Below are 122,865 nucleotides of genomic sequence, written 5' to 3'. Positions count from 1 at the left end.
CCTCTGTATGGATGAGTCGATTGATGATGTAACTGGTGACTGTGTTTCACCCATGGTTAGTCTGACCACTGGCATTTTGTTGTTATTTATATATTATCTTCCATTCCCTAACGTTCCCTATAGCAGTCTGGGGAAGCCCTGTCCAGTTGAGTGGCAGACTGATCTAATGGAGAGTTATGGCCTACAGAGGAGTTGACATAAGTCCTCTGGTTAAGAACTTTGATTTGCTCTGTGAGAGGCAATGCTCTCTCTCTCTCTCTCTCTCTCTCTCTCTCTCCTTATTCTCCTCCTCTCTGTAGACACCCAGATGCTCTTTCCTCAGCACTCTCAGACCCCACCCCTCCCGCGTCTCTCTCTCTCTCTCTCTCTCTCTCTCTCTCTCTCAGCCACTGTCTCTCAATATCTTTCCCATATGTCCTTCTGAATGCCTCTCTTCTTCAGTCTATCCGTCTGTACGTCAGCTAGCCTGTCAATCATTTCATCCGTCTGTACGTCAACTAGCCTGTCAATCATTCGTCGGTCTGTCCGACTACATGGTGAGCTTGATGTCATTCACACTATTTCACTGCTAGGTCATCCATCTGTCGTTCTCTCTTATGTTACAATCAGACTCTTTAACCGAAATTCCCTCTACCACCCCCGCATTCTCTCCCTCTTTCTCTGTATCTTCAGTTCTTGCTCTCTTTCTCCCCCCCCCCGTTCTGCTCACCTGCAGCACATAAAAATTCCTCTTTTCTTTCTCCAGAGAATTGTTGAGTCGCCCAGGGATTTACTGCATTCCTCTCCCTCACTCCCTCACTTTTTCTCTCTCTCTGTTTTGGCACAGCTACATAGCATTGATTTGGCTTGTCCTCTCTTCTGTCTTTTTAACACTTATCTCCCCTTTAACTCTCTCTCCATCCTTTCCTGTCTTTACATTAATTTATTCTCTCAGTCTCATTCTTGAATCTACCCTGCCCCCCCCCATGTCTCTCCCCTCCACCCCACCCCACCGCTTCCTGGCCCATCCCTTCCTTTCACCTCATGGCACCCATCTGCCCCACCCTCTCCCCTGGGCCATTGCCATGCAACAGAACGGTCCGCCTCCACTGACTTAGCTGGAGGTTGGGCTGGGGGGGCTGAGGGGGGGGGCTTTATGAGTTAATCAATTCATCCTCCTTGTGTGTGTAACCACAGAGGTGTGAGTTCTCTTTCATCTGGCTACGTGTGTCTGTTGACTCTACTCCCTAGGAGAACGCAGACCTTTTCAAAATGTTTTCAAAAGAGATTAGGGGGGGTGGTTTTTGATTCAATTCATAGGATGTTTGAGTTATGTTTAAATGGTGTTTGAACGGTGTATGTGTGTTTGTGTTTGTGCGTGTGAGAGAGAAAGAGAGAGAGAGAGAGAGAGAGAGAGAGAGACAGACAGACAGACAGACAGACAGACAGACAGACAGACAGACAGACAGACAGACAGACAGACAGACAGACAGACAGACAGACAGACAGACAGACAGACAGACAGACAGACAGACAGACAGACAGACAGACAGACAGACAGACAGACAGACAGACAGACAGACAGAAAGAGGAAAGATACATCAAGACATAGGTGCCATTTGATTGGCTTTGTTTTCTGTGCCAACCTATCGTCAGGTAAATCCAACATGACGAAATCTGACTTGGACTCCAGACTTGTTTTGTTCTGTTTATGAGTACGTTTTTTTTCAACAGCGCTCTCGCTTACTGTGATATGATTCATGTTTTATATCGGCGAGTGCCAGTTCTGTAGCCTTAAAAGGAGTTCTGGTAGTGGGGGAAGTCAATGGAGCGTTTTACATGTTGGCATGTCGTGGTCTGTGTTCCATGTTGACGTGTTATGGTTTGTTAAAGTCTGTACTCTGTATTGCTGGTTAGGAGCAGCTGTCCACCCACTACTCTGAGGCTCCGCCGACATGGGGCACACTGCTTACATCCTCTCTGTCTCTTTCTCTCTCTCTCTCCCTCTCTCTCTCTCTATTCTGTCTCTGTCTTTCACTCTGTCTCTCTCTCTCTCTCTCTTTCTCTCTCTCTCTTTCTCTCTCTCTCTCTTTCTCTCTCTCTCTCTCTCCCTCCCTCTCTCTCTATTCTGTCTCTGTCTTTCACTCTGTCTCTCTCTCTCTTTTCTCTCCATCTCTCTCTCACCCTGTCTCTCTCTCTTTCTCTCTCGCTCTCTCCCTGACAGTGTGAAAGGTAAATAGAAAGCTTTTAGTGTCTGAGGAGAGCAGGGTATAAAAGACCAGAGATTACAGAAGAGCCACAAAGGCTCCTCATCTCCCACTCTGGCAGGCACACACACACATATACACACACGCACAAAAACACACACACACACACGCACAAACACACGCACAAACACACACACACACGCACAAACACACTCACTCACTCACTCATTCACTCTCACACACACATATACGCACACGCACAAACACACGCATGCACACACTCACTCACTCACCCCTCTCACACACAAACACATGCACGCACGAACGCATGCACCACACACACACACACACACACACACACACACACACACACATATACACACAGGCACAAACACACGCATGCACTCACTCACTCACTCACTCACTCACACACACACACACACACACACACACACACACACACACACACACACACACACACACACACACACACACACACGTGGTCACACACACACATACAGACAATGAGGGAGACACACACACAAAGAGACAGACTCAAATATTATTTCTCTCTCACAAAATGTTTTTTCAAGGAACCAACTAAATATTTTCCTAGTTTAACAGTGGAAAATACATACAGGACATCTTTTTTAATGGTCCAAACCCCATGGTGATACGATGCTTTTTGTCCATTCCGTCGCGCTGTCTGAGTTTCTTTTTCTTCAAACGCATTTCGATTGGACTAGACCAAAACAAACTCAATTCCAAGTATGTGTCTGTCTGCCCAGTGAGAAACGGACAGGCTTGGACTTTGTAATAATACATTTTTTCTCGTTACAGTTTTTAACAATCACTTTGGCACTCATTTCAGAACCTTGTAGTCATTTTTCAAAACTCTAGACACTAAACTCAAAACGGTCATCAGTTGTAACACAGGCTGTCCAATGTTCAAAACATTGCATTGTGCATTCATATCTTTAAAGAAATCTTGCACTTGCAGAATCATTGGTTCAAATAACGCATTGATCATGAAATACCATAGGAACATTCATTTAGATCACCCACACACAAGATACCGATAGTTTCACTGTGTAGTTGTTTGTACAATCATTAAATATTGTAGTACAAAATATGTGATACATGTTTCGTTATGCTACTACACGTAAATACATCACTGTAAAAGGACTAGTAGAGAGAATTGAACAAAATCTGAAATGTATTGATGAAATACAATTAAATCACAACATAGGTATCTTTGAATCAAAGCTAAAATAATTAGCTACAAAAAATAAAAATCACTTAAAGGTCAACTGCAGTGTTCCTCACCTGGCTTACTGTAAAAAGCAAAACAAAAGATTGATTACTGTACTTCTATATTTCCATCAACCCTGTCTTGTGGATTTGGCCACAGGTCCTCATCCACATCACAATGGATGTTTTCATTAGCCAAACATCTTGGGAAGAATCTTCGGGCATGGCGAATCCAGGCCTGACACTGGTCTGCCGTGATGTCATTGCATGAGTCATCCATGGCCTGGATAAGGGTGGCTTGTTCGTGAGGGTGCCTATCATATACCTTCCACCTCCATGTGGAGAAAAATTCCTCAATCGGGTTAAGGAACGGAGAGTATGGGGGTAAGTACAGGGTGGTAAATTGTGGATGGGCCTGAAACCATGCTTGCACCATTTGAGCATGGTGGAACCTGACATTATCCCACACAATGACATAGGTCACGCCATCAGCTCTACAGACCTGATTTAGCCCATCAAGGAAGGTTACATTCAAACAGCGAATCAGGTGGCTGCCTGCAACTCAATATATAGAGTATATCTAAATGACTTAAATGTAAAATGTAAATGTAAATGTATATAGAGTAGAGAGCTTTAGATGTCGTTCGACCAAACATTAGAACAGGCAAGATGCGTAATCTAAGCAACTTTGACCGTGGTATGATTGTTGATGCCACACATGGTGGTTCCAGCATCTCAGAAACAGCTGCCTTCCTGGGATTTTTACGCACTACAGTCTCTAGAGTTTACAGAGAATGGTGCGATCAAACAAAACACATTCAGTGAGTGGCAGTTCTGTGGGCAAAAACACCTTGTTAATGAGAGAGGTCAGAGGAGTGTCCAGACTCATTCATGCTAACAGAAAGGCCACAAATGCTCAAATAACAGCTGTTTAAAACAGTGGTGTGCAGAAGGGCATCTCTTAACGTACAACACCGTGAATAATTCAGGCTGTTGTGGAGGCAAAAGGGGGTCCTACCCAGTACTAGATAGGTGTACCTAATAATGTTGCCGGTGAGTATACAGTAATGTCAAATCTGAAAACATGGTCTGGAAAAGTGGTACATGGGACCATAGAAACAGTGTCTGATAAAGAATGATGATGAAATATTACATCCATAGATAATGTAGTCCAATTGGTTCATGCTCCACGGTAATTGGTGTCAATGGATCTCGTTATCCTGAAACTTTCATGATCTAAACATGGAATATTGTTTGTCAGTTTCCATAAAACTATGCATTAAGAGTAATGCAACAGTTACTTATCATTTTGATCAGTTGTATCAATTGATAGTTAGATCATTGTAATGAAATGAATAGACAGTCATCTCAGATGTAATGTGTGAATTGCATTTTGAAATGAGGTTAAGTTAAGTTAACTTTGATGTTAAGTTGTGTCATTTTGAACAGGTGATTTTAGTTCAATGAACACATGATCTTAGCTTTATGTGTATTGTATCCAAGCAATTGGAAAAAGTGTTAAGAGTTTTGAAAAATGTGCATTTTGATCATTGGTTGTGAGTTTGGTGTCTAGAGTTTTGAAAAATGACATCAAGGTTCCGAAATTAGTGCCAAAGTGATTGTAAAAAACTGTAAATACAGTGCATGATCATGGCTAGTTGGTTTTAAAAGGAAGTGATGGTGTGTGACAGTGTTGATTCCTCAACAAAGGTTTTAGGAGGTTGAAATAATTAGTGACTTGCTTTGGATTTGCGCAACGATCAAACATGATTGGCACATCAAAGTGGTGACAGCTGGGACCGGTTTCCTTCTGCATTTGCGTACCAAACTTGCGGTTTGAAGAATAGGACACAAAAATAATTGACGTCAACAAAGATTATTAGCAGAGGCACAATCGCTTTATTTTCCGTCCTCTGTTGTTTTACAGTAAGACCCAAATGCTATGAAGCACTTACTGTAGTAAGACTAACACCACCTTATAAATCATCTCTCATTTATTTAGTATCACTGTCAGAATGACAGAATCAGAGTGACAGAGAGCTACAGGTCATTTTCAGTGAGGGTGTTCACATGTCTCTTGTCAATTCTTAATTCCAGGCAATTCAGGAAGTACACTGAAAACTCGAATCCCAATTCTCTTCAATACTTGTGGAATGCGGAATTGGAATTGGGTTTACTTTCTGAATTAACTGGAATTGAAATGGAATTGAACCCAACTCTGCTGGTCTTTACATTCAGAATCTCTTCTATTTCTCTGACTCACCTCAGACTCACACATGGTACCCCCTCCTTAGAGATCAAAGGCCAGGTTTCAACCAATCACAGCTTTCTGACCCACAGACACAAGGTCATACAGGCGAGTTGGGGAAAGGAGGAGCGAGAGAAGCACTAGAAACTTGTACGAATGGGATGTTTGGAAGGGATGGACAGGAGAAAGGGGAGGGTGAAGGAGGTGAGAAGATCAACAGCTTTAAAAAGCTGGATGGAACTAAAGAGGGAAGACAGAGGCTGAGGTTGGAGAGGATGCAGGAAAGAGAGAGAACATCTTTAGCTGGGGGCACAATTCTTTTTCACACTGCCTTTCTCTTAGCTACATCTGCCCTTGAAGGTTGTTGAAATCATGCTTTTAAGGACACTGCATGATCTTATCGCGTATCTCTAACACGCCAAGCACTGCTTAAACCTCTTCACCCCCACCACTCCATTTGTCACTTCTATAATCTCCCTCTTCCTCTCTCTTCCTCTCTACAGCCTCTCTCCCTTCATCTCTCCCCCACATTCCCCTTCTCCCGTTTTCACTTACCTCCATGGATTTCTGTCTCCCTTCCCTGCTCCCCCTTTTCCTACTTGTTAGCTGTCCCTCCTCTCTATCTCTCCCCTCCTACTTATCTCTTTCCTTACCCTCTTCATGCTCCCCCTCTCTCCCCAGTCTTCCTCCCTCTCTCCCTCTCACACCCTCTCTCCCATCTACAAAGCACCTCATTGCTGGAACCAACTACAAAATATATTAGAGTTGGATGATCTGGTGCCGCTTGGGCAATTTCCAATATTGATTGGGGACCTTCTAATTGAGGAATGTAATTGTTTTTCTTAAATATTTGGGTTGTGCTGTATTTGACTGGTTTTATGTTGTATTTGATTTTAGATTTTGTCTACGAAATTGTATATGTGGGGCTCCCTTGTGAAAGAGACCCTGGTCTCAATGGTGATTCCCTGCTTAAATAAAGGTCAAATAAATATCTCTCCCTTTCACTCCCTCTCTCTCCCCTCCTCCTTTCTTTCCCTGTATGATTTACTCAGTCTGCTAGGAGGCACACATTACACACTTGACATTGGTTCATCTTAGCCATAAAAGGTAGAAACAGAGTAAGAACAGTATAAAAGGCAGCACTTAAGTCCGGAGACAACGCCCTCTCCACCCTTCCACTTCTCCATCCCACCCCTCCACCTTTTGTGTTGTCTTTCACTCTTATCCCTCCATCCACAGTTAATGTTACGTTAACCCTTCCCCCTACTCCCTTCTTACTATGTTCTCTCTCTCTCTCTTCCTGCTCTCTTTCTTTTATCCCACGCTCGTCCATCATCTGCTGTCGCCTGCGGTAACTGTGCTGTCGTGTCATTATCTCATATTTATGTGACTATTCTTGTCCCATATTGGTTCTCTAAACCCCTAAACCCATCCAAAGCCTGTTCTCAGGGGTTGATGTCATAATTCAACACAGAGTTAGTTATGGATGGCCCACGGGCACAGCGGTATTTGAGGTTCTCATCATTCAGAGTACAGCAGTAATGAATAATTCTCAGACATGAAGGGAGTCTGTTGAATGTGCTAATTGGGGATCTTTGGGTACTGAGCAATTGCCAACCTACCAGACAGTGGGATGGTTAGACCTATATATTGAGTTGTGTTTCCGTATATGGTAAGTTGGAACATACAGGTGAATTGTGACGAAAACCTTGTCTGGCAAAGTTCGGGGAATCACTGTTCTGTACGATCCTCTGCTGCCTCCCAGTGGTCACAGAGTGTCACATCAGGCACACATCTCTGTGTACCGTACAGTAGATTAGATACTGTAGGAACAACTCATTTTTCCAGCTGTGTGTAGTTTACACTTAATAGGAAATTGGACTTATGGTCTTTTCACAATGGAATGAAGGGATGAAATGAGTTTAGCGAGGTATCGTGTGACTCCTACTCCTCTCTGCCAACGCAGAGCATCGTCACATAATGAAAATTAAGAACACATTGACTGTGTGTGTGTGACTGTATGTGTGTGTGTGAGAGAGAGCGAGAGAGCGAGCGAGAGAGAGAAAGAGAGAGAGCGAGAGAGAGAGAAAGTGTGTGTGTGTGCGTGTAAGCGTGCGTGTGTGTATGTGCGTTTTTGCTGATTGCTGTCTTGACCTTATTAAGTAGAAACAGATTTAAGAATGATAATGAGGTCTAATAGTTAGGAATTTCCCTGACTTTGTCAAACATCAGCCACATCACACAACTGGCTTTAAACAAGGTTTGGGTCAATTAGAAACACACACACACACACACACACACACACACACACACAGTATGATTTTTGTTTGTGAACATAGGGAAGAAACTTGCTGGTGGAGCACCTAATTGACCTGGTCGCACACATACAGAACAAGACCTCTGACGTCTGAACCTGTGGAGCTAAGACAGCTTGAGTAATGTTTGCTTTTAACCACAGATCTAGGATCAGAATATCCTACTGATAACCGCTACATCGGTAAAGCAAATATTGGTAACACTTTACTTAAAGCATCCTAAGGTACTGCATTATAACTTGATATAGGCCTGTATGTGTAAAGTGGGGGATTTAACCAGGAAGTGCTATGAAAGGCTGGTCATGGCTCACATCAACAGCATCCTCCCGGATACCCTAGACCCACTCCAATTTGCATACAACCCCAGCAGATCCACAGATGATGCAATCTCTAATGCACTCCACACTGCCATTCTACAACTGTACAAAAGGAACACCTATGTGAGAATGCTATACATTGACTACAGCTCAGCGTTCAACACCATAGTGCCCTCAAAGCTCATCACTAAGCTAAGGACCCTGGGACTAAACACCGCCCTCTGCAACTGGATCCTGGACTTCCTGACGGGCCGCCCCCAGGTGGAAAGGGTATGCAACAACACATCTGCCACGCTGATCCTCAACACCGGTTCCCCTCAGGGGTGTGTGCTTAGTCCCCTCCTGTACTCCCTGTTCACCCACAACTGCGTGGCCAAACACGACTCCAACACCATCATTAAGTTTGCTGACGACACAACAGTGGTAGGCCTGATCACCTACAACGATGAGACGGCCTATAGGGAGGAGGTCAGAGAACTGGCCGGGTGGTGCCAGGACAACAACCTCTCCCTCAATGTGAGCAAGAGAATGGAGCTGATCGTGGACTACAGGAAAAGGCAGGCCGAACAGGCCCCCATTAACATCAACGGGGCTGTAGTGGAGCGGGTCGAGAGTTTCAAGTTCCTTGGTGTCCACATCACCAACGAACTATTATGGTCCAAACACACCAAGATAGTCATGAAGAGGGCACGACAAAACCTTTTCCCCCTCAGGGGACTGAAAAAACTTGGCATGGGTCCCCAGATCCTCAAAAGGTTCTACAGCTGCACCATCGAGAGCATCCTGACTGGCTGCATCACCGCCTGGTATGGTAACTGTTCGGCATCTGACCGTAAAGTGCTACATAGACGGTGTCAGAGGAAAGCCCATAAAATTGTCAGAGACTGCAGTCACCTAAGTCATAGACTGTTTTCTCTGTTACCGCACGGCAAGCGGTACCGGAGCACCAAGTCTAGGACCAAAAGGCTCCTTAACAGCTTCTACCCTCAAGCCATAAGACTGCTGAACAATTAATCAAATGGCCACCAGACTATTACATTGACCCCCCCCCCCATTTGTTTTTACACTACTGCTACTCACTGTTTATTATCTATGCATAGTCACTTCCCCACTACCTACATATACAAATTACCTCAACTTACCTGTACCCCCTCACACTGACTCGGTACTGGTACCCCCTGTATATAGCCTCGTTATTGTTATGTTATTGTGTTCCTTTAAAAAAAAAAATACTTTCGTTTATTTGGTAAATATATTCGTAACTCTTCTTGAACTGCACTGTTGGTTAAGGTAAGTAAACATTTCACGGTAAGGTCCACACTTGTATTCGCCGCATGTGACAAATAAAGTTTTATTTGATTTGATTTAACAATAAATCCATTTATAAATAATGCTGTACTTTGGCAGTTTACAGTAAAGAAAACTGAATTACAGTGCAGCTTACAGTACATAAGATAATAAAAACATGGTTAAAAGGAGAAACACAAAAATATAAATAAATGAAAGTGAACATCTACCCCATCTAACGTCTGTTTAAAAGTATTGATAGAATTGGGCTTTTTCTGAGCTGTCAACATTACATTTTTCTTTAAATAAACTTGTCTCAGCAGCATAGCCTGCATATTCGTCCAAAGAGGGTAGAGAACAAAACTCAGACTTCTTGTGTGTGTGTGTGTGTGTGTGTGTGTGTGTGTGTGTGTGTGTGTGTGTGTGTGTGTGTGTGTGTGTGTGTGTGTGTGTGTGTGTGTGTGTGTGTGTGTGTCTGTTGGCGCATAATATCCCACCAACAGGATATTTGTATCTTGACAAGACAACTCTGCCAGGCTTGTTAATTAAGCAATAACGGGTAAAACACATGATTATATTGTTAGTGCAGGTTTTCAGTGAATTTATGTCAATCACAAAGCTCATTTGCTATTAGTTGGACAAAGTAGGCTTCATGAAAAGTGCAATACTGTTAATATAACTTATATTAACAGTATTTCTCTTTTCATGTAGCCTACTTTTGTCCAACTAGCCTAACTACTGACCAGGCAACATTATGTACTAAATGTTCAAATCCTGTTGCTGCAGGATTCTTTTGTTACGACTGGTCAAATTAAGATCCTACCTCTGTATAACAAACAATATAATTAAATAAATGCACAATTGATAGTTTCCATATTCAGTTTATGTTACAACCCTGATTCAGATTGACTGGTATTTACTAAATATCTATTTTAAATACCATAGAAATACAAGCTGACACAGGGCTGTAGAATAAGCCGTTACCTGATAAATAAATGTCTAATCTGTTCTATGAGGTGCAGTCGAGATTTAGACTGTTAAGAATCTTCATCCAGTGAGGAAGACGACCCATCTTCCACCTCAGACTGTTCCAGGGGTCGAGGTCGACATGGCACGGAGACGGACACGGGCCGGAGTCAGGCACAGCCTGGGATGCGAGATGGAAGAAGGTGTGAGAGAGAACCTTCAACCCAGATGCACACACACACAAGCGCGCACGCACACACACACACACACGCACGCACACACACACACACACACACACACACACACACACACACACACACACACACACACACACACACACATACACTCACCGCTATTTTCAAAGACTGTCTCAATGATTGGGCATGCTTGCGGACAACTTCAGGCATGTTGTGGTGATTACAATCTATTTGCTCTAGTAGGCACCATGTCTGTAGGCAAAAATATAATCAAATGACAGTATTAATATCCATGTTTGGCTGGCTATAGGCTGTGTTGTAATGTGTTGAGTTCTATAGAGTTATACGTCACCCACCTCTCTTCTTTTTCCAGATTGTTCCTGGGGCAATATCAAGTTCGTCTGTTGGACATATTACATGAAATTATCAACTTTAAAATTCACGTCACACTCGTACACGCCTTCACAGATACAAACAGAATAGAACAGTGCACATATGAAATTTACAGCCATTAAACATCTGTGTGAATTTCTGCCATTTCTTTTGCCAACATCAATCTGTTAAATGACGATAAAATGTTTTCATTTACCTAGTTACTACCATGTCAGATATAGAGTTGAAATGCATTACATTTTGAGTTTGCATCCCAATATTACACTTCATGTACATCACAGATGACTGAAATATAACAACATTTTTGACATAGAAAAACTGTATTTTTGTTGTTTTGAAAAATATATATATATTAATTATGAAATTCTGAAAAATAGTAAGTATATTCCATACGAGGCCAAAGAAGGCACTTTTGGTCATTGACTGCAGAAAAGGGCTACGTGATAACGGGTAAAGACATCTCTACCCTCTTTCGATCCAATATGGCAATATGCTAATATGAAGGCTGCTGAGACAAGTTTACTACTTTTTCAATCATGGTGACAGCGCTTCAAACAGGCACCAAAAAGTCCATGCCGGAGGAGAGTGCAGGCCAGACCGTGCTATTCCCCATAAAAAAATTATTCATTCTTCACCATTTTTTTCTTCAGGAAATATACATTTTATATTTCAATTAGTAAGACAACTAAACACAATTTCCTGAAATAATTGTAGCCGATTAGTCACTGTAACTGCAGGCTACCCTTCATCCAATGAACTAAATAAGGCCTAACAATAACAAAACATGCAGGCTATTTGAATAGCTCCTGGATCTGCGGTTAAAGGCAACAATATCTCAAGCTGTCTTACCTCCAAAGGTGAGAGGTCAGCGTTCTCCTTCTGCATGAGGTTGACCTCATCACTCAGCCGTTCCACCAGCAATTCCTTTTCATTCTGAGCATGTTCTGCCGATTTGAGGCTGCACAGAACTGGGGCTGCACAGATCCCTCGCAAACACACCAACACACACACACACACCACCAGCTCCAAACCCGCCACTGAGAGAGATAGATAGATAGATAAATAGAGAGAGAGAAAGAGAGAGAAAGAGAAAAAGAAAGAGAAGGAAGGAGAGAGAGAGAGAGAGAGAGAGAGAGAGAGAGAGAGAGAGAGAGAGAAAAAGGAAGGAAGGAAGGAAGGAAGGAAGGAAGGAAGGAAGGAAGGAAGGAAGGAAGGAAGGAAGGAAGGAAGGAAGGAAGGAAGGAAGGAAGGAAGGAAGGAAGGAAGGAAGGAAGGAAGGAAGGAAGGAAGGAAGGAAGGAAGGAAGGAAGGAAGGAAGGAGACAATGAGGAAGAAGGGAAATTAGTTCAATAAATGTTTTCCCCACCATTATGTACATGATGCTATCTACATGGTTGTATGTTACACTAAACAGATGATAAAAGACGTTCAGCCAAGCAGAACCCTTAAACCTCCCCAACCAAAGCAATGATATACTTACTTTGCTCTGTGAAGTTGTTAGCCTTCAGGCTACTCTGTCTCTGTACTGCAGGTAGAAGTAGCCACCTGATTTACTCTATGAAATAAGAGAAGCGTCTTTCTTTGTCGCAGGCAGTGGCGCTCAGATAGCTAAGGGGTGCTTGCAATCAATGGTCTTCATTTAAGGCCAGGGGGATCCTTTATATGAGGGGTTGAAACATAGAAATGGGATGTGAGTAATGTACTGAAGGAGAGGGGCTGGATGGTGAACAGAGTCAGAGTTCCATAGTATGATGTTGTGAAAGACATCCATGCCTCCATGACGGAAATGAGATGGGGTTTTCCTAACATCTGCCTGGACGTTAAATGAAGGAACATCCCAGTTGTTCGTGTTTTTGCCGTCATCCATCAAGTCCTTACCTGTCATATGACACTGACTAATCTTTCAGAGGGAAGGTTTTAATTAGTGTGGTTATCCGTCGCTTGTTAAGACTGGGACAACCATTACTATTATAATGGTTTTCCATGGAATGAACATCATTGACAAATGTTAATGAAATCGTTATTATAACAATACATCATATCCTCTTACTCACACTACTGGTTCATTCTTACTGGTTCCTCACAAACAGATAGGCTATTCGTCAGCTGTAGAACACAGCTGTAGAACAATCAGTTACTATAGTGCACACTATAACACCCATTACAGTGTGCACTATAGTAATTTTTTGGGGGGAAATCGATTACCTAAAAAAAAAAAAATTGTTAAACTCTTAAACTTAAAAAGTAAGGTCACACTTAATTATTTTGAATTACTTGTACTTAACCTAATGGTTTTATGCAAACATATTTTTTTTAACTGTACTTCACTTAAAAATATTGTTTAAATAATTTAATACATTTAATTGCTGCATATTTAATTGCTATGCTTTATCTGTACTCAACTTCAGTAGTGCAATAGTCGTACCAACTCAAAATATTAATTTCAATGAAACTCAAATTCTTACTCAAACCATTTTTGGAAACAGATTACCTCGATTTAGTTAGATACTATTAACTCAAATCTTACCAAACCATACTATATTCTTAGTACACACAACTCAGTCAGTCAATTTCCAGGCATTCAAGTCATCTTTATTCTAAGGCTTGAATAATATAAAAACAATAACATAGATTGCTATAAACATACTGTACAAAATAAAATTTGGAATCAAATAAAGTCAACAATTTAAAATGTTCTTGACAACTCAAACCAGACTTTAATATTCCTATGCCTGTGTATTCAACATTACAAAATGCCTTCCCCCAACACAATAACCAACTGTGACACTAACCAGGTTTCCATCTAACCTTTTTATACGAGTAAAGACAAGGTGGGATATTTTTGTCTCTGTAAAATTAATTATTTTAGAAATGTCAGTGGAAACGCTTTTATGAATAACGACACAAGGCGAGACCCAGATGCAGACACAGGAGGCAGATGGTTTGAGCTCTGATATTTATTATAGTCCAAGGGATAGACAAAAGGCAGGTCGAGACAGGCAAGAGTTCATAGCCAGGGCAGAGTCCAAAACATTACAGGGCGGCAGGCAGGCAGAGTGGTCAGGCAGGCGGGCTCAGATTCAGGACAGGCAAGGGTCAAAAACAGGAGCTGAGAGAAAAATGCTGGTTGACTTGGCAAACAAGACAAACTGGCACAGACAGACAGAAAACACAGGTATAAATACACAAGGGATACTGGGGAAGGTGGAGACAAGCACAAGGACAGGTGAAACAGATCAGGGTTTTAGACCCCATCATAGCACTGAGACTGCACTTGTGAAGGTGGTAAATGACCTTTTAATGACGTCAGACCAAGGCTCTGCATCTGTCCTCGTGCTCCTAGATCTTAGTGCTGCTTTTGATACCATCGATCACCACATTCTTTTTTAGAGAGATTGGAAACCCAAATTGGTCTACATGGACAAGTTCTGGCCTGGTTTAGATCTTATCTGTCGGAAAGATATCAGTTTGTCTCTGTGAATGGTTTGTCCTCTGACAAATCAATTGTTAATTTCGGTGTTCCTCAAGGTTCCGTTTTAGGACCACTATTGTTTTCACTATATATTTTACCTCTTGGGGATGTCATTCGAAAACATAATGTTAAATTTCACTGCTATGCGGACGACACACAGCTGTACATTTCAATGAAACATGGTGAAGCCCCAAAATTGCCCTCGCTAGAAGCCTGTGTTTCAGACATAAAGAAGTGGATGGCTGCAAACTTTCTACTTTTAAACTCGGACAAAACAGAGATGCTTGTTCTAGGTCCCAGGAAACAAAGAGATCTTCTGTTGAATCTGACAATTAATCTGGATGGTTGTACAGTCGTCTCAAATAAAACTGTGAAGGACCTCGGCGTTACTCTGGACCCTCTATCTCTCCATTTAAGAACATATCAAGACTGTTTCAAGGACAGCTTTTTTCCATCTACGTAACATTGCAAAAATAAGAAACTTTCTGTCCAAAAATGATGCAGAAAAATTAATCCATGCTTTTGTTACTTCTAGGCTGGACTACTGCAATGCTCTACTTTCCGGCTACCCGGATAAAGCACTAAACAAACTTCAGTTAGTGCTAAAACTGCTAGAATCCTGACTAGAACCCAAAAATTTGATCATATTACTCCAGTGCTAGCCTCCCTACACTGGCTTCCTGTTAAGGCAAGGGCTGATTTCAAGGTTTTACTGCTAACCTACAAAGCATTACATGGGCTTGCTCCTACCTATCTTTCCGATTTGGTCCTGCCGTACATACCTACACGTACGCTACGGTCACAAGACGCAGGCCTCCTAATTGTCCCTAGAATTTCTAAGCAAACGGCTGGAGGTAGGGCTTTCTCCTATAGAGCTCCATTTTTATGGAATGGTCTGCCTACCCATGTGAGAGACCTCTTTGGGCTAGGTGGGACGCTTGCGTCCCACCTACTCAACAGCCAGTGTAATCCCATGGCGCGATATTCAAATACCTTAGAAATGCTATTACTTCAATTTCTCAAACATATGACTATTTTACACGATTTTAAAGACAAGACTCTCGTTAATCTAACCACACTGTCCGATTTCAAAAAGGCTTTACAACGAAAGCAAAACATTAGATTATGTCAGCAGAGTACCCAGCCAGAAATAATCAGACACCCATTTTTCAAGCTAGCATATAATGTCACATAAACCCAAACCACAGCTAAATGCAGCACTAACCTTTGATGATCTTCATCAGATGACACCCCTAGGACATTATGTTATACAATACATGCATGTTTTGTTCAATCAAGTTCATATTTATATCAAAAACCAGCTTTTTACATTAGCATGTGACTAGCATGTGACTAGCATTCCCACCGAACACTTCCGGTGAATTTACTAAATTACTCACGATAAACGTTCACAAAAAACATAACAATTATTTTAAGATTTATAGATACAGAACCCCTCTATGCACTCGCTATGTCCGATTTTAAAATAGCTTTTCGGTGAAAGCACATTTTGCAATATTCTCAGTAGATAGCCCGGCATCACAGGGCTAGCTATTTAGACACCCAGCTAGTTTAGATCTCACCAAAGTCAGATTTACTATAAGAAAAATGTTATTACCTTTGCTGTTCTTCATCAGAATGCACTCCCAGGACTTCTACTTCAATAACAAATGTTGGTTTTGTCCCAAATAATCCATAGTTATATCCAAATAGCGGCGTTTTGTTCGTGCGTTCAAGACACTATCCGAATGGTAAAGAAGGGTGACGAGCACGACGCATTTCGTGACAAAAAAATTCAAAATATTCCATTACCGTACTTCGAAGCATGTCAACCGCTGTTTAAAATCAATTTTTATGCCATTTTTCTCCTAAAAAAGCGATAATATTCCGACCGGGAATCTGCGTTTAGGTAAAAAGACGAAAGAAAATAAAGCATGGGGTCGACTCGTGCACGCGCCTAAGCCCATTGTCCTCTGATCGGCCACTTACCAAAGGTGATAATGTGTTTCAGCCTGGGGCTGCCTCGATATCATTCAGCTTTTTCCCGGGTTCTGAGAGCCTATGGGAGCCGTAGGAAGTGTCACGTTACAGCAAAGATCCTCAGTCTTCAATAAAAAGAGCCAAGATGAACAAGAACTTGTCAGACAGGTCACTTCCTGTATGAAATCTTCTCAGGTTTTTGCCTGCCATATGAGTTCTGTTATACTCACAGACACCATTCAAACAGTTTTAGAAACTTTAGGGTGTTTTCTATCCAAAGCCAATAATTATATGCACATTCTAGTTACTGGGCAGGAGTAGTAACCAGATTAAATCGGGTACGTTTTTTATCCGGCCGTGTAAATACTGCCCCCTATCCCCAACAGGTTAAGGCAAGGGCTGATCAAGGTTTTACTGCTAACCTACAAAGCATTGCATGGGCTTGCTCCTACCTATCTTTCCGACTTGGTCCTGCCGTACATACCTACACGTACGCTACGGTCACAAGACGCAGGCCTCCTAATTGTCCCTAGAATTTCTAAGCAAACGGCTGGAGGTAGGGCTTTTTCCTATAGAGCTCCATTTTTATGGAATGGTCTGCCTACCCATGTGAGAGACGCAGACTCAGTCTCAACATTTAAGTCTTTACTGAAGACTTATCTCTTCAGTAGGTCCTATGATTAAGTATAGTCTGGCCCAGGAGTGTGAAGGTGAACGGAAAGGCTGGAGCAACGAACCGCCCTTGCTGTCTCTGCCTTGCCGGTTCCCAATCAATCAAACCAAATATCAACATAAATATCAACATAATATATTCACTTAACATGAACACCTAGTGGCTGTCTAGCTCAGTGTAAAATCAGCTCCTCAGATTGATGTTCGTTATTCGGTGGAACTCTGCACACACCTGCAAAAAAATAACAACAAACCACAAACAAAAGCCACATTGAACACAATGTTGACTGACAGAAAGATCTTCCAAAGGGGAAGAGGGTTAAAGGGAGCGAGAGGGAGACAGAGACAAAATAAGAGAAAGAGAGAGAGATATTAGCTGTTTTACCTGAGAGTCCAGGTGAAGGGCTGGCCAGTTCTCGAGGAACCCTTTCCCTGGCGGTCCATCATTGACGATCTCATTTTGTCGAAAGGGGAAAAGTCGTCTGCGTCAGGAAGCATGGCAGGAAGTTTACCTCAGCTCACCTGGGTCTCTTGATGTTTGAGCGGGGTGACTATCTCTCTGGGTTGTTTCTGCTCCTCTTCCCTGCATTCACAGAGACCTCAGGAATTCCAGCTCTGCTCAACTTGTTCCGATATTACCCCATCTTGAACTTCAGACTAGTCATCCATGCATACATTCCAGACTGACTCCCTGCTTCTTTAAGACATCGGCAGCCTTGCCTATTTCTCCCCCACTTGGATAGACCTTGAAGCTTTAGGTATGTTTTCAAGAACGTCACGCTTCTGGGCTGGGGATGCACCGATATTACATTTTTGGCCGATACCGATAACCAATATTTTCCTTGACAAAAAAATCTGATACCAATAACCGATATTTAAAATGTTTAGCGGCCTTTTAAGCATTCTAGTACAGTTAAATAGTTGAAACACACACACACACACACACACACACACACACACACACACACACACACACACACACACACACACACACACACACACACACACACACACACACACACACACTGACCAAAAAGTTACTTTGTTGGCATTTACGTATGTCCCCATTACCAGTAAAACAATCAAAACCTATTTCTTTCACTTACTTGCTATGCTGTTTCGTTGTTCATTTGTTCAGTCATTTCATTCTCAACCAGGATTTCATTATACATGTCAAGCAGTGAAGTTTCAACTCTGTCTGTCCATGGCCTCTTCTGTCGTGGGTCCTCTTCGTCGGTGCGCACTGTCACTGTGTCCATTTCCATCTTGTCCAGCTGTGTCTGTAACATTTCACGTAAACCCTGTTTCTTGTCTGCATCGAAGTAGGGGTCCTTGTACCTAGCATCGAGCATGGTGGCGACACAGTAAAGAAGCTCAGAGAGAATGCCACCGAATCGCTTGTTCACAGCCTTTAGTAGAGTACTTTTACAAGTTTTAACCCCATGGTCTGTGTTGGCAGTTTTGTTGAGCAGGCGTTTCAATGCCATGACAGAGGATATCACGTCTGCTGCAGACGCAGTTGATGAGCTTATCTCTCAAGTCAGTTGTTTGAATGGAGCTAGGAGTGTGTTCATGTTTCCAAGTTTCAAACATGTTCTCAAATGCCATTGAAATGGCAGCAGGGGTATGAGAACCAGCACATTCTTGAGCATGGAATACGGTTTTCCTCAGTATGAAATCCTCGTCGACCCACTGTGCTGTTAGACTCAGCATGCTCATGGGGCTGACATCGCTGGTCCAAATGCCAATCGTGAAGCTAATAGCAGTGACGCCCATAGCAAGTAGCTCATGGATGTGCATTTCAACAATACTGTGTAACTCCGGTAGGGCAACATCTGAAAAATAGCACCTACTTGGTTGTGTGTACCGGGACTCGAGGTGCTCGACCAGTCGGCGAAAGCCAACATCATCCACGATAGAGAATGGTTGTTTGTCAAGGGCAATTCTATTATGTTGCTGTTATTGGATTTCGCCTTTGAGTTGTCTCACTGAAATGTTCTTATTCTTTCAAATGACTGCTCGGCTTGAACTTGTTTAGTTGTTGGAAGTGTGTGATTAGTTTTTTTGTTCTAAGTTGTCGTTGAACGTCTGGGGGTGATGCACTTTCAAATGAGTAATTAGGTTAGTGGTATTGAAAGGTTTCACTTTCTCCCCTCCTTGGGAAATAATAGCAGCTCAAACATTGCATATGGCCTTTTTGTTATCTTCCTTTGAAACTTCAAAATAGATCCACACAGCAGACATTGTGGGCTAGGTTAGGAATGCTGTGTTGCACGTGTAGCGCTATATTTTTCATTGCGTCCTCTACCTACGTTATATAGGTATGCATGTCAGCTTTGACATCGGTTTTGCACATCGGCGTTAAACTAGACATTGGGCCGATGCCGATCTTGGCATTATTAGCTAATATCGGACGATTCGGACGATAAGCACATTTTTTATACATTTTTTAACACTCTATATTTTTGGTTAAGGGGTTGTAAGTTAGCATTTCACGGTATTCGGTGCATGTGACAAATGCAATTTGATTTGGTTTGAACTTGTGATCAGACCAGCTCAGTTCATAGACTAAAAGTTTCAGATATAGTTGTTGCAATACAATTTCTGGCCTACAGGCGTCAACCATGTCTCAGGGACTGGTGCCCCATACCCTGTGCTCTGAAGGATAGGGGGGCCATTTAATTGAGAGGGTACCCAAAGAAAATGTTGGCACTGGCAGAGGGCACAGATAGAGAACGTGCATTTATAGGGTTTCTGTCCTGTATATATGAAACTTAATGTCACCAATTCTAATAGGTATAATGGAGGAAAATGGAGTTTATCTTCTTTTCATGTTTTTATGTGAAAAGGTGAAAATCTTCTTCCTCACTCTCACGTTTTTATCATTGTCACTTTCCAGGAGGCTACAGGTAGCCTACACCCAGTCGTCCGCACTGGCAGAGAAAGCCACGACAAAGACAAAGGAGCGCAAATAGGCTACCCATAGTGGGGAGTGGGCGGATTACTAGGAAGTCAAATTACAATGAGTGAAGTCAAATTCGGAGAGAAAGGAGAGTCAACGAAAAAAAAAAACGTTTACATTATGCCGTGTCAGTGAAGACTCGTAAGAAGACGGTGTAGTTTTAATATAAGAGACCAGTGTTTTGTTTTAGGGGGGGAAGAGAAGAAATAGAAGAACGTGACATTTGAAAAATAGTTTTCTACAGCTAGAAACTTTCTCTCAACGTTCTGTCAACAGACTGTGGTTTCTTTTTTGAGAAAGAAAGACAACTGAAGTAAGTATTTTTTTTATTGGAAACTTAAACATATTTTAGTTGACTTTATATGTAAAAGCGACCGTAAACGCGACAATAAAAGCTAGCACATTGTGCCGAAATGCCACAAGCACCGGCCTCACTTCTCACACACGTGGCACGAGACTTCTAACTTTAGCTATTTCATTACGTTACATTTTGGTTTAGCTGAAGCGTCCAAATAGCGTTTTAGCAATTTCTTCCAGACGTAGATAGCTATATGTGCTTGTTAATTCGTTATTAAAATGACAAAAGTCGATTTGTTATGTTATGATATTTGCTTGTTATCATTGGATGACAATAATGCCTATTAATTATGCCTACTTAGCTAGCTAGCTTGTTAGCTGAGGTAACGTTACTAACCGAGCTACTTTAGTCCACCTTTGGCAAACCGGTCAATGTGAATATTTTGGCATTGAAACTAGCTGGCTAACTACAGCTAGCTAATGTGATGGACATGTGTAAATATAAACTTGGTTATTGAGCCACACATTTTGAACGAATATATATAATATATATATTCGTTCATTAGTACCAGTCAAGTTTGGACACACCTACTCATTCAATGTTTTTTTTCTTTATTTTGTACTATTTTATGCATTGTAGAATAGTAGTGAAGATATCAAAACTATGAAATAACACATGGAATCATATTTATTTATTTATTTTAGATCCATCAAGGTTGCCACCCTTTGCCTTGATGACAGCTTTGCACATTCTTGGCATTCTCTCAACCAGCATCACGAAGAATGCTTTTCCAACAGCCTTGAAAGAGTTCCCACATATGCTGAACACTTGTTGGCTGCGTTTCCTTCACTTTGCGGTCCAACTCATCCCAAACCATCTCAATTGGGTTGAGGTCTGGTGATTGTGGAGGCCAGGTCATCTGATGCAGGTCCATCACTGTCCTTCTTGGTCAAATAGCCCTTACACAGCCTGGAGGTGTGTTTTGGGTCATTGTCCTGTTGAAAAACAAATGATAGTCCCACTAAATGCAAACCAGATGGGATGGCGTATCGCTGCAGAATGTGGTAGCCATGCTGGTTAAGTGTGCCTTGAAATCTAATCACTGACGGTGTCACCAGCAAAAGCATCATCACACCTCCTCCTCTATGCTTCACGGTGGGAACCACACATGCCAAAATTGTTCACCTACTCTGCGTCTCACAAAGACACAGCGGTTGGAACCAAAAATCTCAAATTTGGACTCATCAGAACAAAGGACAGATTTCCACTGGTCTAATGTACATTGCATGTGCTTTTTGGCCCAAGCAAATCTCTTCTTATTGGTGTAATTTAGTAGTGATTTCTTTGTAGCAATTCGACCATGAAGACCTGAATCACACAGTCTCCTCTGAACAGTTGTTGACGTGTCTGTTACTTGAACTCTGTGAAGCATTTATTTGGGCTGCAATCTGAGATGCAGTTAACTCTAATGAACTTATCCTCTGCAGCAGAGGTAACTCTGGGTCTTCCTTTCCTGTAGCGGTCCTCATGAGAGCCAGCTTCATCATAGTGCTTAAAGGTTTTTGCGGCTGCACTTGAAGAAACTTTCAAAGTTCTTAACATTTTCCGCATTGTCTTAAAGTAATGATAGACTGTCATTTCTCTTTGCTTATTTGAGCTGTTCTTGCCATAATATGGACTTGGTCTTTTACCAAATAGGGCAATCTTCTGTATACCACCCCTACCTTGTCACAACACAACTGATTGGCTCAAACGCATTAAGAAGGAAAGAAATAGTACAAATTAACTTTTAACAAGGCACACCTGTTAATTGAAATGCATTCCAGGTGACTACCTCATGAAGCTGGTTGAGAGAATGCCAAGAGTGTGCAAAGCTGTCATCAAGGCAAAGGGTGGCTACTTTGAAGAATCTCAAATATAAAATATATTTTGATTTGTTTAACACCTATTTGTTAAACAAATCAAAGTTTATTTGTCACGTGTGCCGAATACAACAGGCGTAGTAGACCTTACAGTGAAATGCTTACTTACAGGCTCTAACCAACAGTGCAAAAAAGGTATTAGGTGAACAATAGGTAAGTAAAGAAATAAAAACAACAGTAAAAAGACAGTGAAAAATAACTGTAGCGAGGCTATATACAAGCACCAGTAAGTCGGGCTGATTGAGGTAGTATGTACATGTAGATATGGTTAAAGTGACTATGCATATATGATAAACAGAGAGTAGCAGCAGCGTAAAAGAGGGGTTGGGGGGGGCACACAATGCAAATAGTCCGGGTAGCCATTTGATTACCTATTCAGGAGTGTTATGGCTTGGGGGTAAAAACTGTTGAAGCCTTTTTGTCCTACACTTGGCACTCCGGTACCGCTTGCCATGCGATAGTAGAGAGAACAGTCTATGGCTGGGGTCTTTGACAATTTTTAGGGCCTTCCTCTGACACTGCCTGGTGTAGAGGTCTTGGATGGCAGGCAGGGCTACCCTCTGTAGTGCCTTGCGGTTGGAGGCCGAGCAATTGCCGTACCAGGCAGTGATGCAACCAGTCAGGATGCTCTCGATGTTGCAGCTGTAGAACCTTTTGAGGATCTCAGGACCCATGCCAAATCTTTTTAGTTTCCTGAGGGGGAATAGGCTTTGTCGTGCTCTCTTCACGACTGTCTTGGTGTGTTTGGACCATTCTAGTTTGTTGGTGATGTGGACACCAAGGAACTTGAAGCTCTCAACCTGCTCCACTACAGCCCCGTCGATGAGAATGGGGGCGTGCTCGGTCCTCCTTTTCCTGTTGTCCACAATCATCTCCTTAGTCTTGGTTACGTTGAGGGATAGGTTGTTATTCTGGCACCACCCGGCCAGGTCTCTGACCACCTCCCTATAGGCTGTCTCATCATTGTCGGTAATCAGGCCTACCACTGTTGTGTCGTCAGCAAACTTAATGATGGTGTTGGAGTCGTGTCTGGCCATGCAGTCGTGGGTGAACAGAGAGTACAGGAGGAAATGTGTTATTTCATGTGTTATTTCATAGTTTTGATGTCTTCACTATTATTCTACAATGTAGAAAATAATACAAATAAAAACCATTGAGTGAGTAGGTATTAGAGGTCGACCGATTATGATTTTTCAACACCGATACCGATTATTGGAGGACCAAAAAAGGCCAATACCGATTAATCAGCCGGTTTTGTTTTTTTATTATATATATATTTTTTTTTTTACTTTTTTAAAATGATTTTATTTATTTAAAAAATATATATATATAGTTTTTGGGGATTCTTTTTGTTGTTGTAATAATGACAATTACAACAATACTGAATGAACACTTATTTTAACTTAATATAATACATAAGTAAAATCAATTTAGCCTCAAATAAACAATGAAACATGTTCAATTTGGTTTAAATAATGCAAAACAAAGTGTTGAAGAAGAAAGTAAAAGTGCAATATGTGCCATGTAAGAAAGCTAACGTTTAAGTGCCTTGCTCAGAACATGGGAACATATGACAGCTGGTGGTTCCTTTCAACATGAGTCTTCAATATTGCCAGGTAAGAAGTTTTAGGCTGTAGTTATTATCGGAATTATAGGACTATTTCTCTCTATACGATTTGTATTTCATATACCTTTGACTATTGGATGTTCTTATAGGCACTTTAGTATTGCCAGTGTAACAGTATAGCTTCCGTCCCTCTCCTCGCTCCTACCTGGGCTCGAACCAGGAACACATCGACAACAGCCACCCTCGAAGCAGCGTTACCCATGTAGCGCAAGGGGAACAACTACTCCAAGTCTCAGAGCGAGTGACGTTTGAAATGCTATTAGCACGCACCCGCCAACTAGCTTGCCATTTCACATCGGTTACACCAGCCTAATCTTGGGAGTTGACAGGCTTGAAGTCATAAACAGCGCAATGCATTGTGAAGAGCTGCTGGGAAAACGCACGAAAGTGCTGTTGGAATGAATGCTTACGAGCCTGCTAGTGCCTACCACCGCTCAGTCAGACTGCTTTATCAAATCATAGACTTAATTATAATACACTGCTCAAAAAAATAAAGGGAACACTAAAATAACACATCCTAGATCTGAATGAATGAAATAATCTTATTAAATACTTTTTTCTTTACATAGTTGAATGTGCTGACAACAAAATCACACAAAAATAATCAATGGAAATCCAATTTATCAACCCATGGAGGTCTGGATTTGGAGTCACACTCAAAATTAAAGTGGAAAACCACACTACAGGCTGATCCAACTTTGATGTAATGTCCTTAAAACAAGTCAAAATGAGGGTCAGTAGTGTGTGTGGCCTCCACGTGCCTGTATGACCTCCCTACAACGCCTGGGCATGCTCCTGATGAGGTGGCGGATGGTCTCCTGAGGGATCTCCTCCCAGACCTGGACTAAAGCATCCGCCAACTCCTGGACAGTCTGTGGTGCAACGTGGCATTGGTGGATGGAGCGAGACATGATGTCCCAGATGTGCTCAATTGGATTCAGGTCTGGGGAACGGGCCGGGCCAGTCCATAGCATCAATGCCTTCCTCTTGCAGGAACTGCTGACACACTCCAGCCACATGAGGTCTAGCATTGTCTTGCATTAGGAGGAACCCAGGGCCAACCGCACCAGCATATGGTCTCACAAGGGGTCTGAGGATCTCATCTCGGTACCTAATGGCAGTCAGGCTACCTCTGGCGAGCACATGGAGGGCTGTGCGACCCCCCCCCCCCCCCCCAAAGAAATGCCACCCCACACCATGACTGACCCACCGCCAAACCGGTAATGCTGGAGGATGTTGCAGGCAGCAGAACGTTCTCCACGGCGTCTCCAGACTGTCACGTCTGTCACATGTGCTCAGTGTGAACCTGCTTTCATCTGTGAAGAGCACAGGGCGCCAGTGGCGAATTTGCCAATCTTGGTGTTCTCTGGCAAATGCCAAACGTCCTGCACGGTGTTGGGCTGTAAGCACAACCCCCACCTGTGGACGACGGGCCCTCATACCACCCTGATGGAGTCTGTTTCTGACCGTTTGAGCAGACACATGCACATTTGTGGCCTGCTGGAGGTCATTTTGCAGGTCTCTGGCAGTGCTCCTCCTGCTCCTCCTTGCACAAAGGCGGAGGTAGCGGTCCTGCTGCTGGGTTGTTGCCCTCCTACGGCCTCCTCCACGTCTCCTGATGTACTGGCCTGTCTCCTGGTAGTGCCTCCATGCTCTGGACACTACGCTGAGAGACACAGCAAACCTTCTTGCCACAGCTCGCATTGATGTGCCATCCTGGATGAGCTGCACTACCTGAGCCACTTGTGTGGGTTGTAGACTCCGTCTCATGCTACCACTAGAGTGAAAGCACCGTCAGCATTCAAAAGTGACCAAAACATCAGCCAGGAAGCATAGGAACTGAAAAGTGGTCTGTGGTCCCCACCTGCAGAACCACTCCTTTGTTTGAGGGTGTCTTGATAATTGCCTATAATTTCCACCTGTTGTCTATTCCATTTGCACAACAGCATGTGAAATGTATTGTCAATCAGTGTTGCTTCCTAAGTGGACAGTTTGATTTCACAGAAGTGTGATTGACTTGGAGTTACATTGTGTTGTTTAAGTGTTCCCTTTATTTTTTTGAGCAGTATATAATAAACACACAGAAATACTAGCCTTAGGTCATTAATATGGTCGAATCCGGAAACTATCATCTCGAAAACAAAACGTTTTTTCTTTCAGTGAAATACGGAACCGGTCCGTATTTTATCTAACGGGTGGCATCCCTAAGTCTAAGTATTCCTGTTACATTGCACAGCCTTCAATGGTATGTCATAATTACGTAAAATTCTGGCAAATTAGTTCGCAACGAGCCAGGCAATGAACGCAAGAGCAGTGACACAATTTCATGTTAGCAGGCAATATTAACTAAATATGCAGGTTTAAAAATATATACTTGTGTATTGATCTGAAAGAAAGGCATTGATGTTTATGGTTAGGTACATTGGTGCAACGACAGTGCTTTTTCGAAAATGCGCTTGTTAAATCATCACCCGTTTGTCGAAGTAAGCTGTGATTCGATGAGAAATTAACAGGCACCGCATAAACTAGTAATATCATCAACCATGTGTAGTTAACTAGTGATTATGTTAAGAGTGATAGTTTTTTATAAGATAAGTTTAATGCTAGCTAGCAACTTACCTTGGCTTCTTGCTGCCCTCGAGTAACAGGTAGTCAACCTGCCATACAGGCTCCTCGTGGAGTGCAATGTAAGGCAGGTGGTTAGAGCGTTGGACTAGTAACCAGAAGGTTGCAAAAACAATCCCCGAATCCCCCCTGACCAAGGCAGTTAATCCCTGTTCCTAGGCCGTCGTTGAAAATAAGAATGTGTTCTTAATCTGACTTGCCTAGTTAAATAAAGGTGTAATTATTATTATTTTTTAAATCGGAAAATCGGTGGCCAAAAATACCGATTACCGATTGTTATGAAAACTTGAAATCGGCCCTAATTAATCGGGCATTCCGATTAATCGGTCGACCTCTAGTAGGTATGTCCAAACCTTTGACTGGTAGTGTATGTATGTGTGTGTGTGTGTGTGTGTGTGTGTGTGTGTGTGTGTGTATGTATGTATGTATGTGTATATAGTAGTTGTGTCCTGAATTTGAGGACATGAGGTCAGCAAGAATGAACTTCACTTCCTTCCTAACATAGCAAAGACTCAAGAAGACCCACTACCACCCCACAGAGTTGGTAACCAGAGACAAGTTTGAGGTTAGGCCGTAGAGAGACAGCTGTGAGCTAGTCACTGACCACGCACTATTGGCGGGTTTGCGCTTTTTAGACACCGTTGGGAACAGAAGTCCCGTGCTGTGTGTCGTTTATTTAATGAGAACTTGAAAGTAAATTGTTTTCCCTGACGTCTTGTCCTGTTGTCCAGCCCATGAGGTTGGTAAACCCCACTGGTCAAGGTCAGATTCAGAATGATCCCTTGGGGAGAGAGAGAGTGGAGAGAATTCGTTTTAAAAACAGTGTAATAATAACCATGTCATAAGTATTTTTAATAGGCTTCCACACATTTTCAAACCTCTAACCTACACAGCCTTATCCATAGCTGAGTAAATATCAAGTAGAAGTTTGTTACAGCATGATGCATCATTCAGCTGTATCCTAGCTAGGCTAGAGGTGTACAGTAGTCTGCGATACAGGCACTGTAGGAAATAATGTGGGTTTGTGGTCTGCTCTTCCTCCAACGTACACAAACATTACACACTTCGCTGTGATATGATAGGGGTTGACAGGTGTTTGTTAACTGTAAATTACCTTGTTTCTTTGTGCTTCTACTTGTTTGCAAGCCTCTGTAGTGTGCATTCACCTCAGCTCCCAGGACTGTGCTAATGGGCGAGTCGTTCAGTTGGACGTAAACCTATCTTTCCGTCAAGTGTTGGCTTCAGTCTCTCGCTCTGTCAGAGATTTGTTGAATGGTGAATGTTGAGTCATTGAAAAACAAATACAAGGGGATGGAATTTAGATGTTATATTTTTGAGTAGTACACCAAAAAGAACATGTCCACATTTCCTACACTGGTACAGTCACCCTTCTACTCTCCCCTCTTTATTACAAACAACTAATTACCCACTCAAGGCCAAGGGGATGGAAGGAGTGATAACAGCACAAGTAGGGGGGGAAAAGGCAGGAAATCTTGTGAAGTGAGAGAACCCACAAATGCTGACGCTCCAGACACTCAACTAGTCTAAAGAAGGCCAGTTTTATTGCTTCTTTAATCAGCACAACCGTTTTCAGCTGTGCTAACATAATTGCGAAAGGGTTTTCTCGCGATCAATTAGCCTTTTAAAATGATAAACTTGGATTAGCTAACACAACGTGCCATTGGAACACAGCAGTGATGATTGCTGATAATGGGCCTCTATACGCCTATGTAGATATTCCATTTTTATTTTTTCTATTTGCCTTTTCCAGCTACAATAGTCATTTAAAACATTAACAATGTCTACACTGTTTCTTATCAAATTGATATTTTAATGGACTAAAATGTTTTGCTTTTCTTTAAAAAACAAGGACATTTCTAAGTGACCCTGAACTTTTGAACGGTAGTGTACGTTGCTAAGTGCCTGTGAAGATGTTACTCATTGTTGAGAGGGTAAAGAGAGTCGTGTGTGATTGTGTGTCCAGGATGGGGTGTCAGTTACAAGAGAAATCGCCCTCTTCAGATACTTTCTTGGGACAAAGGATTGAGCTGTACTATGCTTAATCACATTACACACAGTCTCACACACACACACATTCTCTATCTCCCCCCGACACACACCACCCATTTTTTTCTTCTTCTCACAGCCATCTCTCAATAAAACACATGCTCTGGGTCTGTTCTTAAGACACACATGCACAGTTTTGTATTGCTATCCTTGTGGGGACCAAATCATTGATTCCCATCCAAAATACTATTTTCCCTAACCCTAAATCTAACCCTTAACCATAACCCTAAAACTATACCTATCCCTAAACTTAATTCTAACCCTAATTGTAAACCAAACCACTAAGCCTAGAATAGCATTTTGCCTCGTGGGGACCGGCAAAATGGCCCTACTTGCCAAATGTTCCTTGTTTTACTGTCCTTGTGAGGACTTCTGGTACCCACAAGGATAGTTAAACAAAAACACATGCACACACTGGACTCCCTCATAAAGTATGTTGAATGGGTTTCCTGTTCACATCTGTCCAACCCCCACTTAGGCAAACTCAAGACCACTGACACAGACGCCCCCCTCTCACTGACTGGATCCTAGCCAGTGTCCACTTGTCAAAGTGACATACTGGCCTATAGCTGGAAATGTGTAGTCAAATACTGTACTGTTGGCTGTAACATCTACATGAATTACTCTCTCTCTCTCTGAGCAGCAATGGCGCCCTCTCTTCTCCAGGCCTATAGGAGGCGCTGGTGGATGGCTATGACGGCGGTGTTGGAGAACCTTCTGTGTTCTGCCGTGCTGCTGGGATGGGGCTCACTCCTCCTCATGCTGAAGGGCGAGGGCTTCTACTCACACCTCTGCTCAGGTAGAACACACACACACACAGAGGAGGAAGACAGTTTCACGCTGTCTCTCATACACACACTATTCCTCAGCATACATTATCAGCATACATTATATGTTATCAAGGATGAGGGGTAACCTCTCCCACTCCCCCCTTTCTCTCCCATAGAGAACGACACGAATGCCCACGTGCTGGCGCTGGGCAACAAGTCCTCCTGGGAGAGTGGTATCTGGGTGAGCTGTGTGGACCAGGAGGAGATGCTCAACCTGGGCTTCACCATCGGCTCCTTCCTCCTCAGCGCTGCCACTCTGCCCCTGGGCATCCTCATGGACAAGTACGGCCCGCGTCCGCTACGCCTCCTCGGCAGGTAATAATAGAACATTAACTAGTGGTGGGCACCAATAGTGATAATTCGGTATGATTTCGAAATTGTTTGATATGGATATGAGCAAGGTATATCTTGATTTCAACTGATTTCAATGGCTGGCACTTTTATAATAGGGCGAAATCGTCCCCGATTACAGTTCCTAGAGCTTCCACTAGATGTCAACAGTCTTTAGAAAGAGTTTCAGGCTGTTTTTTGAAAAAATGAGGGAGAAGTTGTAGTTTTTCTAAGTGGCTCCCATTTTGGCTGTAGTGTTTCCAAGCGGATGGTCGAGAGCGTGCGTTCTTTTTGTTTATCTCCGGTAAAGACAATAACGATTCTCCGTCTTAAATTGTATCGTTTATTTGCGTATTAGGGTACTTAAGGTTTGATTATAAACGTTGATTGACGTGTTTGGATAAGTTTATTGGTAACGTTTGGGATTCATTTTATATGCATTTTGAAGGAGGGAAACCGAGTGGATTATTGACTGAAGCGTGCCAGCTAAACTGAGTTTTTATGGATATAAAGAAGGACTTTATCGAACAAAAGGACCATTTGTAATGTAACTGGGACCTTTTGGAGTGCCAACAGAAGAAGATCTTCAAAGGTAAGGCGTATATTATATCGCTATTTCTGACTTTCGTGTCGCAACTCCCTGGTTGAAAATGATTTGTTATGCATTTGTGTGCTGAGCGCTGTCCTCAGATAATCGCATGATTTGCTTTCGCCATAAAGCCTTTTTGAAATCTGACACGGCGGCTGGATTAACAACAAGTTAAGCTTTATTTTGATGTATTGCACTTGTGATTTCATGAAAGTTAAATGATGATCCGCAAGAAGTTAACCAAACTATTGACCCCGGTCACCTTGCCTTGTTTATAAGCAGCATCTCTCTCTTTCAGTTTTCCTACAAGGCTGCTATCAATCCACGGTTTTTGATTCTGGTTCATTTTGAAAGATACTATCGGTATCATGTCATATCTGCATTTTTTTTTATAAATCCTGTGACTAAGTCTGCGTATTCAGTGACATTATCTCCAGAGGCAACTCGGAACATATTCCAGTCCTCGTGATCAAAACAGTCTTGGAGCGTGAATTCTGATTGGTTGGACCAACGCTGTAAAGACCTGATTACCGGAACTTCCATCTTGAGTCTTTGTTTGTAGTCGGGGAGAAGCAAGATGGAGTCATGGTTGGATTTTCCAAAAGTAGGACTGAAGAGGGCCTTTATACCTGTGTCGAAAATTCATGTAGCAGTGGTCAAGAGTAGAATTTTCGGGAGCACGGTTCTCAAATTACCTTTGTTAAAGTCCCCCGCCACAATGAACGCTGCCTTCAGGAATGCGGTTTCCATTTTGTTCAGGGTCCAATGAAGATCTTTGAGAGCCTTTTTGGTGTCAGTTTGGGGCGGGATGTACACAGCCATGGCGACAATCCCGGTGAACTCTCTCGGCAGATAAAAGGGACAACATTTTATAATCAAGTATTCCAAGTTAGGGAAGCAGAAACTAGCAAGGTCCTGTACATTTCCCCCGTCGCACCATGTGTTATTGGTCATAAAGCAGAGCCCACCAACCTTGCTCTTGCTAGAGAGAGCCTGCTTCCTATCTGCTTGAAAAACTGTAAAACCCGCTGGTTGTATATAATCCGTCTAGATGCCGGAGGAAAGCCAAATCTCAGAGAAACAGAGTATGTTAGCGGATCTGATGTCCCTCTGGAAGGAGATCCTCACTCTGAGTTCGTCAAGTTTGTTCAATGGACAATCAGAACTTTGCAAAGCCATGAAAGTGAAGTCCACAGAGTTGCAATGTAAGAGGGTCTTCACACTTATGAAGCGCCAGGCTGCCCTTCATTACGCACACCTGTCACCATCATTACGCGCATCAGCGCTCATTGGACTCAGCTGGACTCCTTCACGTTGTTGATTGCCCCTCTATCTGTCTGTTCCTCAGTGTTGTTACCCGTGTCAGCATTATTGTCGGAATGTCGTTTTGTTCCCCCCATCCAGACACTTTTCTTGTTTTGTTTGTTTGTTTTCCATTAAATGTTCACTCCCTGTACTTGCTTTTCGTCTCCAGCGTCGGTCCTTACAATACCAATGTAAACTTGCGAACCTGTCATGCCTCGACCGCTGCCTCTGGAAGTAGCGCACGACACTCGCCCGCGAGTTGCCTCCCTCTACACTTTTAGAAAAAAAGCATTCTAAAAAGGATACTCGGCTGTACCCATAGGAGAACCCTTTTTGGTTCCAGATAGAACCGTATTGGGTTCCATGTAGAACCTTTCCCACAGAGTTTTTCCGGAAACTGCAGTAACAGCCTGTTACATTCTGAAATGATTGCCCTAGCTTTAAATCTCGTGTTTGTTTATTTTTTTTGCTTGGCTGAGATCCAGGCAAGAAGCAGCTCCCTAGGGAATTATCAAACTTTTCAGTGAAACGTCAGCATTCAGCTACAGCCAGCATGTTTGTGAGGATGCAGGAATGTTTTTGTATGCTAGCTAACGTTACCTAGCCGTGTAGACTATATTATAATATGAATGACACTGTATGATAACGTTACAGTACTTTTATATTTGAGTAGGAGGGGTAAACATTCATTATTGATATGCCAACGTTACTTGGACATGAAGCATGTTTGTTCGCTAGCTCGCAGGAGTTAGCTGTGTATTGTCAGCTAATTGAATGTGTATGGACAAGAAAATAAACCCTTCTAATTGTCTGCAAATGCTTGTGGATTGTTGCATTAATCACGAGAGTAATATGGTTTGGTTGCATTATTCAATATTGTAATATGTTTCAGAAGAAAAGTTGCTCGGATCGTTAAATAGTTTGTGCTAGTGGCTACTGAAATATTTACGGGCAGTTTGAGCTGAGGAGCGAGAATGTTGCGTTGCCAACCACAATGAAAGGCAAGGATGTGATGATGTGAAAAGTAGAAATCTATTTTGCCACTCCGTTCCTCAGACTCTCCTTCATCTCTCGTAGTGGGAATAGGGCCTTATTCATTCTGTGTGTTTGTCTTTGTGACTGTGTGTGTGTGACAGACGAAAGAGGTGTGTGTGTGAACTCTGTAATGACTGATAGTGGGTGTAGGAGAACACCGGCCTCGTTGGAATCTCTTCCGGGGGACAAAGTAAGAGATGGAGAGCAAATAGAGAGATTTGACTAATAAACCTCATCTCTCTCCTTGGCTTGAAATGGACCATTATTTGTTAATAAATGTATAATAATGTATTCCATATTTTAGATATCCATCTAAAAATGAAACTTTCTTTTTCTGCAGTTTTTGTTTTGGTCTTTCCTGTGCCATAATGTCAATGTCAGCGTACGATCCTCAACGTAAGTGACAGACATTATCCCCAACAACACAAAATACACAGTCACTTGCTGATACCTGTAGACGACACACCTAGTTATTTTTAAACAATGCTTTTTGCTGCTCTCTCTTATCAGGGCTCTCTGCTCTGATCTTTCTGGCCCTCTCCTTCAACGGATTCGGTGGCATTTGCTTGACCTTCACCTCCCTCACGGTGAGACACACACACACACACAGAAAGGAACAATATTTCACTGCGACACTGTTCTCTACACTGATCAAACAAGACAGGCTGAAACCCCGCCCCCTGTCACTTAACAAACAGACAGTTCCTCCACGCTGTGCCTGTTTCTCTCAGAATGCACTCAACAGATTCTTTCAAAACAGAAAACGAAACTGCTTTCCACTTTGCTTCTAAATATGAATCCACATATTTTTTCTATTATAATATTAGTTTGTGTATCTTGCTCTTTTGCAAAATGCGAGTTAGTCTACGGAAGCTAGCATGTGCCTAATGCTAATTGCTTACTAGCTAGCTGCCCTTTAGCTAGGGCAAAGCAAACGTTAGCTCTAACACAGGTTGCTACCTGTGGTGGTGTATATCAGCATGTTTGTGCAATGGCGTGTTCTGAATCATATAGCCTATTCTAAAATCTTTGTCTAAATGTAACATTTATGCATCTATTCAAATGCTATTAGGGTCCTCTGAGAAACACTGACCAGCACTTTGGTTCTTACTCTGTCATAACACCTACCTGGATTTTCTGTGGTTATGCCAAAGAACACCAACCATAGAATAATCATTCTATTAGATGTTAGATGTTTTGCCCATATTGCACTAACAACCTGATAACCCGACCTTCATGCAAACATTTGGTGGCAGAGAAAGGAAAAAGGATATCTTCAGATGTGCATCAGAAGTAGGAATCTTATAGGCCCAATGTAGGCTACATCTAAATCAATAAAAAAAATCTGATGCGCCTACACTTTGTGGTGCTCCTAACTTTTTTAAAGTTAGGAGCATCAGTGCTACCAATAGACCATTTTAATTTATACAACTGGTGGGTGTAATCCTGAATGCTGATTGGTTAAAACCATATTCCAGCCAGTGTCTTTCACAAGTTAACACTGGCTAAATCTATGCCATTAAAATGCCTATTTACTCTGTTCCATCTGACTGCTCAATCCACTGTCTCATCAGCCCAGCCAGGCACTTTATACATTTGATCTCCACTATAAAAAGCATCTAGACATTTAGACTAACATTTCGTTTTCAACAGCAGAGATTTGTATAAACATTGCTGTCTGTTGCAAATGTCAGAGATACATTGTTTCAATATTCAAATTAGATCTCCAGCTGTCCCATTGTAATGAACGTGTGGGGATGAGACCGACAGGCAGCGTGTCTCAGTCAGTTCGAAATCATGAATCAGCTGGCATAATTTGTATGGATATATACAAAGTAATGTCAATTGAAAAAAAGGTACAACGAAACGAAGTGCAGCTAGTTTGCAATCTTTCCAGCTTCAATTCGACGTGATTGTGTTAGCTGTGTTGTCTGGCTCATCATGTCTAACATTTTCTATGCCAGGCAAAATCATGCCTCATTAGTTCATTGTCCTGGATGTATCCAAATAAATGTCACTCGAAAACAGCTTATGCGAATGCAGCTACTTTGCTGTTATTCTGGCTGCACTGACGTAACAGTAAGTTAGCCGTAGTTGGCTAGCTAGCAAGCAAGGGATAAGAACGTTACCAGGCAGTATGGCAATGGAACATTTAGAACCAACAACTGAGTCGCATCCATAGAAGCAGAACAAAAAGACTGAACGACTGGGTCGCGTCTCTAGCAACCGGACCAATAGAACCAATAGAACGAATGACCAGCCGGCTTGGGTAGCAACCCTAGATTTGTGTCAGGGCTATATCTTGGTGAAGGATGAAATAATATGAATAAATTAGTCAAAATAACGTTTTTAATGAAAATGTCAATCATTATTTGAATATGTTGGTAGCATATATATATATATTCTCGTCCAAACACTGGTTTCTCCGGCATTATCACTTAATTAGAGCCCTGGTTGTAGGGCCCTATAAAATCAGTTTTATCTTTAGCTAAATTCTATTTTAGTATTTTTCTTATTTTCCTTGTTACTTTAATGTTTTACTCAAAATCACACTAAATAAAATAGAACATCCCATTTTTGTGATTTTATTTTAAGTCCACAACAATGCTTAAACCACATCGGGAGATCCCTTTCGAGGTCTGGAAACAATTTTTTTTTAAATAGGGGGGGGGGGGGGGTGGTGTAATTACCCTTTTTAATTCAATTTTGCACTGTTTGGCTAGCTGTGTTTTTTATGTGCTGTACAATAGACAGTGTTGGCTACATATAATGGTAGAGTTTGCACAATTGCCCTGCGATACAAACAATCATAATTCTGTCAGGTAGGGGACTTTGCAGTCAACATTTAATTGGGAAGGTTTTTGGGAAAGACTTCATTCAAATAGCGCATAATGCCTGAATTCCGCATCGCAAAGATTCAACCAAGACTTACATTTTAATCGTTTAGCAGACACTCTTATCCGGAGTGACTTATAGTTACTGCATTCATCTTAAGATAGCTAGGTGGGACAACCACATACAGTGCCTTCAGAAAGTATTCACATTTTGTTGTTACAGCCTGAATTCAAAATGGATTAAATATATATTTTTGTAATTTTTCTACACACAATACACCATAATGACAAAGTGAAAACAACATGTTTTTAGAAATGTTTGCAAATGTACATAAGTATTCACACCCCTTTGCTATGACACTTCAAATTGAGCTCAGGTCTATCCAATTTCCTCTGCTCGTCCTTGAGATGTCGCTACAACTTGATTAGAGTCCACATGTGGCCAATTCAATTGTTTGGACATGATTTAGAAAGAAACACACCTGTCTATATAAGGGCCCAAAGTTGACAGTGCATGTCAGGGCAGAAACTATACCATGAAGTCCAAGGAACTGTCCGTAATCTCCGAGATACATGCCTCATCACAATTCTATCTAGGGAATATATCAGAAATGTAACAAAACCGAACAAAAATATAAAAGCAACATGTAAAGTGTTGGTCCTATTTTTAATTAGCTGAAACAAAAGATCTCAGAAATGTTCCATATGCACAAAAAGCTTATTTCTCTAAAATGTTTACATCCCGGTTAGTGAGCATTTCTCCTTTGCCAAGATAATCTATCCACCTGGACAGGTGCAGCATATCAAGAAGCTGATTAACCTCTTACATCTAGACGTTCCGCTAGTGGAACACCTGCTCCAATATCCAATGATAGGCGTGGCGCGAATGACAAATTCCTCAAAAATACAAAAACTTCAATTTTTCAAACATATGACTATTTTACAGCATTTTAAAGACAAGACTCTCCTTTATCTAACCAAACTGTCCGATTTCATAAAGGCTTTACAGCGAAAGCGAAACATTAGATTATGTCAGCAGAGTACCCAGCCAGAAATAATCAGACACCCATTTTTCAAGCTAGCATATAATGTCACAAAAAACAAAACCACAGCTAAATGCAGCACTAACCTTTGATCTTCATCAGATGACAACCCTAGGACATTGTTATACAATACATGCATGTTTTGTTCAATCAAGTTCATATTTATATCAAAAACCAGCTTTTTACATTAGCATGTGACGTTCAGAACTAGCATTCCCACCGAACACTTACGGTGAATTTACTAAATTACTCACAATAAACGTTCACAAAAAACATAATTATTTTAAGAATTATAGATACAAAACTCCTTTGTGCAATCGAGGTGTCCGATTTTAAAATAGCTTTTCTGTGAAAGCACATTTTGCAATATTCTGAGTACATAGCCCGGCATCACAGGGCTAGCTATTTAGACACCCAGCAAGTTTAGCCTTCACCAAACTCCGATTTAGTATTAGAAAAGTTTGATTACCTTTGGTGTTCTTCGTCAGAATGCACTCCCAGGACTGCTACTTCAATAACAAATGTTGGTTTGGTTCAAAATAATCCATTGTTATATCCAAATAGCGGCGTTTTGTTCGTGCGTTCAAGACACTATCCAAGGGTGACGAAGGGTCACGCGCACGACGCATTTCGTGACAAAACATTTCTAAATATTCCATTACCGTACTTCGAAGCATGTCAACCGCTGTTTAAAATCAATTTTTATGCAATTTTTCTCGTAAAAAAAGCGATAATATTCCGACCGGGAGTGGTGGTTTTCGTTCAAAGATAAAACATGGAGTCAACTCGTGCACGAGTCTGAGTCTCACAGTACTGTGACCAGCCACTATCCAAACGTGCTAATGTTTTTCAGCCAGAGCCTGCAAAGCCACGATTCAGCTTTTTGCCGCCTTCTGAGAGCCCATGGGAGCCGTAGGAAGTGTCACGTAACAGCAGAGATCCCCTGTATTGGATAGAGATAATCAAGAAGGGCAAGAAATTGTCAGACAGGGCACTTCCTGCATGGAATCTTCTCAGGTTTTGGCCTGCCAAATGAGTTCTGTTATACTCACAGACACCATTCAAACAGTTTTAGAAACTTTGGAGTGTTTTCTATCCACAGCTAATAATTATATGCATATTCTAATAGTAATAATCAGATTAAATCGGGTACGTTTTTTATCCGGCCGTGAAAATACTGCCCCCTAGCCATAACAGATTAAATAACATGATCATTACACAAGTGCACCTTGTGCTGGGGACAATAAAAGGCCACTCTAAAATGTGCAGTTTTGCCACACAACACAATGCTACAGCTGTCTAAAGTTTTGAGGGAGTGTGCAATTAGCATGCTGACTGCAGGAATGTCCAACAGAGCTGTTGCCAGAGAATTTAATTTCTCTATCATAAGCCGCCTCCAACATCTCTTTAGAGAATTTGGCAGTACATCCAACCGACCTCTCAACCACAGACCACGTGTAACCACGCCAGCCCAGGACTTCCACATCCGGCTTCTTCACTTGCAGGATTGTCGGGGGGGTGCTGCTGACGAGTATTTCTGTCTGTAAAAAAAAAAAAAACTTCTATCGGGAAAAACTTATTCTGATTGGCTGGGCCTGGCTCCCCTGTGGGTGGACCTGGCTCCCAAGTGGGTGGGCCTATGCCCCCCCAGGCCCACCTATGGCTGCGCCCTGCCCAGTCATGTGAAATCCATAGATTAGGGCCTAATGAATTTATTTCAATTAACTTATTTCCTTCCATGAAGTGTAACACAGTAAAATCTTTGAAATTGTTGCGTGTTGCATTTATATTTTTGTTCAGTATATTTGGCCTGAATGCAAAACCAGGCACAACTCATTACTTGTCTAACACCATCCCTACCGTGAAGCATGGTGTTGACAGCATCATGCTATGGGGAGGCTTTTCATTGGCAGAGACTGGGAGACTGGTAAGGATAGAGGGAACAATAAATGGAGCCATATACAGGCAAATCCTTGATGAGAACCCGCTTCAGAGTGCAAATGACCTTAGACTGGGTGGCAAAGATTAACAGGACAATGATCCCAAGCATACAGCCAAAGCAATGCTGGAATGGCTTCAGAACAAGAATGTGAAAGTCTGAGTGGCCCAGCCAAAGTCCAGACTTGAATCCCATTGAAAATCTGTGAAAAGACTTGAAGATTGCTGTTCACCGCCACCCCCCATCTAACTTAACAGAGCTTGAGAAAATCTACAAGGAAGAATGGGAGAAAATCCCCAAATCCAGATGTGCAAAGCTGATCCAGACATACCCAAGAAGGTGCTTCTACAAAGTATTTACTCACATTCTATTCATTTGCTAAAATGTCTAAACATGTTTTCACATTGTCATTATCGGGTATTGTGTGTAGATGCGTGAAGTCTATTTAATCTATTTTGAATTCAGTTGGTCACAACAAAATGTGGAATATGTCTGGGGGTACGGGGGTATGAAGGCACTATCTCAGTCATAGTGAGAACGATTTACCTCAATGTAGCTATCAGCAAAGTCAGATCTAGTAGGGTTTTTTATTTATCATTATACAAACTAACAGTTTCTGGAATTTTGTGTTTTTTTCCCCATCAATTATATAGCATTATTACAAACAAAAAAATTCACTGGCCTAACTGGGCAACTGATGGATAATTGACTGACCCGGAAGGTTAACAAAACCTCCCCAGGCCCGCAGCAGCCCTGTATGTTGAGCCAAGCAGTATTTTCAAATACTATTTTCAAATAACTAGGTTAAATGCATGGGAGTTTATTTGAGTCAGTGTATTTGGGTATTTTGAAACGCATTGAAATATTCAACTACTTGTCTTTTCAAATAAAAGATATCTGAATACTTCGAATGTATGTGAAAGTAATTGAGATATTTAAAATAGTATTTGAACCCAGGTCTGACTCTTATCACTGAAAAAACAATATAGGTTTTGGCCTGTTTGTATGATGTGCCAACAAGGTGTTTTTGCAGCACAAATGAAAGACAATTACCCAGTATTGATTGTTGAGTAATATGGTGGTGGTCAGCGTCATAGAACTGAGAAGACAGAGAGTGTTGTGTCTGGAAGCTATTTGTTTGTGTGTGTAATGTGGCGTATGCACGTCATATGATATGGGGCACCTTGTCTGTGTTTGTCTTGGGCAACCAGTGTGCTATTATTACCCTACTGAAGGGCTGTGTTACCGTATGTTAGTCAGGTGTTTAGCCTTTTTCCGTATGGAAATTGTCCCACTTGTGCCTCCCACCAATCGTAAGCCCTGACTTGTCACACATCCTCCTCTGCTCCGCCCATCCACCTCTACCCAAAACACACAGGGGCGCCCTGCCTCCCTCCCTCTCGTCTCAGAGCGTTTTTTTCATTGTCACACATATACACCATTCTTGCTAGACATTGACATTCACTCTTCTCCATTTGTCCCTTTCTGACCCCTCTCTATGATGTCTCTGTTTTTCCAAGCGGTTCTATATGTGACAGAGATTAATATCTGAGCCATAGAAAGAGACTCTAATAGCAACAACTAAGATGGTTTGCTAATATAACTAGCATTGTGTCTTTAGGTTCTGGACAACGAAAGAAAGATATGATAACCAATAGAGCAGTAGAAAATGATGGTTAATGGCATGAGGAAGTCTTTATAAAATAATATTTTCCTCCATGTTTCTATGGTTGGATTTTGGCTAGGCTACTCTAAAGCAAGGTAAGACATGCCTCGTTATTTAAAGTAAAGTGAAACGTTCAGGTTTCAAACAATTACATTGCCTCAAGCTCCCATTACAAAGTGGTGGGTGGTGCGCTGATAGCCTGCCTACTGTTGGCTATAGCCTATGCACTGGAATGGGAGTCACACATTAGTTACGAGTTGAGATTGAGAAATACAAATAGTAGCTATTTTTAGTCGTGGCCATCAAAACAGTTTTTAACTTGTGATTTCCAATTTAAGAATTTATTTGTTGTGCTATGACTGGGCTAACAAAAGCACTTTTCACTCCAGTACCCGCTTTTTTCCCCCCAACTGGGCTCTGTATGCTGTGCGCATGTGATAAATAAGATGCTTGACAACTAACGAAAATACACATGCGCCTATTTTAATTCCACTAAATGTATGCAAATTAGACCACTGAATCATGACCGGTCAAATGCATTTTCGGCCACTAACCGATTAACGGTTAACATCCCTAGTTAAAGGGGTTATATTGAGTTACGGTTGTGTTTAGGATTGGCTGGTGGACAATTGGCATTTCATGCTATGTATAAGAGTAGGGCCAGGACTTTACCAGGAAAACACTAGACTATAACTAGGGCCTAGAGTTGTTTCTGGTCAGGAACACCTCCTGGCCAATTTTAAGCGGTCTGAGGCTTTCCTGAGACTGAGCCGGCAGGTGATGGCTGCTCAGCTGTTCCGTTTTAAGATCTCCTATGGCAACCGCCACATTCCTCCCAAGCCCTTCCCCACTGTGTCTTGAGAGAGACAAACCGACAGATGTGGACCTGAGAAAGAGAGGGCAGATGAGACAGAGAGGGGTTTTAAAACAGGATCTCCAGAGTATTTCCTGGTCAGGTTATATGGTCAGGAAACCCTCCTGGGCCTACAGAAGGGGGTGTAAGATAGAGAGCGGAAGAGAGTACTATCAGCTGTTGTTTAGTGCTTCCTGCTAGGGGTGTGAATTTTTTTATGAAATTGGAATACTTAATGTTAAGAAAAATCCCAAACTGAAAAACAATTAAAATCATAGTGCAGTTATCACAAAACATATTATTTTGCTTGTTATAGGCTATAAAGGCCTAGGAAAAGAGGCGAACTTTAGGCTACTTTGGTACATTTCCAAGGCATGCGAAACAGATTACCAAGACACATGCTCACCACGTTTTTTTTGCCTCCTCTCCCTCGCGCTGTCTCGCTTGGGGCTTATTCATTACGTCGATTCTGTTGCAAAACATTTCTTAAACGGAAGCAAACGGCACCAAACCGGGAGGGACATACCTAAATTTGAAATTGAGGTACATGTATGGCCCTATAAAATCCATAAATTTGCCCGGAAAATCACGTTTTAATAGAAAAACAACAACATTGGATGTTCTAAATTCACAACAATGCTTAAACCACATCAGGAGACCACTTTTGAGGTCAAAAATCGAGAGAGAAAAATGAATTGTGCACGTGTGCACCAGCCAGAGACCTTTGTTTGGTTGGTTAGCAGTGTTTCTGTTTCCTGCAATAGCAGAGTTTGCAAAACAAATGGCAACTGGATTGGTGCAAATAATGTCATTCAGCCGGGTAGGCATAGGCTACTTTGTAGTTCACCTTTAATTGAGAAGGTTTTGGGGAAACCTTTTCCATCTACCAGCAGGTGTTTATCATTAGCATTATTGCTAACGGCTACACTGAGTGTAGATTAGACATACACACGCACCGCACACAACACACACAATGGCCGAGATGCTTGTAAATTCGGATAGCGACCCATGCTTTGAGTCATGTTGGTGCTAGCAAGATAAAAAAACAGGCTAGATGGTGCCTAGGTATCAACAGCCAATCCAGTAGGAGCGGGAAACTTTAGTGAGCTTTGATTGGTCAATAGCAATGAGTTGTCAGAGTATTTGCATAAAGTTCAGCTTTCCCCAACTTTCACGTCCCTCCCATTCTCCACATCGCCCAACGGTCCCTGCCCACTTAGCTTCCTTCATTTGAAAATGAATGGGCTTCCGTTGTTTTATCGTCCCCAACGTGCTATGGATCTCTTGTGAAAGACTGGGGCGTTCCTGTGCCATTTCAAAAAGTTGCAGGAAAATGTCTTATGATCTAACTTGGGCAAATTAATACATTTTCTAATTAAGTTCAATACATTTTTTAATATTGTTGAATTCTGTTTTAATGTCAGGGATTCCGTGATTCTGGCTAGAATAACTTTTATAGGACCCTAGTATATGGTAGTACAGGTGCAATGCTTAACCATCTGAAAGGCATGCACGGTGAGACCCAAACCTTTGCTGGCAGCAGCGTAGCTGCATTGTGAATTCACATGGAATGTTATGGATTTTTCTTCACGTTTGAATGGAAAACCGATGCAAAAATGGCTGTTTAAACGTTAAGAAAGATTGAAGAGGCCAACCGCTGTATATTCTCTTTCTTTGGGGACCCTAACATCGACTCAACTACACGTTTTGTCTCGCTCACACTCGTTCTTCCCTGTCTATTTCTCTCAGACACATTTACACCCATATTCTCTTTACACAGATGTGCTTTTATATATATATATATATTCTATATCTATCTATCCTGGAATGCATTTTCAAATCCATGTCAAATTTCCAGTAATTCACATGTACCTGACAGACTGTATGGTCTGTCAGTAAACCAGCTACACTATACAGTGCATTCGGAAAGTATTCAGACCCCTTCCCATTTCCACATTTTATTACGTTACAGCCTTATTCTAAAATGGATTAAATTAATTTCTTAATTTGTAGTTAAAAGTTGTAGAAACTTCAAGGATGATCAATGGAAACAGGATGGACCTGAGATCAATTTCCAGTCTCATAGCAGAGGGATACTTATACTGAATACTTATGTACATGTCATGTGCACACAAAAAAATTAACTTTTTACTTTGTCATTATGGGATATTGTGTGTAGATTAAAGAGGGGGGAAAAGCAACCTTTCCAACAAGTCAGTTCATCAAATTTCTGCCCTGCTAGAGCTGCCCCAGGTCAACTGTAAGTGCTGTTATTGTGAAGTGGAAACATCTAGGAACAACAGCAGCTCAGCCGGGAAGTGGTAGGCCACAGAATCTCACAGAACGAGAACTCTGTGTGCAGAAGCGCGCAGTGTGTAGAAATCGTCTGTCCGAGATTGCAATACTGACACAAACTGCCTCTGGAAGTAACATCAGCACAACAACTGCTTGTCGGGAGCTTTATGAAATGAGTTTCCATTGCCGAGCAACCGTACACAAGCCTACGCGTCGGCTGGAGTGGTGTAAAGCTCGCTAGCCATTTGACTCTGGAGCAGTGGAAACTTCTCTGGAGTGATGAATCACGCTTCACCATCTGGCAGTCCGATGGACGAATCTGGGTTTGGCAGATGCCTGGAGATCCCTACCTGCCCTAATGCATAGTGCCAACTGTATAGTTTAGTGGAGGGGGAATAATGGTCTGTGGCTTTTTCATGGTTCGGGCTAGCCCCTTCATTCCAGTGAAGGGAAGTCTTAACTCTACAGCATAGAATGATATTCTAGACGATTCTGTGCTTCCAACTTTGTGGCAACAGTTTGGGGAAGGCCCTTTCCTGTTGACAATTTCCCTGTGCACAAAGCGAGGTCCATACAGAAATGATTTGTCGAGATCGGTGTGGAAGAACTTGACTGGTCTGCACAGAGCCCTGATCTCAACCCATCGAACACCTTTGGGATGAATTTAAACGCCGGCTGAATGGAAGCAAGTCCCTGCAGCAATGTTCCAACATCTAGTGAAAAGTCTTCCCAGTAGAGTGGAGGCTGTTATTGCAGCAATGGGGGGGTCCAACTCCATATTAATGCCCATGATTTTGGAATGAGATGTTCGTCGAGCAGGTGTCCACATACCTTTTGGTCATGTGGTGTCGGTCATTCCTGTCTGCTAAACACACGTGTTTCCACTGACCCTGGCTGTCTAAACAGGGATGTCGTGCTTGAAGTATATGTGTTAAATGTGTGCTCTATGGGCTCCTGTCAGAGAACCAGTGGGAATATCTCTTCCTGCACACACACACACACACACACACACACACACACCACACAAACAGACAGGTGCTGAGACACTCTGTCTCACTGTGCTGTACAGTTAGTCAACAGGAAAACGTTAAGACTGCCATTTAACATGGCTAGAATAACTTTACTTTGACGTTTGTAAGAGATACTAACTTTCATCTATGTGTTTTTAGCACATGGCCCATGGCATTCACAAAATCTGCCAAAGATCATCCTAGTATATCTGTACTTTTACACGTTGTCTGCAACGCCAGGATGGGAAATATTTGCCTTCTTGGAATCCATCAATGAGGACGGGTGTTTCAGGTGTCTTTTACTAGTCCGGTGTCATGTCGGAACACGGCCAGGAACACGGCCAGGAACAGCTTGCTGTTGTGCCAGACCTGACTCCTCTGACCTGACCCTAGGGAGACCTCTAGGCTCCAGCAACACACCAACCTGGTGACAAAAAGATCACAACTTCCCCTCGCTCACGCCGTCACATTTCACTTTCAGTCGGCACGAGTACTACTGCTCTTGGGAAGAAAATATTGTGTAAAAATATTTCCCTAAACTCCCAGAGATTTCAATTATGCAAATAACTTCAATGGGCATCTTGACTTGTTGAAACTAACGTTAAGTTTGTGCTGCAAGATGGCTCTGTAGTCTGCTCTTACAAGTAATCATGACTATCATAGTGATCAATTTGGGATGAGATCCTGAACATGAAGAAATTATCAACTTTTTTTAATCGAAGGACGTTGACACTGCACGTCAGTGTCGCTGTTATTCGTTTATGAATCGTTGATGTATGGTTGCTAATAGAGAAAGTCTGTGCTGAGAATGGCCTAGCTCATGAACAGTACTCTTATTGAATGGCATTGGGTCTAAAACAATTTTTAATTATGTTTCCATCCTTCTGTCTATGACATGTCTATTATTAACTTTATTAAATGATAGGAAGACGTTTTAGTGTGATACTTCCTCTGCCAAAGTGATACTGTAGGCCTGTTTTACTCAATACCTTTGTGCCCTCTGCTGGTGAAATTGCATCACTGCACTCCTAAAACACAGCCAAACAAGACTTTACTAGTACTGACTGTCTGTGCTCTCACTGTATCAGTGTGTGTTGATATGGTCAAATTGTCAATGTTTGAGACTGTTCGTAAATATAATTCTTTCTCCCTCCAGCTACCCAACATGTTTGGCAGTCTGAGCTCCACCATCATGTCTCTGATGATTGGCTCCTACGCCTCCTCCGCTGTCACCTTCCCTGGAGTCAAGGTAACCATGATGGATGCACATTTGCATGTTTGTCAGATATGAATGCATATTTGTTACCGTTGCCCCGTAACACTCATACATATAGAAAGCACGTTCAATGACCTGGGTGTAAGCCTCATATTTGTACTATTCTATACAAATAACACCCCATTTTCCCTTTGTCCCTCTCTAAGCTGATCTATGATGCGGGTGTGTCGTTCCGGGTGATCATGTGGGTGTGGTCGGGTCTAGCAGGCTTAGTCTTCCTCAATTGTTTCCTCAACTGGCCAGTGGAGGCCTTCCCCACGCCCGACGAGGTCGACTACAGGTCAGTACAACAGTAAAACAACGTCAGATCACAAAAGAATGGCTATTACAATATTATCATAATACTTCCACAATGCTAGAACAAGACAGTAAACTTGATCAGGTTACTGTAGTACTAAGAGTTAAGTAGAAATACAACAGTTACCATACTGACATGCAACATAAGAGGTAATAAACAACTTTCTCCTTTGGTTTCTTTTCCTCTTTAACAGTAAGAAGTTAGCGCTGACTTATCTGTCTGGGGACCATAAGGGTGTGGGAGAGAGGTTGAGTCAGAAGAATGGAGGCCTGAATGACTCCACTGAGAAACTCCCAGCTGACACACAGAGTGAGTCCAGAACACACACCTGAAAACACAACAGCTCTTGCTCACAAACACATCCCATAGACCCATATTAACTGTCTGCCTTCTCTCTCTCTCTCTCTCTCTCTCTCTCTCTCTCTCTCTCTCTCTCTCTCTCTCTCTCTCTCTCTCTCTCTCTCTCTCTCTCTCTCTCTCTCTCTCTCTCTCTCTCTCTCTCTCTCTCTCTCTCTCTCTCTCTCTCTCTCTCTCTCTCTCTCTCTCTCTCTCTCTCTCTCTCTCTCTCTCTCTCTCTCTCTCTCTCTCTCTCTCTCTCTCTCTCTCTCTCTCTCTCTCTCTCTCTCTCAGATGCCATCCCATTCCGTAGGTCGGTGTTCTCGCCCATTTTCCTGTGGAGTCTGGTTACCATGGGGATGACCCAGCTCAGGATAATTTTCTTTATGGGCGCCATGAACAAGATGCTGGAGTTCCTCGTCACCCACGGCAACCCTCACGGTGAGTAACTGACAAACCAGACCAGCTGGCAGTCAACTGACAAACCAGACCAGCTGGCAGTCATCTGACAAACCAACACACTGTCATGACTGGGCCCTATTCCCTCCATGTAAATGTGTTCTAATCAAGTTGTCCTCCTTTCTTTCCTCAGCTTCTGGGGAGTTGATCGTCGAGGCAAAGAAGAAAGGTGAGAAATGTCTCCTGGTGAAAGTGACATGTCCTTGTCATGTGTGTCTAAATGTGTGTTCTCTCCTCTCCAGTGAGTTTCTACTCGTCCATTTTTGGCACCCTGCAGCTGCTCTGCCTGGTCACCTGTCCTCTGATTGGCTACATCATGGACTGGAGGATGAAGGAGTGTGTGGCAGAGACAGAGAAGAGGTGTGTGAGAGCGAAAGTGAGAGAGCAGTGTGAGAATGACACCATGACATTCCAGGGGGTCTCTCTATTGGGCATGTATACGTGAAGTTTTTATGGGCCTACTAGTAAAACGACACAAATGAATTACCTTTATGTGGCATGAACACAACCAGTCATCATGTTTTCATCTGATTGTCAAACAAATCACTTCAAAAAACTGGGCTACCTGTTCATGTTCGTCCACTTCAAAATAATTCTCGCATCCAAACAGTGCATGTGCACTCGGACCGTTTGATGAACTGAAATATACATTTGTTACAAAACACCCAAAAGTGTGCTTAATGACTAGGCCTACATTAATTGATGCATTTTGCTGCCAAATGTACCTTTTTTGTAGACTGAAAAGTTGGTACACCTGAAATGGGTCTGAAACTGGCCAATCATACACTAGGCAACAATGTGTATGAACTTTAACACTCATGAACATATGCAGACTCCAGATACAGCTGCTTAAGATAAAACTGCTAACACAACCATTTAGAAACGGAGCCAATTAATTGATAAGGCCATTGTAAACATTAAAATATTGGAGATTTTTATTTTAGTGCTTGCTCCTGTCGTGTCTGGACTATCATTAAATGTGAAGACTTATTTTATCAATTCGATTCTCTAGGTTTAATTATTACGTGATTAAACTAAACATGTAAACATTAACTAGGAAGTCAGGGCACCACGGAAAATGTTGAGATTTAGAGTTAATGTTTTCTGAATTAGTCTTCTATTAATGAAACCCTTTGGAAATCTGCACGAACCCTAGCCTAAATTATGAATCAGCGATATACAAATTGGCTTATTTATTTACTAACTAAATAATCACACACAATTAAATAAAACAAACAGTAGATATTTGGGTTACTACATGATACCAAGAAAAAGTCCCTAGCGGACGAAGCCAATATGACGGCTTGATAAACAAAGGAAAGGGGTGGGGACTGAGAGAGAGCGGGAAAGACAAAATGGATTCACTACACACAGTTGATAATTATAGTAATTGAAATGCTAATCTTTTGCACATGGACGGCCGCTCAATCGAGAATAATTGCAATGTGTATACAGTGAGGGGAAAAATCAAATTTATTTATATAGCCCTTCGTACATCAGCTGATATCTCAAGGTGCTGTACAGAAACCCAGCCTAAAACCCCAAACAGCAAGCAATGCATGTGAAAGAAGCACGGTGGCTAGGAAAAGCTCCCTAGGAAAAACTCCCTAGAAAGGCCAAAAACCTAGGAAGAAACCTAGAGAGGAACCAGGCTATGAGGGGTGGCCAGTCCTCTTCTGGCTGTGCCGAGTGGATATTATAATAGAACATGGTCAAGATGTTAAAATGTTCATAAATGACCAGCATGGTCAAATAATAATAATCATAGTAGTTGTCGAGGGTGCAACAAGCACGTCCGGTGAACAGGTCAGTTCCATAGCCGCAGGCAGAACAGTTGAAACTGGAGCAGCAGCACGGCCAGGTGGACTGGGGACAGCAAGGAGTCATCGTGCCAGGTAGTCCTGAGGCATGGTCCTAGGGCTCAGGTCCTCCGAGAGGGAGAAGGAAAGAAAGAATTAGAGCGAGCATATTTAAATTCACACAGGACACCGGATAAGACAAGAGAAATACTCCAGATGTAACAGACTGACCCTAGCCCCCCCGACACATAAACTACTGCAGCATAAATACTGGAGGCTGAGACAGGAGGGATCAGAAGACACTGTGGCCCCATCCGATGATACCCCCGGACAGGGCCAAACAGGCAGGATATAACCCCACCCACTTTGCCAAAGCACAGCCCCCACACCACTAGAGGGATGTCCCCAACCACCAACTTACCGTCCTAAGACAAGGCCGAGTATAGCCCACAAAGATCTCCGCCACGGCACAACCCAAGGGGGGGGGGCAACCCAGACAGGAAGACCACGTCAGTGACTCAACCCACTCAAGTGACGCACCCCTCCCATGGACGGCATGGAAGAACACCAGTAAGCCAGTGACTCAGCCCCTGTAATAGGGTTAGAGGCAGAGAATCCCAGTGGAGAGAGGGGAACCGGCAAGGCAGAGACGGCAAGGGCGGTTCGTTGCTTCAGCCTTTCCGTTCACCTTCACACTCCTGGGCCAGACTATACTTAATCATAGGACCTACTGAAGAGATAAGTCTTCAGTAAAGACTTAAAGGTTGAGACTGAGTCTGTGTCTCTCACATGGGTAGGCAGACCATTCCATAAAAATGGAGCTCTATAGGAGAAAGCCCTACCTCCAGCCGTTTGCTTAGAAATTCTAGGGACAATTAGGAGGCCTGCGTCTTGTGACCGTAGCGTACGTGTAGGTATGTACGGCAGGACCAAATCGGAAAGATAGGTAGGAGCAAGCCCATGTAATGCTTTGTAGGTTAGCAGTAAAACCTTGATCAGCCCTTGCCTTAACAGGAAGCCAGTGTAGGGAGGCTAGCACTGGAGTAATATTATCAAATTAGTTGGTTCTAGTCAGGATTCTAGCAGCCGTATTTAGCACTAACTGAAGTTTCTTTAGTGCTTTATCCGGGTAGCCGGAAAGTAGAGCATTGCAGTAGTCCAGCCTAGAAGTAACAAAAGAAAGTATTTGATCCCCTGCTGATTTTGTACGTTTGCCCACTGACAAAGAAATGATCAGTCTATAATTTTAATGGTAGGTTTATTTGAACAGTGAGAGACAGAATAACAACAACAAAAATCCAGACAAACGCATGTCAAAAATGTTATAAATTGATTTGCATTTTAATGAGGGAAATAAGTATTTGACCCCTCTCAATCAGAAAGATTTCTGGCTCCCAGGTGTCTTTTTATACAGGTAACAAACAGAGATTAGGAGCACACTCTTAAATGGAGTGCTCCTAATCTCAGCTTGTTACCTGTATAAAAGACACCTGTCCACAGAAGCAATCAATCAATCAGATTACAAAGTCTCCACCATGGCCAAGACCAAAGAGCTCTCCAAGGATGTCAGGGACAAGATTGTAGTCCTACACAAGGCTGGAATGGGCTACAAGACCATTGCCAAGCAGCTTGGTGAGAAGGTGACAACAGTTGGTGCGATTATTCACAAATGGAAGAAACACAAAAGAACTGTCAATCTCCCTCGGCCTGGGGCTCCATGCAAGATCTCACCTCGTGGAGTTGCAATGATCATGAGAACGGTGAGGAATCAGCCCAGAACTACAAGGGAGGATCTTGTCAATGATTTCAAGGCAGCTGGGACCATAGTTGCCAAGAAAACAATTGGTAACACACTATGCCGTGAAGGACTGAAATCCTGCAGTGCCCGCAAGGTCCCCCTGCTCAAGAAAGCACATATACAAGCCCATCTGAAGTTTGACAATGAACATCTGAATGATTCATAGGAAAACTGGGTGAAAGTGTTGTGGTCGGATGAGACCAAAATGGAGCTCTTTGGCATCAACTCAACTCGCCGTGTTTGGAGGAGGAGGAATGCTGCCTATGACCCCAAGAACACCATCCCCACCGTCAAACATGGAGGTGGAAACATTATGCTTTGGGGGTGTTTTTCTGCTAAGGGGACAGGACAACTTCACGGCATCAAAGGGACAATGGACGGGGCCATGTACCGTCAAATCTTGGGTGAGAACCTCCTTCCCTCAGCCAGGGCATTGAAAATGGGTCGTGGATGGGTATTCCAGCGTGACAATGACCCAAAACACACGGCCAAGGCAACAAAGGAGTGGCTCAAAAAGAAGCACATTAAGGTCCTGGAGTGGCCTAGCCAGTCTCCAGACCTTAATCCCATAGAAAATCTGTGGAGGGAGCTGAAGGTTCGAGTTGCCAAACTCCTCAACCTTAATGACTTCGAGAAGATCTGCAAAGAGGAGTGGGACAAAATCCCTCCTGAGATGTGTGCAAACCTGGTGGCCAACTACAAGAAATGTCTGACCTCTGTGATTGCCAACAAGGGTTTTGCCACCAAGTACTAAGTCATGTTTTGCAGAGGGGTCAAATACTTATTTCCTTCATTAAAATGCAAATCAATTTATAACATTTTTGACATGCGTTTTTCTGGATTTTTTTGTTGTTATTCTATCTCTCACTGTTCAAATAAACCTACCATTAAAATTATAGACTGATAATTTCTTTGTCAGTGGGCAAACGTACAAACTCAGCAGGGGATCAAATACTTTTTTCCCTCACTGCATTTACGCCCGTATGTGGTTGTCATCTCTGTTGGAATCGCCGGTCCGTCTGTTGGAGAGTCAGTTCATCAGGGTCTCTGGTTAACTTCCCCAGAAGTCACAACGTCCTTCGTGGTTGTAGTTTTCTCCGCGGCTCTGGATTGTGTCTGTTGTAATGGATATGTCAGACGTACCATGTTCTTAGAATAGTTGTTTCGGCGGTTGTCGATATTCTCGTCCTAGACTTACCTAATTTCTAGCTGCAGACTAGTAATTTTACATCTAGGATTTGCTCTTATTCTGTAGTGATCGATTGTCCCAGAGTTTAACCATTTCCAGCCGTGTAGCCAAAACTACAGCCGTAATGTCTAATGGTCTATAGAATTGTAGCCATTCCAACGTGGGGACTCCATCCCGGCGTTCTCTGACTTAATGTACATTTTGTAGGAAGTGACCACTGATTTGGTTAACTTTATGAAAACCCATATTTTCTCATTTAGAAGGTTAATATCACATTACATATTTTCATAAATAGTTTAATCACATACATTTCACAATATTTAGATGTTAACCTGACAGCTGGGAAATGTACACTTCAAGAGGTACAGTTGTGTGCGTTTCCTGTACTTCATGAGATCACCAAATGAAACACACTTGTCATGACTGTCCCTTAAGTGTCCACGGACCAGTCCCACATTCTCAACAATAGAAATATTGTTTAATTATTCAAACTTTTGATGTTCAAGGGTGTCTCTGTGTTCTCACAGTTTACATTCCTACCTTGAACAGTACAGAGCATTGGGGGCAGCGTATTGTATTAGCGCCATAAAACGGCAGACTTCCCGCTCTGAGTAAGAGTGAGAGAGAGAGAGAGAACACGAACTGTAACCTGATCGTCATGACACTCCTTTCAAAACACCGCTCAGGATCACGGCTCGCTACCACAACTCGGCACAGAGAGCAGTGTGATGTTTAAATACAAAACGTACAAAGTAGTAACAGCGACTTAATAGGGAATTAGTGACACAACAATCAATGGCAATAGCATGATAAATACACAAAATGATAAACATCAAGTGCATTCCTCTGAACAGGTAGCCTACACATTCAATATAATACAAATATTACTAGAAAATAATGAAGCTAATTAAAATGGTCTACCTCTTCTGGCCAGGGAGAACACCAGTACTCGCACGCACCTGAAAAACAAAGCAATGTGCGCTCTAAACAGTTGACTGACAAAAGAAAACAATGACAAATCAACGGATAAATCTAATGCATTGGAATGAAAATCTATACGTAAAGGAGCACAGCTGAGGCCAAAATTCAGCACTACTGAGTGGACAGCACTGCGGTCTAGCCAGCTATAGAATTGTACCATCCGAACAGCACTCCGCCTGGCCTGGATGACAAGTGCAGCCCTTTAGAAATAAATGGTTTCCACCATGACAGAGAGGGGGGTGTTAGTTTCAATTGGAAGCTTTTATTTGAATATTTAAACACCTGTAAAACATTTACCACTGCATTTTAAACAAATAGGAGACTGGTAAAATTATCATTATTTAGAGATACCCCCCAAGTTTGACTTTTTTTTTGCGTTCAGGGGAGCTGAGCACCCCTGGATCCCCAGTAATTTGCAGCCTGAGAGAGGGGGGACGGGGGGAAAAAGGCATAATGGGAACTCTGTGGAAAAATAGAATGAGGACAGGGACAAAAGGAAAGAGGCTAAATGGATATAAGAGGTGAGGTTGATGCCTTTTGTCCCTGTCCAATCCCACACAGACCAACAGACGGGCCGACGAGAGACAAAAAGATCCAGAAAATCACCAATGCCATGAGAGCCTTCATCTTCACCAATCTGCTACTGCTGGTGTTCGGAGTGTGTTGTCTGATAGACAACCTGCCGCTCCAGGTACACACACACTAATGACATACTGTATCAGACAAACTCACAGAAATACCCAAAGGTCAACATTCTCTCTCCTGTAGATCCTGACCTTCATCCTCCACACCATGGTCAGAGGGTTCATCCACTCTTGCTGTGGAGGCCTGTATGCTGCCGTGTAAGTTCTCATCGTCATCATGCAACTATGGTCACCATCTTTTAAATACAGAATTTGACTTGAGGAATCCTTTCTCTCCCTCAGGTACCCCTCTAATCACTTTGGTACTCTGACTGGGCTGCAGTCGATGATCAGTGCTGTGGTGGCCCTGCTGCAGCAGCCCCTCTTCATCATCATGGTGGGATCCCTGCACGGAGACCCCTACTGGGTGAGTCAGTTATCCATACAAGGCTTTTTAACCCCTCACTGGTCGTCTAACTTCCCATATCTCGTCACCCATCAGATCAACCTGGGCATGATCCTCTTTTCATTGGGTGGCTTCCTGTTGCCTGGATACCTATTCTACCATCGCAGACACCTGATCCAGGACAAGGAGGCTCGAGAAAAGAATGGCATTGGCCAGGAGAGAGAGGGTCTCAACCACTCAGATCACAAAGGCCTCAAACACCATAGCAACGGTCTAGCACAGGAAGTGGTTCCTGCGCAATGCTAAGGATTGTGGGAACTGTAGGATTTTTTTTTGTGTCAGTGTCCATGGTTATCCACAAAATCAGCAACGTTTTTTTCCATTGTTAGGATTATTGCTGTTTTTGTTGACTAAACCATTTTTTTTTAATCATAATCCACACATTTGTCTCGATAAGGAGAAGTTGTGTCGTCAATATTTTATGCTGTTTATTTTAGTTTCTGGGTTCAGTTCAGAATATCCAAATGACTTGTTAAAAAGCCACAACACTTTTCACTGGTCACAAGCAGACACTCGTATGTCCGTGTTGCTAAGCCAAAACTTGTAAGGTACTTGAAAGACCCTTCAGTGGTGTGTTAATCCTTTAGTATGACTCAACCCATGCAGACGAACACACACACACAAACACAACACCAAATAATGATATTCAGATATGAATTGTGCAACCTGCTGAAACAAAAAAAAGTCATTCATGATAGTGTCTGCTTGTAAATCAAATACACTGGGTGTCATATATAAAAAAAGGAATCAAAATGACATTAAGTGTGAATTAACACAGTAAGGTAGTGATACGTTTTACTAGGAAGCTTGGGAAAACCAAAGCCATGCACACTTCACCCAGCCATGAGTAATGCTTCAATTTGCTGTACCAAATATAACGCCAATACTTTTTCTATTGCAATATTTTTATCACATTAACATGCATACAGACTGACTGTAGAGACACTGACTACCTCTTCTATCCCCCAACTGTCTTTCTTCAATCAAGACCCATCTGTGTGTGGTGTGGAGATTTGACTTTTCATCGGTCAGTTTATCATCCATGAAATACGTAGATATTCTATGCCTAGATTGAAGAAGTGGAGTTAATCGGTCATCCTCCACTGAACATACAATTCAGATGTTTTTAAATAGGAAAACATGAACTTGTGACACTTGACCCCCAAAAGCATAGACTTTTTAAAAGTAGATCCATAGAATGGTAGTGTCCACTGTGTCATACTGTTACAGCTTTGTGCACAGTAATGAACTTGTGTGTGTAAATATGTATTTAAGTGTCTTTTTGTACCTTTTAGCTGCATATGTGTTAAAAAAGGGAAGTTGTGTGTTATTGTTAGCAGATGTATTCATTGTAGTGCCATGAATATAACTACGTCTGATGAAGATTGTGTTTTTGCTGTGTACTCTACCCGGTTACAGAGCTCATGTATTTTGTAGGGCCAGGAGTTTTTCCTACCCACATATCCTGACCAGGGAAAACTGTGCCCTACGTATACACAAAGCTCTGGCCTATGGAGACCGTTTTTGTAAATATAACTTTTTTTTTCTCTTGTGCATATGTAACAAAACACTATTGGCTGAGAAGACACCAATGTTCTCAATATAGTCTGATGCATTTATATTATGCAGTTTCTATTATGCAACTGTTAATGTGAATCATTAGTATATAGTGGGGAAGGGGGGGGTTGAAAGTGGTTTTTTGTATTAACTCAGTGCCTTGCCTGACCTCAGTACATAGACTTGAATGTAAATCGACAGGAAAAGACGAACCAAACTTCACCTAGGAAACCAAATCCATGTTGGGAGCCGTTCTAGTCATATTTCAATATGTACAGCACCTTTCCTCAGGGGCATGTAGCTATGCCAAAATGTATTGTATCTAATCCCCTCCCCATCATGCTCCTGTTTATAGCTTTTGTGTGTCAGAAGTGATATGCATCATTTTTTTCTGCCATGTCTCATTTGGGGACTAAAACCAGCTTTAAGTATAAACATATGTAAGAAACTGTCCTGTGACTGTGTTTTGATATCCCTGACAATCTTCCAAGTTAGTACTATATTCATATTAGAAATGAAAATGTTGAATGGATGTTTTCAGATTGTAAACACGCCGGTGCATATTCCTGACTTCGCTAGTTCCCCTTTACCTGTAGAAGAGTCCTGTTACCAAGACTGAAACAGCATATCACTAAAGGCAACCCTTGAGGCGTCAGGGAGAAAACCATGCCACAGACAAAGAGGATCAACGCAGCATGGACAAAAATCAGCGTTTATTGGAATATAATGTGGTCAGAAAATATCACAACCAAATGAAAAAGGGGAACATAATATACACTCATTCAGAATATCAGTGGCCTTCCGTCTCTCATCCTCAAACAATATTACACTGCTGACATCCAATCTACCACACACACACACTGACGACACATACATAGACTGTCTTTCCCCTCCCTGTCACACAAGCATTATCTCTTGTATCTAAATACATACTCTCCTAAACATTTCCTGATTCTTCTAAACACACTCGTACCAGCTTCTCTCTCAAAAAAACACACACTTGTTGTCTCTGGTCTATCGGAGGCTGTTGGGCTGAGAGCCAGCCAGGCCAGGGTGGTCCGGACTGTGGCGGTTCTGTAAGGACAGACAGAAATACTATAGAAAAAGTGCCGATCCATAACCATTGGCTTCAACTCCAATAACCTCCCTCTGAACTCGTATCCCCGTTTTGTTTATGTTCCCCTGTATGCGCTCGTTGGATGCAATATGGAGATTTCAGCCATTTTTCTGCAGATTTCAGTCCATTATGTTTTTATTGGGACAGTAAGTTTTCCCCACATGCAACACACGTTGACCACACAAATGTTGATGTATAGCCAGCAATATGTTAAGTTAGCTAACTCAAAAGGGTAGACAGCTAGCGTTTAGTCTCTCAAACTTGGGTCAATTATTTTGCTAGCATACCGCATGTTTTCTGATTTAGAGCCACAGCTTGCAGTCATGTGATTTGCTAAGATCAAATAATGATAAATATGTTATTATTTAGTCGACTGTTTGCGCGATAGGCTGTCGGTCGACCGAAATGTATTTAGTTGAGCAGTAGCAAAAAAATCTATTTAAAATACAAATCATGGTGTACAAGACTCCTGTCTGATGGAGTAATCCATTGTGGAGGCCGTGGGGATGGCACAGTCAATCAGTCTAAGACGTGCTACTGAAATTGTATATGATTATATTAAGTAGGAACAATGGTGCAACACTAATAAAAATATTATTTTATAACAGATGTGCTTTCTCCCACGTTGGATAGCAGTTGCTGTCCGCGGTTCTGAAACATCAGTGCGCTGTTGAATTTGTGCCTTTTCCTAGAACACGTTGCTACGTGTATAACAGCAAAGTTAATCAGCATATTGGTGTTGAGAACAATGCGGCGGAGGCAACGATGGAATGAGGAGACAAGAAAACAGCCCTTGCCTTACTGTCTTAGAAAAGTGAAGAGAGGAAACCAACTTAAGTCTATAATCAATAGCCTAACTTAAATGTGCCTGGCTTTATAAATCATCCATATAGTGTCTGTTTTTAATCATTGCTATGCTGTAATAAGCTTTTTTTCGTTAGACCAGCATCTCTGGTATTAAATATAATGTATTTAGTGCTGTTTAAACTGTTCCAAATTGTCCATTTAAAAAAATTATAATAATAACCACCCTCCTTTTTTCTTGATCTCCTTATGTTATTACTATTATCATGATCATAATAATAATAATAAGTAATGCCATTATCATTAGTAGGCTTATTATAAACTGGGAGCCCTGAATGCTGATTGGCTGACAGCCGTGTTATATCAGACCGTATACCATGGGTATGACAAAAATAGGTATTTTTACTGTTCTAATTACGTTGTTAACCAGTTCATAATAGCAATAAGGCACCTCGGGTGTTTGTGGTATATGGCCAATATACCACGGTTAAGGGTTGTATCCAGACACTCTGCGTTGTGCCTAAGAACAGCATTTAGCTGTGGTATATTGGCCATATACCACACCTCCTCGTGCCTTATTGCTTAAGTATATCAGCCTTGTATAACCACCATCAAGCTGTAGGCCTATGAGCACATCCTGTTTAGTCTTAATACCGTAACTTACTTAGGCCTATATTTCAATACTTATATAGGCTACTGTCTCAATAATTTATTCATTCATGTCATCACACAGCATACGAGTCATTCATGATGTGAAATGCAATCAAGCATTTTTTTGTTTTTAAATAAAATAAAGCGACCATTGAATAATTTGTGTAAACAATAAATAGGCCTAAACCGTTCCATTTTGGAAATTGCATTCACAAATGAATGCTACTGTTTTTAGTCTTTGCTGTAATAAAGGATTTACATGTTTTTTTTAATTAGTTACAGACTCTTTGGTACGCTTATACATTTATTTAGTGTTGTTAACATTGTTCTAAACGGTCAGAAAAATGATATTGTAATCTAACAGCACCTGTTTGGCCCACACAGGCCTAATATGCACGCAGCGCTTGCGCCATAGCTTATTTTTCCTGATCTCCAGTATTTTCCACAACTAGTAACATTTATCCCACACATCTGTCTTCCCCTTTACCTCCTGCACACAGTAAACATTCCCCCGTTTCCAGTTTGTCAGGTCCTCTGCATCCATTTTGCTGTCACACGTGTTGCGGCGTTCAGGGTTTGTTATAACCAATTTATTGACGTGATTATGATGTGCTATAGGTCAGGCTCTATTGGTCACGTGCATGCGAAGCATAGATGTGTCACGTAAAGAGAATGTTTATCCTAAACAAATGAGGGATTTCGGAGGAACATAACTTTTCAGTCAGAAGTGACTAATTATGTTGCAGCTTCAGCAACACAGACGGCGCTATACACACAGTTGATGTTCTGTGGTGGTCACTGCAGCAGGGAGACACAACGGGTGCTAGTCACTCGCTGTCTCCAGTCATTTGTGTGTCTCAATTATTTCATCATACAGTTTGCTTAAAACATCAGACAAGCTCAGTGTATATAGTCGATTTAATTAAAATACATAGGTTGTGTCAATGTATGGAAAAAATACATGTTTTAAAACCGGTGGAAAGAACAGACGACTCTTGATAGACAAAGGTTTTTTCTTTTTTTTGTTGGGGAAAGCCCTAGTTCACTCCCACATTTGAGTTGTTGTTCCAGGCGTATATGAGCAATTAGCCCCGGGACAAGGTTGCAGGCTTATAGGCCTCCTATATACCAACTTCGGTGCAAGAGATGGAGAAAGGGTCAGGGCAGCAGTCTTACCTTCTTCTTTTTCTTGTCTTTCTTTTTCTTCTTGCGGTCAGGGTCATCATCCCTTTTCTTCTTCTTCTTCTTGGGGTCAGAGTCTGAGGGCGTCTCTGTGAAGACAGAAGGGTTTCAAAGGCTGATGGGATGGTTGTGTGTGTGTGTGTGTGTGTGTGTGTGTGTGTGTGTGTGTGTGTGTGTGTGTACACATGCGTTACCTTGCGGTATGGGATCCTGTGGTCGGTTGTGTTTGTGCTTATGCTTGCTCTTCTTCTTAGGAGGCTGGATGTGCATCAGTCGGTACTGCTCCGGTAGCTGGAACACCGACACACAGAGTAGATAATGTCTTAACATCATCGTTAACAGTATAGAAATGATACGGAGGCCTAGTGTTGGATGAATAAAGTACCCTAAAAATTAGAGTATTGTGGTCAAAGGAAGGTGTGTGTGTGTGTGTGTGTGTGTGTGTCTCTCTCTCTACCGGTCCGGTGTGCAGTCTGAAGCCGGTGAGGCTGGCTCCGGTCAGAGGGCTGAAGGAGTTGCCACACACTGGAGGCTTCTCTATCAGAGAGCGCAACGAACTGCCATCCTGGGTACCAGGCCAGTCTATCATACCTACAGACACAGGAAAGAGGGAAAAGAGAGAATTTGTTAGTCAGAGAAAAGGGAGAGATGGGGAAGAGGCAAGTGAGGTGGGATACTCAGCGGGATGGGTCCACAGAAATCACTTACAGACAGACACACACACACACACAGACATAGTAAAGGTGATGAATGGTAGTTCACCTGGTAACTCTGGCAGGAAGTTGCTGAGCTTCTCCTTGACTTTCTTGCCACAGAACTTGTTGTAAGCGTGTTCCAGGTTGTAATGGGTGATGAGGTTGGTATTGCCCGTAAGCTCATTGCCCACTGTGAGGCAAATTTTTTAAATACACTGTCAATGCAGTAACAAGATCCAGAGTTTGTCCACACGGACGTCAATGTACCATACTACTAGGGTCCAGACTCCAGAGGGAGTAACTTGTGATGGCTAATGTAGGAAGTGCACTTCGAAATTGATATAGCAATATAACACACACACACACACACACACACACACACACACACACACACACACACACCAGATTAACGTTCTACTCGCAGCTGGGCTCTTAGCCAATAGCCAGCTAGCTCAGAAAGGCTAACGTTAGTTAATGTTATTATTAGAAAATAACCTAAGGGGCTAGCTAAAAATCACTTCAAATCCTCCACTCGGGTACGAATAAACATATTACGTAGTGCCCACACTGAAATGTTAACTGTACCTGGTAGTTCTCGCAGTAAATAAAAAGGTTCGTTCATGGCTCCCGGCTTCCGTAGAGCAGGCCCCTCATCCCCGAGCTGAGGTGGCATCTGGGCCGCCATCGGGACTTGGTTTGGCGGCAGAGGGGGTGGTGGATTTCCCGGTCCAAATCCCAGAGACGATGATCGAGGAGGTCCCTGAGCATCATTTTGCCCATACAGAGTTGAAAACATTTCCGTCATATCTATTGCGAGTAATACATTTAAATAACTAATAAATCGATGTCTTCCTAAAGCGATACGGTTAGTTTTGTACACATGTGACTACAGACGATAATCTGACAACAAACGCTTAATTCGTCTCTACTCCTTTGTGGTAGTTGCATACTGTCAATGCATATTTTCCATTGGAGAAGTACCGTAATACCAGGAATATATTGGCCGACCAAATTTGTACTGACGATGGCCGAACCCCCCACTACAAAAGTGTACGTTTCTAACGTTCATCAAGTATACTTGATTGATTAAGCACTCTAGCTACTAAATGAAGGCAAATGTGTTTTTTATTGGGTGTTTATTTAATGACAAAAACAGAGCACAAAGCACAGAATAAAACAGAACTGGTATACTAAGTACAAAACTGTAACATGTTAAGGTTCAAATTGGTCAAAGCCTAGTGGTTAGAGCGGAAGACACATTTCAGTTGAAGGCATTCAGTTGTACAAGTAACTAGGTATCCCCCTTTCCAATCTGCTTTAGTACAGGGCTGTACTCAGGGTCATCAAAGGTCGCAGGTGGGCAGAGGGAGGAAGAGAGCATCTGGAACTCGCTAAAGATGCAGGAATTGACAAAAACAGACAGTGAAAAAAAATTCCTTCAAATATGTTCCTACAGTAGGCCCAGGCTAGTCTCTATGGACGCAGACTAATGAAAATATGTGTGTTACAATCACCATTGTATAGCAGGGGCAGCCTCGACAGCCTAATCTTCATAACATCTGTTCTTTTTTGACAGCTAAACCAAAGCCAAAGTGTACACCTACTCATTTATTCCATTCCATTTACAACTCATTGGATCTGGGCGGAGCACAATTGGCCCAGTGTCGTCCGGGTTAGGCCGTCATTGTAAATGATTTGCCTAGTTCAATAAAGTTTAAATAAAATGTGGGCACCAATGCATCATGATTCTCTCTCACTCATGTAATGGGGTGAAATCATACTGGATAAACTCACCCCACAGCTTGAAATGACACCAATGAACTGGATCCTTTTCAGGGGCCCAACTGCTTTGCATGCTGTCAATCGGGCGGTCAAATGTGTTTGTGAAGGCGTAGGACCCAGGTTCAATCCCAGTCAGAGGCAAGTTGAGGGAGGAAGTGAAGCTGCCAAGCGAGCACAGTGACGCCGGTTACACTCACCTTCCACAGCTGTTGCAATGCGTTGTTCGGTCTGGGTGATTCCTTCCCTGCCCGCCTGCACCCTCTGAGCCAGCACAGCGTTCTCCTGCTAAATCTTCTTCAGCTCCCTCCGCAGCTACGCCTCCTGCTTCAAGTAGTAAGGCATCACAAAACTACACAGGTCCTGCTCAGGCACTCCACTGAGAAGCCTGAGGGGACACGAGGTGGAGTAGGACGAAGAGAAGTGCCCCTGGACACTGATCTAAGGTCCGACTTTACAAGGTGAAAACACCTACAGGACAATCCAAGATGGAGGAAGACACTAGGTACGGCAGCATACAGACACAAACAAAGAGGCCAACATCTTCTATGGTGGCAGACAGTGACTAACCATGCTGGGTCTTGGCTGTTCTCAGCAGCTTCTTCTAGCTTGTTCAGCTGATCCAGTTTGCACTGTAGCTCCCCCTCATCGATCAGTTTGTTGATGTTGGTGCCCAACCTGTAAAGTCCTCTGTAAATATTGTCTTAACTGCTTATGGATGTTCTCTGTCACCTGCGGGTTCTTCTTATAGAACGGATTGAACGTGTGGCCAAATCTGTGAAAACTGACGACACATTCAGACAGATTTAACTTTAGCTAGTTTCCCAAGGGTGAAAAAAAAAAATTCAGCTCAACGTGATGTATGGCCAAATGTATTATTCATAGAATATGTACCTGGCATCGGATGTAAACTTCTCTAGGCTCTTCTCCGTGACTTTGCTGAACAACAGTTGCCTGTTCCTCTGGGGGTTCGGGTCCGCCTGACCGGTGAGAATCATTTCCACGACTGAGACGAAACATCTCCTGTCACATTACTACACTGATCCTGTACGTTATCTCGTGTACTTTTAGCAACTGTGTGTGTTGTTTCACCAATTTCCTCGATATTTAAAAAAAAAAAACGTTGTTTATGTTTTAGAGTACCCGCTCGAAACGACCGTCTACGGAACGACAACAGGTACAAAACAAGGTTTTGGCTTTTCTGTCAGTGTCCGCATGCGCAGTCAAGTGTCATATGTCGCGCTCATTCACGTTGCGCAATCTTTGGTTGAACGCTTGGTGCTTCAGCTGTCACCACTGAGGTATAATAAGAACGGCTGTCACTGTGCTCAACCCCCTTTCTTTCTCTTCTCTCATGCTGAGGGAACATGGGGTTGATCACCGGAGTTATTGCTTTCTTTTACCACTTACCTCAAATATACAAATGGCTCTTCAAGCCTTATTACATCTTGTCTATATTGATGTCCTCCGCATTCCTCATACTTCGCAAGTGTCCGGGACTTTGCGAAAACCTCAACACAGAACGGGAGGACGGGAACCCATGCGACTTTGACTGGGTCAGTGTCGGGGTAGAGTTGCTCTTGAGCTAAATCCTGTGGGGTTTATTGTTACCGTAAATGTTGCAATACCTGTATGTAATATTATGGGGCCTATGTCTTACAGAGAGAAGTGGAGATTCTTATGTTTCTCAGTGCGATTGTCATGATGAAGAACAGAAGAGCCAGTAGGTGCAGAATGAAACACAAATACACACACACAGGTTTGGCCATGTAGCAGGGGTGAGCCCACTGTTGTCACTGAAAATCTCTCAGTGGTTTACAGTATAAACAGTAAACATCAGAACAAACACATACACTGTTATTTCAATTTTCCCAACAAACCCGGTCCCTCACATCTTGTAAACCATCTCCTGAGATTACAGCACTCCCAAGGTTCATCTGCTTGTTCATTGGCTCTTGACAATGTGTTTGCTTTGTAAACATGAGAATACAGTTGTGAGGGGGGTACTGTTTATTTTGTTAACTCCTCCTACCCCCCCTTCCGCTCTTTTCTATCCTTGAGTCTTATTATTGCTCTCTGTACTATCTCCCTCCCCCTGTCACTCTATTCACCCCCCCAGTCTCTCCCTCCCCCGTCACTCTATTCATCCCCCCAGTCTCTCTTACCCCTCTCTCTCTCTACTCCTTCACCCAGTCTCTCCCTCCCCCCTTTCTCTATTCATCCCCCCAGTTTTTCGTACCCCCCTCTCTCGCTACTCCTTCCCCCAGTCTCCCCCCCCCCCTCTGTTTCTCTGTCATGAACCCTAACCTTTCTCCTGTTCTCCAGTCACATTAGAGCAGCATGCAGGGAACCTGTTTATGTTCAGTAAGGTGGCCAACGTCATCCTCTTCTTCAGGCTGGACATCAGACTGGGCATCTTCTACTTCGCTCTGTGTATTGGTGAGCTGCTTGTCACACTGCCCTTCATGTCACTGCTGTCAGTCAGTTAATATGCATTATAACTAGTGACCAGAGGAAGTTGGTGCTTGCTTCAGGGATTGATTTGCACTTTGACTTTACTGTCGAAAGCAACCAGTCTGTCTGTGCTCTGTGAGTGAATTTGACAGCATGGGTTAGGAGTTAGGGTTAGTACCAAGTATACATTCTACAATGTCAAGAATGTTTCTGTTTCCTTTCCTGTCCAAGCATTCGTCATGACCTGCAAACCGCCACTCTACATGGGCCCAGAGTACATCAAGTACTTCAGTGAAAAGACCATAGACGTAAGTGGGTTGATCCAAGACTTGAGATGTGACATGACAGCCATGAGTGTGAAGACGAGACGCCATACTGTAGGCTGTTGAGTCTAGTTAACTGAGTGTGAAGACGAGACACCATACTGTAGGCTGTTGAGTCTAGTTAACTGAGTGTGAAGACGAGACACCATACTGTAGGCTGTTGAGTCTAGTTAACTGAGTGTGAAGACGAGACGCCATACTGTAGGCTGTTGAGTCTAGTTAACTGAGTGTGAAGACGAGACGCCATACTGTAGGCTGTTGAGTCTAGTTAACTGAGTGTGAAGACGAGACACCATACTGTAGGCTGTTGAGTCTAGTTAACTGAGTGTGAAGACGAGACACCATACTGTAGGCTGTTGAGTCTAGTTAACTGAGTGTGAAGACGAGACACCATACTGTAGGCTGTTGAGTCTAGTTAACTGAGTGTGAAGACGAGACACCATACTGTAGGCTGTTGAGTCTAGTTAACTGAGTGTGAAGACGAGACACCATACTGTAGGCTGTTGAGTCTAGTTAACTGAGTGTGAAGACGAGACACCATACTGTAGGCTGTTGTGTCTAGTTAACTGAGTGTGAAGACGAGACACCATACTGTAGGCTGTTGAGTCTAGTTAACTGAGACTCTCATTACCATATTACTGACTGTAAGTGAGCATTAGATTTTGTTTATTTACAACAGGCTAAGTGTTGCTAATACATGTTCTACTGCTCTAGTATCCTTGCTTGCCAGCCTAGTGACAATACTATTAGTAGGGAGACACCTGGCTGGGAACCAGACTACTGATACAGTGATTGTGATCTACTCAGGTAATCTGATCTGGTCTAATCCCATTGGACAGGAGGAGCTGAATCATGATAGTCGCGTGACGTGGATCGTTGAGTTCTATGCAAACTGGTCTCCCGAGTGTCAGTCCTTCGCCCCCGTCTTTGCCGACCTTTCCCTCAAGTTAGTATTCTTGGTGTTTCCTCTTTCGCTCCATCTCTCTTCTATCTGCGTGACTTCACCCCTCCTCTACTCTTCCTCCAGTGAAACACATCTTTCTAATGTTGTTGTGTTAACTAAACATGGCTGTCTCTTGTTCTTTTCCTCTGTTATGCAGGTATAACTGTGCAGGACTGCGGTTTGGGAAGATAGACGCTGGCCGGTACGGAGAGGTGGCTCAGAGGTAAGACTTTCCCTCTGATGTTGGTAGTGTCTCTTACAAACTACATTTTCACCAGAATGCAAAAAAATGTCATTTACATTGACATGCAGTCTACAGTCTTACAGTCTGTCTAGAAGTCAGATGAGAAGGGACCACCTATTTCTATAGTCTTGACACTTTTTCTGCCCATCTCTGCAGGTACAAGGTTAGCACCTCCCCTCTGGCCAAGCAGCTCCCCTCATTGGTGCTTTTCCAGTCAGGGCGGGAGGTCATGAGACGTCCAATGGTGGACAATAAGTGTCGAGCAGTGTCCTGGACTTTCAGCGAGGTGTGTGTTGTGTGGGAATCACTAATCTGTGTGTGCGCCATACTTTTTTGAAGTGTGTGAATGGCTTTGGGTCCCCACTCACACACCCGTGTCTCATTCTGTTCTAGGAGAACATCATCCGCGAGTTCAACCTGAACGAGCTCTACGAGGCGTCAAAGAAGATAAAGAAGGGTCGTGGCGAGGACAACCCCTTACTACCAGAGGGCAGCGAAGAGCCTCAACCTGAACCTGACACCCCAGCAGAGAGCAAGAAAAACCAGTAGCGACGAAGGGAGAACAGGGTTGCACTACCAGTTCACTGCTAGTCAATCTGCCTGTGTCTGTTATATCGCTGTTGTATTATCAGACTACCAGTATTCAAGTTCATTCAAGACTTGGGGCAGAATGAGCCATCTAAAACAGAAACATCTAACCGTCCTAATTATTGATGCCTTAAAAAGGTCCAATGCAGCAGTTCAATAGATTACGATTATTCTGCGCAACAATTAAGTACCTAAATTGTGATCAATTTAAAACAAAATGGTAGAAAACAAATAGAAATTTCTCAAGCAAGAATTTTGCTCAGACTTTCTGGGAGCGGTTTGAGTGGGGAAGGGAAAACGAGTTATTGTAAGAGGTTGGGAATTAAATTTACCACATGATGTCACCATGGAAGGCCAGAACTCCCTCCCATCAAAACAGGCTGAAATTACAGGAATTCTTTTCAAACAGCTCCTACACTAAAAGGGCATTAACATTATTTTCACAATATTATTCCAACCTCAGTGTGGAAAAATATATAAAACACAGGAAAATCAAGTTTGATTGCACTGGGCCTTTAAATGATTTAAATGAAAATGCCTTACACTACCATCTCACTCATTCATCCATATTAGTTATTCTGTGACTTTCAGTTCACTTGGTTTTTTTCATGTCCTGCTGCTTTTTGGGTCATATTTTTCAACACCAAAGAATGAATTCAAACTGACAGTTTATAGGCTATAATCTGTTCTGCCAAAAGTTAAATAAAACTTTTCAACGCTCCGACAGCCCCATACGCTCTTGGCTGATCTTTGATTGAAGACAGACCCGTTTTTCCGTCAGGTTGACCTTTTATTCTGAGAAGACACCTTAAACTTTTAAGGCCATTTTGGAAATGTCTTCTACATATTCATCAGAAATATTTCCGACACTCTCCATTCAGCATAGCCCACAACAATAGCAGCATTCTTATTTACTCACGTATATTCTGTTGTTCAAAGCCCCCTTCCCCACCAGGAGAAAGTAAGACTCTCTCTAGCCCTGTATGTTTGACTGCTTGTACTCATATCAACCAGGTGTGCATTTGACGAGGATATTCTCACACACACACTGGGAGTGCATTCAACACAACACACAATCACACCTACTGTACACATGGCGAGGGGGGGGGGGGTTAGGGTTGCATACAAACACTGACTGTGGCCACACTGCTGTGTGATTGGTTGATAGTTTGTGTGCTTCAGAATTCCCTGAACATAAAACGTGCTACATTCAGCTAGCTTTGACAATCCAACTATGTAGTGGGCTTGGATTAAACATACCACCTTCTCCTCTCAACCACACACTCCTGTTTCTGACTGTGCCTTCCTAAACATATTCATGTGCAAAATGTTAACTGTACCATAAAGAGATAAAAAAAACAGAAAGCAGATAAGGAAATCAAGAGGCCAGAACGTCAACAAAACCAATTAAAATATAAAATTCTTACCTGGTTATAGTTGTAAGAAATACTTTAAAATATATGTAAAAAAAACCGCTTTGTTTTACTACGAATGGTCTCAAGGCAAAAACTGATCAAAACAGTCCTCAATTTCAAACCAACCCTGACATCTGTCCCCTCCTAGACATGTCATACATCTATGAACAAAGAAAAGTTACTACAGCATACCTATATTTATATCACCCCCCAGAATTTGATATGTTGGAATTTTCCAATTATATTAGAATCTAAGGACAAGGCACTATGATAGGGATGTGGTCTCTGGGTAGAAGTTTCCCCTTCTGGGAATACATTTAGAATCAGCTTCCCCTCCTTTAGTGCCTTAACAATTAGGGGCAAAAGGCCTCAATGTGTAGGGGCAACTTCTTCCAATTCCTGGATATAGAGATTGGTTTGGAATTGTGTTCAGAACTCAAAGGTTTTCCTGTCCAGTAAAATAAATATGCCCCCTCACACTCTTAACATGTTTGGCTGACCATCCTTAAAGTTTTTCTAGCACTGATTGACAGACAAAATGACAGGCAAATCATTTAAAAGCTTCGAAGAGAGATTTCACATAATGTATCAATAATAAACATTTCTAGTGGACATTCCATGAAGAGGCTTGTACTGTATTTATGATTCAGAATAAACATTTTCTATGTGGCTTTCAACATCCTCAGTGACAGGCCTCTTCAGCTGGCCGTCATATAGGATCACCAATCTCTTTGGATGAGAACTGCAGCGAGCTCTATGACTGGCTGATACAGCCATCAATCAAAACAAGCAATTAGTCTAACTCACATTCTTAGTCATTGACAAACCCCAAAACGCTATCTCCAGCATCTGAACAATTGACCCAATAATTCTTAAAGATTCTTTAGGCATTTATATATATATATATATATATATATAAAAAACAAAAAAACAAAAGCTTTATAAAACTCAAATGAAACTGTGTTTGCAGGGGTTGAGGCATCATCTCTGCAGTCTGAATATTCGCTGCAGACTAATTACATTAGTGACTACTGTGGAGTGGTGATCCATTGTGATTGGTCCATCCATTTGAATGGGACAGGAAGTCTTGAACCACTGAGCGCCACAATTGGTCACCAGTCCATATGCGCCCTCTCAGGCTCCATACCGATTGGCTCAAATACCCTCCTTTCCAGGATTACATTTTATCGGATAAATTCTCCATGTACTAACGTACCGAAATAAATCATCTTTGTATATATGCGTTATAGAGTTTAGTACCCAGCTGTCAGAACAAGGTTCCTGTTATACAGTCTATGGCTCACAGACTGCGGAGAGGTTGACCCATTCCATTACTGATCAACATTCAGAGTTTCACTTCAGTCGCCATTTGATCCAATATAAATGATCGTCAGTAAAAGATGGCCAGTGTCATTATAAAGATACTAAGGTCATTGAAGTACCACTTCTATTCCACTATCCACTCCATATTGACCAAGAACAGAGGATAGTCCTTTCATTGTGTGTGTGCACGTGAGTGAATAACCATCTCCATAGTCTCCTCAGAGTAAGAGCACTGGAATCTGTCCAGTGGAACAATCTTCTTTCTATCGTCGGCTGGGGCGGATGTCTGGCACTCCAACCGATATCTCATAGGTGGTCCCTCCAACGCCAGTCACTTTTTTCACCCCCCCAACTGGTTTGGATGTGCTGTGATTGGCCAAGCCTGGGCGAGAGGTGGATCTGATTGGATAGCCGTTAAGGATGTAGATGGGGGTAACAGAGGGAGGAGTGAGAAGAAGAGGTGAGTAGATCCGATTCATAAATAGACTAATAGAACAGGCCTTACGATAAGGTTACAAGAGCAGAAAGATCATTGAAAAGGAGGAAAAAGGACACAGAAATAGACAGAGTGAGAAAACAGTAGCATGCTAAACTGCTCATGCTAACAAACACAATCACTCCTGTTTCACACACCTAAACACATACTTGCATGCCTCTATATCAAGTAGACAGACTACAGATACAAACATCTATCCTACTACACAGTTATTTATACCCGTGCATGGTTTTGATCCAACTTTAAAAAGACAGACTCCTCATAGACAGGCAAACACACACACACACAAAATCCAGCAGAAACGGACTGACATCAAGAGGAAAAGGAAGACTCACACAGATCAGGGAGGAAGAGGGCTCATATAGATCAATCAGGGAGGAAGAGGATGAAGAGTAGCAGGCTCGTGGCTCAGATCTCTACTCACTGTGGAGCCTGGGTCACTCCGACTCCGCCCTCTCCCGACAAACTGCCTCCTCCCATTGGCCGAGCCTTGTGCTGGAGCCCTGCCTCCCCGGTGTAGGAGGGGGACTTCCCTAGGGAGGGGCCTCTGGGCGGGGGAGACACAGGGGGGTCTGGGGAACAGGCATGCGGGGAGGAGGGGGAGGGCTGTTCAGAGACGGGAGGAAGGGGACGAATGGAGGAGGTGGCACGGAAGTGTGGGTGTCTGGAGTCCTGGTGGAGGAGGTGGTGCTGTGTCTCGGGGTGGGCAGCGTGTGGGGGATTCGGCGGGGGAGGGCTGACGGCGCGGAGGTATGCCCTGTTGGGGGAGGAGAAAGAGGCAGAGCCCTGGAGCAGCTGGCCCTCTCTCTGCTGGGCCATCTGTGCTGAGAGGAAGGGTGAGGTGTACCCCTGCAAGGGAACGTCCCTGACCCCGAGGGGCGGCGAGGAGGTCATCGTCGGGGGAAACGCTGCAGGGGCATGGGGCTTCTGTGGGGACAGCTCGTGAGCGGCCGACTCAAACTCGGGGCTCTCGGACGGCGTCAGCAGGCTGTCGTAGGACAGGCTGCCGTTCTGAGGTGTCTGATTGGCCAGGCTCTTGTAGCTGGTGTCGGTGGTGCCCTCTGATTGGAGCGTGCCCAGCGTATTATGGTGTGTGTGGGCAGAGCGCATGCTGGAGGAGTGAGAGCCACCGGTGGACAGGACCAGAGAGGAGGGGTAGGAAGTGTACGACCGCCCCCCTAGGGAGTACCCGGAGATGCCCCCCGCAACCTCCCCACCCGTCCCACTGGACCCCCCGGGGCCCTCGCCCCTCTCCCCTCCACGTGCCGCCAAACCAATTACCGACCCCCCATCCAGGCTGCTGGGCTCAGACCGATAGCTGGGCTGGCGACTTGACTGGAGAATGGAGGGAGAGTCCAGACTGTCCCCACGAATCATCTGGAGAGCGAGAGAGACAGAGAGGCAAGGAGAACAGTAAGAGGTAGAATGAAGAGAGGGAGGGAGGGTGGAAACGTATGTTCCAAAAGGGATTACTTTGAGGGGACATTCCTCAACAGAAGACAACAGACGTTTCTACAGAGAGCCAGCAAGACGGAGGACTACTGGGTGTGTGTGGGTCATGATCAAGACCACTAACATCAGCACCACAGGAACAAACACCTAAGATGATACAAGCATTGAAGTAGATGAAGTCGAGCACAAACCTTTTCACAGAGATTCACGACCCACACAGAGATAACAGACTTACTCATCAAATCGATGGCCACTGAGCGATCAATTCAAAGTAAAAGAGAGGGGGATGGAGTTCAGCACAAAGGAAAGAAGGGACAGGACCTGAGAGAGGGGTCTGTCAGAAATCTCTGCTCGTACCACATGGATGCCCTCGGCTTAATCCTTCTACAGGTGATCTATCAACTGATTTGACCTCTTGTTTAACGTGTGTACACGTGTACCTTGTTTGGGTGCGTCAGAGCTGTGTGGTTCCTCTGTGGGCTGCTATAGGCCGGCCGGTACTTGTACATAGAGGGAGTGGACGGGCCTTCAGACAGCAGGCTGCTTTCTGAGGGAAAAAATTAAATACCTAGATATAAAAAAACAGTGTTACAAACTAGACAGCACGTCTGTGTGGGATACTTGAGCTAGTGTGTGTGCGCTCACTGCTCACCCTCGGTGTCCGCGCGGGGCAGGCCAGGGTAGCGGACCTCCGGTTTGGGAGCAGGTGAAGGCTCTGCATCTGCTGACTGGCTCTCCATCTGCTCTAAACTGCTCTTAGACTGACAGGGACAGGAAAGGGACAAGACTGTTCATACGACACAAATGAGAGCGAGAGCTGCATCTGTGAAAACCCCTGTATGTTAGATCTGTTTGTGTGTGTGTGTGTACCCGGGTGCTGTGGTGGTCGTTCTGGATGCCGTTGTCCAGGACTTTGGCCTCTAGCTGCGCCTCGGAGAGAGGAGGGCGGAGAAAGGGAGGCTGCACCTCCACTGTCTGCTTGCCCCGCCACCGCCCCACGTACCTGACAGATGGGAAAACACATGAATGACCCTGAAACTTTCCACTGAAACACACTAACTTCATACTCCATTACACACACACACATACACATATATATAGTCAGATACTTTACTTAGTTAACAACCATAACTCTTAAGCCACACAGTTGTTCCTTATGGGCTTGTTCAACAAGAAGCTGGAACAGCAGAGGAAAACAGGAGGAATGAAGGAGAGACGGTCACTAACCTGGGAGCCTGAGAGCTACAGAGCACGTGTGAGACGTTCCTCAGGCAGCCATTGGTGAAAGGGTTAACCCCGCCCCTAAACTTCCCTGTGACCTGAGAGAGCGAGGCAGAGAGGCAGAGAGACAGAGAGAGAATGAATCCATTTTTAGATAATCTGGATCACGTCGGGCCTCTCAGAGGAGCACACCCAGATAGACAGACGTACCTGCTCGTTAGTGGTCCTACCCCGAGCTACCAGTACCATGTGGAAACCAGTAAGACCTGCTACTGGGATGAAGAACAGGCCAGCTGTACACATCGTAGCCATACTGGGAACACACAGTCAAGGACACAACCTAAATCAGCGCAACAACAAGACTGTGTGTGTGTCTATGGTCGTGTCTACACTTGATACTAACATGTGACTTCTGTTATCAGAATAGGAAGATCGCATTGAAAAGTCACTTTGTGGTCTGATTGTGTTCTGATCTGTCTGACCACTTCAGGAGCTGGTCAGGGATGCATTGTGTGTGGATTTCTCCTCAGTCTGGACACAATCAGGCTACCGAAAGCATATAGAGTGGGCGATGTCATCGGCGCTCCTCCCACAAGACTCCAGAAAAATGGGGTTTTGGGACCGAGAGGCACCTTTTCATTATAACGTTGGAGGAAATACGTTCCTAGCGTGTGAGGAACATGTTTGCTGGCCTCATAAATGCTAACCAGCTAGCTAATATGCTAACCCGTCTTGCTAGCTAACAGAGGTTAGCCGGCTAGTTAGCTACAGTAGTTAGCTACTGCCATCAGTTGCTGTTGCGTTATCATATTTAGCCTATTCCACCGTTTGTAGAATGCATACTGGAAATTGAATATAGCGCGGGAAAAGGGAATCTGGACAAACTGTGGACACATTTAAAATGTAGGTGTAGATGCATGACGAGTTCAGAAATCCTTGATCAGAACTCCATGATCAGAACACTAAAGCTGCATGAACTGTCAAGTCTAGACACGGCCTATAAGGATACGTGACAGAGGAGTGAACACTGTCCAGCTGGTGCTGGTGCTGGAGGATGTACAGCAGGCCGAAGCCAAACACACCCATGATGTGGATCGTCAGGGACAACAGGAACAGGAAGAAGTGACGGTAGTTCCTGCGCCCAATACAGTTGTTCACCCACGGGCAGTGGTGGTCAAAGTCCTGCCAGGTCACACACACGTCAAACGGTCACAAAAGGGTCAAGAAATAAGACAACAACAAAAATACCAATGAAATAACTGATGTTTTGCTAATATTTCTACTGCTGCCTCTGACAACTTATTACAACACAGTTGTCACCTGTCATACCGCGTGTAGTGTTAGCAAAGTGGCAGTCTGGAGTAGTGTGTGGGTGTGTTTACCTCCACACAGTTGTCACACACAGAGCAGTGTGAGCAGCGGGGCGGTCTGTAGAAACGGCAGCTGGAACACCACTTCATCCGGACCTGAATGCCCTTAACCTCCACCGTTTTATATAGCGGAGCGCGGAAATCATCCTCTTTATCCTCATCCTCTTCCGCTGTGAAGACACACACACACACACACACACTGAAACACTTTCTTTACACCTAAGAGATGCGTCTCTAACACACACTCTGCTTACCTCTGGGAAAGACCCCTGGGTCCATAAAGGTGGCCATGCAGAAGTTGGCGAGGGTGAAGAGGAAGACCACAGCGTTATAGATGGGAATGACGGAGGAAACATGCTCTGACAACCACGGACACCTGGAGGGAGAAAGGGATGGGGTGAGAGACAGATATTTTATATGGAATTCAGTGTGTGTGTGTGTGTGTGTGTGTGTGTGTGTGTGTGTGTGTCACTCACGTGAAGCAGAAGAAGAGCGTGGTGGAGCCGACCAGGAAAGAGGTGGCCGCAGAGACGGGAACGTAGCGACTGGGTCGGAACGGGCAGGGGGGAGAGGAGGCGGGGCCACCCACCTCCCCACCTAGTCGCCCACTACTGAACCCCGGCATCAGAGGGAGGGAGAGAGGAGGGAGCGAGGTAGAAGAGGTATATCTAAAGAGAAGGATGTTGGAAAGGTCAGAGGGAAGACCTCAGTGTCCGTATGGGATAAGGGGGCATGATGGTAGATGGGAAGGGTCTTAGGTAGCAGAAATAATATTATTACAGAAAGCAGCCATTTGGGAGAAACATCTTAAGAAAGGTAGCCAGATATTTGCACTTCAGCCACTAAAACCACTTAAACTAAAACGCTTATTTTATAGTAAAGTCTACACCTTTGTTTGCATATGTGTAGATCTTTGCAGGTATATCTACAGCTAGCTAGATAGCTAGCTATACATTTTATATCTTTTGAAAACAAAACTATACAATATTATACAAAAATAATTGCAACTTTTATAAATATTTCTGTATGGCTTTCATGTAACCTTATTTGGTGCAACAATATACATAAACCAACCAAATCTTTCCTGTCTACTGCAACAAAGACCCACAAGCACAAACACTTCCTGACCTGGTGAGACAACAAACAAACCCTAACCCTCCACAGGGAGGAAAAACTACATCTATCACTACTATTTACAAACTCTCTTGTAGGGGGGGGGGCAGAAATGAGGAGGTAGTAGCAGGACTGCCTGTAAAACAACAGAACAGAGGTGTCTAGCAGAGCAGTGACCATCCACTGAACTCTGGTCTTGTACAAGGTGTATCTAGGCACTGAGTGTGTGTGTGAGGCAATGTGATTGCGTGAGACAGAGAAAAGTGTGACAGAATGCTTGCAAAGGAGAGAGTTCCCAGGGTCTATATTCTGGGGAGGCAGCAGCAGTTGGGACAAAACAAAAGAAATCTAAAGCTGCCCAGTAAGAATCCAAGCCCACATGCAGCTTTAAAAAAATAAAAAAGCCTGTATACAAAAGCTCTCAAATCTTGTATACACTATTCAGTGCTCTGTCAGTCTAAGAGAGCGTTCATATCCACAGGTGAGATCAGTCTTGTTGGATCAATTCGCTGTTTTTCTAGTCTTTGTAACAGTGCAGGTAAAACCCCTCCCATCTCTGAAACCACCGTAGACACGCCTGCTTTCCCATGATGCCACAGCAGAAAGAAGAAGCCACTCAGACAACTGCAGGTCTTCTCAGTCCTGTGTTCTATCACACCACCTCCTGAAACATAGGGAAACAGAGAGCACGTTACACAACTACTAGATTACATCAATAGCATTAACCAACACCACAAGCTTCAACTATTAGTATTTACACACACAAAGTCACTAACACGAATGCCGCCATGAACAACATATTGTTGCAAGGTGTGACAATAACATGTTCTTTACATAGCTAGTTGTTGCACGCCACAGAAGTGTGTGTATGTCTAGGGAGTGGCAGGTTGTGTGTTGAAACCAGACAATTTTGTCAACTGTACTCCATCTTCATTTCCCAGTACTGACTAATGAGGTCAAAACGGGTCTCTCTCTCACACACACACGTATTCAGAAATATACAACAGCACCCTCATCCACACAGATCTCACGTAACACCTGCGGGGAAAGTCCTGTTCCGTTAGAACACTGAAAACAGTTCTAAGGCAATGGTGGAACCTGAGCATTAGAACACAGTTCTACTACAACCTTCAACAACCTAGCTAGCTACTCTACACACCCCCCATCTATGACAGAGGCGCACAAAAGTACATACCGGTACAATCAACACCACCTGACATACAAATATTCTGTAGATAATATATTTAAAGCAAACACGACATATCTTATTAGCACCAAAACAAGCCTAGCCTTCTCTACACGGACCGTGTCTACAAACAGGCTGTAGGAGGTTGTGTGACCTACTGTTAGCAGACGACTAATCATCTCCATGCAGCACACACATTAAATCCCCCTGATTTAAATGGCTGTTAATCCTGAAATATCCCCGTTCAGCAAACGTTACCCTGCCTTTGCCACTGTCACGTTAGCTTCCAAACATTATGTCTGTTGGTGACGAGTCTGACAGCCAGCACTTCACTTCTATCAAGTCTGCTAACTCAAACTAGAAAGTATCCGATTGCATGCTCCATCGTCGATGCGAAAAACAGCTAGTCAGCCAACCATGTTCTGCAGGATGTTAGGTATGTAGGTATGTAGTTAGCTAGCTACATAGGCATTGTAATTGTGTCCCAATGAATCTGTGCATGTACGTTTATTTTACGCCTGCTACGATGGGTTAGTGTACATGTGACAAAATTAAAAGACAAGACGATAATTACTACGCATTCTGAGAGCTGTTGGGACTCGAAAGTTACGTGAAACTGCAACCCCCAGTAAAAAAGAAAGTGACCTAGCCTAACGTTACTCCTTAGTCCAAGGACCTTATATGTTGTTAAGGCGAATTGGCTCTGGAAGCCAAAACAGCCAAATACTCCATCTAAACGTGAATCGATTCTCAATTGAGGTACGGTTCTAGAAACACAAATCCCTCTCATATCACATTAAAACAATTACACAAATGTAAAATACACTTACTGTAGCGGTTTAACAGTTGCAGCGGACAGTATTTTTCAGTGACAACATGTTTGTGTCGTTTGTCTTCCGTTAACACAGGTGTTCGGATTCGCAGATAGTGTTTGTTTACGCAGACAGCTAACGTTAACATGGAAATATGGCCGTGTGGGAACAATTTAACCTTTTGTTTGGAAAATATTTATCTTTGATATTAAAGACAAGGTCACTATGCTTGCAAAATCGTACCGCAAGCGAATCGTTTTCATGTTCAGACCGAGTGTCGTTACAAAATACTCCCCCGCACAGAAGACGCCTTCGTCCAATGACTCGTTATGTGTAATGTAATAATGAAACAGAGTCCTGATCAAGGAATAAATGTTAGCTAACTAGCTAGCCAAACCAGGGCAAGTTTGTCGCGACGACCTGTGTTTGATCACCGCTTGAGACAGTAGAACTATACTATCAGTTACTTGAATATTGGGGAAAGCAGTTCACCAAAAACTGGGCATACCTGACATCCAGGGCTGATGTTTTCAAGTTCTTAATATTTGGGTGAGTTTCGAGTCCCGAGGCTAGTTAGCTACTAGCTAGGCCAATGGGGGAGTTATTTTACGCTGGCCCGTGTTGAACCGGGCAAAAGCCCATCACGGCATCCGGAGGAGCGCCCTTCTCAAATCGAACAGTAATCGAGCATGGTGCATCGTCCAGAAACATCATTTTCCATAAAATAAATGTTTCAAATTTCTAACTAGTTTTCATTTGGAAGAAAGATTTAACAATCACTTTTGCATGGGAAACATAATCCTAATAATTACTAAACGCGCTTAATTACATCACTTTTGTTTGAGCCGACCCCCGTTGGACAGAGCGGGTCACCTGGCGCCAGCTCGGTTTCAAATCGAATGCAATCAACTTTCAACCGGTGCAAAACACACCTGCGCCCGGGCGAGATTAATCGAACCCCCTCAATGTTGGCACGACACGCCCTCGCTCCTTTAGGTGGGTCGTTTTGTCCAATCAGTGATTGAGATTAGCGTCATTCCCACAAATCTCTTGGCCTTCGCGGGTGAGTCAGTATGTGTATGAGGGACAACATTTGAAAGCTTTCAACATGCCAGAGGTCGCTCAGGATAGTGGTCTGTTATCTAAAGCAGGTTACAGCTTCTGAACAAAGAGTCATATCTAAAACATTGCTGGAAATGGCACATTTTATTTAAAAATGTATTTTCACAATAAAAACAATCATACCAAACAGTCTTGTGTGGGGAAAACAACTTGATAGAACTGATATAAAACCAAGACGTTTCTGTACATTGCAATTGATGTTGAATTGGAAAAATATTTACAGCCCTTTTCCCTCAGCTCCATTACTCTCCACTCAACAGTTGTGCTGTCTTTCATCTCTCCCTTATCAGTTGAGTGTGAAACCAAATATGGACAGAACAGATACCGCTCTCCTAGTCTGGGTACCACCCTGTTTAGCTATCATTCCAACCCTTGTCATATGCCAAAGATAGATTTTTGGTACAAGGAGTGTAATGTTAGCTAAACAGAGCAACCAGGCTACTGCTCTGCTGCCCCAAACTCTGTGCTACTGAAAATAAACTCCTTGCCAGAGCCATCAGATTTCAGACATACTGCATCTCTCGCTCTTCCCCTCCTCTATTTGAGGTCGATAAAGCGAATGTCCATGATGAGCAGTGTGTGTCTGGGGAGGGGTCTTGGTGCGGGCGAGAGCACGGTCATCACCTGTGCCTGTGTGTCCACGTTAGTCACCACAATGAACCCACACACCGGGCTCTCCAGCAAGCCCCTGCGCACCCCACCAGCCACCTCCTCCCCCTCATCGGCACAGCTTACGCTCAGTACGTGGTGCGTGAGGTCGCGACCTGGGGTCACAGGGACTAGCTTCAGCTGGGTATCGTCCTGCGACATCCCCAGAGGAAGGCACGAATCCGGGATGGACGGTGCTCCGATCTTGTAGATGCGCACGTCAGAAAAGCGCACGTCAAAGGCGTGAGGGTAGAACGAGACGCCGCGGAAACCGTAGAAGTACTCCCGGATCTTGTCGTCCCGAGCCTCGCGCCGGCAGTCTTTGGAGCGCTCCACGACCCCTCCGGATTTGGGTAACAGCACGACTCGGACGAAATGCGGCAGGTCCCGCTTCAGCTCGTTGTAGAGCCTCTCCTGGTCCAGCACCAGAACCACATCCACCTCGAAGGCTGAGGCGCAGTGGACCAGGGCCTGGTAGCCAGAACCCTTCACCCAGCCACAGGTGTTGATGATGCAGCCGCCCACACTGGCTTTCCTGTTCACCTCACAGCGCTGGGAAAACACCTCAGCCAGACATGATGTCAACTAGGAGGGAGGGAGAGAGAAATGGATGGGGAAGAAAGAGTGAGAAAGATTACATACACCAGGGGGGAAAAAGTCCATTACAAAGTTATGGGTTCATAGAACCTAATACCATAATCATAGAGGTTATCTGTGTCCTCTTTCACCTTGTTGTAGAGTTTGATGTTGGTCCCTGGAGTGGTGGAGCCAAAGTGGTAGACCAGCGGAGCCTGTACTGAGTACCCCTCCTCCACGTCAGCGGGACGCTCAATACACAGCGCTGACATTGTGCCCGGGACTGACACCTGACAGGAAAGCACCACGTCGTCAACAGCACTAACCAGACACAGCCAGTCAACACTATCACAGAAGCATGATTCATTTCAATATTACATGCAATTCTCCTTATTAACGTAGTAGCAGTGATCGTAGAGGGGAACAGTAGCAAAGAAACGATATGCGCGCCTCCATCCACGGAGACAACATATTCATGTCTCACCCCACTCTGGCCCACGTCGAGCTCCACCAGTGTGGGCCTCCTGCCCAGTCTGACAGCGTAGCTCAGCAACAGCCTGCACACCGTCGACTTCCCCACATCTGTAGGCCCCACCACCATCACCTGGGGGACAACGTTGAAGCAACGTTTACACAACAAGCGAGCATATACACACACACACACAAACACACACACACACACACACACACACACTGACCAAGGGCCACTTCTCACAAACAGACACACACAGCCGAACACTGACCCGTGGGCCCCTTTCGTTGTCTCTCTCCGCCTGTCGTCTCATCTGTTCCAGTGCGGCGTGGGTGTTCAGGTAGAGGAGCATGGGTGTGTCCTTTGATACGTACGCCACCTAGAAGAGAGCGAGATCGACACATTTCTGCGTCCGTCACTCCTAGCAGTTGCAGATACCAAGGCAGACGTTTCAGCCATGCACATATCCCCCTCCATTCATCGGTTACTCCTCCACAGCCTCTCACCTCTGTCTTCCCTGAGAGAGAAACACTGCAGCCCTGCCAGGTGAACACGGCGATCTTGGAGCCCGGTGGGAACGTGTACTTCTTGTTGCGGTTGAGCTCCGAACCAAAGACTTCGGCTAATCCCGTGAGCAGCTCCAGCTGCACCTTCTCCCCAGCCTCCACCTCGAACCGCAGCTCTGTCTCTTTCTCCAGGTCAAACCTCGTCCCTCCCCCACCAGCGCCCGCCCCGGCCCCCGCAGCCTCCTCACCAGTCTTCTCTGGGCCCTCAGTCGCCATGGCTGTACAGAGACAAAAAAAAAGGTTCGATTTAGCCTCAACAACACTGATACTTCACCGACATGGCTGCTTCATCTCTGCCATGCGATAAGTTGACGCTGGATAGGATTTATAACGCGACTGATCATTAGATGCTGTAATGTCAGATTTCAGTGGTGCTCTCTCATAAGTCATGACAGCATATGAACATCCCTGGAATGACTTATGATAGCACAAGCATACGACAGCGCAGAGTCCTCTACTTCAGTGTGGAACAGTATGCCGGTAACACGCTACCAAAATATCATTATACTTATGATACCAACATTTTAGAGTACCGTTTCATATCATACCACCAAATTTGGCGGCCCTGCCGATCTAAAGAAGCTGCTGCCGCCGGTTATAACATGTTTATAAAGTCTAGTATGAGCGGTCCAATAGTATTCACTGTATGCGCTGTAATCAGCTAGCCGCATCCCCCTACCAACCCTCACCTGCTTCTCCCCGTCCGCTCTTCCTGCACATCTATCCCTCCATCAGTGGGCTGCAGACCCTGATGAGTCTTGTGTTGTTATATTTGTACATTTGTTACAGTGGAGCAGAGCGAGCAAAGTTGATACATTGTATTAGTTTATCACGTGTTATAAGTACTGTCATGCAACATCTGAGTGCCAGAGAGGGGAAATTGAGCACAGCTTCACCACAGGTATGCTTGCAGCTTTGCAGCAGAGAAAACAGCTTGTCTCTAGCCTAAACGTAAAAAAATATATATATATACACGACCCATATTACCAGAGATACCTTCTCTCTCTATCCGGAATTGCACTCATTTTATATAATTTCACAAACCATGTCACGGTCCGCAAATTATTGGTTTGATAACAATGTTGTTCAGTCATGTTACATAGCTAGCTAACCACCTTTTAACTTCACAGTAGGTCTAGGCAATTGAGATTTTTTATTTAACTAAGCAAGTCTTAGGAACAAATTCTTATTTACAATGACGACCTACCCCGACCAAGCCCTAACACGGACGGTTGTGATACAGCCTGGAATCGAACCAGGGTCTGTAGTGACACCTCTAGCACTGAGATGCAGTGCCTTAGACGGCTTCGCCACTGATTGGCACAGGAAGAAAGAAAAAGGGCATGCTACTCATGAAATGTGCTTCAAAGGTAAAGATTCATATAGGCCTAATGAAAACCTAAGCTAAATAAAAACATAAAAATATATATTTTTGTTGCTCCTTAATTTGTTTGATGCCTAACGTTTCAAAAGTTGAGAGCAGTGTGTGTTTGTGGTAGAGAGGGAGACAGTATGTGAGGGAGATGTGTGTGTTAACTGAAGAGTAAAGGTTTTATGCAGTGTTTTCCCTTACTGCCACAATGACACGCAGATCATTATGCATGTCAAGTTATATTCCTTCCTTCCTCCAGCCAAATCACAGGTAGGCCTATACAAATATGTGCAAATCTGCCATTCTGTGCAGTATTCTATTATACACTGAATAATGTAAAGTTAAATTCAACGTGTTGTATTGAGTAGAAGTGCGACTTTCAGTGACAGGTTTCTGCGTAGCACATAAGCAGAACATCTGAAACCCGGAACAAGCGTCCGGGGGATGGGGCGAACAGGACAATAGTCCACTGACATTTCCCCCCACATCGTATCGTTTCGTTAGTAAAAATGTGGCATCGCATCGTTAGTAAAAAGTGGTATCGTGACAACACTACAAGTCTCTGGTACAGGCCAACGCAGAACAGTAACGCGTGCCAATCATTTACAACACTTAGCATAAATTACATGTTGAGAAGCTACAAATACGTTGATCAAGAGGGGTGTTTGAACTACTTGAAACGGCTAGGTACAAAAAAAAGTGAGCGTCTGTATAAAGTCCAATATCATGCGAAAAGTAAATAATGCTAGCTAATGTTAGCATGCAGGCCAGCTATCCGGCAATGCCTGGCTAGAGCCGTACCAGTGCAAACCTGCTGAACGCATAGAACTGAGAAATATATATACATCTATTTTAGATAATCGTTTGTGCCAACATACATTTGCTACTTACAGGATAAGTGATTGGTCCTAAATTGGTTTTCAAAGCGTCCTCCACCTCACCGGAAGACCACCATAGAACGATAGTCTGACTCACGTCATTCTTAGAACCAATCAGCGTCTGTGATTGTGTGGCTCGTTGACGCATTTAAAAAAAAGTATGAAATCCGGTTGATTTAATTTGCGGTGCTTTTGTTGAAGCACAAAAGCCTATGCACACATTCCATACTCGAAGCAAAGACAGTAGAACAGTATAGAAACAAAGCAGCTTTATTCTCCATAGATTAATATATAACAAAAAAAACATTAGATAAGACATCTCACATTGGAAATTGATGAGTGGATACTCAGCAATAGCAGCAAATATACTGAACAAAAATATAAACGCAACATGTAAAGTGTTGGTCCCATGTTTCATCAGCTGCACAAAAAGCTTATTTCTCTCGAAATTTGTGCACAAATTTGTATACATCCCTGTTAGTGAGCATTTCTCCTTTGCCAAGATAATCCATCCACCTGACAGGTGTGGCATATCAAGAAGCTGATTAAATAGTATGATCATTACACAGGTGCATCTTGTGCTGGGGACAATAAAAGTCAGCTCTAAAATGTGCAATTTTGTCACGCAACACAATGCCACAGATGTCTCAAGTTTTAAGGGAGCGTTCAATTGGCATGCTGACTGCAGGAATGTCCACTGGAGTTGTTGCCAGAGACTTTTATGTAAATTTCTCTACCATAAGCTGCCTCCAACGTTGTTTTATAGAATTTGGAAGTACGTCCAACCGGCCTCACAACCGCAGACCATGTGTAACCACGCCAGCCCAGGACCTCCACATCCGGCTTCTTCATGGTCTGAGACCAGACGGCTGATAAAACTGTGGGTTTGCACAACCAAATAATTTCTGCATAAACTGTCAGAACGTTTCAGGGAAGCTCACCTGCGTGCTCGTCGTCCTCAGCAGGGTCTTGACCTGATTGCAGTTCTGCATCTTAACTGACTTCAGTGGGCAAATGCTCTCTTTCGATAGCCACTGTCACGCTAGAGAAGTATGCTCTTCACGGATGAATCCTGGTTTCAACTGTACCGGGCAGATGGCAGACAGTGTGTATGGCCTCATGTGGCTGATTGGTTTGCTGATGTCAACGTTGTGAACAGAGTGCCCCATGGTGGCGGTGGGGTTATGGTATGGGCAGGCATAAGCTACAGATAGCAAACACAACTACATTTTATCAATGGCAGTTTGAATACACAGAGATACCGTGACGAGATCCTGAGGCCCATTGTCGTGCCATCCATCCGCCGCATATCCTCATGTTTTAGCATGATAATGCATTGCCCCATGTCACAAGGATCTGTACACAATTCCTGGAAGCTGAAAAAGTCCCAGTTCTTCCATGGTCTGCATACTCACCAGACATGTCACCCATTGAGCACGTTTGGAATGCTCTGGATCAACGTACGACAGCATGTTCCCGCCAATATCCAGCAACTTCGCACAGCAATTGAAGAGCAGTGGGACAACATTCCACAGGCCACAATCAACAAGCTGATCGACTCTATGCAATGTGTTGTGCTCAATGAGGCAAATAGTGGTCACCAGATACTTATTGGTTTATTGATCCACGCCCCCACTTTCTTTTTTTTTAAAGGTATCTGCAGTGCTTGACTTGGGCAGGAGCTCACCGGAGCTGAGAACCGGCACCTAATACTGCTTGAGCTCCTGTTCGTCTTACAGAATATTAGCTAAAAGTATTGTGAAGCTCTTGTACCTTGATATAAACAGTACCAGCACCTATTTCAGTCCAAATCAAGCACTGGGTATCTGTGACCAACATATGCATGTCTGTGAGATCTATAGATTAGGGCCTAATGAATTTATTTCAATTGACTGATTTCCTTATGAACTGTAACTCAATAAAAATTTTGAAACTGTTGCATGTTGCATTTATATTTTTGTTCAGTGTATATTGGTACCCAGTGTTTCCCAAACTGTGAAGCAGTAACCCTCCAGGGTAAACAAGCCAGCACCTCATGCCTCAAGCCCCATTTTGTCACATTGTGGTCATTATGGACAGACATGATTTTTGAAGGGGATACTCAGGGAGATGGTAGGGTTTTACTTGGAGTACACTGACAGTATATTGAAAATATTTTGGGAACCACAGTTGTACAGTAACCTAATAGAGGAATTGTGTTGCACTGCAGAGACACCGCTAGAAGTCATCGGTGTCCTCGCCAGAGGAGCTTGGCGCTTGGGTCATCAGAAGGAGGACTGGGGAGCAACCCCATTGGTCAGTCCTCATCGTTCTGTGTTCAGCTAACAAAACCTAGAGGACCGGCAGGGAAGAACAAGGATAAAGGACAAACTGAGAGACAGTTTTCAAAAATGATTTTGGATCAGTGGATCATACTCATAATAGTTGAGTTAGGTAAAGCCATCTACTGTAAGTGTCAGGTCTCAGTCCGAAATACAGTCCTTCACTAAAAGTGGTAATATTCTTTAGGGGGGTGGCTGTGGATATTTCAGTACTCACCGACCACCCTCTCCCTCTGTAGTCCAAATCCTGCTCCTCTCTTTTCTCCCTCGGTCTCCTCCTGTCCCCCCTTGCTGCTTCCCATCCAAAACACACACAAAAAAAAGCTGCACCAACAGCAATCAATCTGTTACTGAACTTCACAGCTGCACTGTTCAAGTATTTGTTCTGTTGTTGAATGTTCAGTGGACATTTCAAAGTAGTCCTTGTGCATAGAATGGTTTAACTTGTCAATCATTGGGTTTAACAAATTTTAAAGTGAATAATCGAAGTCTCAGCATCACTCTGTTATGGTGGAATTGCCTGACTAAATATCCATTTAGGTGCCATAATATGTGTACAGCTTAAATTATATAATGTTGGGGGGGGGGGGACATCTGGGGGTGAATAAGGTCTACATTGGAATTAGAAATGTACCAAAATCAGATGGGTGTTTATGTCCTCTGCTAAATTGAGTTAATATCATATTTTATAAATAGCAAGTTAATTCCATTCAGACAGCCAGGCACACGTCAGACACATGGAATGTGTCAGAGTACGTGTTACCTATTGCAAAATGATATCTACTTTCCAAAACATAACACTGAAAGAAACGTAGAAACAATATTTATTCTTCATAGACATACAAAAGCAGGTGAAAGACTTTACAGCGCTATTTGGATAATATGAACAAGAAGAGAACACAACAGTAAAAGCAGCAATATTGTAAAAGAGGGACAGAGAGACACCATTAGATGTCACTGTGTATCCAGGCCAGAGGAGCTTGACGCTTGGGTCATCAGAGGAAGGACTAGGGAGCAACCCGGTTGGTCAGTCCTCATCATTCTGCATCCAGCTGCTACAAACCACGGATGACTGGCTGCAAAGTACAAAGAGGGAGAATTCACTATTTTACCCAAAAATGATAATGGACAATTGGATAATGGCATTATTGATCCAATCAAATAAGTGGATTGCATTGATTTGTTAGTGCTTTTCTCTTGGTCTGTGTCATTACTGGCTCTAGTAGCCAAACCCTCTCAACCAATCTGTCTAGCTCAAATGGCTTTCTTTCCCACAGTTTTGGTCAATCCGATTTGAATCTAGTCAGTTGAATTGGACCTGGAAGGACATAACTGTTAAGGTTCTGCCTAAACAGACCTTCATCAACGGTGTCTATTCAGTCTTCAGTGCCTTCTCCAGGGCAGAAACTACAACTTCAGGCTCAGGAAACTTCAGCTTGCGAGGCGGGCCTTTCTTTATCCCTGACCACAGACAGACCTCTGTAGGAGAAGAGAGTAATGGATTAAACAAAAGAAAGGAGATGAGACATTTCACACAGATGCATCCCTGGACATCATTACCTTTCTCTCCTTCAACCAGAATCACTTCAAAACTTTTACTCCGGGGCTTCTGGGGGTTCAGGACCACAGTGAGGTCTGGACAGGCAGCCAGGAGGGCAACTCTGACCCCCTCGGCATTACGCCCGTACACTCGTCAGCTTTTACTGCAGTAAGACAACAGAACAGTGACCGTTAACTGGTTATGTTAACCTGCAGCAGAGATGTAGCTTATTTGTTTGCACTTTAAATTGTGCTAATTGTGTAAATGTTGTTAGATGACAAACTATATCAGCGCTCTCCAACCCTGTTCCTGGAGAGCTACAGTCCTGTAGTTTCTCACTCCAACCATAATCTACAACACCACCGATTCCAATAATTTGCTGGTTGATAAACTGAAACAGGTTAGTGCCAACTGGGCTGGAGAAAAAAAAAAACTACAGAAGGGTTCCTCTCCAGGAACAGCATTGGAGACCCCTGAGCTATTTGCGTGCCAGATTGTCAAATGAAAACGGCATAGACACTGGAATACAAAGTCCAATTAATTTATATTTTGTCCTCTCTTTCGTCACCCAAATGTAATGGGTCTTATTGGTGTGTTCAGTTCTCACCAGTGTTCAATGACCACCCTCCGGCCTTCTGTGACAATCTCCGGCTGATCGTCCTCGCCTTTACCCCTCTTCTCCACGGACTCCTCCTTGACGCTCGCCTTGCGCTTCAAAACACGACCTGTCCAACAACAGACAGTGGGGGTAGCCTGAGATGAAGAGGCGAATCGAGTAGTTTCACTCTCGCCTAAATGTGCTTTCTATGCGCTTATTTTTGGACCTAAACTTGTCACCAGCCTTTCCGCCTTTGGGACAACGGCTCCCATTGTTAAGACGGAGACAATCTCGTCATATATATATACAGTTCTCTGGGTTAGCTACTGTAAAAGTAAACAAGCTAATGTTAACTAATCTGTCCTTACATAGCTAATGTAGCTAGCTCAGAGTTGTCTGTCTCTGATTTAGTGTCTTGCAATTTATCTTGTAAAACTGTGACAATTTACTGTGACAATTTATTTCATTAGTGCAATTTTATAAGTAATCTAGATTTTATATGATTTACCTGCTTTATTACGGGACGCCATTGCTGTTATTGGTCTTGTGTAATGAGTGAACTTTCGCGCGTTTTGTGGGCTTGGGGGGGGAGAAGGGTTTCTTCTTCTTCGGTAGAGTTTAACGGTTTAGCGGTAATGCAATATATTGCATTACCGCCCCCAACTGAACTATAATATAAATACATTACACTTTGTGATACAAAATGGTAAAAGTGGAAACAGCTCAATTAAATAAAAATATTTAATTACCCGACCAACTAAACCTACACTCATTAAAACCCACCACCTACTTTGATCCTACCCCATGCCAACAACCTGAGATGACACTACCACTCAACACACCCGGTAACTCTTCTGAAGTCAACTCATACATCCAAGTATTTCTCTGCAGCTGCCACCAGATCTATTTTCTGTGACTTTTGTTCCATCTCTGCGGAACGGTTGATAACCATTGCTTTGAACACTAAGACGCCAACCTTAGTGAAACATACATCATATTTGTCTTATATACCTTTATTTAACTAGGCAAGTCAGTTATGAACATATTCTTATTTACAATGACGGCCTACCGGGGAACAGTGGGTTAACTGCCTTGTTCAGGGGCAGAAAACAGATTTTTACCTTGTCAGCTCAGGGATTTGATCCAGCAACCTTTCGGTTACTGGTCCAACATGCTAACCCCTCAGCTACCTGCCGCCCCTATCGCTCTGTTCTGGCACAGATCTACAAGGGAATCAAAGGGATCCTCTCAGCATCCCCCATGCTTGATCCACCCTCCTCTACTTTCTTCACTGCCTCAGCATACGACACCTTCTGACGACTCTGACACCTGCCTCTCTCTCTCAGCGGACACCTCCGATCCCCAGAAACATGGGCAGCACTACAGTTGACACACAACTTTTTTCCACCAAAACTACACATTCCTCTGTCCCATGTCCTCCTGCACACTTCCCACATCTTAGAATCTCCCTCCTACACACTGCTGCGACATGCCCATAAACGTGACACCTAGAACACTGCAGTGTATTCGGCACAAAAGCTCTAAAAGCATAACTCATATATCCTAACATTACTTTGTCAGGTAAAGACTCTGAATCAAAGCTCAAAAGAACAGACTGTGTCACCTCTATTTCACCACGCTCCCCATCGGATCTGTGTCGCACCAAACAGTGGGCGTCACAAACACCAGGAATCTTCAACTTAAATTGCTCCACCTCCACACTACCCCAGAAATCCCTTCCTTCAATGGTGCCCTGTACTTAACCGCAAAACAAGATACAGGTCTTTCCCCAAGTCTTTCCCTCTGATCTGAAGAAACACAAACATTCATCAGGTTACCTTCATCGACCCAACAACACCCACCATCTTTTCCACCCAACCTGAAACAACCCATGGAGCGGCCAAAAGGCCTGGTTCCACCCTCTTCAAAAATCTCACTCGCACTGGACCAAACGTATCTTCAGTGGGCGACCCGTCATTCAGGGCAGGTGGGGCTAAGCCCCACCTGTATGGAGCCCCATCTATACAGTGCCAGTCAAAAGTTTGGACACACCTACTCATTCAAGGGTTTTTCTTTATTTTAACTATTTTCAACATTGTAGAATAATAGTGAAGGCATCAAAACTCTTTCTCACTCTCGCCACCATTTCCCTTCACTATCTGAACTGAGACTGTGTTGTTATCGCATATTCATTTGAATATTCTTCAAGTAATGGATGTATCTCACCCTCTCTATCCAAAGACCTGGCAGCCGGTCATAGCATGTACAGGCAGCCTCCTGTGGGATGGGTGGAAAAACCTCAGAATTCCTCGCTCTCTCTTTCTCTCTGTCGCTCTCGCTCTCTCTCCGCTTGGTGAGGTCTAGCTTTCTCTTTCTCTCTCTTTCCGCTTGGTGATGTGTCTGGAACTGGTGGTCACTGACCTGAGGGGTCATATTACCCTGCTCTGCTGTAGTAGATAGATGGAAGCGGTCACATTCTGATGTAATTCACATGTAACCTGTGAATCAATAATGGATGTTGGTCACATTCTTTTTAGCAGTGGGTGTCCTGATACTGCACTTAATATTGAGATAATAATGGCAGGCAATATACGGGCCAGGGACACACAGTGAACCATGCAGCTTTCCAACAAAAATACCCAGTTTAATTTGAACGAATCCATTTCAGCCTCTCTGAACCTCATAACTTCCCTCTAAGCTCTCTCTGTATCCCTCTCTGGTCCCACTTACGTCACTGATTGGCTGGGTTTGGGCTCAGTGAATAAGAGAATTGTGTGAAGACACACGTCACCAAACACGCCAACGACACACCAACTCACTAAAACAGACTCAGAGGGCTTAGCTGGGCAGCCAATACAAACATTGCCATCTGGGAGGGAGAGGCAGAGAAAGGGCGAGAGACAGAGAGAGAGAGTGGGGGGGGGGGGGGTATACAGAAAGAAAGAGCGACATAGTGATCAATGTGACAGTAGTCAAGGATTAAACAAAGTGACTGACAGTGTTAAAAAGATTTGCAGTACCGTGAAAAGTTTGACAACTAGACAAAAGAGCAGAAGAAGAGACATGAAAGAGAAAGAAGAGAGAGAGTCACTGAATATGAGTAGGCTCTCTGCGACACATACACATCAAAGTCTATAGCCTGCTAACGGCGTCTCTGTTCCTAGAGCAGAGTTAGGGCCTATGAGCTCCACACAGACACCTGCGGAGAGAATGGGGACACTATAAAAACATAGCGATGATGGGATGACATGTTATAACACATCAATAAACATGTTATAAATTGTGCTCTCCTTTGTGGCAAGAGTGTGGGTATGGAAAGAAAGAAAGAAAGAAAGAAAGAAAGAAAGAAAGAAAGAAAGAAAGAAAGAAAGAAAGAAAGAAAGAAAGAAAGAAAGAAAGAAAGAAAGAAAGAAAGAAAGAAAGAAAGAAAGAAAGAAAGAAAGAAATGGAAAGTAAATGAGAACAGAGGAGGAGAACACACTTGTGTACCGTAACGTGAGACCAAATTGGGGGAGTGAGTTGTCAAAGAGAGGGAGGAGAGAAGTCGAGAGAGAAAGAGGGAGAAGAAATGTTGGGATGAAATGTGCCTGTATATCCTGTTAGAGAGAGGGAGACTTGAACAGAAAAAGAGAGTGAGATTGCTAGGCAACTGACATCTAAATGATTTGAACCCCTAATGCTAGAAAGAAAGTTGTGTGCATGCATGTGTGTTTTAGTGTGTGTACAGTACCTGTCAAAAGTTTGGACACACCTACTCATTCAAGGGTTTTTCTTTATTTTGACTTTTTTCTACATTGTAGAATAATAGTGAAGACATCAAAACTATGAAATAACACATTGAATCATGTAGTACCCAAAAAAGTATATATTAAAATATATTTGAGATTCTTCAAAGTAGCCACCCTTTGTCTTGATGACAGCTTTGCACACTCTTGGCATTCTCTCAACCAGCTTCATGATGAATGCTTTTCCAACGGTCTTGAAGGAGTTCTCACATATGCTGAGCACTTGTTGGCTGCTTTTCCTTCACTCCGCGGTCCAACTCATCCCAAACCATCTCAATTGGGTTGAGGTTGGGTGATTGCGGAGGCCAGGTCATCTGATGCAGGTCCATCACTCTCCTTGGTCAAATAGCCCTTACACAGCCTGGACGTGTGTTTTGGGTCATTGTCCTGTTTAAAAACAAATGATAGATCCTCTAAGCGCAAACCAGAAGGGATGGCGTATCGCTGCAGAATGCTGTGGTAGCCATGCTGGTTAAGTGTGCCTTGAATTCTAAATAAATCACAGTGTCACCAGCAAAGCACCATCACACCTCCACATGCGGAGACCATCTGTTCACCTTCTCTGTGTCTCACAAAGACACAGCAGTTGGAACCAAAAATCTGAAATTTGGACTCATCAGACCAAAGGACAGATTTCCACCGGTCTAATGTCAATTTTTCTTGGCCCCAGCAACTATCTTCTTCTTATTGGTGTCCTTTAGTAGTGATTTCTTTGCAGCAATTAACCATGAAGGCCTGATTCACACTGTCACGTTCGTCGTAAAGATGGGACCAAGGCGCAGCGGGAATGTGTATGCTCATCTTCTTGTTTATTGAGAAGAAAACGAAACAAAACACTTAATCAAAACAACAATGACGGAAAACCAGTCCTGTGAGACATACAGCTACACATGGAACAACTACCCACAAATCCCATAGACAAAACACCCCTATTAAATAGGACCTTCAATTAGAGGCAACGAGAAACAGCTGCCTCCAATTGAAGGTCAAACCAATAAACTAAGCATAGAAACAGACTAACTAGAACAAACATAGAAATACACTAACATAGAACATGAACCAAAAAACCCCAAAACACTCTAAACAAACACCCCCTGCCACGCCCTGACCAAACTACAATAACAAACAACCCCTTTACTGGTCAGGACGTGACACACACAGTCTCCTCTGAACAGTTGTCACGTTTTTGGAAATGAGCAGACCAAGGCACAGCGTGAGTATAGTTCCACATATTTATTTAAGTGAAACTAACAAAACAAAATAACAACACTTACAAAGACTGTGAGGCCATAGTGCCCAAACACACTAACATTCAATCAATATCCCACAAAACACAGGTGGGGAAATAACTACCTAAATATGATCCCCAATCAGAGGCAACGATAAACAGCTGCCTCTAATTGGGAACCATATTAGCACCAACATAGAAATAAACATACTAGATCACCCCCTAGTCACGCCCTGACCTACTACACCATAGAGAACCAAGGGCTCTCTATGGTCAGGGCGTGACAACAGTTGATGATGAGACGTGTCTATTACTTGAACTCTGTGAAGCATTTATTTGGGCTGCAATCTGAGGCTGGTAACTCTAATGATCTTATCCTCTGCAGCAGAGGTAACTCTGGGTCTTCCTTTCCTGTGGCAGTCCTCATGAGAGCCAGTTTCATCATAGCGCTTAATGGTTTTTGCGACTGCACTTGAAGAAACTTTCAAAGTCTTGACATTTTCTGCATTGACTGACCTTCATGTCTTAAAGTAATGATAGACTGTCATTTCTCTTTGCTTATTTGAGCTGTTCTTTCCCTAATATGGACTTGGTCTTTTACCAAATAGGGCTATCATCTGTATACCACCCCTACCTTGTCACAACACAACTGATTGGCTCAAACGCATTAAGAAGGAATGAAGTTCCACATATGAACTTTTAACAAGGTATACCTGTTAATTGAAATGCATTCCAGGTGATTACCTCATGAAGCTGGTTGAGAGAATGCCAAGAGTGTGCAAAGCTGTCATCAAAGCAAAGGGTGGCTAATTTCAAGAATCTCAAATATAAAATATATTTTGATTTGTTTAACACTTCTTTGGTTAATACATGATTCCACGTGTTATTTAATAGTTTTGATCTCTTCACTACTATTCTAAAACGCGTAGAAATTAGTCAAAATAAAGAAAAACCCTTGAATGAGTAGGTGTGTCCAAACTTTTGACTGGTACTGTATGTGTTTCTCCGTATCTGCGTCATTCGAGTGTCGATCTGTTGAGGGGGAGGATTAATTCCGGTGCTAAATGTCACTCTTTCACCCTATACCATCACACCTATCACTGTCTCCCCTGACTCATGACCCCCCTGCCCCAAGACAACCACGTTTCTGTACTTATCATCATTTTGCTCCAGAAACAGAGCAATCGAGAGGTTGAGAAAGAGAGAGATCAAAATGTGAGAACACACACACACACACACACACACACACACACACACACACACACACACACACACACACACACACACACACACACACACACACACACACACACACACACACACACACACACACTCCAAACTCCCCAAAAAAAGAGCTTTAGGGGTTTAGAAGGAGCAGATTAAGACTTTAAATGAGGCCATAATTAAGACGTTTCTTGCTCAGTCTCAACTAAAACCATCTGTCACAGAGTGAGCAACCAAATACATCAAACCTCTAACCTTTCTGTTAGAACATCCAAGACCAAAAAACATTGTCAATGTCTTACAAATGTTACTTTTCATTTCCCCCATCTATTTTCAATTCAGAATTTCCCCCATATATATTTACATTTCATCAAACTTGATTTTGATTACCAATTGATGTCTTTCCACTTTAGAGTCTATTCCTCCAGATACTTTGATAGGGAGACGCAATGTTGCAAAGCCTGCAAGTGTGTGTTTCTTGTGCGTTTTATACTTCATGGCTCTTCTCCTGAGCGACTGCCTTTTGAAGGAAACCCAGAGAACAGAGACTCCCACAAAGTTCTGTTTTAGTAAAACCAAGAAAATGTTTATTCACAGCTTCCACTGAAAAGAAGTAACTGTATCACAATTTCATTCTTATTTCATTCAACCACAGTCTGAGGAAGAGAGGAGTGACAAACAGAAATGCTACAACACTCTCATCATTACCTTGTTGGATTTGCATTTGATTCGACAGAGATTTACATTCAGCCATGCACCTGCTGTTGGTGTGTGTGTGTGTGTGTGTGTGTGTGTGTGTGTGTGTGTGTGTGTGTGTGTGTGTGTGTGTGTGTGTGTGTGTGTGTGTGTGTGTGTGTGTGTGTGTGTGTCTGTGTGTGTGTGTGTGTGTGTGTGTGTTAGATCTGGAATCAAACAGCTGCGTTTTCTGCTCACAGCGGAATCCTCTTAGACTCAGACTCATTAACATATGAGAGCTGCTTGAAATATGACAGCTTGCTAACGAAAGGGGTCGTTAATCGTCTTTTAACACATGAGAGGCTGCTGACACACACACACATTAAAGGGATGACTGGGCACTCCTCATCTGCTGCTGACCCACAGCAGGTCACTCATTTGGACTGGATCAACTGGGCTGGACCTGGGCTTCAGTCACCATAATGGGCTATAGGTTCTCCCCAGTACTGTCCCTCTGTGCACATCTCACAATAACACATTGAGAGAGACACACACTCTGGTCAAGAGGGTAACCACAGACTTTAAAACAAGAGGTAGAGAAGAAACGTTTGAAGGAAACCAAAGTTCTCTTCAAATCTCCTCAATCTTTACATACAGTACACAAATACACATGATGGCATCACTCATGGCAACAATCACCAAAACAAAAACCAGAAAACAAGAAGAACGTTGAAGCATGGGCTTCATACACTAAACTACACAGCAGTGTCATGTATGTTGCTACTATATATAGTGTCATAAGTGTATCAGTACCTATGTACAGAGCTTAAAGTGTGAGATATTTGCTTGTTATTGATGGTGTTGACAGGAAAAATAGATTACATGTCAAATGTTGGTGCTGGAGAGACGCCCTCGCTTTCACTCCCTCGCTGGCTCTCTGACCTGGCCTGCTCTCTGACCTGGCCTGCTCTCTGACCTGGCCTGCTCTCTGACCTGGCCTGCTCTCTGACCTGGCCTGATCTCTGACCAGGCCTGATCTCTGACCTGATCTCTGACCCGGCCTGATCTCTGACCTGATCTCTGACCAGGCCTGATCTCTGACCTGATCTCTGACCCGGCCTGATCTCTGACCTGATCTTTGACCTGACCTGATCTCTGATCTGGCCTGATCTCTGACCTGATCTCTGACCTGATCTCTGGCCTGATCTCTGACCTGGCCTGATCTCTGACCTGGCCTGATCTCTGACCTGATCTCTGACCTGGCCTGATCTCTGACCTGATCTCTGACCTGGCCTGATCTCTGCTGTACGTCTTAACAACTTAACAATCCTTTCACTCTCACACTCTCTCTGCTTCGCTCTCTATTTTATCATCTCTTGTTTGTCATCATCCTTGGAACTTTAACCTGTTATCTCTCTCTCCTATACCTGTACATTATCACCCTCCTTTTCTTCATAGTTGACTTATATCCACCGCTCCTCTACCATTTCACTGATAGTTGTCTCACTACAGTATTTTACCATCATTGTTCTTCCTACTATTTCCTTTATGAGATGCCCTCAGTGCTTTCTATGTCTTGCTGCTTTAGCCATGGTATCGCAGGGAGAGGTGAAAGTTGAAAGGTCAGTGAACAAAGATGTCATGTCTCTGATGTCATTAAACCAAAAACAAAAGAAAGTGTTGCTTTTGAAAATATTTTCTTTGCAGAACTGGTATGCAGTGGTTTACAATGGTGAGCGCTTGGCGCCGTACAAAATAGCCAACGCCTGCGTTGTTTGCTGCGTATACAAACTAGTAGTTGTGGTGAAAAACTTCCTCAAAACATCACCATCTTACTGAGTGGTATGAATTGAATGCAGTATTGTGCTATATGTATGGACGTGTAAGTGTCCTGGTGTGTGATGTGTTAGTGCGGTGGTACAGTAGTGATTGGAGCTCGCGTAAACTGGCCACACTATCGTGCTGTCACGGGAATAGAACCTGCTGCTGTGGTGTCAACTCAGTGAAAAATGAGCTCAGCCCTATCAGCAGCAGCGGTGCCCTCCAATCAAATGGTGTTAGCCTACACTGCATCTCACCTGTGCTCCTGAGAGCAGCTCCCTACTGCCTGCCTGCTTCTACATCAGTGTACCGCCCCCTGGGGGGCCGGGGGGGGAAACTGAAAGGAATCAAGATCCAGGTGTGAAGAGAAGAAAGAGGAGGGAGAAAATAAAGTTGGAGAAAAGGAGCGGCTGATGGGGGGGATGTTCAGCCAAAGAGAAGCTGGAGGGACAGAGTTAGCACAGGAAGGGAGAGGAGAGGGAGGAAAGACGGAGTGAGGGAGAAGGAGGAGGAGGGCGGGAGGACCGGGGTGTCGTAACCGGGCGGACACTCAAGCTCGAAGCAGCGCACGGAGGCGTCTTCATTCCCGTAGTCTGCCCAGTACTCCTCCTGGTCCACCTTGGGAAGGTTCACCTCCTCCTCCGCCAGCTCGTACTTAGAGGAGAAGGAGGTGGAGGAAGGGTCGGAAGTCTGGCTGGGCTTGACTGAGGACAAGGGGAACACCTTGACCTTCTCCGAGCTCTTCTGGAAGATTCCTTTGGATGAGGACACAGGCTTGTGCTTGGAGAACCACCATCTTGTCTTGGTGCTAAAGGTGGTTGTGGTGGTGCCAGCCAGTGACCCGGGGTCAGGGAGGGGGCAAAGGGCAAAGTCCATCTCGCGGAGGAAGCGCAGGTCCTGTCCACGGCGGTGGGAGGGGGATGAGCACATCAGCTCAGAGGAGGAGATGCGAGCTGTACGGAACCACTCCCACAGGGGGCGGGCCTCACAGCTGCAGGACCAGGGGTTCCCATTGAGGCGGAGGAACTGGAGTGCCACAGCGTCCTTCATGGCCTGGCCCGGCAGCTCTGCCAGGGAGTTGTTGAACAAGTAGAGGATGCTCAGACGGCCCAGGTCACGGAAGGCACGGCGGTTCACCTGCCGGATGCGGTTGTCGTGGAGCAGGAGGCGGTCCAGGTTGACCAGGCCGCGGAACACGTTCTCGGACAGCGTGCGGATACGGTTGCCATGCAGGAAGAGGTGGGTCAGGTTGACCAGGTCGGAGAAGAGGTCATCCTGGATGAAGTGCAGCTGGTTCTCCTGCAAGGAGGAAGGACATTGTCAGTGTGTGTGTGTGTGTGTGTGTGTGTGTGTGTGTGTGTGTGTGTGTGTGTGTGTGTGTGTGTGTGTGTGTGTGTGTGTGTGTGTGTGTGTGTGTATGTGCATGCATGCAGGTGTATGTATGAAGTTCTACGAGTGTGTGTGTATCCATACCTGCAGGTAGAGGAACTGCAGGCTGTAGAGTTTGAGGAAGAGGTCGAGGGGAAGAGCGGCCAGCTTGCAGCGGTGCATGTGCAGACTCTGCAGCTTCTCCAGTCCCCGGAACGCTCCACCCTCCAGTCGCCGGAGCAACGGGTTGTCACCAAGGTCCAGCTCTTCTAGAACCCTCAGGTTGCTAAAGGCTCCAGCCTCAATCAGTGTGATGTTATTGGAGTAGAGCCAGAGAACCTGGCAGGGGGAGGGGTTGAAAAGGGGAGAGGTAAATAGAAAGGGGTCGTTACACAAAGGAGCAAGGACACAGGTCCTATACGAACACACAGAGCTCAGATGCTAAGCAAAATACTACATTTAAATGCAACACTATGCAATATCAATCTACAAACACAAACACACGAACACCTCATTCACAAAAGCATAGGTCCACACAAACACACACATTCTCACCTGTGTCTCGAAGCCAAAGGAGTCTGCTCTGAGCTCGGTGATGCGGTTGTTCTGCAGAAAGACGCGCTGGGAGTCGTAGGGCACTCCTGAGGGCACGGTGGTGAAGTTCTGAGACTGGCAGCTAACCGTCATGGGCGACGGGTAACACACACACAGCCTTGGACACGCCCCCGCCCCACTGGGCTTCAGCACCACCAACCACAGCAGCAGCCACAGGGTGAGCCCACCTGAACAACACACACAAGGAGAGAAAAGAGACAGGAATAAATGTAACACACAGTCAAACTCTGGGACATTATTTTCTCATTTTATCTTATTCACTCATGGACATAGATGACAATAATGGGACATTATAACAACAAGCAGATGCATTGTACAGTGAAGGTGGTCAGAGAAAGATGGAGTGAGAGAGAGAAAGAGATGCTGAGCTGTTTTCAGCACTTGGAGCTGTCCAGTGGAGTGGCGCAGAAAGTAGTTAATGACGCCCAATATGACGCACAAACCAAGATTATCAAAAGGACTGCTGGGATCTCAAGTCTGATTTATCGACCAAAGGTCTGAACAGTGGCAATCATTCATAATAAATGACGTTATACAAATCATCCTCCTATTTATATCTAGCTGATCATGTTACATAGGCTAGTCACAGGACGGGTTTATATTTCTGGGAACCCAACAGTTATCCAAGACTAAACAGCTGAATGTGCGTAAAACCGAATATTCTGCTCCTCTGATTCAAAGTGCTATCAGGTTCTATTACACGAGCTACAGAAGTGCCAACAAAGATTTACCCTAGTAGCTTAAATTCACGAGCCAACTCCACAAAAAGTTTGGATCACCAAGAGGTTACAGAGTATGGACACGCGTAAAACAAGGTAACCCGACCCGGCTCAGTTTCGCTCTGCATGGATTATTCAGAGGCGGTTTGGCAAGCACGGATACCCGGGACAATGCGTTCCGGGGAAAATAACATAGCATTAAAAGATAATCGCGTGCCCATTCAGCTTCGCGCGCAAGATTTTCCAACCACCTCACCTTCTGACACGGCTCGTTAACTCCACGCGCATAGGACGTGGAGAGGACTTGCTTAGGACGTGCGCGCTTGTGAGCAACAGAACAGTTTCCACGTTTGTTCTTGCTTATGAAATAACTAGTTTACCTTACTTGTGTCCTTGCTTTGGATTGCATACATTTTCTCTATGAATTCATCTACAAAGTTGTTTTACCAAATGTAGGATACAACGGTACATGCGCAAAAGTAATTTACAAAGCAGATGAAAACTGAACGAATGAACTACTGAGCTTTACACTTTTGAGGTGGATGGAGAGTTAACGGAATGAAGGTTGTAAGTGTCATCTTGTTTGCAAGAGCCAGATTCGTACTTCAGGGCCAACAACTTTATTGAAAAAAGTGAATAGGCTACAGAAGTGGCACATGCAGGCACGGTCAACCCCCTATTCAGGTAGGCCTAGCTGTTTACGCACTTAACTGGGAACGAATTCAATTGACTATAAATGTAATAAACAGTGAGTGTATAAACACTGTAAATCACACCTGGCGACAGAACCATCCTCATTACCATCAACCACATCTAACCTAAAACAAAACATTAAAGATAAAGCCTATGAACTGAAGTCAACTCACTCTTGAAGTTGTGGATATTGGAGCTCCGAGATCTCCGTGCAGTCGAGCGAGTCTCCATCTCGAACCAAAGCCGAAAGCGAGCTAGCCTGAGCGCTGAGAAAGTGCCTGCTATCTCCGCTGAAGTTCAGCTCTGGTGACCGAGTCGGTGCGGTTGAGTGAGTGAGTGACAGGGAGAACTCCCGGGATTGGGTTTATACTTGGTGAGCTGGCACCCACGGATGTGGGAAGCCGCGGAATAGCTCATACGTCACTCTGTATGGCTCAGACTCGCGCGGGCGAGGAGAAAGGGAGGAGGGGATGGTGTGGATAAGTTGCTCAGGGGAGGAAGTCACTGGAAAAGAGAGGATGGCCACGGTGGTGTGTGTGTGTGTCTGGGGAGCTTGGCACGATTCCAGGGCAGTGAGTTTAGATCACAGATGGGTGGTTGACGAGGATAAGGAGGTAGGAAAGGCTAATTTGACAAAAATACTTATTGCCCAACTTCCATGTTTTTAATTAGCCTAAGAAATAGTATGATATTGAGAATGTTTTCAAGTATTTTGTATTTCATGAAAGAGATCTACTACCTGTGAGCGGAGACTCAGTGGACATCATGAACGTGACGTCTACGACTATGCATGAATGAGGCAGTTAGTTACCTCATCCTCTCAAATGTATATAGTGGCTCTACTTCCTGTCTTGATCATGCGTGTGTCAGTAATAGCAAACATTTATAACCTTGGTTGGCGCAATAGCCTACCGTTGCAACTCATACAAGTAGCCTATTCGCCCTATTCGCACCGCAGCCCACAGATCATTTACCCCAGGGATTTGACCACAACCTTCAATCGACCTCAATAACTATGTTATTAAAAGGCTAGATCGAGTCGTGCTCCAAAATACGGAAGTTGCTCGACCTTTCAGTGCTCAGATGTTCAGAAGAAGATGCTGTCAAATCACCCATTCACGCGCCGTTACGCGCGAGACTGACTGGTTTATTTGTGTACGAATAGTTAGCAGGACATTCTGTCTCAGAGTCTGGACGTGCATTGGAGAGGACTAGGATCGAATGGAAATTGTCAGCTTATCGCTTGAGATTAGTTTTGGATTAGAGTATTGATTTGTGAAATTACACACAAATAAGAAAGCGGCCACAAGTTAGAGGTCTTCTAAGGTCCAAAGAGTTGGACCCAGACTCGAACGGACGCGATCATTTAAAAAAGGGGGACCCACAACGAACAGATCGAGAACAAATCAGACCCCAACCCAAATGGACCCGTTGACACCCAGACCTAGACCTTATCTGTACCGTAATGGTCAGGTCTACACCAGCCCAACTGGACCCGTTTTTTGTTTATCAGCCAAGTTGCTCTTCGGGTTAATAAATAGGTTTTATATAATGGCTAGGCCTTCTATAAGTCAATAAATCCACTTTACTAGCATAAAATAAATTGTATTTATTTATTTTATTTCACCTTTATTTAACCAGGTAGGCAAGTTGAGAACAAGCTCTTCATTTACAACTGCGACCTGGCCAAGATAAAGCAAAGCAGTTTGACAACATACAACAACACAGAGTTACACATGGAGTAAAACAAACATACAGTCAATAATACAGTAGATAAATGAGTCTATATACAATGTGAGCAAATGAGGTGAGATAAGGGAGGTAAAGGCAATAAATAGGCCATGGTGGCGAAGTAAATACAATATAGCAATTAAAACACTGGAATGGTAGATTTGACAGTAGATGAGTGTGCAAAGTAGAAATACTGGGGTGCAAAGGAGCAAAAGAAAGAAAGAAATACAGTAGGGGAAGAGGTAGTTGTTTGGGCTATTTATAGATGGGCTATGTACAGGTGCAGTGATCTGTATATATATATATATAAGACCAGTGGTGTTCTATTTGAGAACCACACATGCAAAGATCATCCGTTCACCTACCCTGCGTCTCACAAAGACAGGGCGGTTGAAACCAAAAATCTCACATTTGGACTCGTCAGACCAAAGGACAGATTTCCACCGGTCTAAAGTCCATTGCTTGTTATTCTTGGCCCAAGCAAGTCTCCTTAATGGTGTCCTTTTTAGTAGTGGTATCTTTGCAGCAATTTGACCACTCGTTTGGAGGTTTGTTAACACAGTGTCCAAAGAATGGCCAGATGTATACAGAATGGTATCGTCTGTGTAGAGGTGGATCAAAGAATCACTCGAAGCAAGAGCAACATCTTTGATATATACAGAGAAAAGAGTCGGCCCAAGAATTTAACCCTGTGGCACCCCCATAGAGACTGCCAGAGGTCTGGACAACAGGCCTTCCGATTTGACACACTGAACTTTATCTGAGAAGTAGTTAGTGAACCAAGCAAGGTAGTCATTAGAGAAACCAAGGCTGTTGAGGATGACCGCGGCCATTTTCCAATCTTTAGGAGTCTCAGACGATACAAAAGAGAGGTTGAACAGACTAGTAATAGGGGTTACAACAATGGCGGCAGATCATTTTAGGAAGAGAGGGTCCAGGTTGTCTAGCCCAGCTGATTTGTAAGGATCCAGATTTTGCAGCTCTTTCAGAACATCAGCTGTTAGGATTTGGATGAAGGAGAAGGGGGGGCTTGGGCCAGTTGCTGCGGGGGGTGCAGAGCTGTTGGCCAGGGTTGGGGTAGCCAGGTGGAAAGCATGGCCAGCCGTAGAGAAATGCTTATTGAAAATTCTCAATTATAGTGGATGTATCAGTGGTGACAGTGTTTCCTAGTCTCAGTGCAGTGGACAGCTGGGAGAAGGTACTCTTATTCTCCGTGGACTTTACAGTGTCCCAAAACCTTTTTGAATTAGTGCTGCAGGATGCAAATTTCTGTTTGAAAAAGCTAGCCTTTGCTTTCCTAACTGACTGTGTATATTGGTTCCTGACTTCCCTGAAAAGTTGCATATCGCGGGGACTATTCGAAGCTAGTGCAGTACGCCACAGGGTGTTTTTGTGCTGGTCAAGGGAAGTAAAATCTGGAGAGAACCAAGAGCTATATCTGTTCTTAGTTCTAATTTTTTGAAAGGGGCATGCTTATTTAAGATGGTGAGGAAAGCACTTTTAAAGAACAAACAGGCATCCTCTACTGATGGGATGAGGTCAATATCCTTCCAGGATACCCCGGGCCAGGTCGATTAGAAAGGCCTGCTCGCAGAAGTGTTTTAGGGAGCGTTTGACAGTGATGAGGGGTGGTCGTTTGACTGCGGACCCATAACGGACACATGCAATGAGGCAGTGATCGCTGAGATCCTTGTTGAAAACAGCAGAGGTGTATTTAGAGGGCAAGTTGGCCTGGATGATATCTATGAGGGTGCCCATGTTTATGGATTTGGGGTTGTACCTGGTAGGTTCCTTGATAATTTGTGTGAGATTGAGGGCATCTAACTTAGATTGTAGGACAGCTGGGGTGTTAAGAATATCCCAATTTAGGTCACCTAGCAGTACGAACTCTGACGATAGATGAGGGGCAATCAATTCACATATGGTGTCCAGGGCACAGCTGGGAGCTGAGGGGGGTCTATAACAAGCGGCAACAGTGAGGGACTTATTTCTGGAGAAATGGATCTTTAAAAGTAGAAGCTCGAACTGTTTGGGCATAGACCTGGATAGTATGACAGAACTCTACAGGCTATCTCTACAGTACATTGCAATTCCGCCCCCTTTAGCAGTTCTGTCTTGATGGAAAATGTTGTAATTGGGGATGGAAATGTCAGAATTTTTGGTGGCCTTCCTAAGCCAGGATTCAGACACGGCTAGGACATCAGGGTTGGCAGAGTGTGCTAAAGCAGTGAATAAAGCAAATTTAGGGAGGAGGCTTCTGATGTTAACATGCATGAACCCAAGGCTTTTACGGTTGCAGAAGTCAACAAATGAAAGCACCTGGGGACACACAAGTCCTGGGTTAACCTCACACAGGCCCTGGGTTAACATAGACAGAGACCCAATGACAATCAAACAGGAACCAACCCTGACCCAAGGGAAAAGTTAGCATTTTGGACTTGAACCCGCTTGGGTCCCAGGTCGGGTCTCGGGTATTTGGGTTCAGGTGAAGACCTCTAACACAAGTAGGACCTAACCTGAGTATGGATCTCTCCATTGTGAAGGGACAGAACACAGTGTGTGTGTGTGTGTGTGTGTGTGTGTGTGTGTGTGTGTGTGTGTGTGTGTGTGTGTGTGTGTGTGTGTGTGTGTGTGTGTGTGTGTTTTTCTAGGGTACATTTCAGTGGGTGGTGGGTGTAGTTTGGTAGAGATTGTATGCAGCATGTGTGTGTGTGTATGTTAATACATGTTTCGGGGGTGGGTTGAGTCAGAACTGAGTCCCTCCATGACTTGGGTCAAGGCTGTTCCATTTTCAACAGCATGACACACACAGTCTGTTCCTTATGGCAACACAGTGGTAACTGCACAGAACAATAACAATGGCTACTCAGAAGGTCAGCTCCACAGGCTGTGGAAGCATATGACATCATTCATCAGTAGAGAACATATTTGTGTGTATGTGTGTGTGTGTCTGTGTCTGCATCCAGGACCTTCTGCATAACAGCACTTCTCTGGATTTTCAACTAATCACTCTACCAAAAACCATTGTCACCACGTCAATGTATGCAGGGTGCAATGCTTGCTCTGGTGATCAGTTAACCAGCTAGCAATCTGCTATGTGTGTGCGCGCGTGTGTAAGTGCACAATGTTCCTTGGCCCTCTGGGCATTGGGGGTGGTAGTCAGCTCAGCAGGAGAGTTGGTAAGGGGTGGAGAAGGGAGAGATGGGGGGAGTGAGAAGCTAATTGCACAGCTGACCTAGGGTGGCTCTCTGTGCCCCCCTCCCTTCATCAATCACCCAGACATTGGTCATGAGTAGGCTGTGTGTGTGTGTGTGTGTGTGTGTGTGTGTGTGTGTGTGTGTGTGTGTGTGTGTGTGTGTGTGTGTGTGTGTGTGTGTGTGTGTGTGTGTGTGTGTGTGTAAGAGAGATGGAGATTGAATACATGTGTGTGTGTGTTAGTATTCTGTTGATGACCTATTGCAGTAGTCAGAGATCACACGCCTTCACTACAACTTCACTCTCTCTCTCTCTCTCTCTCTCTCTCTCTCTCTCTCTCTCTCTCTCTCTCTCTGCTCTCCCTCCCCTCCCACACACCCCTCTCTCTATGCTCTGGTACACTAACAGTTGATCTGGTGAACACACAATGTTAAAAATATTTATCCTCCTGTTCTTACACATGCTGACCCCTCTATCCTCAAACACAGGCATGCAGAGTGTGAATGATACCGTGACATTCGCTGGCGGCTCCATTTCTTTATGGGCCTAATAGTAAAGAAAAGTATAGGTAACTGCCAAAATAAAGGAAACATAAGTGTCTTAAAAGGGCGTTGGGACACCACGAGCCAGAACAACTTCAATGCACTTTGGAATAGATTCTACTAGTGTCTGGAACTCTATTGGAGGGATGCGACACTATTCTTCCACAGGACATTCCATCGTTTGGTGTTTTGTTGATGGTGGTGGAAAACGCTGTCTCAGGAGCCGCTCCAGAATCTCACATAAGTGTTCAATTGGGTTGAGATCTGGTGACTGAGACGGCCTAGGGCATATGGTTTACACCATTTACATGCTCATCAAACCATTCAGTGACCACTCGTGCCCTGTGGATGGGGGCATTGTCATCCTATGGGGACATAGCCATGATTGCCAAAATAATGGCCTGCCCGGAATTGTAATACAGGTGAAATCGGAAGTTAACATACATTTAGGTTGGAGTCATTAAAACTCGTTTTTCAACCACTCCACACATTTCTTGATTAACAAACTATAGTTTTGGCAAGTTGGTTAGGACATCTACTTTGTGCATGACACAAGTAATTTCTCCAACAATTGTTTACAGAAAGATTATTTCACTCATAATTCACTGTATCACAATTCCAGTGGGTCAGAAGTTTACATACACTAAGTTGACTGTGCCTTTAAACAGCTTGGAAAATTCCAGAAAATGATGTCATGGCTTTAGAAGCTTCTGATAGGCTAATTGACATAATTTGAGTAAATTGGAGGTGTACCCGTGGATGTATTTCAAGGCCTACCTTCAAACTCAGTGCCTCTTTGCTTGAAATCATGGGAAAATCAAAAGAAATCAACCAAGACCTCAGAAAAAAATTGTAGACTTCCACAAGACTGGTTCATCCTTGGGAGCAATTTCCAAACGCCTGAAGGTACCACGCTCATCTGTACAAACAATAGTACGCAAGTATAAACACCATGGGGCCACACAGCCGTCATACCACTCAGGAAGGAGACACGTTCTGTCTCCTAGAGATGAACGTACTTTGGTGCGAAAAGTGCAATCCCAGAACAACAGCAAAGGACCTTGTGAAGATGCTGGAGGAAACAGGTACAAGTATCTATATCCACAGTAAAACGAGTCCTATATCGACATAACCTGAAATGCTGCTCAGCAAGGAAGAAGCCACTGCTCCAAAACCACCATAAAAAAGCCAGACTACAGTTTGCAACTGCACATGGGGACAAAGATCATATTTTTGGAGAAATGTCCTCTGGTCTGATAGAACAATTTAGCCGTCGTTATGTTTGGAGGAAAAAGGGGGAGGCTTGCAAGCCAAAGAACACGATCCCAACCGTGAAGAACGGGGGTGCCAGCGTGATGTTGTGGGGGTGCTTTGCAGAAGGAGGGACTGGTGCACTTCACAAAATAGATGGCATCATGAAAATTATGTGCATATATTGAAGCAACATCTCAAGACATCAGTCAGGAAGGTAAAGCTTGGTCTAAATGGGTCTTCCAAATGGACAATGACCCCAAGCATACTTCCAAAGTTATGGCAAAATGGCTTAAGGACAACAAAGTCAAGGTATTGGAGTGGCCGTCACAAAGCCCTGACCTCAAGCCTATAGAAGATTTGTGGGCAGAACTGAAAAAGCGTGTGCGAGCAAGGAGGCCTACAAACCTGACTAGTTACACAAGCTCTGTCAGGAGGAATGGACCAAAATTCACCCAACTTATTGTGGGAAGCTTGTGGACGGCTACCCGAAACGATTGACCCAGGGTAAACAATTTAAAGGCAATGCTACCAAATACGAATTGAGTGTATGTAAACTTCTGACCCACTGGGAATGTGATGAAAGAAATAAAAGCTGAAATAAATCATTCTCTCTACTATTATTCTGACATTTCACATTCTTAAAATAAAGTGGTGATCCTAACTGACCTAAGATAGGGAATTTTTACTTGGATTAAATGTCAGGAATTGCGAAAAACTGAGTTAAATGTATTTTCCCTGCTTGTTTTACATTTGTGTCACGTCTACTCCCGGTCCTCCCCTCCAGCATTCGACATTGCCAGTCTACTAACCACCGGTCCTGTCAACCCATCTTCACGTACACTGGGCAACCACCATTACGCACACCTGCGTCTCATTATCAATCACACCTGGACTTCATTACTCCCTGATAACTGACCCTTCCTTCATAGAGCACTCTTTTGTTTCTTTTTCATCAGGTAGTATTGTTTGTGTTTCCATGTCAGACACTTCTCTTGTTTTGTATTGTTCGTTGTTATTAAACTCACTAACTGCACCTGCTTCCTGACCCCCTGCGTTTACGTTACAGAATACTACCTCACCTGAACTTAACCTCATACCCGGACACATGACCATTGGGATGCGACACAGTGACCACACCACTCACCCTCACCGTGGGACCCATGCATTAGGAAAGTCTTCCCTTCTTCATCAACTCCACACCTGTACACAAGGTAATCCTCAGCCTCCTGTGGTTCCAACGTCACAATCCAACCATCACATGGTCGAGTATGAAAATTACCGCCTGGGGACCAGGATGTCGGAGGACCTGCTTTCCCATACCCTGTGGTTCCACGCCAGTTGAGGGCCCTGTGAGTGTCCACCAGCCCATCAATCGGTCCTGCCGTATCATTGGTCCTGTGTGTTGGGACGTAAATGTGGACATCCGCCAGGCTCTGGAGCGGGAACCCGCTCCTGCCAACTGCCCTCCAGAGCGCATCTACGTTCCTACAGGAGTGAGAGATCGGCTGTTGACCTGGGCACACACATCCCTCGCCACTGGACACCCATGTATCATCCTCACTATCCAATCCTTTTCTGATAAATACTGGTGGCCCACTTTGGCGCAGGACATAGCCCACTGTCAATTCATGTTCAGTTAGTACTCAATCCAAATCCCCCCCGCAACGCTCCTTCCCCTTCCCGTGCCTCAGCGTCCTTGGTCTCATCTGTCCATTGACTTTGTCACTGATCTCACCTCTTCTGATGGTTTTGCCACTATTCTGGTTGTTGACAGATTCTCTAAATCATGCCGTTTCATCCCTCTCTCTGGTCTCCCTACCGCTCTCCAGGTTGCTGAGGTACTGTTCCAGCAGGTCTTCTGGCACTATGGCCTTCCGGAGGACATCGTCTCTGACTATGGCCCTCAATTCATGTCACGGGTATGGAAAGCCTTCATGGAGAAGCTGGGGGTCACGGTTAGCCTCACTTCCGTGTACTGGCCTCAGTCTAATGGGCAGGTGGAGAGGATGAACCAGGAGCTGGGGAGGTTCCTGAGGAGTCACTGCCAGGACCGGCAGGGGGAGTGGGCCCGATTCCTTCCTTGCGTGGAATACGATCAGAATATGTTGCGCCATTCCTCCACCGGGCTGACTCCCTTCCAGTGTGTTCTGGGTTACCAGTCAGCTCTGGTCCCTTGGACTCTGAGCCAGACCGAAGCTCCTGTGGTGGATGAGTGGTTCAGGTGTGCAGATGAGGTGTGGAACAATGCTTACGTGAGGCTCCAGCGTGCCGTCCGCCGTCAGAAGGAGCAGGCAGATCTCCACCACAGTGAAGCGCCCCTGTTCCATCCTGCATCTGGCTCTCCACCAGGAACCTCCCGCTCCAACTGCCCTGTAAGAAGCTGAGTCCTTGGTTTGTGGGGCTGCTCAAAGTCCTCCGGAGGGTCAGCGAGGTAACATACAGATTACAACTCCCCTCTAACTACCGGATCTCACCCTCTTTTCACGTTTCCCTCAGGCCGGTGGTTCCTGGTCCACTGGGTGATGCCATCCCCCATGACACCCCTCCACCTCCCCTGGTCATCAAGGGAAGCCCCGCCTATGACGTCAGATCCCTCTTGGAATCCCAACGTCGTGGGGGTCGGCTCCAGTACCTAGTGGACGGTCCAGAGGAGCGGTGTTGGTTTCCAGTGGACGATATTCTAGATCCCAACATCATCCGAAATGTCCACCTTCACCGTCGGGTGGGGGGGGGGGTATTGTCACACCTACTCCCGTCCCTCCCCTCCGGCGTTTGACGATGCCAATCTACTAACCACCGGTCCTGGCAACCCATCTTCACGCACACCTGGCAACCACCATTACGCGCACCTGCGTCTCATTATCAGTCACACCTGGACTTCATTACTCCCTGATTACTGACCCTTCATAGAGCACTGTTTTGTTTCTAGTCATCAGGTAGTATTGTTTGTGTTTCTATGTCAGACACGTCTCTTGTTTTGTATTGTTCGTTGTTATTAAACTCACTAACTGCACCTGCTTCCTGACTTCCTGCGTCTGTTACAATTTGTATACATGGGGCATGATGATGTCTGTTCTGTAACAATAAAAATGCACTATCTTGAGTTCATAATTAATATGCATAACACATTGCAAAAGTACAGTCGTGGCCAAAGGTTTTGAGAATGACACAAATATGGATTTTCACAAAGTCTGCTGCCTCAGTTTGGAAGATTGCAATTTGCATATACTCCAGAATGTTATGAAGAGTGATCAGATGAATTGCAATTAATTGCAAAGCCCCTCTTTTACCATGCAAATGAACTTAATCCCCCCAAAACATTTCCACTGCATTTCAGCCCTGCCACAAAAGGACCAGCTGACATCATGTCAGTGATTCTCTCGTTAACACAGGTGTGAGTGTTGACGAGGACAAGGCTGGAGATCACTCTGTCATGCTGATTGAGTTCAAATAACAGACTGGAAGCTTCAAAAGGAGGGTGGTGCTTGGAATCATTGTTCTTCCTCTGTCAATCATGGTTAACTGCAAGGAAACACGTGCCGTCATCATTGCTTTGCACAAAAAGGGCTTCACAGGCAAGTATATTGCTGCCAGTAAGATTGCACCTAAATTAACCATTTATCGGATCATCAAGAACTTCAAGGAGAGCAGTTCAATTGTTGTGAAGAAGGCTTCAGGGCGCCCAAGAAAGTCCAGCAAGCACCAGGACCGTCTCCTAAAGTTGATTCAGCTGCGGGATCGGGGCACCACCAGTACAGAGCTTGCTCAAGAATGGCAGCAGGCAGGTGTGAGTGCATCTGCACGCACAGTGAGGCGAAGACTTTTGGAGGATGGCCTGGTGTCAAGAAGGGCAGCAAAAAGGCCATTTCTCTCCAGGAAAAACATCAGGGACAGATTGATATTCTGCAAAAGGTACAGGGATTGGACTGCTGAGGACTGGGGTAAAGTCATTTTCTCTGATGAATCACCTTTCCGAATGTTTGGGACATCCGGATAAAAGCTTGTCCGGAGAAGACAAGCTAAGCGCTACCATCAGTCCTGTGTCATGCCAACAGTAAAGCATCCTGAGACCATTCATGTGTGGTGTTGCTTCTCAGCCAAGGGAGTGGGCTCACTCACAATTTTGACTAAGAACACAGCCATGAATAAAGAATGGTACCAGCACATCCTCCAAGAGTAACTTCTCCCAACCATCCAGGAACAGTTTGGTGACGAACAATGCCTTTTACAGCATGATGGAGCACCTTGCCATAAGGCAAAAGTGATAAAGAAGTGGCTCGGGGAACAAAACATTGATATTTTGGGTCTATGGCCAGGAAACTCCCCAGACCTTAATCCCATTGAGAATTTGTGGTCAATCCTCAAGAGGCGGGTGGACCAACAAAAATCCACAAATTCGGACAAACTCCAAGCATTGATTATGCAAAAATGGGCTGCCATCAGTCAGGATGTGGCCCAGAAGTTAATTGACAGCATGCCAGGGCGGATTGCAGAGGTCTTGAAAAAGAAGGGTCAACACTGCAAATATTGACTCTTTGCATCAACTTCATGTAATTGTCAATAAAAGCCTTTGACACTTATGAAATGCTTGTAATTATACTTCAGTATTCCATAGTAACATCTGACAAAAATATCTAAAGACACTGAAGCAGAAACTTTGTGGAAATTAATATTTGTGTCATTCTCAAAACTTTTAGCCACGACTGTACTATGCATAAAACTGACAAAATGTAATAATTTGTATGGTGGCCATCGGCTCAACTTACCCCAAGGCAAACATTTTGACTATAGTCCACATACCTACAAGGATGCCCTTTCATGCTTGGTTGAGGACCTCATATTGTAGCTTATAGAGACCCCAACGGATGTATAAAACGATCTTAAAACTACTTTGGTTCAGATACAAGCATCATGAAACCAATAACACAAATTCATTTGACTTTGTGAAAATCAGATTTTTTGAACCTAACTTGCTTACCACTTTTCCATAGGGGGTTCATCCTTCAGACTCCATGAAATGACTCCCTAAATATTTGGTCACAAGATTCATTTTGTGTTAGGTTTCAACTTACCCCACTCTCCCCTAATGACATTCTTGTAGCCTGAATTAATGAATGCCCTTCCTGACAAATTTACATTTTTTTTTGTAGAGGAAAGTCGACAACTGAAAAGGGGCTGAAATATGGGACGCAAATACATCTGTCTGTCTTCCCCGATCTCATTGGTCCTGGAAACTTTGAGCATCCCGTTGAAACAATGTTGCAAGTTCGCTAGCGGGCTGTACTGAACGCTCTGGTGACAAACAAACTTTGCTGCCCTGTTTTCAATTGTCCACAATTGTCCACTATTCAAGTAAGTAAATACATTTCGAAAATGTAAAAAAAATAAAATAATGTATTATTAGCTAACTAGCTACAGTGCAGGCTAACTCAAATGAGCTAGCTAGTTGGCTAGCCAACTTCACATACTGTATAGATAGCTAGCTAAGTGAATGAATGAAATATCACCATCTACCTAACTTCATATCTTGATGTATTTATCACTGTAAAAACACAAACTCCAAATGCATTTGTAGGCAGTTAGCTAACGGCTATGGAGGAGGGTGATAGGATAGCAGCCCCAACTGTCATGAGAGAGTAGGTTATTCTGGATAAGGCAGGTACTTTTGTGTAGTTCCAGTCCCTAGAAGTGAGGATGAAGATAATAGTAACATAATTTTCAGTGTGGTCTAATTTGACTATAATGAAGTCTGTTTTCTTGTGATGTTTTCTGTCCTCAGATACAGAGAGCTATGAAAGCCTGTCTGCAGATGAAGAGGTCCCAATGAAGAGCAGTGGTTCACATTGTCTTCCAGATTCCTTCAACAGTTAACGTGTAGGGCACTGCAAGGTTGGGTGACCAGGGCCATCTGGGACTGCCTCCTGGAGGAATTCAGGTGTGTGATAGCAACCTGTGTCCTGCATAACTTCATGAGGATGGACACGAGGACCAGGAGGGGATCTGCAGCTCGCCGCCGTGTGCCAGAGGAGAAGTCTGCTGCTCTGCAGGATGTTTCAATGATGGGGTCCAACAACGCAGCAAGAGAGGAAATCTGTGTGCGGGAGATCTTCACCTCCTACTTCTTCGAAGAGGTTGCTGTTCCCTGGCAACACTATGCACAACCAAAGGCTCTTTTTAAGAGTCATTCACATTGCAATAAGAGTATTCTTCCATTTACTTAGCTATGTCAACGGCAGTTATTCAATTCCCAGGTTCTCTCCCTTTGATTTCTACTTCTCAGGTGAGGGTGTTGTTTAGGTAAGGGTGTTGTTTAGGTAAGGGTGTGATGTCTGTAGAAAAACAAAACGGGATATTTCAAATCACCCATATTGAAAAAATGTAGAACAATTAGACACCCTATAACCCACACCTACACACTCATGTATCAATCTGATTGATGGATTGTGTTGTGCAGTAAGCAGGCTCAGGTGTATAGCTGTGGCTCCTTCCATCTTCAAAGAATAGACAAGAGGGCCAACCATGGAGAATAGTAAGACACTTCATTATTTCTGTAACTATGCTATATCGTTTGTCCGTTCATGTTTTTCAGCATAAAGTACTCTGCAGCCACTTAGAGTGGTGTGGACACCAGGTGAGGCCACACACACACAGTTTCCTGTGTCTTTAACTACCTTATTTTCTCAATAAGTCTCTCTCTTTCACTTCATCCCTCTCTCCTCTTCTCCCTAAATCCTCTTGGTTATATCAGCTGTGTCGGTGAACCCCTCCCGCTTCTGAACTGGCTACATGGGGCGGCAGAGTAGCCTAGTGGTTAGAGTGTTGGACTAGTAACCGAAAGTTTGCAAGTTCAAATCACTGAGCCGACAAGGTACAAATCTGTCATTCTGCCCAAGTTAACCCACTGTTCCTAGGCTGTCATTAAAAATAAGAATTTGTTTTTAACTAACTTGCCTAGTTAAATAAAGGTAAAAAAATCAAATGAAGGACACAGCGAGGTGAGAGGTCACTTGGTCAGGTCAACAGGAAGAATTATTATAGAGATGCAGTAGTCCCAGAGTTAATGATCCAAGGGCAGTTTTGCATTTCACCTCCTGATTATGATGATGACTAACAATCTTAGAATTAAAAATAAAAACACAAGGCTAAAACATGCTATTGCTCTGTCTCTCGTCTGCAGGTATGTTTTGATGTGAGAGGATGCCAACCCCCAGTCCCATCATCGCCACCTCACCCGCTTTTAAGAACCTTTGGGCCGACGAGAGACACTGTTATGTAATTGTGATGAACTGAGAGAATATTTAGGTAGCACTGTGATTTATTAATCATATGCTGCCTTCCCTGCTTCTATGTCTTACCTCTTTCCCTTTCTGTCTTTTACACCTCTCTCGCCACCTCCTTTCTTCCTGTTTTTATAATGCACAACAGATGTGCATTGAAGTACAGATTGAACTTGTATTTATAATATTACAATAATAATATTTATAATGCATGTATTTATAACACTTGGACAATTAACATCTTTCAATAAAGCGTTTACATTCTCTACTGGTTGAAATTAAGTCTCATTTGATGAAATACTACATCTATCCTGTTTATCAGATCAATGCAGATGAAGGGCATTAGATGTTGAGATGAACTGATTTTAGAGTATTTACATGATGCATAGGAAGTGTAGTGTACTGTTTTTTAAATGTCTATATATATGGATTCTAGTCTGGTTACACATTAACTAATGTCCCAGGACCAGGATTGGTAAACACTGAAGTATATAATTGTAATACATACATGCAGACACAGCATCATTCAAAGACTGGAATTTGATACTCCTGGTATTGGATATGACTGAAAAATTATCTCAAAGACATTCATACCTGAACCACACCTTTATTTGCCAAGGTAGAGCACATGTTGATTTACTAAACGCCAATGTCATTCAGATTTTTAACACCTCCGACTAATATATATACCAAACCCAATAGCTAACGACAAATTGTACTTTGCAGTAATGCTTTAGTGTACCCGCTCCTGTTTGCGTTGTTTCAGGTAGTCCTACAACCAATTCCAACATACACAGTAGCTAGTCAGCTAGTGTAACGGCTGTCGTAGAGAGGGGACCAAAGCGCAGCGTGTTGAGTGCTCATGATGATACTTTATTATAACTCAAAATACTGAAGCAAAATAACAAAGAGGAAAAAACGACAGCGCACAGTTCTGTCAAGTACAGAGACTAAACAGAAAATAACTGCCCACAAACACAGGTGGAAAAAAACCCTACTTAAATATGATCTCCAATTAGAGACAACAAGGGCCAGGTGTCTCTAATTGGAGATCATCCCAAAAAAACAACATAGAAATGGAAAAACTAGAACTAAACATAAAAATAGAAAACATAGAAAAACACAAAACACCCCCTGTCACGCCCTGACCTGCTCTACCATAGAAAATAACATCTTACAGTGGTCAGGACGTGACAGCTAGCTTGCTAAATCGCGATTTTTGTAAATGAACTTTATGATAAAAAAAATATGCATAATCATTTGTCTGTACATTAACTAACATATTCCTGTCAGCTGTACATTTTTTGCATGATTCGTTAAGACGTTATAATCACTTACATTTGCTTCCATCTTAGTATTTTGTCAGCCATCTGCTGAAGAAAGTCTCCTATGGAACGCCGTAGTATGAGTCTCCAGCTTTGGGTCGCATAACGTCAAATTCGTCATGGGAACCACTCGATATGATTGGTCATCGCCCAGCGGTCGCCGCTGGTGATTTGCATAAAGTTGGGAATAGTTTATCTTTTTCACCGCCTCCCACGCCACCTTCGCACCGCCCAAAGGTTCCCAGCCCTCTCCGCTTCTCACCGCTTTCCTTCCATTGAAATGAAAGGGACGCGCTGTTTCACCGCGTGGCAACCTGTGCTAGTGTATCATGCCCGTGAGGCAGGCGGAGCAGAGAGATGAACGTGGTTGAAAGAACCCGAACCACGTTTAAACCATGACAGAGAGGTGGGGGTGATCGTTTCATTTGAAATAAGCTTTTATTTTCATATTTACCGCTGTAGCAGTACAACATTGGAATTTAAACAAATTGGAGAATGGTTAAATTAGAGACCCCCCCCCCCTTAGTTTAACTTTTGTTGCATTAAGGGGAGCTCATGTCTCATTCGAATGGGTTGAGCCTTCCCTAACCCTAATTTGTACACTGCACACTGCACTCATGCACCCCCCCACACATGCACCAACCTTCATAGGCACCTACACAAAATCAGGCATGAACACATACAGTACAGAGCCAAACCCACCTAGACACGTTTCTACAAACGCAAACATACTGTAAAAACATAAGGACAAGCATATTCAAAAACACCCACGTGCACACCCCCACATACCAAGGGACAGTGTGTGTGGACTCCCTGGTGTGTGTGTCTCTCCATGCTTAGAGTGAGAGGCGTGTCAGGCAATGCCATGGCCCGAGGGGACTGTCCACTCACACAGAGACACTCCAAAAAGTGATCTTGAGAGAGGGTAAACAGAGAGAGAGCAAAAGAGAAAAAGATACAGTTTGCAGAGAGAGGGAAAGAGGGAGACAGAGACAGAGAGATGGAAGGGGAGAGAGAAATTAAGAGAGGTGGGAAAGAGAGAGATTATGGGAAGGAGAGAGAAAGAGGCAGAAAACCAAGGGGATGAGGACAAAAACAGACACAGAGTTGGTGAAGAGAAAGAGGACTACTATGGTGGTTGAAGATGGGAGGAGCACTGGGCACAGACGACAATTCAACTTCTATTCCAAGTTGGTTCAATGTCATTTCATTGAAATGATGTCGAAACAACGTTGATTCAACCAGAATGTGCCCAGTGAGAAAGGAGTGTTTCTGTTTTTGGTTTCCGGTCCATTTAGAATGTGAAATATATATATATATATATGGATGTATTGAATGATGTGCAGCCGGTATTCTAGTAAGATTATATGAGCGAAAACAAGGAAAGAAAACAAGGAGAATCCTGTTTAGAATGACATAACTGTGATAACTCCAGTGGCGACCCCACATTTTTTGGGGCCGGTGTAGGCCGTCATTGTAAAAAATAATTTGTTCTTAATTGACTTGCCTTGTTAAATAAAAAAATATCAGTATGCATACAAACATGGTCTCTTTTTTGTTTACTTGAGTAAGGCAGCTCCAAAATGCAGGTGTTTCAACCAAGCTCAGTGCTTTCTATGGTGGTGCGGCAAGCCAGCAGAAAATACGGAGCATTGCGCCGTGATTGGCTCAGTGTTCTGTCACTCATGGGGACAATACGTCACCGTCAAGTCTAAGGGTAGAGCTCTAAAATTCTAGCCCCTTGGGTGCTGCCATAGAGTTACATTAGAAGTGCCCATCCAAGAAGGCTCAAGGTCATTGGCCACAGATAAAATGACATCAAATAACATTATATCTACAGTAGCTTTGATTGGACTGATGTCAACATCATACTTTCAAAATCTTAGCTAGCAGTCATCATCATGAATCAAGTCGACAATCTACTGGCAAATCCTTTTTAATCCTTGTCATATGGAGAGAAATAATGAAGAGAAATTATAGATAAAATGTATCGATGCTCATCGGCCATTGGACATAGACATTACACAACAAGTTAGACCCTAACCCAAATTCGCAAATTCAACAATGAGTGGTTTTGAAGGAATCAGTGGCTAACTGCAAGCATTGAAAACCAATCATTAGCCTGATATTCAGTGGAGTGGCTGTGTGGTCGCGAATCTAAGATTAAGGGCCTCTTTTCCTAGCTTAAAATGATAAACATTCAACATTTGCCATGCTGTCAATGAAGCATGATTTGTGCCGTGCTCAAAACAACTGTTAACTCAGAACTGCAAAATTGGATTTTAGTGAGTTCAAGACATCTGGGAACTCGGGAAAAACGAGCTACGACTGGGAAAATACTTTTGAAGTTTCATCCAACTCGAATTTGGACGTTTGGAACTGGGGCCTCTTTCTAGAGCTACGACCTGATTCAACTATTTTTTTCCCGAGTTCCCAGTTGTCTTGAAAGCACCATACATCCAGAGAATGCCAGACTTTGATGACAAAATTTTCCCACAAGGGACTGCCACACCACCTTCCTGTTCAAGTGAGCACAGCACAAAAAGGTCCAAACATGTCTAGTATGCTGCTGCATAAATTATGTAATATGGAAGGGAGATATGTATACTGTAGCTAAGAAAGTAGTACTAAGTGTATGTTGTGTAGTAAGCTGTTAGTAGCCCATGTGCCTCAACCTAATAATTTGGTCTATTTTCACCTCTTAATTTCACCTACTGTTCTGACTTGGTGGTGCACATGTAGCCTATAACCTGTTTTTGAGAAATGTAATCATTGAATATTGTAAGAGTTTTCATTGTCTGCTTATATGCCCCCTTTATTTATCCTACGGATCTGACTTGGTGTACAGGGAGAACTCTGTAAGAACGGCTCATGTTCTGAATTATGTAGCTGTACATTTTGAAGTGTTGAACAAATAGTTATATTGACTACATCGGTCCTAGCTCGCTCATTAATGTCTTAATCGAAATTACGGATTGCCTCTTATCCGCTTGTCGTCCCCTTATGCCATAGTTTGTACATCTCAACTGTCAGTAGAAACCACATTTGTTTAAGCAAGTCAGCCATATCAGCTATGTTTTTTTAAAAGGCAGTAAATGAGACTGAATGAACTATTTTGCTGCCAGACAAGGCTCCGCCTTGATAGCCATGTGTAGCATTGGTATAGTGCCATTAATGTATTGTTTAGTGTTGTTTTATGTAGTGGCTTTGCTGGCATGCATCCCACATGCCCCACCAAGATTTACATGCTAAAATCGCCACTGGATAACTCAGAAGGAGATGTGTGTGTGCGTGTGTGTGCGTGTGCGTGTGTGCATGTGCATGTGTGTCTTAAGAACAAGCTTTCCCTCTCCTTCTCTTTTTGCCTTCGAAGACTTTATAAAAATAGGCAGAAATACATAACCTGATTAGCACTGACTAATCTATTTATATCTCATTCCCCGCCCTCAATTTCTTTATTTCTGTTGTTTATTCATAGTATATATTCCTTTATTTCCTAAATTGTGAGTGGGATGGGGATAATTGATGATGCAGACCGACAGGATCATAGACAGTCACAATAGAGAGAAATAGTAATGGCGCCTTTTGTTGGCACTAACTTCACCATTGGCCAAAGCCTATGGGGGAAAGGAATTTGGAGGGTTTTTGGATAAACACCGAAAATAATGTTTGCGGTAAACACAGGCTCAGGAGATCTTATACATTTTGTTTTATGAGATAATCTTCATCAGTTAATGACAATTTTAGTGAATTTTGAAGCATTTATGTCAAACAAAAAAGCACATAAAGCACACCAGGGCTTCATCATTCATAAAGGTCATGTTAACTGACTGCTATTATCTCATAGAACAAAACGTTAACCTCAGATCTTATTTTCGGCATTCATCCCAAAACCCTATTCTTTCCCCATGAATTTTCCCCATAGGAATAGCTGAGCGAACCAGAAGTAACCAATTTAGCTTTTTTTAGGACTACAAGCCGGCGAGCTCTATTCTAACTCTCGCTCTCTCTCGCTGCTTAAACACACACACACACACACACACACACACACACACACACACACACACACACACACACACACACACACACACACACACACACACACACTAAAACTTTGATAGGGCTCGTATGAAATTTAGTATGAGTATTAATATCACTGCTGCACCTGCATTGAATACAAAAACATGATTTTATTGACAGGAATGATGGATAATGGTAAATAATTGATAAACAGGTTAGGTACTGTTCGGTGTAGCACAGATCATTTTCGACCAACCTTAATTTGTCAGTACTATCTTCGTTCTCGATTCGGCCAAACATGTATCTACTACAAAATGCATGTCCAGTTGCAGGTGGTGCGTTTGAATTAAGAAATAAAGTAATCCAACATTGTGTACACCGCCATCTTGTCCATTTCAAAAATGTTCTCATTGAATGAGACCGGTAGGTCCAGCCCAAAGTGTCGCATGTCATGATGACCTGTCTCGATCAATTTGAATTTGAAAGATTTGAAAAAGACAACATTGTTGGATTATTTCATGAAGTAAAACATTTATTTATTTTAATAACAGAGTATTTTCTAAATTCAAACGCACCACCTGCAACGAGACACACGGACATTGTAGAAGATACATGTTTGGCCGAATTGAGAACAAAGACAGTAAGGTTGGTGGGAAATTCTCTGTGCTACACCAATCAGTAGCTAACCTGTAACTCCCCAGTAATGGATACCAACCATCTTTGGTTAAATCACATTATCTGGTGTAGCAATCTGTAACTACAAATCATCTTGATTTAGCTTTCCAAAACTCTAGGCAGCATTCTGCCTTCGCTCTACAGTTTTCAGCCATTAGCTTCGCCCACGAGTGCCTCATGTGAACTACAATCCTGACGCTGTGTTTTAACGGTTAGAAACGTCAATACTTATCACTTGCGAGATGGCTTTTGAAACATATGGCCTTTATCCTTCATCAGTGAGAAAGAATCTGTTCAAACAAAAACAATACACTTACTGTAGCAGCTTAGCACAGATCCATACAGCTATGGGTTCCTCGGTCAGACATAACTACACTTCCGCTACACTTCCAGAGTAAAGCTTACACACAGGGGTTCGGAGTATGCTAGGTAGCTAATTAGCACAGGTGGTAGCCTCTGTCTTCCGTCTGTTTTCTGTAAACAAGCGCTGTAACATGGTGATTTTGCCATGTAGGAACCCTAAACCAATAAAGGTGTGTATCAATTGAATCTTTACATTTTTGAAAATTATTTATTTTTTGATATGAAAGATAAGGTCCTTATGCTTCCAAAACCGTACCGCAAGCGATGCGTGTTAATGTTCAGGCTGAGCGTTCAGACTGAGCCTCTTAACAAAATTCCCCCTTACAGAAGACGCCTTATAGTCCAATGACTGTTTTGTGTAATGTAATGGAACGGAGAGAGTTAGGATCAAGGGCTAGGGGAGGCGTATGCAAGCAAATTAGGAAATTTGGCTCGGATGGAAGAAATTATATAGTAAAACCAGCAAAAGGGCGAGAAAAAATGCACTACCATCCCTATGCCCAATACAAAAGCACACGACCCCCCCCCCTAAAAAAAAGTATACCGTATAACGCAATGTGTATGATGCCTTTTAATATATATATATATATTTGCATAGTTCATTATGTTAAAATGATGTACAAAAAAGTATACCTACATTGGGGAGAATTTTTTAACTAAAGAGAATTATTACTTTTTATAAGATAAATAATATTATACAGTGGAGCACATAGAGAAATGGTTGGAGCTTAAGTTAATGAATGTAAAGAACATAACAATATCCTACTGGTAAAAAATATACAATTAAAAAAATAGAAATAAATAATCATTATTTGATTGTATACTTCATGTTAATTTACTGGTGCTATTGTTCAAGCATGCAATTTTGAAATAATTTAATGTTTGAGAAAAGTCACTGTATTTGTGTTGTATTGCACAAACAAATTGCAATGTACAGGGAAAACCACTGATTCTGTGTCCATAAAACCAGGATCCAGTCTACTCACTAGTCTCCAGAATACAGAACAGATGAGTTTGAACAAAAGCTAAGTCATAGGAAGTGTTGCTGAATTTTTACTGTGGTCAAACAGCTTAAAGTGGAGTGCCTGGACACTATATGGTAAAAATATAACAGTAGACAGGAACATATTATTGATTGTATGTCAATAAAACCAGGATCCAGTCTACTCACTAGAGTCCCTAGAATACAAAACAGATGAGTTTGAACAAAAGCTAGGTCAGAGGAAGTGTTGCTGGACTTTTACTGTGGTCAAACAGCTTACAATGGGGGCACAGTGTTTGGTTACTAGAGATCTACTGAGTATTTCCCACCCCAGTTTGAGACAGATAGTAATGTTTATTCTCTACAGTCCAATATGTATTTCATATACAGTGTATTGTAGGCCGTACAACACAGTCCCAGTGATGTAGCGCAAATTCCCAAAACAAATATTTTCCCTTATAAAATTCCCCTAAATGTACATTTTAAGCTGAAATAATGCCACAAAATCTATTTTCTCAACTATAAAAATAACGTTTCCCTGCCGGACAAGGATTGTCCTGATTTTCAACAATCCCTGAGCTAATTTGCTGCTATTCTACACATTTTGCGATGAGGCTGAGAGAAACTTTTGCATTTTGAAAGCTAATTTCCTGTCATTCTAAACAAGCTCATGGGCCCCTCTGCCAGTGCACCGTCCCCATTAAAAAAATACTATATTTGGTTGGTAGAGACCTACTGAGTATTTTCCACACCAGTTTATTTGAGACAGGTAATAAACTTTGTTCTGTCTACAGTCCAATATGTATTTAATATACAGTGTATTGCATGGGGGACTATGGAGGGGACAAGCCAGCAACAGTCTATATGACAAAGTTCCCCTCCAAAACAAATTATATTTGGCTTTTAGAGATGGCGGCATACCACCTTGCATCCCACTGCTGGCTTACCACTGACGCTAAGCAGGGTTGGTTCCTGGATGGGAGACCAGATGCTGCTGGAAGTGGTATTGGATGGACAGTAAGAGGCACTCTTTCCTCTGGTCTAAAAAATATCCCAATTGCCCTGTGTAGGGTGCTGTCTTTTGGATGGGATGTTAAACGGGGGACTTGACTCTCTGTGGTCACTAAAGATCCCATGGCACTTATTGCAAGAGTAGGGGTGTTAACCCTGGTGTCCTGGCTAAATTCCCAATCTGGCCCTCATACCATCATGGTCACCTAATCATCCCCAGCCTCCAATTGGCTCATTCATCCCCCCTCCTCTCCCCTCGAACTATTCCCCAGGTTGTTGCTGTAGATGAGAATGTGTTCTCAGTCAACTTACCTGGTAAAATAAGGGTAAAAATGACCCTACTGAGTATTTTCCACCCCAGTTTATTTGAGACAGGTAGTACGTTTTTCCCCTCCACAGTCCATTTACAGTAAATTGCATTGTGGGCTATGAAGGGGTGGAGTAAAAAGCCAGCAACAGTCTGTATGACAAAGTCCCCCTCCAAAACGATTTAGTAGAGACCTGCCTGAGTATCCCCTTCCCCCCTAACGTTTACTCCAGACTCGTAGTTTAGTTTCTTCTCTACAGTCCAACATGTACAGTATTTCATATACAGTGAATTGCATTGGCAGCTATGGAGGGGCCAGCAACATTTCCGATGGCCTAGCTTTTTGTATTCTAGGAATTGTAGTGAGTAGACTGGAATCTAGTTTTATGGACACACAATCTATAGTTTTTCCTGTACAGTGCAATATTTGTATGTGCTGTATACAGAAATGTGTTATTCTTTATTTGACCTTGGGACATGTTTTAAACCCACAATTTAATGCAAATGTCACTTAAATATGAACAAATATGAACATCATTATTAATGTTTTGACAATTATTTTTCATATATCATGAATAAATACAGGTTATTGACACGTTTCTACTACGTGGGGGACTTTTATTTTGAAAATGTCCTGCTTTCCTCTCGTCTTGTCGCCAGCCTGGTAGCTTGTTGACAACAATGGGCGATAGTGAGCAGGTAGAGTGGAAGTTTATGAAATTATACCTTACCGATATTGTAAAAACTATTTCGAATAAATCTGCTACACGGAGGTCGAAAAGAAGTAAGTGGCTTGCTAATGTATCCATAAAATGTTAACGTTACAAGCTAGCTATTAGCTGCTTTATGTTTCATCAAACGCAGAATCATCAGGCAAGCAGGCAATGAGTGCAAGGCGGGTTTTTAAGCTTACACTGCAGCCTGAGTTAATTAAGCAGTAAGGCCCGAGCAGGGGTGGTATATGGCCAAATACCACGGCGACAATATACGACGGCGAAAGGGTTGTTCTTCAGCCAGACGCAACGCGGAGTGCCTGGATACAGTCATTAGCCGTGGTATATTGGCCATATACCACAAACCCCCGAGGTGCCTTATTGCTATTATAAACTGGCTACCAACGTAATTAGAGCAGTAAAAATACGTGTTTTGTCATACCAGTGGTATACGGTCTGATATACCACCGGTGTCAGCCAATCAGCATTCAGGGCTCGAACCACCCAGTTTATAATACCTGATAGAACAGCACAGAGGCACATATATGGCTATTCCCTGCACACAAGTCTGGTCAACCTTAGTGAGGCCTAAATGAATACATCATAACTTCATTGGGGATTCTTGTTTGAAACAGTTTCTGTTTAATTATCATTGGAAAACCTAATGAGAAATACAACACATTTAGTCCATAGAAACTACACTTTGTATTTCATTCTACTCTACACTGCAAAATGACAGCATAATGCTCTCTCCACCATGCAGTTTACACTCATTAAATAATATC

General features: G+C 43.4%; 8 protein-coding genes and 1 long non-coding RNA gene across 16 annotated transcripts in view; 3 read left to right on the top strand and 6 right to left on the bottom strand.

Annotated features, from left to right (window-relative positions):
• Positions 1 to 9,643: 9,643 nt before the first annotated feature.
• LOC106611675 (uncharacterized) lies at positions 9,644 to 18,853 on the bottom strand. 3 transcript variants are annotated; one of them, XR_001330139.2, is made up of 7 exons: positions 18,391 to 18,853; positions 17,670 to 18,072; positions 12,641 to 14,309; positions 12,010 to 12,197; positions 11,124 to 11,168; positions 10,921 to 11,019; positions 9,644 to 10,751 (listed from the first exon to the last, which is right to left on the bottom strand). It is a non-coding gene; the product is annotated as an uncharacterized lncRNA (long non-coding RNA). The 3 variants fall into 3 exon arrangements; XR_006771043.1 differs by having other exon boundaries at positions 12,641 to 14,269; XR_006771042.1 differs by having other exon boundaries at positions 17,670 to 17,867.
• A 1,146-nt stretch (positions 18,854 to 19,999) lies between these two features.
• Positions 20,000 to 55,747, top strand: LOC106611663 (large neutral amino acids transporter small subunit 3). Its single transcript, XM_014212110.2, has 15 exons — positions 20,000 to 20,559; positions 29,429 to 29,584; positions 29,732 to 29,930; positions 33,215 to 33,270; positions 33,385 to 33,461; positions 45,671 to 45,763; positions 45,937 to 46,070; positions 46,282 to 46,397; positions 46,719 to 46,865; positions 47,017 to 47,052; positions 47,126 to 47,243; positions 53,212 to 53,341; positions 53,419 to 53,492; positions 53,577 to 53,700; positions 53,776 to 55,747. The coding sequence occupies exons 2-15, from the start codon at positions 29,431 to 29,433 to the stop codon at positions 53,983 to 53,985; spliced, it is 1,668 nt and encodes a 555-aa protein (XP_014067585.1). The 5' UTR covers positions 20,000 to 20,559; positions 29,429 to 29,430; the 3' UTR covers positions 53,986 to 55,747.
• Positions 55,748 to 55,994: 247 nt separating this feature from the next.
• md19b (Mediator of RNA polymerase II transcription subunit 19-B) lies at positions 55,995 to 60,716 on the bottom strand. Its single transcript, NM_001146654.1, is given in 6 exon segments — positions 55,995 to 56,370; positions 59,045 to 59,139; positions 59,245 to 59,341; positions 59,508 to 59,641; positions 59,813 to 59,935; positions 60,331 to 60,716. Coding segments are annotated over 6 exon segments (729 nt in total). The 5' UTR covers positions 60,551 to 60,716; the 3' UTR covers positions 55,995 to 56,310.
• Positions 60,717 to 62,772: 2,056 nt separating this feature from the next.
• Positions 62,773 to 66,797, top strand: LOC106611665 (thioredoxin-related transmembrane protein 2-B). Its single transcript, XM_014212112.2, has 8 exons — positions 62,773 to 63,080; positions 63,187 to 63,247; positions 63,850 to 63,963; positions 64,210 to 64,286; positions 65,141 to 65,247; positions 65,402 to 65,467; positions 65,645 to 65,774; positions 65,882 to 66,797. Exons 1-8 carry the CDS (start codon positions 62,892 to 62,894, stop codon positions 66,035 to 66,037), a joined length of 900 nt encoding a protein of 299 aa, XP_014067587.1. The 5' UTR covers positions 62,773 to 62,891; the 3' UTR covers positions 66,038 to 66,797.
• A 56-nt stretch (positions 66,798 to 66,853) lies between these two features.
• LOC106611662 (palmitoyltransferase ZDHHC5-B) lies at positions 66,854 to 77,287 on the bottom strand. Of its 5 annotated transcripts, none has more exons than XR_006771041.1 (13): positions 76,483 to 76,966; positions 75,033 to 75,130; positions 73,830 to 74,021; positions 73,608 to 73,729; positions 73,366 to 73,523; positions 72,993 to 73,165; positions 72,194 to 72,296; positions 71,990 to 72,081; positions 71,633 to 71,765; positions 71,415 to 71,523; positions 71,203 to 71,309; positions 69,646 to 70,687; positions 66,854 to 69,213 (listed from the first exon to the last, which is right to left on the bottom strand). XR_006771041.1 is itself a non-coding variant. In XM_014212104.2 (13 exons), exons 2-13 carry the CDS (start codon positions 75,053 to 75,055, stop codon positions 69,078 to 69,080), a joined length of 2,301 nt encoding a protein of 766 aa, XP_014067579.1. In that variant the 5' UTR covers positions 75,056 to 75,130; positions 76,973 to 77,287; the 3' UTR covers positions 66,854 to 69,077. The 5 variants fall into 5 exon arrangements, 4 of the variants coding, with proteins under 4 accessions (XP_014067579.1, XP_014067580.1, XP_014067581.1 ...); XM_014212104.2 differs by lacking the exon at positions 76,483 to 76,966 and adding an exon at positions 76,973 to 77,287 and having other exon boundaries at positions 69,735 to 70,687; XM_014212105.2 differs by having other exon boundaries at positions 69,735 to 70,687.
• A 364-nt stretch (positions 77,288 to 77,651) lies between these two features.
• On the bottom strand, positions 77,652 to 82,234 carry LOC106611664 (polyribonucleotide 5'-hydroxyl-kinase Clp1). Its single transcript, XM_014212111.2, has 6 exons — positions 82,112 to 82,234; positions 79,789 to 80,066; positions 79,554 to 79,661; positions 79,295 to 79,414; positions 78,963 to 79,100; positions 77,652 to 78,819 (listed from the first exon to the last, which is right to left on the bottom strand). The coding sequence occupies exons 2-6, from the start codon at positions 80,062 to 80,064 to the stop codon at positions 78,124 to 78,126; spliced, it is 1,338 nt and encodes a 445-aa protein (XP_014067586.1). The 5' UTR covers positions 80,065 to 80,066; positions 82,112 to 82,234; the 3' UTR covers positions 77,652 to 78,123.
• Positions 82,235 to 85,225: 2,991 nt separating this feature from the next.
• Positions 85,226 to 87,162, bottom strand: selenoh (selenoprotein H). Its single transcript, XM_014212118.2, has 5 exons — positions 87,066 to 87,162; positions 86,567 to 86,684; positions 85,980 to 86,122; positions 85,777 to 85,898; positions 85,226 to 85,495 (listed from the first exon to the last, which is right to left on the bottom strand). Exons 1-4 carry the CDS (start codon positions 87,085 to 87,087, stop codon positions 85,792 to 85,794), a joined length of 390 nt encoding a protein of 129 aa, XP_014067593.1. The 5' UTR covers positions 87,088 to 87,162; the 3' UTR covers positions 85,226 to 85,495; positions 85,777 to 85,791.
• A 7,601-nt stretch (positions 87,163 to 94,763) lies between these two features.
• On the bottom strand, positions 94,764 to 99,064 carry LOC106611673 (reticulon-4 receptor-like 2). The gene is made up of 4 exons (XM_014212117.2): positions 98,859 to 99,064; positions 97,214 to 97,440; positions 96,764 to 96,997; positions 94,764 to 96,589 (listed from the first exon to the last, which is right to left on the bottom strand). Exons 1-4 carry the CDS (start codon positions 98,914 to 98,916, stop codon positions 95,717 to 95,719), a joined length of 1,392 nt encoding a protein of 463 aa, XP_014067592.2. The 5' UTR covers positions 98,917 to 99,064; the 3' UTR covers positions 94,764 to 95,716.
• Positions 99,065 to 121,982: 22,918 nt separating this feature from the next.
• The window catches only part of LOC106611661 (zinc finger protein 583), a 10,065-nt gene continuing 9,182 nt past the window's right edge, over positions 121,983 to 122,865 (top strand). The window contains exon 1 of one of the 2 annotated variants that reach the window (XM_014212103.2): positions 121,983 to 122,066. Coding sequence is in view for 1 of the 2 variants with exons in the window: in XM_014212102.2 (XP_014067577.1) it covers positions 122,049 to 122,151 (103 nt within the window). In the remaining variant the exon portion in view is untranslated. Of the gene's footprint in view, positions 122,152 to 122,865 lie in introns of both variants that reach the window. The other variant, XM_014212102.2, reaches the window with a different exon arrangement.

This window comes from Salmo salar, chromosome ssa09 (assembly GCF_905237065.1).
Source record: "Salmo salar chromosome ssa09, Ssal_v3.1, whole genome shotgun sequence".
In the NCBI taxonomy this organism is placed as follows: Eukaryota; Metazoa; Chordata; class Actinopteri; order Salmoniformes; family Salmonidae; genus Salmo; species Salmo salar.
The sequence above is the reverse complement of the archived record's forward strand: the minus strand, read 5'-3'. Positions and strand labels throughout refer to the sequence as shown.

Excerpts from the sequence above, each read along its gene's own strand:
- LOC106611663 (XM_014212110.2), top strand. The coding sequence starts at position 29,431 with ATGGCGCCCTCTCTTCTCCAGGCCTATAGGAGGCGCTGGTGGATGGCT. Across the intron at positions 45,764-45,936 it reads TCACCTTCCCTGGAGTCAAG|CTGATCTATGATGCGGGTGT; the intron begins GTAACCATGATG and ends TCCCTCTCTAAG. Across the intron at positions 46,866-47,016 it reads CACCCACGGCAACCCTCACG|CTTCTGGGGAGTTGATCGTC; the intron begins GTGAGTAACTGA and ends TTCTTTCCTCAG.
- LOC106611665 (XM_014212112.2), top strand. The coding sequence starts at position 62,892 with ATGGGGTTGATCACCGGAGTTATTGCTTTCTTTTACCACTTACCTCAA. Across the intron at positions 64,287-65,140 it reads TCAGTGAAAAGACCATAGAC|GAGGAGCTGAATCATGATAG; the intron begins GTAAGTGGGTTG and ends CCCATTGGACAG. Across the intron at positions 65,468-65,644 it reads TACGGAGAGGTGGCTCAGAG|GTACAAGGTTAGCACCTCCC; the intron begins GTAAGACTTTCC and ends CCATCTCTGCAG.
- LOC106611662 (XM_014212104.2), bottom strand. The coding sequence starts at position 75,055 with ATGGGAAAGCAGGCGTGTCTACG. Across the intron at positions 74,022-75,032 it reads GGAAAGCAGGCGTGTCTACG|ATATACCTCTTCTACCTCGC; the intron begins GTGGTTTCAGAG and ends CCTTCTCTTTAG. Across the intron at positions 73,166-73,365 it reads TGTGTGACAACTGTGTGGAG|GACTTTGACCACCACTGCCC; the intron begins GTAAACACACCC and ends GTGACCTGGCAG.
- LOC106611664 (XM_014212111.2), bottom strand. The coding sequence starts at position 80,064 with ATGGCGACTGAGGGCCCAGAGAAGACTGGTGAGGAGGCTGCGGGGGCC. Across the intron at positions 79,662-79,788 it reads CTCTCTCAGGGAAGACAGAG|GTGGCGTACGTATCAAAGGA; the intron begins GTGAGAGGCTGT and ends GCTCTCTTCTAG. Across the intron at positions 79,101-79,294 it reads TCGACGTGGGCCAGAGTGGG|GTGTCAGTCCCGGGCACAAT; the intron begins GTGAGACATGAA and ends CTTTCCTGTCAG.
- LOC106611673 (XM_014212117.2), bottom strand. The coding sequence starts at position 98,916 with ATGGAGACTCGCTCGACTGCACGGAGATCTCGGAGCTCCAATATCCAC. Across the intron at positions 97,441-98,858 it reads CAATATCCACAACTTCAAGA|GTGGGCTCACCCTGTGGCTG; the intron begins GTGAGTTGACTT and ends TGTGTTGTTCAG. Across the intron at positions 96,998-97,213 it reads CCTTTGGCTTCGAGACACAG|GTTCTCTGGCTCTACTCCAA; the intron begins GTGAGAATGTGT and ends TCCCCCTGCCAG.